The following is a 103,386-nucleotide window of genomic DNA, read 5'->3' as shown; positions in this document are numbered from 1 at the left end:
CTCGTGCCAGGACGGCGTGGCACTTACCAGCGCGACGCGAGCTCCGGGGATCCTGCAACCCGCGGCATCTTCTCAACCAGCAGGACAGGACGCATCTGCAGGAGGAACGGCTGCTCCACAGGCTGAGAGGCAGCTCGGTGAGTTTCCTGAGGACACTGGTCCTACAGCACCCACACAGCACTTCTCTCCACCTTGTCTTAGCACTACTAGGGGTGACACAAGGTCTGTGGGTTCAGTTAGGGATACCAGCAGTGCTGTATTGTGTGGCAGTCAGGGTCAGTTAGGATCATTATTGGCTTCAGTCAGGGACCTTTTGGGTCAGTGTGCTGCGTTGGCTGCCCCAGGATCATCATTGTCCCCCTCACCTGTAGCTGTATGGGACACTTCGCTTGGCTCACGTCGTATTGAGGGTTCATCTGGCACTGTTGCGTCTGTTCCAGCGGTTACTGCCCCTGAGGCTGCCAGTCCTCAAGTTGAAAAAAGCAGTACTGGGGTTGTACAACGTAAGGAAGAGGTTAGGTTGTCAGATTCGGCTAGATGTGAGGTTTATGTTTGCTTCGAGGGGCCCCTTGGGGCCCATCTGAAACAAGAGGTCAGGGAGCGGATCTGGAAGGGTGAATATGTGGAGATTTTTTCCTTGCTTCCGCTTGAGCGATTTAACTTGGATAGGTCAGCTAAATTGGAGGAAAAGAAAGAGGATGAGGAGAAGCGGCGTTACCGCTTGATCCCCCGCACTTTCTCAAATTGGTTGCAAGCATTCGCCATCCTTGCTAGTGTAATAGGGGAGAAAACCCCTGAATGTTGTTCCTCTTTGTTCTGTTATATGGATAGTATCGGTGAGGCTTACAGGGTCTATGGGGGTCAGGCTTGGATAAGGTATGATGAACAATTTCGGCAGAGGAAAGCCCTTCGCCCTTCTATTCGTTGGGATCATAAAGACATAGCCTTATGGTTAAAAGTCTCTGCCCCCGTACGGGCCGGGCAGTCCTTTCCAGGGGCTGCCGGTGGAGCAGCAGGAGCTTCATCGGCAGCGAACAAAAAGGGATTTTGCTGGCAGTTTAATGCAGGGTCCTGTAAGTGGGGGACTTCATGTCGATTCAAACATGAGTGTTCAGGATGCTCTGGTTCTCACCCTTTGTCCCGTTGTGTTAAAAAAGGGAAGGTCAGTAAGACCCAGGGAGCTAGCAGTAAAGGGGAAGACTCCGGTGATGTGGGAAAGGATGCTTCCGTGGCTCAGTCAGTATAAGTTGAGGGATGAGGCTGTGTTAATTGAGTTCGGTTTTAAAGAGGGTTTTCGGATTCCTTTTAAGGACGCTCCTCCTCAGCTTGTTTTGCGAAATTTGAAGTCGGCCCTGGAATTCCCAGGGGTGGTGAAAGAGAAATTGTTCAAGGAGGTTAGTTTAGGGCGAGTGGCTGGTCCTTATCCTTCCCCCCCTTTAGATAACCTTCGAGTTTCCCCGCTGGGCGTTGTTCCCAAAAAAGAACCAGGTAAATTTCGGCTCATTCACCACCTTTCTTACCCAAAAGGGGGTTCAGTGAATGATGACATCGATACAGACCTTTGTCGTGTTACTTACGCGTCTTTTGACGCTGCTTTACGGTGGGTGAGAGAGTGTGGACAGGGGGCTTTATTAGCTAAAACTGACATCGAGGCGGCTTTCCGTTTATTGCCAATACACCCGGACTGTTTTCATTTATTAGGATGTTTTTGGGAGGGTAGTTATTTTGTCGATAAGTGCCTCCCTATGGGTTGTTCTATTTCTTGTCGTTATTTTGAAATTTTTAGTTCATTTTTAGAGTGGGTAGTGCGTGTTGAAGCGGGAGTCTCATCAGTTATACATTATCTGGACGACTTCCTGTGTGTTGGTCCACCTGACTCTAATGTTTGTGGGATGTTATTAGCTACGGTACAGCAGGTGTTTGGGCGTTTTGGTGTTCCTCTGGCTCCAGACAAAACGGAGGGCCCATGTACGAGGTTAAATTTTTTAGGGATTGAGATTGACTCTCTTGCAATGACTTTTCGGCTCCCGGCTGTGAAGGTGCAGGATTTAAGGGCCTGGGTGAGCTTGTTTAGGGGTGTTAAGAAAGTTACTTTACGGCAAATGCAGTCCTTAATAGGCAAACTGACTTTTGCCTGCCGTATCATCCCGATGGGGCGTATATTTTGTAGGCGTTTGGGGATGGCTACTGCTGGAGTTCGGGCACCTCACCATTTTATTCGTTTGACAAGGGAGCTCAAAGGTGATTTGCTTGTTTGGGACACATTCTTGCAGGAGTTTAATGGGCGATCAGTCTGGATGGAGGGTGCCATTTTTAACGATGAAATTGAGCTTTTCACGGACGCAGCAGGTGCAGTTGGGTATGGTGCTTATTTTCAAGGACAATGGAGCGCCGAGGTTTGGCCGAGGGTTTGGGAATTAAGTGGTATTTGTAGGAATCTTGTCTTTTTAGAGTTATTCCCTATTGTGTTATCCATGGAATTATGGGGTAATAGTCTCAGGAATAAGAGGGTAAAGTTTCGTTGTGACAATGCCGGGGTAGTTGCAGCTATCACCAATCTGTCCTCTGCCTCCCCTCCTGTTATTACGTTACTGCAGCATTTAGTACTCCGGTGCTTGCAGTTAAATGTCTGCATTCGGGCTGTGCATATTGCGGGTGTGTGCAATGAAGTTGCTGATGCGCTTTCACGACAGCAGTGGGCCCGTTTTAGGCAATTGGCACCAGATGCGAGTCCCAAAGGTTTGGACTGTCCTCGTTGGTTATGGTCTTTTGGGCATGTATAGTTACTTTACCGTGCTTTAAGTATTGTATTGTTTTTTCACATTTTGCTGTTCATATTTCCTGCAGCCTGTAGGGTTTGGATCGCGGGACATTCCTACGTGCACTGGGCAGCGAAGCGGGCAGCGGTTAGAGCCAATGGTGGTCAGCTCGGTTTTGCGGAGCACACTGCAGAAATCCGTTGGTTGGGTTTTCGCGGATCGCGTTGGGCAGATGTGCTGATTGAGGTCTTGGCCCGGGCTTCAACGGAATCTCCACCTAATGTGTTATTATTTCATTCGGGAGGTAATGACCTTTGCCACAGACCGATTAGGGTACTTATGCGGGATATTAAATGTGATTTGCTTCGTTTATGGGATCGTTTTCCTTCCCTTATTGTGGGCTGGTCTAATGTTGTCCCTCGCCTTTTTTGGCGTGGAGCTCGTTCCATGCAAGGTGTTAGCAGGGCTAGGGTTAAGCTGAATAAAGCGATAGGCAGTTTTGTCTGCCGTTTGGGAGGCTTTGTGGTATCCCACCCGGAGTTGGAAGTTGATAACCGTAAGCTGTTCCGGGGGGACGGGGTGCACTTAAATGATATTGGGAATGATATCTGGCTGCTTAATGTTAGATTTGGCATAGAGAAGGCGGTGGCTGCGTGGGGTAGCCAGCGCGTTCAAGGTGTCAAACGCGCAGGCTGTGGCGGAGGCAGTCAGCATGAAGAACAAAGAAAGTAACAGAAAATTGGAGGTGCCGCACGACAAAAGGCGGCAGTTTTGGATGTGTGTTTTGTTTAAACGTTCCCTAATGGGCTGGGTCCCTGGGGAATTGTAGTTAGCCGATCCCCTTGCTATTGGAGACTTTACGGCTTGGGGGGAATTGTCGGCCTGTGTATTAAGTTGTTTATGTTTAAGGGGTACTGTTCTTTTCGTATATTGTTTATGTCCGGGACTGGCAGGGGTTACATTTTAGACATTTGTATGGCACTCTGCCAGAGTATAATCGTGTGCCAGTCCCGGTTTTATCTTTGTTGTTTGTGTGTCACAGTCTGTCTAAACGAATAAAGTGCTGTGGCCTTTTCACATTCCAAAGATTAATGTCTTTGCGTGTTTATTGGGTATGTTATCAGTAGCCATATTCACAGTGCCTATGTCATGGGTCTCCTGCTGTCCCCGCTGCTCTAGAAGTGTCCTAAGAGGTACCTTAACACAATATATATATATATATATATATATATATACAGAATTCCAAAACCTTGTCTCCTCCACTCATTGGACTCAAAGCCATCTCTATATACCCAGTAAATACAAGTGAGAGATAAGATAAAAAGGTAAGCACTCACATGATTTTTTAAGAATAAATTAAGTTTTTTTTAAGTTTAGTCACACATGAATTGACATTTTAGTAGATATATATACATACATACATAATACATATACACCGATCAGCCATAACATTATGACCACTGACGGGTGAAGTGAATGACACTGATAATATTATCATGGCATCTGTCAGTGGGGGATATATTAGGCAGCAAGTGAACATTTTTTCCTCAAAGTTGATGAATTAGAAGCAGGAAAAATGGGCAGCGCAAGGATCTGAGCAACTCTGACAAGGGACAAATTGAGATGGCTAGAGGACTGGGTCAGATCACCTTCAAAACTGCAGCTCTTGTGGGGTGTTCCCAGTCTACAGTGATCCTATCATAAGGACGTGGGCGGCGAAGGCTCATTGATGCACGTGGAGGCAAAGGCTAACCTGGGTGGTCAAATCTAACAGACGAGCAACTGTAGCTCAAATTGCTGAAAAAGTTAATGCTGGTTCTGATAAAGTGTCAGGACACAGAGCATCGCAGTTTCTTGCGTATGGGGCCGCGTAGCTGCAGACCAGTCAGGGTGCCCATGCTGACTCCTGTCCACTGCCGAAAGTGCTGAAAATGGGCACATGGCCTATAGCCCAAAAAAATAAAATTACGCTGCTATTATAATTCAATGTCTGATTTGTATATAAGCTGACAGAGACAGGGACAAATAATTCTTTATCTGTGTGCGCAGACCTGTTTCCTAGACTATACTCAGCGGTTAACAGATGTTTATTTGTTTTAGATACTTATGGAGCCAATACATATTTATGAGTACAAAAAAGGTAGGAAAGACAATTCTGTAGCACTCCATACTAGGTGCTCATTAAGCATAGTAATTAACAATTTGTAATTAAAAATTAAAAAAGAACACCATATATAAATTACACTAATTAAACATTCTGTAAAACAAATCAGGTGACCTTTTTGACGATTGATTTAATTCATACATGCAAAGGCAATAAAACTGTTTATCTTCATATCGTTATTGAAGAGAAGACTTTCTATTTAGGAATTTGTTACTATATGAACAAAGCATAAAGGAGGGTGGACATTGGTCATAAATCATTATTTAGTGGAGAAATATTTTTTACGTCTGTTTTAGTACCGGTTGTTCATGTTATATCTGATAATGTAGGGCTGCTAAGAAACTACTACATTCTTACACTACATAGTTTTATCAAAGTAATATCAATGTTCTCAATGTCTTCTAAAAGTGAGTATATATGTATGTTAGAGTGAGAGAGTCTGGATAAGTATGTGTGTCTTAGCATGAATGTGTAAGCATGTGTGTGTGTGAGCATAATTGTGTGTTAGCATAAATGTGTAAGTTAAACTGTGTATGCATGAATGTGTACTTGTCTGTGTTTGTAAGTATGTGTAAGTGTGTATTAATGTTAGTATTTGCATGCATGTGTATGTGTGGAAATGTGTGCCAGTACGTATGTAAGTTATCCGGGGCCTGAAGGCGCCAGCCCATCCCGGGAGGGCTTCTTTAGTGATCCCCATAGTAAATTAGACCCACTGGTACTTGACTGTTTGTAGACCTAGCTATCACACCTCAGAAGGGTGTCTACTTGAATTCCTGTAGTTTGCATATACTTGTAATACACATGAAGCCGACAGCATCCGTTTGGACTCCATAGAGTAAGTATTTCTTTTTTGTTGTTAAATTGCATGCTAATATTTATTTAAGGGCATAAATGTCCCAATGCATTTCATATGCTTTTGACATTTAAAGAGACAGGAACCTCTCGTTAATGTTAATTAATATGGGGCTTCAATTCATTGAGATCCAGAATACTGCATGATGCTTGGAAGATCAAATTAATCAAGGGATGAACTAAAGGACACAATGGCCATAAGCAAGTAAAGTTGCTGAGATATCCCGGATTAATCAAAGACAAGCCAATGAAAATATTTAATATTTATTAAATATTTTGTTTTCATAGACAGATACATGAAATTCTTGGTTTATTTGCAGCTATCAAAGTTCAGTTACCTTGGATTCCCTTTGTTTTTTGTTTTCTGTAAGAGGAGAGCTGACGCCCACACACATTTACACTTACAAACATACACATTCATGCTAACACACATACACATACATACTTACGCTAATACACTTACACACTCCTAAACTAACATACACTTAAACAGTGATGCTAACACACTGTCAGCGTAGAAGGTTTTTAGGAAATGGATACCCAAAGCAGGAACAATCCGTGGGTTCAGAATGAAGGCAATGGGTTTGTGTAAGAAGCAATAATCTCATAAATGATAGATAGGCACGGGTCAGGACAGGCAGCAAACATATTATATCAAATGACTTTCATCAGAGCCACTCTATTGGGCAGGTCTGAGAAATTACTTTTTTCTTGTTTCTTTTCAATTGTTTATCAAAGAAGAACAATATACTGAAATTCATTTCTTGACATCTCTCAGATCCAGTGTTTAATCATGTTTCCTACAGAGGAGTTATTCCCACAGCTTTTTTAACCTTAGACAAAGAGACTGCCTTTGATAACGCAAATCTTATGTAAGCTTAAACTGTTTTGAGTTCAGTTATGTAAGAATAAATTCACCAATGAGCTGAAATGTGCATTGTCTAGGAAAATAAGCTACTTTAAGCTGATAAATTGGGAACATTTTACTAAAACAGTGTTTAGGGGTCAAACCTACTTGGTCATTTCCTAAATATGATCCTCGCTTTTATGTTCAGAAATATTATAGTTATACTGGTAATATGAGTTATATGTTATTATTAGACTTTGGCGCCGGCCAACTCTTCGTGTTCTTCTTTGTGGGGGAAAAAATATTCTTATTCCGCGAATATTCGCCCGTCCCTGTGTTCGGTTCGGGCAAATATTCGTGTACGTTCTTCGCGTTCTTTTTTTTTCTTCTTCGTTTTTTTATGTTTTTTGTAGAAGGGGTTAATATGGGGAGCAACTCTATTGGTCACCTGCAGGGGCCTCCTCTGCCATCAACCAATGAAGTACACCTATGCAGCAACTTGGCCGGCAGAGACCACTGCTCTCCCTGCTCTAACAGTTAAAGGTCTGTACCAGCGACCTGGAGCAGGGAGACCAGTGGTCTCTGCCGGCCAAGTTGCACAGTCAGGGGTTAAAGGGCTGTGCAAGTGAGCCTATTGGTCGCCTGCAGGTCGCCTTCGTCTACGTTTTGCCGCCATGTTCGTATGTTTGGTATTCGCGCTGAACAACGAAAACGCACCCTACGTGTTCGTTTTCATGTTCGCCCAAATACGAATGCACAAGTCTAGTTATTATGTTAAAATATATTATAGTTAACCTTATAATTATTTGATATGATCAACAACTACCTACTCTCCAAAATTTCAGATGTTGAAATTGGGACACCGGTAGTGGGTGGATCTGTGAAGGCGCAAGGCAGGTTCCCGTACTGGGCTGTCCACGGTAGTTCAAGGTGAAATGAGAACATCTAGTGGCTAAGCATCGTATCATTTATTTAATAAAATTTTGCTTATAAACACATTTCTTATTATGCATTATGTGTATATTATGGCTGTGCTTAGAGCTGTAGAACACAGTGAAACACTTACATCTACCATTAAGTGCTTCCAGAAAGAAAGCATATCAGGGAGGAAAGAGGGACAAATGGATTGGGGCCTCAATGATGGACTATCCCTCAAAAAGAGGAACACTTGGGAGACTAAAGTGTGTTTCTTATAAATCTCTGCATTCTCAGTACATGAGAATTGCCCATAGTGATTCCAATAACAGTGCCTTGTGCTATTTATGGGGTAACCTTCTACTGATCCCTCTTATGTTTTTGCCTGTATCATTGTTGCTGCACATAAGTTAAGTATCAGATGATTTTATTATTGCGGTGTTGTCTTCCAGTTATGTGGTACTGAGAGGATAGAAGCACCCTGACTGTTGCTATGAAACACCAGTGAAACAAACTGAAGATTACATTTATAAATCCATCACTAAAGCTAGTTCCTACTTAAAAAAAATATCTTAATCTAATAAGGCAAATCACGTATATATAAGAAAAAGCTCAAATGCACCCTTTGTATAACAGAGTGAAAATTAAAAGCTTTTTAATCAGAGAAAATAATAGAAACTATTCAGACAAATTTTTCGGTTCATTTTTGGCCCTTTTGTTTTTGGACAACAAATTCTGTTTCCTGCCTGTTCATTTCAGATTAAAATCGGAGGTCATATTAAAATCGCACCTAACTATCTCACATTCTCATTTTAATTCACTCTCTCAGGCTCTCTGAATGTCTCCATAACCTCTCTGCCGACCACTTCCGCTGTCAAATCTTTTTCATCTTCTATCTTCTCACTTCTCTATTCTTTCTTCAACCTTCAATCCTTAACCTGCTATCTTCTTTCTTCATCTGCATCTCTGCCAACATAACCCGGCAGCAACTTCCGCAAAAATGGCAGCGCTTTGGTGATGTCCTCCCTGATACTCCAATTGGGGAAGAGAACGTCACTGCAAGAGAGGTCATATTGCCCTCAGTTTACATGAGGGCAAAATGACAGCGATTGCGGCGGTGACAACCTCTCCCCCAATTGCTCTCACAGCTCCACTTCCATGTCTCGCATCTTCTTGTTCTACATCTTTTTTCCTTCCTTTTCTATCTTCTCTTTTCTCTCTTCTTTCTTCTCTTTTCTTCCACATCTCTGCGGCCATAGCCTACCAGCTAACTTCCACTAAAATGGCAGAAGTTCACACAAGTTTATCGTAGCACAAAATGGCAGAGCTTCCAGTAATGTCCTCTCCACAGTCCTCCAACCTGGGGGAGAAGACGTCACAGGAAGCTCTGCCCTTTTGGCGTAAGTTTAAACAGAGTTATCTTGGGGCAAAATGGAGGAGCTTCAGGGGTATATCCTCTACCCAGAACCTCCAGTCCAATCATGAAGACCACGGGGGTCAGAATGGGCCTGAGTGGGCAGTTGACTGGGTGCCGAGCAGGGATAGGCCTTGGCGGCATTTTTTGAATGTTGGGGGAGGGGTTAACGGTGGGGCTATTTAAGTGATTGGCGCCAATGGGGTAAGCACCATTTTCTGTCACTTACCATTCCTGTTTGTCCCACCCTCCCTCCCTTCTTTTATTGTCTTGTTTGTCTTGGATTGTTTGTTCTGTCACAGTCGTGCGTATGCTTACCAGGTATTCTAAGAGGTTAATGCTGATAGGAGAGCATTAGTGGTGGGAGGTTTTCCTGGCAGGTGGAGCTGGGAACCTCAGGTTTTGGGTTGGGCATCTCGGTATGTCCTTCCCTGTGTGTTACCTGGATAACCTGGTAAGCTTGGGGTGGTTTTGCATTTAAATGGTTAATGTTTAACTATGTTAATTTATGTTATTTATGGTTCAGTGTTTTGGGCATTGTCCTGTTAACGCACCTATTTTGGTTTTAGGTCTGCGTGGCAATGTCCTGCATTTAAATAAAATCGGCTGTGGCCTTTTCTACCCAAATTCATGTTGTCGTGTTTTTATTGGGTGGTGGGGTTATGTGTGCTTTAATGGATGCCTAGCACGGAAGTCGAGGCTACTACAGTCAGAAGCTTCGCCATTTTAGTGGAAGTTTTACCCAGGAGGTTATGTCCTTTGAGATGCGGATAAAGAAAGAAGAGAAAAAGAGAAGAACAAGAAGATGAAGAACAAGATGGACGCCTCTTTTTTTCAAAGATTCGTATGAATTGACAAAATCAGCAAATGTTAAATTTGCAATTCATACAAATGCACATGTCTAATAGAAACAATAAGCATGTACACCAGGGGCGTCCAACATGCGTCCTGCCTTCTCTGTGGGGAGAACGAGGGAGGCCGCGCCTCCTGCTGAAGTCTGTGAGCGGCATCAAGAGCTGTAGAGCAGGTAAGGGGGTGGGGGAGGTTGTGTGAATGAGTATGTCTGATTGAGGGAATGAATCTGTGAATGAATGAGTTTGTGTGTGATAGCATGGATGTGTAAGTGCTGGAACCTAGGCATGATGGGACTATGATTGCTGTTAGCAATCACACTCCTATCATGCCAACTCAGCCAGTACATGCTGAAACCTGGCTAGCTGCCCCCCTTGTGTATTGTGCTGCCAGCAGTATGGGGTCTGCACTTACAGCCACCCTGTACCAGCATGTATTGGCTGACTTGGGATGATAGGAGTATGATTGCTAACAGCAATCTGCTAACAGCAATCACAGTCCCATCATGCCTAGGTTCCAGCATTTACTGGTTGCCTGGGTATAAAAAGAGTGTGTTTGCTGTTAGCAATCACACTCCTATCATGCCAAGTCAGACAGTACATGCTGAAACCTGGCTAGCTGCCCCCCTTGTGTATTTATGCTGCCAGCCGTATGGGATCTGCACTTACAGCCACCCTGTAACAGCATGTATTGGCTGACTTGGGATGATAGGAGTGTGATTGCTAACAGCTAATAGCAATCTGCTAACAGCAATCACAGTCCCATCATGCCTAGGTTCCAGCATTCACTGGTTGCCTGGGTATAAAAAGAGTGTGTTTGCTGTTAGCAATCACACTCCTATCATGCCAAGTCATATTGTTGATTTTTTTTGTCCAATTGTGGTGTGTTACTTTTAATAAAAGTGTGGCTACACACTAAAATTGGACAAAAAATACAATGCCCAGCCAACCAGTACACGCTGGAATCTGGGTATGCCTGAGATTGCTGTTAACAATCATAATATATCATTTTTTTTGTACAATTTTGGTGTGTAACTTACTTTTATTAAAAGTGTGCGGGGGGGTCACTTTCAGTTTCGGCTAAGTGAACCCTGAATTTTTGGTTTTGGTCCAGAATTTTCATTTTAGTGCATCGCTAAAATAAATAGAACTATTTTATTTTTACTTATCCAGAATCCTGAATTTGTAGGCCCAGAAATCCCAGAAATCAGTGAGAGGAAAAGTAAAGGTTTTGTGTCATTTACTTTATTTTAATCTGCATATCTTATTAAAGGCCATATTTTCTCTCAGTGAAAAATGAGTGCGGCCCTCGCACGTATACAATTCTGATGAAGTGGCCCACTGCAAAAAAAACTTGGACACCCCTGATGTACACCATTTAAAAGATTTTTAAATTTAGCCTTAAAATGCTTTTGATATCGTTTTTCAGCTACTCCATAGATGCAAACTTCTGGCATACTTATGTTTCTTAATAAACTCCTATTATCTTCAAATCTGGAGGTGACCATTGTTGTCAGTCATGTGACATTTTGGGCAACTTTCCCTGCTCAAACACCACACTGAGCTGATTCCTTTTGTGAATGCTAAAGAAGTCTGTTGGTCCATAGCCTTTCATTAGTTAGAGTGTCCTGCTGGGTGATTGAGACTGAACCATTCTATTGTTTACCACAAAGCTGTATGGTAAGAAGTCAGTGTGTTTTCTTGGTAGATTGGGCTTAGATAACAGAGTGCCAACATTACATTATGCAAAAAACTAGGATTGTTTTAAGAAAGAAAACAGCACAATGTTAATTTTTTCACCTAATACTATAAAAAAAATGCCTCAAGTCCCCCTCTAATGGTGGACATTTTATTTATTTTGCATTTCTTTTGCTTTATATATTTATTCCACTTTTTGTTTTATGTTGTCTTTCTGGGAGGTAGGGGTTTTGACACAATTTATTTACTTTATTTAATATTTATAATATGCTGTTTTTATTAGCACTATTTGCCTATAACGTGAATGTAACTTTTCAAGATATATATATATATATATATATTTCACACGATTGCTGCTAGTATATTCTCAAGCCCTGCGGTCACAAACCGCAATAAGACAGGGGAACAACCATCAACAGTTCAAAACCAAAATGCAGCCTTGTTGAAAGAAACCATATACTAATACTTTAAAACAGAATTCGAGAGAAATACGGCTTTAAAAGCGGAAGTGTATACTGTATTTTCAGCAAGCATTTGTTTCATAGCCCCAAGTTACTATTTCATTGTAGAACAGAGACTGTCTTAAAGAGGGTGAAGACTATAATTTTTACAGGAGAGAAGCATGTCATAATAGGATAGGGCAAACATTGCCAGTAGGTAGCTCTTCAGCTGCTACTCCCATGAGAAGGAAAAGTGCACTCTTCACTAGACCCTGAGGTTAACTTGTTCTAAAATAGGAGGGTTATAAAGTGTCATGTCCTTTTGTAAGAGGCCTATTAATGAATTAAGTCCTCCATTTGTCATTCTCCTGCTCTGTCTTGATGTGGAAGTTCTGCAGAACTACTCTACTTGGCTCTCCCTCATTTACATGCCAAGAAAAAGTAAATTAACCTGGTTTTCTGTATTCATTGTTCATAAAATGTGAGCATGGATTTGTATGAAAGAGCATAAATGTCTAAGCCTGTGTTAGCTTAGATGTATGTGAGCATAGATGTATGTGAGCATAGATGTATGTGAGCATAGATGTATATGTGCAAGTGTTTACGTGTGAGCATGTATGTATGTGTTGTGTTTGTGTGGGGGTTAGGGTGGTACTGTGAGACATGCTCTTTGGTGAAGTTGGGGGCCTCCTGGGGCAATTTTGGGACACCCACTGTCGGACCAGAAAGTTGTTTCTTAAAGAAGAAAAGTACAAAATGGAGAGGAGGAGAAGCAGGAAAAAAAAACACTAAAAAAGACTACGACAGAAGATGAAAAGGTGGAGGAATAGAAAAAAGAGCTACAGGAGAGGCACAACATATAGTAATGGCAATTATGCTGTACCACCATCAATGTCTGGCTCAGTATATAGTAATGGCAGTTATGCTGTACCAACATTTATGTCTGGCTGAGTATATAGAATAAACAAATTCAAAAGAAATGCAGCAATAGGACATATTAGTGCACTTTTATTCCAAATGTGTGGACTAAAACGACACTAATTTATCCTATTGCCTTAGCAATATGGATTAGCAAAAAATGGGTTTAAGTGGTATGGACCTAAATAGAGATAAATGGTTTTACTAATGATTGTGCCACTTCTATAAGGCTAACCAATAACCCTAAAAGAGTGCACTTAACCACGATGTCGATTATTCACTAGTTGGTTATGAAAGTAAGCCTTCTTATATGATATATACCCCCCCTAAGTGTAGGGGTATCTTCACCACAAGGGCTTACAGAGGTGCTTAAAACAATAGGTATACAACCAATTTAGCAGAGACGGACCCTATCATCTAGAAAAATGTGCTATAAGCTCCTTAATTGGCACACGAATAGGTATATCCAGTTACTAGCTGTATTCTGCAATAGCCAGTGGTCAGGTGAGTATGGTGATATCCCATGAAACTCACAAAAGTCCTATTCACTGCAAGTAATGATGTCAAGAGTTAAAGTAACTTGCATAAGGCTCATTTTTAAAAGAAAATAAAATTGCAGAATAAAAAGTAACAGTTAAAGGTGTCATTCTCCACTTCACTTTGAACAAAATGCAAGGGTTTCTACTTTAAATAGTAAATTGTAGGTTGAATTCTAAATTTTCAAGCACCAAATCACCTTCAAACATCATATTTAAAAAGCAATCAACAAGCAATGAAAGAAAACAAGGGTCTGTATTATATAAAGCTAGACGGTAATGTTTTGGCGTACATAATTATCCCCAGTCTACCAATGAGTGCATTTTACATAAATGTATTTCTGTAAAGGCTGATTACAGGTTTAACAAAAAATCTTTTTATTGTGATAAACCATAAAAATAACTTTAATGAAAATTCTGCTCACTCGGCAGTAAAATCCAAGTCAGATAATTACAAAGTGAATAAGTTCTTGAGATCAGCACGGAATTGCTATATTATGGGAATAGGCGTTTTATAGGGAAATTGAATGGTGTGCATTTGGATATGAAGGTATCAACCCTTTTACCAGAGAGATCATAATGCAGTTTAAAACAGAAGGAACCAGGCCCAGACTGGCAACCTGGCACACCCGGCAAATACTTTGTGGGCTGCTGGCCAACAGAGCCACAATGCTCACTGGATCTGCCATTCCAGTATCAGAGAGGATGTTACAGTATGTGGGCAGAGGCTTCATTTGCCCGGCCGTACAATGTGTGGGCATAAAAACATAGCATGCGGCTTCACGTATCCAGACGTCGTCAGCACTTATGTCATCAGGCTTAAATTGCGAGAGCCGACTCGTTATCACCAGTCATCTGCCACTAAAGGTGATTTATTTGGCATAACTAAAGTAGAACAAAATGGGAAGGAATAATTATGCAGATCCAAAGAACGGGAAGTTATAATGGCTACCCCTATATTCGGAGATGTAAAAAATTTAGAATATGTAAAATTTACCGATCCACTTAAATCTCTCCTGTTTTCCATTAGGGAAATGGGGATATTTTACATACATAAACTTGAAAGGAAGGAGATTCTATCCATTCCATAACAGAAACGTTGAGTACAGATAAGACCCATTTGGCCCAACTAGTCTGCCAACCTTAACCATTGAAAAGACTCCGATCTTAATCTGTCCTTGGTCTTGTCTTGGCTTTATGCCTAGCCCATGCATGTTTATATTCCCTTATTGTAATAGCTTCTACCACTTCTGATTGGAGGCTGTTCCACTTAGCTGCCATACTTTCTTCCTTACATCCAGGTCAATTTGGTATGAAGCTGCGTAAGTATTAGTAATAGTAGTAGTTATACAAAATCTATTTTTCATTGTTTTTGTGTTAATTTACGGTGGTAAAACGGTAACAACCAAAAAAAAAAGAGGTGTAATCTCCGTGCCAGACAGATTATTTAAGGATTATGCCTCAGGTTTATGTAAGTAATACATGTTCCTCCTGCTGCATAGGAAAATCAGTAGAGGACAATTGTTTTTAGTGAAATAATGCTTTAATATTGGCAAATTTCACACTGTTAGATTATTATTTTTTATTATTGTGCTCTCATACAAGGCGTACGTGTGGGCGATGTTTGTTATTTTAGCTACACGGCTTTCCACATTCTGCCTCTATTTTATTATTCGTTTTTTTAAGAACACCATTCTCTGTTGGTTTCATTAGGTTGAGGAAGCCTGCGTGCGCTTCAACATCTTAAGCTGCTAAAAGTCAAAACCAGCATGTCCTAATCATTAATTTCTAAAGCTCTTATAACGCCGTGGACAGCACAACAGAACCTTAACTGGTTTCAATAAATCCCAACAAGAACATTGTAAAATTATCAAATATTCGCTTTCCGGAAAATAAACTGGTTGAAATCTATTAATAATTATAGACTGTAAAGGCTGTTTTGTTTCTTTTTCATAACTCTTATTATTGTTATTGCTAATTTACCTTACCTAAATCCAATACCCCACTAAACCAATGATATAAATATATCACTCACACAACATTGCTATCACAAAGTTTCAGATCCCGAATCACCTTAGGGCTTGGATACCATGGCATATGCTGCCAGTAGGGTGGAGGTTGTAGGGGTGCCACAGCCCCTTTGCTGCATTAATGGGAATAGATTGATTATCTAAGATACATGGTGCATGACATCATATCCTAGCGCTCAGCAGAGAGGATGATGGCGCAAGGCAAGTCACCCGGGATGCCCTTATGTTTTGTCCTAAAAGCCCAGCCCATGTATTTAAGAAAGAAAAATCCACCCACCCCGTCTCCAGACTCGCTCTTGCTTAAGGACAATTGCGCGGCCTCCATGTTACACATCTCACATTCAGAGGCTGTATCGACTGTACTTATCTGATGGCAGCCTTAAACTTATACGCAGTTATCATCCGCACTTTCGTCATTGCCAGTCCATCATGTATGTTTCTGTCAGCTAACTGGTCTCACGGACGCCCTAAAACTAAAAGCTTTATTTATTTATGTATTTTAAATTAGCCTTTTTCACCCCTAACATGCCTCATTTTTTACACCAATTTAAGAAAGCTTAGGTCTTTGTGGCTGTAACATGTTCTCTAGTGCAGTCTGTAATTTCCTGACACATCTTTTTGGTAGTCTACATTCATATTTATATTTAACAGCATATTTTTATCACGCTGGTGAATTTATACCTCAGTCAGCCAGGAGGATATTCTTAAACTCACTTCAATGTTACAATTAACAGTTATTTATGTTAACATTATGTATTTAATCAAAGGAACACTCAGTTTTGGTTGCCTACAGTGACATCTATTGTTCATAGAATGAAAAAAACATCATCGTAATGTGTGGTATCCATGGGTGGTTTATACCTTTTCTTCTTGCCCTTAAGTAGCCAAGAACAATGGCTGTTTAGAAAGCAGCAGCTTTGTGTTATATATATATATATATATATATATATATATATCCAAACATATAACTGTATACTAATGTTTCATTTATATCTAAAATAATTCATATTTATGTAAATTATTTTGCATATGCAGTTTTAGGTGGCTACTAAGAATCGGTAATCAAATGTTCTATAGATTGTTTATTGGAAACAAGTCTAATAAGACCACAATATCCCATGAGCTCTATAGTATAAGATTCTAAAATTACAATGGACCTAAATTATTTTGAGATTATTTAATTTTTTCAGATAAACCTGGACGCCAATGCGGTGTTTGCTGCACATGGGGATTTCGGGATAGTTCTCAATTCCACTCTTCTAAAAAGTCTGTTTTTTTTAATGGACAAAGGCAATTTCATTTCTGTCTCCTCAAAGCATTAGTACAAAAGAAGTTACTACTAGACTTGCCCATTCGTCTTCGGGCGAACATGTAAACGAGCACGAAGAGGCCGTTTTTTTGTTCGTTCCGAAGACACGCCGAAGAGAATACAGTGCCGGCAAAACGTAGGAGAAGACGAAGACTCACAACCACGAAGAATCAAAGATTCTTTGTGATCGTCTTCGTTTTTGCCGCGCAGCCGCCAAAATTTCAAACAGGAGTGAGCTGCTCTCGTCTGTCCAATCAGCTCACTCTTGTGACGTCACGCTAAGGGTCTCGTCCAATGCCTGTGCTGCTGTTTTTTGAATTTCTGAAACCGCCTTTATAAGACCAGAGCTTGCCTGAGAGATCCATTCATTTTTCGCTGTGACTGCTTTGGCAACACTGCTGTGCTGCATCCGAGCGTTACAGAGAGATTGTTCTGTTCTGTGTGAGACTGGTAAGACTCAGCCTGCCATTTCTCACAGTGTACTCTTCCTCACTTCAGTTCTACTGAATTAATAATATTTAATAATAATAATGTTATTAATTTAATCATTTTTTTATTTAATTTGTCTGTCATCAACTGTGTAGTGCTGTTGAGTTGACAGCGCACTCAGTGCCTCACTGGCACTGGGGTGCCCTTGCCTTGGGCTGGCACTAGTGCCTACTGTCTGTCCTGCTTAAATAAATTAAATAATAGAATTTATAAATAATTTAATAGAATATATTATTAATAATTGAATACATATAAAATTATATATATATTTGTCAGTTATATATACTATAGTTAGTATAGTATTAGTAATAGTATACTAGTGTAGAGTGTACTGTAGACATTCAAGACATCTACTAGTGTCTAATCTAAAATCAGTAATATTAATAATTGAATACATTATAAAATTATATATATTTGTCAGTTATATATACTATAGTTAGTAATAGTATACTAGTGTAGAGTGTACTGTAGACATTCAAGACATCTACTAGTGTCTAATCTAAAATCATTAATATCAACAATTCTATAATTCTTATCTTAATAGTTAATTAAATTAGCTATAAATAAAATTAATAATTAATAATTACTACTAGCTTATAGTTCAGCTAATCTTATTAGTACTGGTGCTGCAGCTCTATAGTTTGTGCTTTGTTTTAGCAACAGCAAGAGACCAAGTCAATTTTTCTTAATTAATAATATTTCATTTTATTTCATTTGTTTTGCTCACCTCAGTCCATCAGTGAAGTGAACTTGTTGGGCTAGTGAGTGCAGCCGCATAAGTGCTGTGTTCTTTTTTGATCAGCAAGCAGTGACGTTAACTGTTTTGCAAAGATTTTCTCATTTATTTTACATTTTATTTTAATTTTATTAAAAGTACCCTTAGTGTTTTGCTCACCTCAGTCCATCAGTGAAGTGAACTTGTTGGGCTAGTGAGTGCAGCCGCATAAGTGCTGTGTGTTTCAGCAAGCAGTGAAGCTAACTGTTTTGCTGTGACATTTTATTTTATTTCTAATTTCTTTTCAAGAAAAATTGACTGTGTGACGACAACAACTGTACTAAGCAAAGCTTCAAGCTACTAGCTGTAGTACTAAAATAATTCTAAACTTTAATCTTCTTAATCTATAATATATTATATAATATAATATAAATTATAATTCATAATCTATAATATATATAAGTAATTCTTTCTAATTCATAATCTATATTCTATCTATAATCCAAAATATAAATAATTCTAATCTATTAATAATATAATATTATATATAATTTAACCTCACTTTAGCTTAGTGGGCTTGAGAGCGTCTGTCTAGAGCTAGACTAGAATAATAATATAGCTTTAGGTTTAGCATAGTAGTAGGATAGGCTCTTAGGCCCGTGTAAATTCAAATTCTTTACTTTTTTTATCCCCCTTTTTTTTTTAAGTTTTTTAAACACTACACTACACACACAACACAAAATTTGAAATGGATCCTCCTTTTGGGACTAAGGAGGGACAAGCTCCATCTACCACCACCACCACCACCACCATCACCAGCACCACCACCAGTTCTAAGATGCAGCCTTTGCGTCAGTCTAGTCGGCCAAGTAGGCCAAGCTCTCACTTATCATTTGGGGAAGCATTGCTTGAAGGATCATCAAGTAAAGGAAAGGCACCAAAAGCAGGCAGTAGTAGTGCGGCTAGGCCCACAAGCTCTATGTTTTTTTACGGAAAGCCTGAAGCACCAGAGGCACGTGCAAAGTTAAAGGGTAGCACAACTAGTACTTCTACTAGCCAAGTGAGTAAAAAGAAGTGCCTTTTGCCCCAAGTAGCATCTTCCCCATCCACAAGCAAGGTACCAAGCAGAGCCAAATTAGCAGCAAGACTCCGAGGGGTCCCGAACCAAAGCGATCTCATTCCTTCGTAGGGAAAACCACCACCACCAACACCACCTCTACCACCACTAGTGCTGCGCCTACTGTTCCCACCGGTACCACCACGCCATGTCCTCCTAGTACCTCTAGCAAGCCACCAAGTCCTTACAATATTTTTGTAAAGACAGAGGGCTACACATAGTGGAACTCCACCTAGCGAGGTAGCAGAGGAGCCTGAGACTGAGAGGCCAAGTGCAGAGTCTGTTCTTCCTGCTCGCACTACTACTAGTCACGAGTCTCACGACGATATCAGTCTTAGCTCCAGCCTAGCAGGAATTCCATTTGATCTGGCTAATGAAGAACTAGACTATCAGCCAGAGGAAGTAGAGGAGATGAGTGGTCAGGAATCAGATTCCTCAGGGAGCAGTGTCCAAATGACTAGTGCAGAATTTTCCCCTGAGCCTCCACCTTCTCTGCTACGATCATCACCATCACCACCACCAGCAGCAGCAAAACCTAGCAAATCTAAAGTTAAAGCAATTAGCAGTCCCACTATGGCCAGTACTGTTACCACCAGTCTCACCACCACTAGTTCTGCCTCTGTTCATCCACCCCGAGCAGTAGGAGCAGCACCCAAGGCACACTCCAAGGCTATGCGCGCCCCAATTTGGGAGCACTTGAAGAAAGGCGCTATGGAAAGTGCAAACATTGTGGGAAGCTAATAAGCAGAGGGAAAGTGTCTGGCCATTTTACCAGTGCTAGCATGAAGCATCACCTCAGCACTCAACACAACGCTGTGCTATTGGGAAAGATGCAGAAGTAAAACTTAGTTTAGGCAGCATAGCTGGTGGCCGTGGAAAAACCCCAACAGCTGCTTCTGAGCCAAAAGCAGCAGCAGCAACTAGTGCTGGTAGCCAGAGACCAAGGCATGTTGGAGCACTGCAAGTCCAGCCCACCCTGGAACAATTTATGGCATTCCAATCTAAAAGGTCAATGCCCAAACAGCAGGCCAATAAAGTAATGCGACTTATTGGTCAGTTCATTGCTGTTGGAGGGGCATCCTTCTCTATGATCGAAGGGGAGCCTTTCAAACAATTGATGGCGGCTGTGGCTCCACAATATACAGTTCCGTCACATTTCACTTTCAGCAGGAACATTGTCCCCTCATTGTATCGGTCCTGTGTTGCAGCAGTGAAAGAGGAGCTTTCCAAGGCTGCTGGTCAGTCTGTTCATTTCACAACAGATTTGTGGAGTGCACCTAGTGGGCAGCATGCCTTTCTTTCTTTGACAGCACACTGGTGGCAGCCCAGTGTGCCCAAGGAAGCTGCTGCAGCAGGCTACCGATCATTCCTTCTCCATGCAGAAGTGATGGATGAAAAGCACACTTCCCAAAATATTCTGCATGCGATGAGGAAAATGTTTAGCCTTTGGGTTGGAGCAAAGGCAGGCACCAATGTTGAAGTTGGTTTTGTGGTAACTGACGGAGGTGCCAATATGGTGAAAGCACTGCGAGATGGTCATATTGTTGGCGTGCGCTGTGCAGCCCACATCATCCATCTTGTAGTGAAGGCAGCAATGTCAGAAGGAACTAATGTGGCAGCAGTAGTTCTGTCCCGCTGCAGAAAGATCGCTGGGCACTTTCACCATAGTGTTAAGGCTAGCCAACTTTTGAGGGAAGAGCAAGAGAGGTCAGGTCTTCCCGTACACTGCCTACGTCAGGATGTCAGTACACGGTGGAACTCCACGTTAGACATGCTGGAGAGGATTTTGGAGCAGCAGAGGGCAATCCATAATCTTGCCTCAGAGCATAATATTGGGATTACATCTCCACTGAATAGGGAGGATTGGACAGTGATCGCCCAGCTAGTGGCAGTCCTTAAACCATTCAGGGATGCCACTGAAAATGTAAGCTCAAACACTGCCAGTCTGGCCCAGGTAATCCCAGTGTTCTCCCATCTAGGCAGCAAGATGGATGTGTTCCCTGAAAACCGTGAGGATGTTCAAGGTGGCACTCTACATCCTGACGTAGCAGCCATAGTCAGGAAGCTGAAGGATCTGCTAAAAGTACACCTTCGCAAACGCATGGAAGAGAGTCCTGAAATGATGCTAGCGTGCCTTTGCGATCCAAGAATTAAGGGAAAGCTAGCTTTGAAATTCAATGTTCTCAGTAGCTACCGGGAGCAATTGGTCAACAAGGTGCGTGACTGGCAGCGTAAAATGGGAATGCTGTCCGAGGAGGGAGAGGTGCAGGAGGAGGAAGAGATTATGTGGTCTGCTACTCCTAGCAGCAGCATCAGCAGCAGTGCCACAAGCATCACAACAACACAGCTGAGTGGAGCAGCTGCGTTTTGGGAAGAGGCACTTGGGAGTATAGTTGGACCATCTGACAGAGCTAGTAGCAGAAAGGAGAGTAGTGCTGCTGAAATGGTCAAACTTTACATCTGTGAAGTTCCTTCTGCACCTAATGTTGATCCTCTTAGCTACTGGGATGAAAAGAAGAGTGTGTGGCCTGCACTCTCATGGGTTGCGCAGCAGCTTCTATCATGTCCGCCAACCACTGTTCAAAGTGAGCGCGTGTTTTCTATGACTGGAAACATACTGAGTCCACAGCGCTCACGCATGGCACCTCATCTGATGGAGCAGATTGCCTTTCTTAAATTCAATCTGCCCAAGTTGGGTTACCCAGCTCTTAGCTTGGAAAGTTAATTTTCTTTCTCTAATGTTTAAGGTAGTTTCTCCCCCTGGTTGCACGTGTTTGTGGTGTGGCAACGTCTGCTACCTCCGCCGGTGTAGCCAATTTACGGTAGGGCCTAGTGTCTGAGTTCTGGAAGTCCGCTCCCAAACGCCATGGACTGACAGACTTTGATGCTTTGCCCTGGGGTGAAACAGGTGAGCGGGTCGTCAATCGCCCACTCATTCACCTTTCCCAAAGCTGCTGCTGCTGCTGGTTGTGGTGCCAGCGTCTCTTCTCTGCCAGTTCGCTTCCTGGCTAGTGTCATGCCTCAGATGTCCAAAATGTTCAAGGTAGTTTCTCCCCCTGGCTGCGTCTGTTTGCGGTGTGGCAACGCCTGCTACCTCCGCCGGTCTAGCCAGCTTACGCTAGGGCCTTGTGTCTGAGCTCTGGAAGTCCGCTGCCAAACGTCTAGGACTGACAGTGTTTGGATGCTTTGCTCTGGAGTGGAACAGGTGAGCGGGTCGTCAATTGCCCACTCATTTGCCTTTCCCATTTTTCAATGCTGCTGGTGGTGGTGGTGCCAGCGTCTCTTCTTTGCCAGTTCGCTTCCTGGCTAGAGTCATGCCCAAAATGTCCCTAATGGTAAGGGCAGTTTCTCCCCCTGGCTGCGTCTGTTTGTGGTGTGGCAACGCCTGCTACCTCCGCCGGAGTAGGCAGCTTACGCTAGGGCCTAGTGTCTGAGCTCTGGAAGTCCGCTGCCAAACGCCTAGGACTGACAGTTGTTTGGATGCTTTGCCCTGGAGTGAAACAGGTGAGTGGGTCGCCAATTGCCCACTCATTCGCCTTTTCCATTTTTCAATGCTGCTGGTGGTGGTGGTAGTGCCAGCGTCTCTTCTTTGCCAGTTCGCTTCCTGGCTAGAGTCATGCCCAAAATGTCCCTAATGGTAAGGGCAGTTCCTCCCCCTGGCTGCGTCTGTTTGCGGTGTGGCAATGCCTGCTACCTCCGCCGGAGTAGGCAGCTTACGCTAGGGTCTAGTGTCTGAGCTCTGGAAGGCCGCTGCCAAGCGTCTAGGACTGACAGTTGTTTGGATGCTTTGCCCTGGGGTGAAACAGGTGAGTGGGTCGCCAATTGCCCACTCATTCGCCTTTTCCATTTCCATTTCATTTTTTTTCCGTCTGAAACACAACCTACCAAACATAACACACACAATAACACATATAACACAGTGACATAACACATAACACACACATGTACAATTCACAAATCACAAGGACCTTTCCTCCTGTTATTTGCCCTGGTCTTCACTTCTACACTCACTAGCATTAACGCTATAACTCACACTTCACCCTATAACATGGCAAAGTATGCCATTATAAATAGGTAGAAAATGTTAGGCATGTATTACAAGTGGTCCAAAATCAATTAAAAAATTTAAAATAATCCCTATTCTTTTATTAAACATCTATGGATGTGTGACTGTGTATGATAAAAAGGAGGCCAAGTTCCTTGGAGCATTTGTCTATTTCCGAATTAAAATTATTTGGGAGTAGGAGGGGAATTGGATAATGAGTGAGCCTGGCTTAAACACCTTTCCCCTGTCCTGGCGCTGACTGTGAAAGCTGCATTTCATCCGGAGACTCCAGGTCAAACCTGAATGATTCCAAGGTATGAAAATAAATGCCGCTTTTCTGGGTCAACACCTGAATCCTCTGGGTCGCGGGGTCTTCACACACCCAATTTTCCACCCATTTCCCCTTTAAATGGGGGCGGTGCCTACTGACATCAGTGGTAACACCCCTAACATTAGCAGGACCAACCACCTATGTCTGTCCTGGCCACGTCCCTCAAGGGTAGGCTCCAGGTAGCCGGAGCCCACAAGTTCCCAAGGATGATCACAAAATGATGCTACATTTGTTTGTTTTTTCCATATCTCATCAATACATAGGACCAAAATGTATCAAATCCTGGGGTAAATTTCTAAATTTGGAACACTCAGCACAGAAACAAAGGGCATTTTCTGTTGACCAGCATTTGACAATTTGCACAAAAATTGTACTATAAGAACATGGCTCATTGTTTCTTCATACATAGTTATATTAAGCAGTACTTGAATATTCTATAAAGAACGTGTTTGTCAATGCCATTGACGTCGGTTCTTTGGACATATTCCAAATGGGCACTTTTTAAATTCAATTTTGGGGAATATACATTGTTCAAAAATAATTTCATTGTAGTTGCTTGTGTAAACCATGTCATGGTACACACAAAGAAAGTTGTCATGACAACCCATTCTGAATTTATAGTGCAGCGAGACATTCAATCCATTTATAAACTATTCAGTAGAACTGTATTATTACATTTCAAAGACTATATTATTACATTTTAAAGACAGCTGATTTTTCCTTTTCTTCATTCTGTTGTTACATTTCAATATATAGTGTGTATTAAACTTTTGTCTATCGAGTAAGCAATACAGTTTATTTTGTTATATCTTGAGACCGGCCACAGAACCGATTCTGTCACATAAGTCAAATGCCATTATTTGAGCTCCTTTTGTAGCGTAAGTTTTGTCCACAGGAAAAAGTAATCTTGTCGACAGAACTGATTCCATGACTTGTAATTGTGTCTAGGAAACCCCTATAAATTAAGTGAAATCCTTTCTGTATATAGATCTTTATTTTTGAAAAATAGCATTAAAAGAAGTTGAGTTTGGGATTTTTGTTAATAAAATGTAATGTTAAAATGTAAATGTTGCTGTGCTAAACTGATAAAATCTAGACAAAAAAACTATATGGTAATAGACAAAATTGGTAATTTACCCAAGCATGTTGGCCTATAGATTTTCCTGTCTTTCAAATATGAGGTTGAGTTTGAAACAACTCCAAGCCTAGCCTTGATAAGACCAGTGCTAGCTAAGGCAGACTCGCCTACCAGATACCAGAAGCCCTTGTATACAGGGGCTTAACTGGAAACGACAAGGCCCTGGTGCAAAAAATTGCCCCAGGGCCCCCCCCAACTTCAAGTACACATGCATGCTCACACACATTGGGCCCCCCAGAGGCACGGGCCCTGTAATTACGCCAGTGCTTGCATACATCCATATGAACACACATGAGAATCACAATAATGAAGGGGCTCTGAGCCTACACCAGCTCACACAGATATAAGTGGACACATCTATCGATGATCACATCTATAAAGAAGAGTTCTGCATCGCACTATAGCCCTGCTTGAGTTTCTAGTGATTTCATGTTGTATATAAGTGACATTGGTAGTCCTTACCAAAGATTTTTATAAATAGCAACAATTTGGTGAAAGAATCTCTACTAACATTTCAAAGCGGCATTTCAAATATGGTTGTTAGCAAATAAACTTTTCCTACATAAGGTGCCGTAAATAAAGTCTCAATTTGTCAGCGAGTGTGATTACAGTCATTTAGTCATTTTTACGATTCACTTTCTAGTTGGTTAACAGCATAAAATAAATGTAATAAATAAAACTAAGAGCCTGTCTTGTACTAACTACGTATGTATAAAAGGGTAATGTTCCATATGTAAAAACCCTGTGGCTGTATGTATAAGAAATAGCCAGTTAGCAGTGATATCCCCTGAACCTGAACTTCTTGGGTATAAGGAGATTCTAAGAACACATAACCACACATAGTTTTTGTACCCTTTGTGACCGTTTTCACATTTTTAGCTGTAATTTTCTTCTTTCCCATTTAGTGTACCCACACAAATTATATATTGTTTTTTTTCAGGACAAGAAGAGCTTTCTTTAGATACCATTAGATGATCATATCATCTGATTTACTATAAACAAAATAATCTTTCACTCATCTAGAAAAGCTAACAAAGAAACCTGCAAAATAGATTCTAATATTTGAAATACCCAATGTTTTGGGGGGGGTTGCACGTTATAGGGCAGTAAGTGCAAAAGGCGTAATGCTATTTTAAAACCATTTTTTAAAATCTGGTCATCCTGCACCCATGACCTTTTTGAGACATCGTTGAAGCTGGCCAATTTAACTTAACCCCATCAAACCATATATTTTTGAAAACAAGACGCCCCAAGGAATTTCAAAAGGTGTTTCTTAACACTGAATGATTCTCAATAATCATTTTTGTGATGCATCCCCTACATCACTGGTCATTAAGGGGTTAGAACCAGGCTTGTACACACATGGAATATAGGTAAGCGGCACTCAAATTCACTCCCATCAAATACATTTTGTAAACTTTGGTGTGGTAGTAATAGTCTTCTTTATTAAAAGTACATCATAAAAGTGAATACAGAGCCAGACACAATTATCGTGTTTCACACTTGATGCTTAATCATAAGTTTATGATTAACATATTTAAGTTAATTTAATTTATTTATTGTTGGACTTGTTTGTTGCATCCCAGACCTCTCCATAATTAGTAACATTATAATTTAGAAAAAAAAACACTATTGATTTTTTATTTGCAAATCTTTCACTTTATATAGTTCTTTTCAAAAGTAGATAGGAGTATTTCTACTTGATTAAGTGAGCTACATCTAATCTAACTACTATCCAGGCTTCTTTCTAAGCCACTTTTTTAATATGATACACATTTTGGTAAACATGGCTATTATGTTGTCTATTTTAATAACACATACCCAGAACACAGTTCTGCATGACCATTGAGGCATGTGCTCTCTAATAACTGAGACCTGGTATGTCCGCTTGTAGACCCACTGGACAGCTTCTCAGGCAGTCTGATGATCACCTAATTATTTTCTTGTTTAAAGTGTTTTGTGGACTACAGGACATGTTTCCTTCTTCAGTTATGGTTTCAGTGTCATATTAATATCTTTATCCCTTTCGAGTATGCCTCGGAATGCGACTGTCTTAGTCTTTGAGTTACCAGGGTGGTGTCTTACCACTTAACCACTTAACACATGAAATATGTGTGAACCGAGAAACAGCTTAGTCCATAAACTAATAAAACATTGAGGACCTATTTTGGAATCTATTATGGAATCCATGTTTTCTTGAGTTCATATTACCAGACTCGTCCAATACACTCTAACTTGTCTGGTGGACCCTATTGTAATATGAAGGACAGGACATTGCTGGGCTCACTGCTGAGCCCAGACACAATGGAAATGCTCCGGGTGCATAGGCATGCTTGACAGGTTAAAGTGTATTGGAGGAGTCTGGTAAAATGAACTCAAGAAAGCATGGATTCCATTCCCAAATGCCTGAAGGTGTGCATGTGCAGGTGGCCCTTTTCTGATTGAAATGTCTAATTTACTGAGCAAACAGCATCAGGAAGAAGCTGGTCAGTTAATTACCTTTGGGACAAAGTTTCCCTAGAAAAGTATGTTTATTGCAGTCTTTATATAATGGAGAGCGTGGTCAACACTGTATGTGTGTGGGTTTGGTGTTGAGGATGGGTGGCTTTTAAATTATATAAGTAAAGCAGTGATATAATACAGGAAAAAAACTGAAATAAATAAGCAATGCCATTAACCTGTCTGTAATCCCAGAGACACGGACTATAACATTTAACAAGTGACAGATGTAAAGAGCTTAAATGAGCCATGGAATGATTATGTAATATGTCTGTTAAAAATGAGAAATTAATTAACAAGCATATCTACCCAGAGAGGAATAAGTTCTATCAATTTTTAATCTAAATGTGACCTTCTTTGCAGTCTAATAGATCGCTTTGTACAAGGTCCATTTATACAAATGAAAATAGCTGAGTGTGATGATATATTTAGCAACAGCTAGAAACAATGTGTGTGTGTGTGTATATATATGTATGTGTGTGTGTATACACATTGGTAATTCTCCCAAGCCCATATTGATTTGTCCAGGCTGTTAATTGTATCGAGTCTTCTAGACTAATTAAAGCATGACCTTCCCTGCTATATCTGATTTTGAAAAGCCAAGTGACAATATCTGATGGTATGCCAACTAATTTATTCATGTATAGTGCTGGATATCTGCTCACAGTTCAACACACAGCACAACGCATGACATTGTAGATCAATACAGACACAAGCATATCACAGGAACACTGCAATGGGCCTTTAGAAGGGACTATTCTTAGTTGGGTCAAGCATGATGCCTCATCACCTACTGCTGAGTCTGTTTGCAACCTAGTGTAGGAGACCTCTCACCAGAGTGAGCACACAGGTTTGGCAAAAAAAAAAGACAAGTGATTCGTTTTTTAGGAATTAGTGCAAAAGTGATGTTGTTGAACCCTATGAAGATGGAATCTTGGACACAATTCCACCAGTAAAGATCCAATGGACACAGAAGCCAAAAGTACCAACAATTAAACGAAATTGCAAATGAAACACCATATTTGCTAGTGAGTAAAATATAAATATATACTGTATACGTATCTAGACAAATGGAATTGTTGCCAACCACTGAGATCTACAAAACAATTAAAATAAGACAAAATGTTAGCATAATCAAGGTTAAAGCTAGAATTTAAACTGAGACTGTTGTCATAATCGAAAGCCTTCAATTCTACTGGTTAACAAAAGCATCAGAGCATTTCCGCAAAAATGTTTTTTAGAAACAAAAGCAGCAAACTTAGATTTGGACTTAGCTCATCTTCATCAGACATCAGCCAACGGAGTCGAGACATGCAAAGTTCATGTTCTAAATTTGAAGAAAGTTGCCCCAAACCTCAGTTTTCTAAATTTCTTGATGAAGTTACAGCCAGTGTGCTCCATCCAAGAAGTGATAAGTTTACAGGAAAAACTAAAGGTAACTTTAAGTGCAGTACAAAAAGTATGGATGATATAAACACAACCAAAAATAGTACCAACTGGAAAGAAGACACAGTTTGTAAAGGCTATCTTGAAACAGATACAGACCGTGTGAGGATTGATGGATCCTTTGAGGGAATGTCCATGTCTCAGTGTAAAAAGGTATTAGATGTTGACCTTACATATTTCCAAGAAAGCTCACCTTCAGAACACAAAGTCAAGAGATACCAGGAGAGACCAGATGACATTAATGGTTTTCCAAAGTGTCAGCCAACATTTCTCACTGAAAGCCCAAACGTGGTGAGTTTTTTTATTTAGTAATCTGTATATAAATAATCTGTATAAAATCACTTTGCCATATCACTAATTGCTTCTTATATACCTGTCATTCTGTGATATATATATATATATATACACATACATACATACATATATATACATATATATATATATATATACATAAATGTGTGTGTTAAATCCGTGTGTTTTGAATCAATGTCCCCTTAAGGACAATGGGCGGTCCCTAAACCCATTAAAAACAATGCATTTTGAGCCCGTACATGTACAGGCTTTGTCAATAAGGGGTTAACTTACCACTTTGGTTTGCTTTCTGTGTATCTATAGTAAGCCAAGTATATGTTAAGCTAATTTTTCATTGGCACAAACAAGAACCCATTTTCATTTTTGTAACAAACCCAAATATTTGTAAATAAATTGTAACTTGTGGATCAATATAAAAGCCTTGATTAAAACTGGAAAACACACAACATGCTTCAAGGTGGTTCATATAACACAGTCAGATACATCATTTTTTTTAGTACAGATGCATATTATATGCTCACATTCCCGTGCCAAAATCTTTCAAGGATGGACAATCCTTATTAGACCCCAGTGGCAGCCAATCACCTGTATGTGTGTGTATATATGTGTGTGTGTGTGTGTGTGTATATATATATATATATATATATATATATATATATATATATATAATGTGTATGCATGAAATAAATAGCCTTACAGTAGTGTAACATCATTCTTCATCTTCCTTATACATGGTCCATCCATCATCTGACAAGGTTGCTTAGATCATTGGGGACCCAACAACTGCTTAGTCTGCTTACATGCTAGGGTCATCTATTAATACAAAAACCCAGAAAAAAATAAAAACAGCAGCAAGCAAGCTGACATTGTGCAGAACATATGTGGCGTTTGGGGACTGGGTAATGGGTCATGGGATATCATGAAAACGAGAGCAGAGTTTCTGTATATAGCCTCAGCTCTGATCATTGTTTATATGCTAACTCCTTGTGCTAAATAAAATCAAGTACTGGTTTCTGGAACGGAGTTCCCTAAAAATATCCCCATCCCAGATTTTTAGAAAGGAAATGTAGTCCCTCCCTATACCTTAAATGTGTATATATAATAGATAGGTGCTATTAAAACTGTACTTTAATGTCAGTAAAATGTATGGGATCTATAAATCTGGCCGGGGGCATACGCTGTGTTCGTACCTATAAATGTGTATCAGAAAAAAATCTAATTTAAAAAAAATGCATTTATACCTAGTAGTTTTTCAGCATGCCATATGGCTGCATCTACTCTGATTTCTGTTACTACTTTATGGAATGAACCTGAAAATGAATCCATCGAGAAGCAGGGCTTGTGTCTGTACCGGTCTAGTGAAAATGCTCCATCCAGAAATGTCCACGATGTTCAATTTACTGACATAACCAAGACATCAACCTAAAGGTCACAAATTACCAAAGTGCCTACAGATGGATTATAGATAGATGTATTCAGCCAACTAAGACTCAGTTGTGCTTCCTGTGTTCACGACATACAGAACGCAACTTTATAAACCTGAAATGGAAACATATAAACCGTTTCCCCACAATATGTACCCCTACAGCTGTTGTCAAACGGTAATCACTCTCAACCAGGGGCTGCCTTACAGGGATGGCTCTAGATAGATGACTACATGGATAGATGGATACATGAATAAGGGGATAGATAGATAGATAGATAGATAGATAGATAGATAGATAGATAGATAGATAGATAGATAGATAGATAGATAGATAGATAGATAGATAGATAAATAGATAGATAGATAGATAGATAGATAGATAGATAGATAGATAGATAGATAGATAGATAGATAGAAGGGTTTTGTAATGATTAATTAGGCATTTAAACATAAGCTACACAAATGATAACAATAACATTTCTCATTTAAGTGAAGAAAACACTATCCATGTGACAGGTATACCGCAAAATCTTGTGTGGGTAAAAGAGAAGCAGCTAAACTGATTCATTGACTTACATTGACAACTATTAGTTGTGTGGCAATCTGTTTTTATGGTGCAGGGGGGATAGAAAGTTACATGTTAAATTTGTAAAATGGTTCAAAAATGAGCAACAAGGAGGTGGGTTTCACAGTTGCCCGAAATACACATAATGAGTTCTGCCACGGCTGGGATTAAATATTAGACATGTAATATGTTCAGGTCATGTTATTTTTTTTATTATTAGTTGTGGTGACAGCTCGTTGATAATCTAATTAAATCACTCTGTTGGCATTTGTATACCTTTTTTTGTGCATATGTGTGTGTGTGTGTGTATATGTGTGTGTATATATATATATATATATATATATATATATATATACACATATACCATATTTATACACATATATACACACACACACATATATGTGTATATATTATATATTACACATTACAAGAAAAAAGATTATAATTTCAAGAACAATGTATATGAGAAATCAACAATTAGTCGTGTTCTCTCTGTTTAAAAAGTAATGAAAAAATTTAAGTATCATTATGACACTCAATTGACACTTAAAAAGACAAAAAATAATTGAGTTTTTTTAAAACATGATTATTGTCCTTCCCTTTGGTTTTCAGTTTTTATGGATTACTGTATATTAAATAATTCTGCAGGGTTTTTAATGTGTACAGCTGCTGTTTTATGATATAGATTAGTAAAGCTTCCAAAATAAAAAAAATGTCATTAAAACCACATGAACTATGCAGTATGAGAAAAAAGCTATTGTTCACACAAACTTTTAGAGTGATAGTCTGTTTTTGTTTGTTTGTGTTTTTGCATATTTCTCTATCACTTCTACTGCGCCTTTTATCTCTAGCTATTGTTAAGTTGCTGATTATTATTGATTGGTTAAGGTAGCCTTTCCGTTAGGAAAGGAGATGTATAAGTCTTATGTAAAACAAGTCCTTGCGTTAAAACCAAGTATCTAGAAAACAATTACACTGATTACAAAGCACAAGATGTGAATACACAAACTTGGTTATGGTCTAAGTTGTGAAGGTGACAGTTCTCTTTAAGTCTTTCCCATGGCTGGCATTTGAAATAATTATACTCGGTGCTTCAGCATTAGTTCTTACACATTTATAACAGAGATTTCTCATTTTTTTAAAAATGGACAGAAAAGATGTGCAAAATTAGGGGTTTTGAGTGTTTTGAAAAAGGTCATTCATAATTGGTAGTTTAATACAACTCCTGAGATCTGGAGATTTCCAGAAAAAGCTCTTCAAATGATTGTAACTTAATGTAATGAGGCACTTACCATATAGAGGGCTAGTATTCACCATTAAGCTCTACTTTTTAGACATTATTGAACGTTGATTGGTATGGCATGGTGTACAACCATCCCTGGAGAAATCTTGCCCTATATATACAGGGCTGGAGCGGTGATCAGACGGTGGCCATGGCACTTTTTGTGCTCACGTAGTGTGTGGCATTGTAGCCCAGTGGCCCACCATTCACATGGCTAGTCCTCGGATATTGTTGTTTAATTCAAAGTTGTTTCTTTATAACATTGATCAGAAAACACCCACACTTTCACACACTCACACTCTTGCCCAAACTCTCTCATATCTCCCTACTGTTTCCGCCAATTACTTCCTGTCCTGCAGCTCCGCTTCTTCTCTTGACTCTTCTTGTTCTTCTGTCTTCTTTCTTCTGCTTCTCCTCCCGGTGAACTTCTGCACATGGGCAGAGCCACTGGGCACACTCTTTCCCTCGATAGGAGAAACAGAGGAGAGGCTTTTCCCTGTGCTAAGTGAGGCCTGGCTGTATGTATTAGACGTGTGCATTCATATTCACACAAATTGACCGAATTTTAGTAAATTCAGTGATTCATATGAGCTCCCCCCACAATTCAGATGAAGCTCTGGCTTTTCATCTGAAATTTGTGGGTCCACATTCACTCACACTCTCTCACACTTGCATTCTCGTTCACTCTGTCATGCTCTCTGAATGTTTCCCTACCTTTTCTGCTGATCGCTTCCACTTCTGCCAACCACTTTGACTATCGCATCTTCTTTATCATCTTTCTTCTATGTTCTCCCTTCTCTTCTTTCTTCTCCATTCTATTTTCAATCCTTAATCCGGTATCTTTTTCTTCATCCGCATCTCTGCTGTCATAACCCTGCAACTCCCGCCAAAATAGCATGGTAACGTCCTCCCCGATCCTCCAATCAGAGAAGAGGACGTCACCGAAAGAGAGGCTCTACCAACTGAGAGGAATATGGCAGCGCTTACAGCGACCTCATCTCCCCGATCCTCCAATATATGTTATATGTCCATCTTACACATTGTGTAACGTTGTTCCAAATATTAACACTTTGACTGCTAGTGTGAAAACCAATACCCTGCTTAAATGATATAAAGCTGAAATGTATTAGTTCAACTCACATGTAGAAGCTCCATTTAACACTCTGAGCACAGTACCAGCGAATATAGACAAGATCCTCCACTTTAGTGCTTCAGATTACACTGGACAGTGAAACAGGGTTATTTTGGGTTTGGATTTTTTTAGGTTTTTTTTCCAGTAAGAAAAAATGTGGTCACGCAACATTACCGCCATAGGACTGAGTAAGGCATGTCTATCTTTTTCATAATACTTTAATTTAAATATGCTTGCTTAAGAGACCTTTGCTAATGTAATATATTAACTACATCTGCTTTTCAACTCATGAGGCTGTGAACTGGACAAATAGCTAATAAACATTGAGTATCAATTTCACAGTAAGTGGAAACGGCCCTGTGAGTGTTTTGCTTTACCCATCACTTTACACATTGCACCATAATATAAAGATGACTCGGGATTACAAAGATATTTCCTTGAAGTTATTCTATCCCTGTAAAATGTGTCTTGGGAGGTGTATGAGACCCTTGACTTTGCATTAAGCTGAACACAGTGCTAACTAATCCCTGTTTGAAAACCTCAATCTCTCTGATTTCACGCTATACTAGCAAACCTTTTAAAACTGAAATTGCCAGATCCACCAGAAGTCCAAAATTATATATTCAGAAAGATTTTGAATATAGAACAATTTTATTTGGAATGTACATATTTCGTGGTTTACTAGCCCTAGAATTTTTGAAGCTGAGCGGGCCCAGAGATGTCTTCTTCCCTTACCATTAAAGAGCTGGATGAAGGGGTTAGAGTTGAACTGCAGAGGTTCACCACAAACTGGCTCATTGTAGCAGAGGAAATAGTTGAGAAGTGGGTAGGACAAAAGACCTCTAAAACAAAGTTGCTCACTGTTACAGGGTTGGTTAAGTTAAGTTGTCCCAGACTTTGTTGGGAACTCTGGAGCTTGGATTCTTCCTGACCTCATCAGCGCAGTTCAATGCTCATACCAGTGAACTCAGCATGGTCCCTGAAGCACCTTTCATTGCCCTTACCATTGAACTGAGCAGGGTCCCTGAGGCACCTTTCAATGCTCTTACTTCTAAACACAGCAGGATTCATGACACTTTTCAATGTCTTTACCACTGGACTCTTTAGGGTACTTGAGACATATTTCATTGCTCTTACCAGTGAACTCAGCAGGGTACCTGAAGCAACTTTCATTGTCCTTATCACTGAACTTAGCAGAATCCCTGAGACATATTTCAGTACTATTACCATTGTGCCCCAGAGACTCCCTGTACAACTATTTAGTAAGGCTGATTTGTGAGTTTTCACTATCTGCAAAGAGTTTACCCTTACTGATGAGAAACACACCAACCTATCTGTACATCCATTTATCTTGTCCTATCCTTTGAATACTGCACAGTTCAGCTTTCTATGAGTTCTTCTCATCCGCATTTTTATTCATTCTGCTGACAAGCTTTTGTTTGGTTCTAGAATTGTGGATGTTGCTTCTATTATCTAAGGAACATGTCAAGTGTATTTTCTGTCAGTTTCATGCATTTTTCTTCTTAATTTGAAGTAATTCATCAGGTGTCACGTGGAATCATGGACTATTACAAGTACAATTCTACAAATAACCCTATTCTCCTCTGCTACGTTCCATCTAACAGTCCATTCGACACTCTTGCCTTAAAAATGATGTTCTACTTTATTGGATCAAGATAGCTTTAATGAAGGCTTGGTCACAAGCCTTACAGCACCACAGCTTCATATTATCAAGATGTAGCCCAGCTACCTCCTTTGTTTCTGATGTATAAATCCTGGCCAATTGAACTGTAGACCTACTAACAAAGGTCTTTTTAGGGTATCCAAACCATTGCCCATCACATTATTATTATTATTATTTTTAACTCTCATAAACATGGCAGTATGCTTAAGCTCTGCTGAGTTAATTAGGAGTTGGTCTACATACCTTTCCAATGATTGGCTTTGTTAGGATATTACTAATATCACAAGTTTTTGTGATTTTACTTTTAAGAGCAATTATTTATTAAGTTGAAAATTGACATAGAAATGTAAACATGTTAGAATATAAGGCATATAAGAGTCATTTGCCCCATCTACTTTAACCACCTTTATTATATGATATAAGATCTAGAACCTTACTTGGTCCATGGTCTAGTTTTACATTCAGGATAGTCTTATGTCTGTCCATTCATGCTTCAATTATCCCACTTTACTAATTTCCAACATTACTTATGAAGACCTATTCCACTTATCCACTACCTTCTCTGAGAACAGTACCTCCAAGTCTCTGGCCATTCAGTTTTAGAATTTGACCTATTATCTTAGCATTTCTCATTTTGAGATATGCCTCTCTCCCATATTTGAATTATTGTATGTATTAAGTATTTCTACCACATCCTCTAAGGAATTATAATAATTTACTTAAATAACCATTTAATAAGTATGGTTTGGAATACCTAATAGGTTCAACACATTCTAAGCATAGCCCTAGCCTCAAATAAATGGAGAGAGAGAAAAAAGTTACCCAGTAGGAAAACAAAGATGTTTCCAACTAAAACTAAGTAAAATATGGACTTGTGCTCCAAATGACAGTGATTTGGACTATAAACTCTTAGCAAATTGTCAGATATGGCTATGAGGACAGTAAGATGAACTCAAATTAAGTATTCGGCAAATATAAAGAAAGACGATGTTGGTTCATACAAAGGTTTTAGATACGAGAAATCTTGATCAACCATCAGTTGTTTTAAAACGTGAAATCTCAGCATATTGTATTTTGTAACCTAAATTTTTATTGTTACGATTTGTATCGCAATAGCTGTGAAAATGATACATTAATGTCATTTTGATTTGCAATGTTACCTTTCCATTTATTTACATTTAGCTTTATATGCATGTAGCGTAGACAAGCAAGAGAGCGTGACGTTTCAACTTTTCTCTGAGAAATCCAGCAGGCACAAAACCTGTTACTTGCTTTTTCCTTTTTTTTTTCCTCCCCTCATTTTCAGCTTTAGCTCTACAACTGAGTCATTCTCCTGCCTATGGCTCGTGGGTATACAGGGCTTCTGCAGAGTGCTGCATTATTTCCCTGTTTAATCGGACAATGTTATTTTCTGCTAATGCAGATTTTGTTTAGCCTCTCTATGTAGACACTTGCTTTATACCGGCAGTAAGACTTGAACCTTATATATATTGCTGCTGAGTGAAAGAATCGAGCATCATTCACATGAGTATCCTGTTTGATTTCTTGTAGGCCTTCGCTGCAGACATGGAAAAAATAAGGTAAGTGTCATTTTATTTACAATTAAATATATGCTGATTAAAAAAAAAAATCCACATTTTTAGTAATCCTTTTGCTGCTAGATCTCAAATGCTGGATTGTATTGCATGACAATACAGGTTTACTGTATGATGTGGAAATAATCATATTTCTATATCATTTATACTTATAATACATACATTTAATCCTTATAAAATATTTACCTATACAGTTTTTATTACCGATAAATGCATATATTATTTACAAACTGTATTTCTACACTTGTTTCCTCAATCCAAACTGTTTGATATTTTTTTATTTTATTTTTTTAACTGCAGTGGGTAGAAAATGTAAAAAAAAAAAAAAATTACTAGTGAGTGCCCTGATGAGTGAGCAGTGCATTCTGTGGCAATGAGCCAAACATAAAGGGTTAAACATTTGATTATGTGCTTTGCTTGCTTGTAACACTGTTCCTGGCATATGTTGTCTGTTTTTGTATTTTTTGGGACGCAGCATCCAAGTGTCTCTTTGTGTGCAGCTGTGTCATATTGTACTGTAACAGTTTGAAGTCTTATTGTACTGTGTTTTAAAATGAGCTCTGATGTTGTGTAGGCATTTCCAGTGTTTAGAAGGTTGCTGTGCAAAATACGCTATCATTCTTCCTTCGCTGCTCCTAATTACCCGTTCTACAGACAGTCTCGTATGTTGTATATAAAATAAACCAACTGAAATTGCCCACAAACAGTTTAGTTAAAGAAATGTATGATTTAGATCGGGTTACTTCAGTTTATGCATCTAGGAAGGGTGTTGGGAATCTATTGAAATAATACCATATTATCATCTTTATGGCACAATGGTTGGGAAAGATAGTGGCAACTTAAAAATCCATTGATAAAAGCACAAGCCACAGTAGATACAACGTTTCACTGTGAGTTAATAGTTAAACAGATAGGACCCTCACCGCGCATGTACACAACACAGCTTAATAAGATTGTACTGACATCAAAAGGCTATGATACTCATCAAATGTCAGACACAGTTTTCTAAATGGCAAAGGATAGGAAGTAGATTCATTAAAACATCACTACACAGAGAATACACCGGTCCCAAGTGACCAATTCGCTGCATTATTTATACCCATTCATATCAATCATACCATTTGGTATTACCCTGTTAATTTCATTATAAATCAAATTAACGGCCTTTACTGTAACTCATGCCATGGACCTATAGATGTTACACTCTGATAGGAGTTTAATTTCTTTATTTGTAATCGTAAACTCAACACATTTCTGCAGTCTTAAATAAATGAATGTATCTATTCCTTCATTCAAGAGTAAGAATTCTAAATGTATTTAATATTTCTCCATTTCACTCATTAGTTGAATTACTCCCTTTTACTTACAAGACCGCATACAATGTAGTAATCATCATACTGTTTGATAATAGAGAGTAACCAGTAAGGAAATTTAATTTTCCCTGTTTTATTAACACATTTTGTTTTGCATTTTGTACATGGTTTAAATATGGGCAGCATAAAACTGAATTTCACACCGTCACCTCCCTATATAGAAGTAAATGCTTGGCTATTCATTCACACTTTATTCCCATCTCAACAGCGATCAGGAAATACTAACATTACTCCAATGAACAGCATGCATTTGGTGGTAATCCATTGTAAAATACCCTACACAACGCTAAACAGTTATTAAATGGAACAAAAACACATATTTAATAGCACATTGGTATTTTTACAGTTGAGAGCTTTATCTTTCTTGATTTATAAAACCTCTGTCGGTGTATTAACGAAAAACAGTAACTTTAAGATGCTGTAATCAGAGGAAATATTCCCAGAAAAATAAATCCATAAGAAGTTCTAATTTATGGACAATATCTGTTTGTTCTCAATCCAAAAATGTCGAGTGGAAACAGTATTTTGATCATAGAACCCGGGTGACTGATGATGAGTCATTTAAGGAATAGTCAAGTCAATATGTTTTTCCTAAGAGAAACACTAGAATAGCTGGTCTATAAGTTAACTTCTGGCTACCTGGCCTGTCTGGTAGGCTAACATGCCTATGGTAGTGCAGAACGCACTTAGGGGTCAATCATGAAACCAATTAAAAGGGGCAAAAGCAATTGAAACTTGTGACCATAGGAACTTCAGCAAATACTGATTTTTATTAAAATCTGCATCTTGTGAACCCAGGTGTGGTACTACAAGAGGCCACCACAGATATTCGTGGAAGCATTGAAGAGCAAAAAATAAATGTTTTTGCCATAATGGATGGCAATGGAAGCTGCCATACAGATGCAATTGAAGTGTTTCCTTTACTTAATAAATATAAGATAACATCATGACCTAATCTACATCTAGGTAAAAAAGTCAGATAAGACTTACGCATTGTACAATGTGCGTAACGCCTTATATGTACTTTGTTGTCATTATAACATGGCTTATAACTACCCCTTGCACGTACAGCACCATACTGTGTACATTGTCATTTCAGAAAGCATTGCTTTGACAAAATCAATTAAAAAAATAAGCTCTTTCTCCTTACATGTAAATCGAGAGATATCCCCATCAAGATATCTCTCTGGATGAAGTGTCATAACTTACACAATAAAGGTGCGTTTTCAAAGGTATCAGACAATGTTAACCTGCCACACAGGTGCCTCATTACTAGGGTCCAGAGAAGGCTTTAAATTGCATGAGAGTCTCATTTGGGTTAAATGCGGTGGGTTAAATGCGGTGCCAAGGAGCTGAATCAGTCTCACTGATTCAGCTCCTTGGTAAGCATTATAACCATGAGAAATTAGATAGCACTCACCCAACTTGGGGTACTTTGACGTAGTGGCGGGCTAAGCAATATATGGCCATATAGTGTGATGGAATCCCCAATATTTATTCCTTAAATAGGTGTTTCTTGAATAGAATTTGTTGGTATGAGCTGAATTCTTGCTTTGTTTTGTAATGTCTCTTACTCAGGGTCGTGTGGGAACTTCTAGTTTTAAGATACAGCACAACACATGCACCATCAGTGATGCCTAATTAACAACGAGGTAGGGCATGGTGTGCTTTAAAAAGGGCAGTTGTGTGCTTCAGCCTTTATTCCTGCCAGCAAAAAGAAACTGTTAATTTGCCCAAAGATGCTGAAGAGCATGACCGCATGTTTCCCCCCAAGAAAGACACAAAGTAGAGATGGAAAGCTGTAATTCCACACTGGACCAATAGGGCATCTATAAAATGACAAGGACTTTAGTCATCACCTTTGTTCCTACCTGAGTGGGTCCTTTCTGTGTGCCTTTCATTAGCATTTGCATGTAATTACTCATTTGGTAAAGATATGTTGGACACATGGATCATGTTGGCCAAATATGCCTTTGGCCACTAGAACAGTTGCCTTCCATACAATGTATTTTAGGCAAGACTTTAACCCTTCTCTCCTGAATTGAAAGAATGTCCATTCTTGTAACATACCAATAGACACTTCTTAAAGATTTATTCTGTCTTTGTACATCTTTTATGATCATCATTGTAACATTTTCCTATGCTGGAAGTGAAATCTCCTTTCCTCTTATCCTGTAGGATAACCTTACGTCCCCTGTGCATCAGCGTAAATAAGAAATCCTTACACATTCAGTATGTTTGTGTGTATAGAAAATATATCTATGAGCTACTCCCCTAACAGAATCATCTAATAGCTTATTGTGACCCTTTGCTAGGCAGGTCATTCTGCAATACTTCATTGTTACATTCTGGAGTGAGAAAAATCTTTCATGTTATTTTAAAGGTGCAAAAAAAATCACAGAACTGCATTTATATGGTTTTTACAGGTCAGCAAAACACGTTTTATTACAATGTGTAATTTTGAGGTTCAACTGCAGGCAATGATCCTTCGGAATAATCAGATGCATAAGAGCTGAGCGTGTGCAGTATTATTGCCATGGTGATTTTTGTCACTAAGCACCATTTGTTTAGGTCAGAATCGTTGCGAGACAACAGAAAGACCAGACTTCACCTAAAAAAGGGCTGCAAAGGCAACATTAATTAGAAAGGCTACTGAAAAAATGGGTGCCTTGGGGACTATTTAAAAATAGCCATTCCGGTGCAAATATTGAATGTAGTCATATTACTATAGCAACCCATAACATGGTTCAATTGTCAGGAACGTTCTATTTGTCGCTATGGTGACAAGACCAATTTGCACCTGGTTACTCTTTATAAATAACACCCTTTCGGTGCTAAAGGAGATTAATCTGGCCTGGTCAACATTCCTGAACAATGCTAAACGCTCAAAAGTTCATACCGGTTTCCAAAGCCTGTGAAGTAGAATGATGGGCCCCTGGATGGAGTTTGACTTAAGTGGTGAGGCTGCGAATGTCATGTCAGTCAAATGCGAAACTGCATAGAAATATCATACCTTCCTGTTTTTATAAACAATATAAACACTTTATAAATAAAAGATGATAATAATTAGACTTGGGCGCCGGCCAACATGTTAGTTTTTTCTTAAATTTTTTTTTTTAGAAGGGGTTAATACGGGGTTAATGCGGTATGCAGCAGTTTTGGCACCAGGATTTTAAAGGTCCGTACGAGCAACTCTACAATTGGCCACTGGCAGGGCCTCCTCGGCCATCAACCAATGAAGTACAGCTGCTCTTCATTGGTTGATGTCAGACGAGCCCCTTGCCGGCAACCAATAGAGTCGCTCGTACAGCCCTTTAACTCCTGACGGCGAAACTCGGCCTGGGGAGGTTCCAGGAGTTAAAGGTCTGTGCAAGGGACTCTATTGGTCGCCGGACCTTTAACCATTGGTCTCCCTGCTCCAGGAGTTAAAGCTCCATAGGAGCGACCAACAGAGTCGCTGGTACAGCTGCTTATCTCTAGTTTCCCCTGTCTCGCTACAGTTCCCCTGTCTCACTACAGTTCCCCCTTTGCTGTAATTCTTTCCTGGATTTCCCTGTGCTCTGCTGTTTACTTCTGATACTGGACACCAGAACCAGCATAACTCAGAAGCAGACTCCGGGCAGGAACAGCAGACTAGCTGAAAGCGCTGCAGTCTCCACTCCTGACCTTTTGCCTATAGCCATATGTCAGGGACCTGGGTCCATACAGATGACTCTAGTTATCCAGAGTGCCCAAAGATAGAATTCAGGAGTCATTGCGCAGTAGTGGAGTTGGACAGGGCCTGGTGTAGGGCAACCACACTCCCCAGATTGTTGAGCACCTAGGGTTGTGCGGCCACATACCAGAGCCTTGACATAGCAGAGGATGTTGTCCAGAACAAAACAAAGGGATATCCTGCAGGCACCCTGGAGCAGGCATGAGACATAGCTCTACAGATAAATGAGCAGGATGCTGCAGGCTGGGAGTAGGGAAGCTAAACATAGCAAGCAAGGGGGGCAGAGTAAGGAACAGGGAGACTGAGCAAGAAACATAGCCATACAAGACATACATGATACAGGACACAACAAAGGACAGGGAACAAGGCAAGGGACACAAGGAATAGAATGAGGAACCGAGATCCTCACGCTTCTCCTTTAAGCAAGGATAGGACACCTTAAACTGGGACATGGGAAGAGGAGAGAGGAACTGAGATCCTCAGATGATTCAGGGAAAAGAGAGCACATAAAAGACTGACACACATAAATACAGGACTAGCCTAGGACTATAAGATAACAATTGGAGATTTAGTCACATCTTATGGCCATAGTATGCTTAGGGCACCACTATGCCAAAGTACTCCAATATTCGGTGGGTCCTAGCGCTAAACCCTGCCTAGTAAATTACTAATGCGGTCAAACTAAACATTGAATCTAAACACAGAACCGAGAAGGACATACCTTTTAGACTGCTGACTGAGACAAACATAACAAACGGGTGGGGCACACCTTATAAAGGAAACAGAAGCTGAAGCTAAGAGCAGGACTGGAAACAAAGTATCAGAAGTAAACGGCAGAGCATAGGGAAATCCAGGAAAGGATTACAGCAAAGGGGGAACTGTAGCGGGACAGGGGAAACTAGACATAAGCAGCTCCTCCGCCTGGGCCCTTACAAAACTTGGCCTGGGGAGGTTCCAGAGGAGATCCCTGTCGGAGACCAATAGAGTTGCTCGTACAGACCTTTAACTCCTGATGCTGAAACTTGAGCTCCTGATGCCAAAACCTGGGAAGACCACTGCTCCAGGAGTTACGGGCCTTTAACTCCTGATGCTGAAACTCGGCCTGGGGAGACTATTGGTCTCCCCACACCAGGAGTTAAAGGTCCATACAAGCGACTCTATTGGTCGCCTACAGGGGCCTCCTTTGTCATTAACCAAGAAAGGGCAGCCGCCAGAGGAGGTTCCTGATGGCGACCAAAAGAGTCGCCCACACCGACCTTTAACTCCTTGCGTGATCCTACGGATTCCTGCTCCCATTAACCCCTGCGATGCTGCATAGACAAGGTAGGCTGGAAGAGGAAGGGACCAGGGAGATTAGTTAGGACATACTAACGAAAACGAACACGAAGAATCTTCATGTTTTGCCGCCGCCATGTTCGTTTCTTCGGTATTCGAGTTGAATTTTTCATGTTCACTCGAATACGAATGCACAAGTCTAATAATAATAATAATACATACAAGAACAAAAAGAGTTACAATTGCAATTTCTTCTTAATTCTTATATCCTGACTAGTTTGTTTGGGCCACAGGCAGCAGAGATTTGTAGACCATTTATGTCCTTTTTATATAGTCTATATTAAAACCTTTTTGACAAAGATACATTACATTTGATATTGATTTAAACAAAGCATTGGGTCGCGTGGGTGTTTTTGTGATGTCCCAGCGTGATGATGTAGTGTCTGCGTACATGCAGACCTGCACATATTTGAGTATATGGATACGCGGGCAAAGGGCAGATCTCCATTTGTTGGGACTTCCGTGGCAAATTTTTGAACTGTTGTCTGTAGTAACAATAGCAGATTTTTGGGCTAAACATAGTAGTGAATCGACAATACACAAAAATAATACACAAAATGCATTAACTATTGACCCACAAATATTATACCATTAGCAATGCTTTACCTACACATCAAATGAATTTGGAATCCGCAATCCCATTATACTTAATAGTTATCATAAATATTAATACACTACACAATAGTGAATTTACTAATTCCCTTGTACCATTAAATATTCTAATTATTTAATATTCCAACAATTTAGGTATATAATAAACATATTAACTCCTTTGTATGTATTGGACTTGTATTGTTGTTGTTAACCTTTGCTTTTTCACTCATGTGCAATTTGTACATTTCCCAATTATTTTAATGGTTTATTATATATAAATCCACATCTGTGAAAGCACATTTGTTTGCTCTGCGGCATTGTTGCTATTCACATATTATTTTGGTTGTTTAACATATTTTTATTGACTCACTTTGAATTAATTTGTTTGTGTTTTCAAACATAAATAATTTGAAAACTATTTTTTTTAATATAAACAAAATAAACAGCCAACTGGAGCATCACAAGACTGGAAGGCAAGATCAGGCAGCCCAGTACGCAACAAGCTTTATGCTTTGTCAAGAGGAAATAAATTGTTTTGCGACTTGTATTACCAAAGGGAAATCAACAAACAATGGCTAATTTGGGGGAATGAAAAATAGGAACAACACTATCGCTTTGTTCAACAGAGAAATCCCTTGGTTTCCATAATCTGAAAGATATGTTTTATTTCTCTTTTTAAAACTCTGCAAGTTGCATGCATTCATCTCAAAATGACACAATTTACTTAGTTAGGGTTCTTGAGATGTCCTGCAAATTATCTCCCAAATTAAACAGTTTTAGAACTGAGTTACATTCTATAAGTAGCAAGTCAAGACTATGTTCCACACGTTGAAGGCAGTTCTTGGTACTTTAATCTGAAAAAAAGCTCATAATTTAGGTGTCGATGCACCGGTAAGGCAAAAATAATAATGCAATAATATTGTCCATTTCGACATTAGAACATATGTTATGGACTTGGCTTCTGGCAAGTCTACTTAATGTCTTGATGTCGGCAATTATGGAAAATGAGCTGCCGCTAATCGCCAAAACTTGAACAGTGTCTCCTTTTGTTTACTCCCTAATAGGCATGGAATTACTTGAAATTATCCACATATCTGCATGCCTGGGAACCCCTCTGGGTTTTCCTCAAGACTTCAGGTTACTTCTATTTCTTCGGTGCAGGAGAAAAACCAGGCACAGGGCAGGAAAGTGGGGCAGAGGGAAATAAAAAAAAAAAAAAAAAAAAGAAGATAACATCTCTGAAAAAGAAGCTTGTGGTCTCTTGTAGTCCAACATCATATATATAGAAGCATAACAGCTTTTAAGATCTTGGAGTTCCATTCTAATGGGACTTCTGGGAAGAAATGTTACTTTTTAAAGGTAGACGTGAGATTTAATGTTTTAATATTGGTTATGTTGTTTTCTTTCAGAATTTGTAGGGGTTTTTTTTGTTCTTGTTTTTTTACTTGCAAGCGACCATTAAAATGTTATCGGTTAAATGTTAAGCCTGAGGCAAACATAAAGATACACTTTGGTCAACTAGGCCCTAGACAACTAGTCGGCCTTTGTGTAAAACTTCTGTGTAAGCACAGCCATAAAATAAGATTTAACAATAGTTTTAAAAGGGGATGAATGCACACGGGTCAACATCTCCAAATCTATTATAACTGCCAAAGTTAAATACAGCATTTAGTAAACTATCATGTAAATCCAGACAATTGTTTAGTAACTGATACAAATATGCGTGATAAGTATTTTCAGACTAGTTGTAGGACTGAGTAACAAATAATTTACTTACTCCCTAAAGTTTAATGCCAGATTTAAATTAACTACATCTCATCAAAATTTTATATTAAGCCAACACACAGATTTTTTGTACACACATTTTTTCACTAAATGGTGAGTTCAAGTCACCAAATTCATTATGTATTACAAAGAGCAAGCCTTGATAATTTTCCCTGTGGATAGGGCTTAGTAAAGGTCCCACAAGGAACCTTGAAGTGTCTGCAGAGTCCTATATTACACATCCGGGTGGGAGATTAGATAGCTAATATTAATTAGTACTGATACCTGCAAAGTATACCCTTTAAGGACAAACGGGGACTTTTATGACATTGCATTCTAAATACATAGACATTAATATGCAGCTGGTCCCCCTTTGCAGCTATAACAGCTTCCGCTCTTCTGGGAAGACTTACCACACGATTTTCTTTCTTTCTGTGGGAAATTTTGCCCATCCATCCAGTAGAGCATTTGTGAGGTCAGGCACTGATGGTGGACGAGAAGGCCAGGCCTGCAATCTGCATTCCAGTTTAAATTCCCACATTATTTGGTGCTGGCCAAGTCTTTGTGTTCTTTTTTGTGAAAAGTTGCCCTTCATTGGTTGATGCCAAAGGACCTCCGGCGACCAATAGAGTTGCTCATAAGGACCTCTAACTCCTGATGCCAAAACTTGCCTGGGGAGACCATCGGTCTCTTGGCTTCAGGAGTTAAAGGTCTGTACGAGGGACTCTATTGGTCGCTGGCAGGGAGCCTCCTCTGGCATCAACCAAGGAAGGGGAGCTACCCTTCATTGGTTAATGCCAGATCTCCTTGCATCACAATATTTGGATGATTAGTCCACCTTTGTTAAGGAGCAGTTATTCTGTCTTTGCCCCTAATTACTGGAAACAACATTTCATTAATTCATTACAGTTTTTGACAAAGCATACTTAAAGCTCGATGCAACATTAATAGTCCTTTTTAAGTCTATATGTCCAGTTGCGCACACACATTTATTCTTGCTGGGAATCTTTCTGGCAGTAGCCCCCAGTGTTAGTTCTTGAATCCTACACGCAGATACACGGCACACATGGTGATGCGTTTTGAAACTTCTGATTTCCTTCATAATATGTTTGCTCAAATATGCTGCAAAGCAATAAACCAATTAAAATGCAATGATATGCAATGCATGTGGAATATTATTTATATGTAGGATGTTCCTCGAGGCAAATAAATAAAAAATTCATTTATTTAGGCATACTACTAATCTAAAAGCTACAAATAGTTCACATCAAAGCCAATGAATTATGGAAAGATAATGTAAGTGTGCGTGTGTGTGTGAATATCATGGAGTTCTCTTAGTCTCTCCTGATAATTTTTATCCTGCAAAATCTCCCCATCTTTGCGTTTTGCAGCACTCTTTTATACGGTATAAGGTATGCCATGCCAAAACTTCCATGTGTGAATTAAATTCAAAGCCTGTCCATGGTAAAAGAACAAAGCAATGTCTTAATCTCTAGATTTGGAAGTATGACGTCACCCACCCCTGTGTGTAATTCCCAAATTACATCCAGTTGGCTCATTTACACGCCACTTCCTACCCCACAAAAAAAGACTAGGTTCTGCTTGCTGATGTCTCACATGTTCCAAGAATTCTTCTCAATTTGCAAAATTATACATTATATACTAAAGCTTAAAATATCTAGATTTTCTTTCAAACTTTTTGGATGAGAACATAATATCTATCTACCAACATGCTTCTTTCTTCCTTTTAAGAATTGGAGGCTCAGTTGAAAGATTGCAGGAATCCTGAAAATGTAATTAAAAGTATCTAAAACTGAAATGCATTATACACCAGCTAGAATTAAAAGTCAAATTGTGATAACCGAGAAGTAAAGGTAAAGCTTGCAGCAAAAGCATAGTTAGCCTTCTTATCTGAAATGAGACTTAGTTCCAAGTCAGGGGGTACATAAAGCCTATCTCGCTTGCCTCATTTATTGTCTATTATAAACTTTCAAACAAAGTACAGGTAATCGGGAAAAAATTCTGTTGCTTGCAAATTAAACATTTTCTGTAATCCATGATAAATAGGATCTCCTTCCAAAAAACCCTATTTTGTATAAGTACAATGGAAATTTAAAATACTGTATAGACTTTATCCCCTTTTGTTTATAGAAAATGTGTAATCTTACTTTAGCATTTCTAATCCAGATATTAAAAAAGAAGCTAAAAATACCTTTTATAAGAAAAAATGAAATTACTAGTCATCTAATACAAATGGTTTATAACCGCTGTCAAACAGCATTTAGAGAACATTAATGGCTTGGGAATCATAGAAACATAGAAAGTGACGGCAGATAAGAACCAGTAGGCCATTCCAGTCTGCCCAACCTCTGAGTACTTTCCTTTAGTACCTGCCCTTACCCGATATCTAGCTTGGCCTTATGCCTATCCCATCCTATGCCATCTGTGCTTTATTACCATAACTGAGAACTTCAAAGCACAGGCTGCCCAGAACTCTCCTTTTTCTGAGAGAGAGGCTTTTTGAGGGGATGCTATGTTTAAGCCCGGGCTTGGCCAGACCGACGCAGCAGGCAAATACCCCGCCAGCCGCTGACACCTCTCCATGCTTCTCTGATCCGCCGATTAGGTGCTACAGTGTGTGGCCAGCGGCTGGATATGCCTGGGCACACGCTACGTGAGCAGAAAAAGGGCGAGTGGCCACGCGCTTTGAGCTGTCAGCGAACTGACGTCATCAGCCTTAAAATGCCAAGGCTACTGGCTATTGCCAGTCTGACCCTAGCCAAAGGCCTTAAAGTGGCAGAGCAACTTCGTCATACCCAGTCTGGCCCTGGTTATGTGACTAAATAAATTAGATTACAGTCATTTGTAAATGAAAAATTTACAAGAAAGCAATCAAAAATGGCATCCCTTGCGTCTTTGATGCAAGACTCTGCCTAAAGTTCTTAGAGTGCATGCCAAATTTTGAATTAAAAGGACACCAGCACTCCAGCCATCATACGCAATTTAATGCATTTGATAGCCGTGTCCTGTTTAAATGATAGTTTGTCCTTAAATACATAGAGGGATTCAGAAATATTCTTCATATTGTATTTGCCCTCTTCCTCGCTCCTTGGCTTGCAATAATGTAAAAGTTGTGTTTTGTTCTGTTTTAATCAACAACATAACAGCCGGCTAAAACCCTAGCATGTAATAGGATTATATTTTCAAAGTGTTGTTTGTCCTAAACCTTAAACCAGGGATAAAATATCTCCTTTAGTTATGTGTGTTAGAAACACATCTGCCTTAGATTTCCTGCTAGCAAAAAAAAACATTTGAAAATATAATTTATGTAAGATGCAAATTAATTTTCTTAAGTGTTCCAAAGTATACTCTAAAGTATACCTAAACCTACCGTAATATAAAGCTCATTATAGTCTTGTAGGTTTTCTCATGTTTATACTGATTCCAGCTCTGTCTGTTGTTTTTTTCATTTGACTAAATAAAAGAATATTAAAAAAAAAAGTAAGCAAAATAAAATGTCTTTTTCCTGGGGAAAAACAACCACTAAATCATTGAATATTGCATTTGCGATACTGATTCATGTTTCCTGGACCTGCTATGGTAGACATGGAGCAATGCTCTGTTGAGGTTTATTCACTTAATATTGAAAATTCAGTAATTTTGTTAAGATGAAATATTTATTTAACTTTACTATGCATTATAAAGGGCCTGATTCCAGCGAGCTTCTCTTGAAATATAGGAGGAGATGGCCTTGTGTAACGTAACTATATCGGCAAAATAGTTTTATTCTCCTCACGGGTTGAACTATGCAATATGGAGGGCCAACTCAGCCCCAGTTACAGGGAAAACTTTCCATGGATGGCTCTTCTTAATGCACATTGATATATGTGAATTGTCTAACTCACATAGGAACTCCTAGGCTAGTTAGTAAATCCCAGATTATTTGCATGGGTACTCAAAAACAATGAAATTTATATTTACATATATATTAGGAAATATATACATTTGTTTACAAATAAAATTGGAGGGAGGAAACCGGTTCCATAGATTGGCATACTAGTGGATATTTTGATGAAATACTAGATATTAAAAAATAAAATAAAAAGGCGAAGGTGGAGAGTAAATTCCTGCTAGAGCTTATGAAATGTATAAGCAGACGTTCGATAAAGGATTGTTCCTTCAACAGTTTCCAGTTAAATAGTTTAAGGAAAAAAAGTTTAAGTATGTGGAACTGCAAATAACGCAGAAAGTGTCTACTTTTGTTGGGATATTCTGTGGACCAGCTTAGCCTTTGACGTATTTGGCCAAATGATTTTGATCCCTGGACCACCCTTTTCTCAAATGACATATCTACATCCCTGTCTCATCACTCATAGTTACATAGTTAATTACTGTAAACTGTAGCAGGAAAAGTGGTCATCAAATACCATGGTTATATATTTAGGAGGAAGAAACATCCATTACTCTGGCATTAAATGATGATGTCTAAAGCATCGTACAAGGAGCAAAAATTCTGACTAGTTTATACATTCCTGTGTTGCTTTTGTTGTTCCAAAGTTGGCATATTGTGGATACTTCTTGGGCTACTTTTAAGTACTTGTTGACGCCTGCTCAGACCCAAAATTCTCTCCTTATAAAAAAGTGAGCGTACAGTAAGGCCAAGTTTTAAAAGTGGTCTTGTTACCATAGCACCTAGCTGGACTTTACCTCCATTCCATTTGCATCAGTTGCTAAGGTGATAAGACCACTTTTTTGAGACTTAGAATGTATTGGTTTTACAAGCCATCCACAGAGATATATAAAACACACATCTCAAGAGATCATGGATTTTTCACAAATGGCAAGAAAAATACAAAAAATAATCATAGCCATCTTGTATCCAATCTCCTATACTAGACATCGGAAATCCTAATCTCTGCAAGCAGTGTATACAGAAAAGAGAAAAAAATAACTGAATGTGAACCAGCTGCAGAAATGGAAGTTTAATGGTGACAAATACCCCCATTGGAGACGATTAAATGCATCCAAAGACAGAAGAAAGCAAGGAGCCCAATTGATCACTGCTAAATTGGTCACATTAATAATTTTCCTTGTGTTGTCTGGTTTCATCCTAAAATAAATCCCACTTGGTCATTCTTGATAATAAGAGGACGGAGTATGGTCAGTCTGGAGGCCAACAGCTTTGTATATAATTTAGTATCAATATTCAATAAAGTAATAGGGTGGTAATTGGTACACCTGGTTCCCTGGTTTTGGGAGATTGCATCCGATGTTGTGAAATTTTTCTAAATATCCTGCTGGTAGACTGTCAGGTCCTTGAGCCTTGTGTGGTTTTGATAAGATAATTAAATGTTCCAGGTCTTCCTCTGTAACCGGACAAGTTAGTTGGTCCTAGTGGTCACACGATAGTTTAGGAATCTACAGGGTCTCTGGAAAACTGCCGGAAAGCCACATTATCTTTAAGATTATAAAGAGTCTCACAGTACAAACTTATTCCATATCTCCTTTGGATTGAAAATCTTCTTCCTCAAAGGGTGTTGAAGATAATGCAGTTATTTGGGCTGACTGACATCAGAGCTTCTTAGCCAACAAGGAGTCTGCCTTGTTACCTTTAACATGATACAATTGTTTTAATCTATGGAGCATTATTCTGTTTTTGAACCTGTAACTCATGTGTCTTGGCTTACCAAGCCAACTTATTTTGACATTCCAGGTTCTGCAGCTTAGTCCCAAGATCTGTGAGCTGGTGCGCTCTATCTCTTTGTAGTTATGCACGAGCCACAGAGTGTTTGGTGAGACAGCTTTTGTCTTATTAAGTCAGAAATGTGTAGACAGCTCCTCAGCAATCTCTGTGCAAACTAGGAGATACTGCAACAGACTTTAATTTACCCTCCATCTGCCCGAACATGATGTTGGGAAAGATTCTGCCAAGGTGATCCACACTGGGCCATGGTCTGACCAGGATGATTTCACTTAGCAAAATTGGATACACACCACTGAAGCATTATTGGACAAGATTGGTAAGGTATGGTTAATCATACTTATAATATTGTATATTATAAGATTGTAATGTAAATCAGAGTCATACAGCAAATGCAGCTACCTCTTCTCAGGAAGTATGAACAGAAAAACAGCAACAGTAACAACAGCAAAAATCCTTGGGTGCCCGGGGTTAAGAATATCTCCTCACTTTGGCTATACCATTGGCAGCACAAAGAGGAAAAAAAACAAACAAACTTTGATTTACCCTATATTACCTTTCATAGGAATAAAAGCTATAAATCTCCGCACTGGGTGCACAAAGCCGGTAATAGCCATTGTAGCAATATTTACAGCACAAAGATAAATGACTTTTGAATTGTCAGGTGAAATACCTAAAACTCCATGGAAAGAGGGAACTAATTAGCTACCTAATTGAGAAAAATAGCCGACCCTCAACATTTTAAATTAGGAGCCTGAAAGTGTACAGGTGTAGCAATGTTATGCAGAGAACTAATGCCTGTATGATGCAGGACAACAAACATTAACACAACAGTTAACTGAAAACAAGAAAGTCATCGTCACCAGTGCTGCCCCGGAAGATGACGTACTGTCATAAACGATACCCCATCAAACCAGGGCATGGAGACCTTATTTTAGGGTTTGTAGGACAGTTTGTGTCCCAAGTTTGGTGACCATCAGGTTCATAGGGATGCCCCAGCAGTACTGTATATGATTTTGGCATAAAACTGTCTTTATGGGAATGAAAGACCTCCTCTTAATCAACGTTGACAAGGAAAGATCTGCAAATAGATGCACCCGGGGCTGGTAACTTATTTAGGCGCCGAAACGCTTGCATGCTGGCTTCATGAACATAAAAACAGTGTAGGTGGGAGATAACATCCCTCAATAAACTATAAGAGATAGTTTTAAGGTTCAGGCAAGAGGATTGGAAAGAAAGCCTGTACATAGTCCCTTAGCTTGGCAGGCTGGACATCCTCAGGTTTCCCCTGCACCCTGACATTCTGTCTCAAAGCCCACTCTTCCAGGTCCGCCATTTTTATTGTAAGTCTATCATATTCCCTCCAATGTATTGTGACGATCAGCTAGATCGTTAAATGAAGTAGTGAACAAAGTTATTTTCCAAACGGTCTGTGTGGGCATCAAGTTGCATTAGGTCCTGCTCGAATTCGTCCAGTAAGTCTTGTCAGTGATGTTTGCAATTCTTCTAGGATATACCGCAAAACAGTTGGCGGTACTAGGCGCCTTATGACCAGCTTCCATCTCCTCTTCCTCCAATATAGGTTGTGATGGCGGGAACAGTTGCTCATCGCCATCTTGGGAAAGCGGGCCTGGTTTTACTTTCTTAGAGAAGTGCTACAGGACTCATTTGGACTGCTTCCCTGAAATCTCAGGTATGCGGGAAGAAAAAAAATGGTGAAAAAAGGAAAATTAACTGGCATTTTATCTGCCTTATGCCTTTGTATAGCTGGAGCTACTGAATCACACATCCATCCAGCTTCACCACTAGGCAATGACCCCCATAAGAACACTTTTTAAGCATCGGAGCTGAGCTTTTTCCAAGTATTCCCAACATTTGGCATCACGGTTTCTTTTTTAAAAGCAGATATACACAGTAGTATTTTTGCTTCTGCATAAACCATAAGGGTTTTTGAGATGAAAACAACACTCTCATGATTCACTCTTGTCAATCCTTACAAAATGTGGGATAATTTTGGAGTTGTGGTAACTGATGGCTGACCTTTACTCTTTTGGGGTTTATTTACTAAATGGCAGGCGTTAGGTGAATTGTGTTGCGGTGAAAATCTTACTAGATTAACTATGTTTTATGGAGGACCCACCTAACCCTTCTTACAGGAGTAAATTGTCTGAATTACCACCAAAATGTAAAAAAAAAGAAGAGGTGCAGTACCAAAATAAAGGGGTTTTTTTAGGGGTTTTAATGATTTTGTTGACGAGAAACAAAGTACATTTCTAATCCCTCATAAAATGTTGTTTCAGTAATAAGTACATACAGGAAATCACAGTAATTTGCACATTAACTGTGCTGATTGATACTTTGTTTCCCATGAGATTTGAGATAACAGATTTGATTAGGTTCTCCTAAATTTGGGAATTTGTTATCTTTGCTATCAAAGTTTGTATTTAGAAAGCCCATAATGAAGCCGAATGTTTTGGTCACATATACGCAATGAATATTCCTGTAAGGCACCTACCTTAATCAGCTCCGGGCCGTCTTCTTCTCTTCCCCGGCTGAAACGCCGGCACCGCACGCTGGAACTTGAAGCAGCTGCTCGCGCACGCGGCCGCTTCATGAATATTTATGAAGCTGACCGCCGGCTGGATTCCGCTGCGTCGCTATGGCGACGCAGGACGCGATCACGTCCCGGACGTCGGGGAACGCCCCCCCGGGCTATTTAAACCTCGAGCACAGTATCCTCAGTGCTCAGTTATACTGGTCCTGTCCGTATTTCGTGAGCTCCTCCCGTATTCCATATATATTTACCTTGTTCTTGTTCTCCCGGTATCCGACCCTGGTCTGCTAAACGGCTTCCTGTGTTTCTCTGGTTTCCTGACCCTGGCTCTCCCTGCTACTACGTGTACCTCTGGCATCCTGACCCCGGCTATCCATACCGACTACGTGTACCTCTGGCTTCCTGACCCCGGCTATATTAACGGTTCCCGTGTACCTCTGGCGTCCCGACCCTGGTCTGCTAAACGGCTTCCCTCTGACCACTCGTGCTTACAGTTACACTACCAAGTGCCCTGTTACCCTCACCAGGCCCCTTGCGTGTGTTCTGTTTCTGAGCAAGTGTGTTCCAGTCCTGCACATCGGATTCCTTCTGGTAAGACTAACCTCACAATTCCTCTAACTATAATCTTTAAGTCTTAGGGTATGGAGGTGAATGGAATATTTCTAAGGGTCCCATAGTCTGGCACTATTGAGCAGAGCAACGGGATCTGATATTATAACCCAGTGCACGGTATAATGGATAGTGGCAGCATAATTAAATCAGAGAATTTCAAGAACTATCTGGATTTATAGATAAACCCCCACACACACACAAATTGGCCAAAAACTAAGTAAAAAAGCTCAGAATTGTCATCCGATATTCGTGTGTCCACATTCACTCATACTCTCAATCACTCTCTCTCATGCTCTCTAAATGTTTCCTTCTCTGCCGTCCACTTCCACATCTTCTTTTTTATATCCCTTCTCTTCTCTATTCTATCTTCAATCTTCAATCGATAATTTTCTCCTTCAGCATCTCAGTTGACATAACCCGGCAACTTTCACCAAAAACGTCTTTTCCTCCAATTGGAGGATCAGGAGAGGATGTCACCGTAGTGCCGCCATTTTGTTGGAAGTTGCCAGGGTATGTCCACTAAGATGCAGATGAAGAAAGAAGATTAAGGACTGAAGACAGAAGAGATTTCAGAAGATAGAAGATGAAGAAGATGCGGAAGAAGATGGGAAAGTAGAAGTGGTCGGCAGAAGAAGTAGCCTGCAGAGAAGGTAGGGAAACATTTAGAGAGCGTAAGGGAGAGAGTGAACGAGAGTGTGAGAGAGTGACAGTGTGAGAGAATGAGTGAGAGTGAATGTGGCACCAGGCAATTTTCTTCCCAAATTAGAAATGCTTCCCTTCCTTGTCGGTTAGACAGCTGCAGCCCTACACAACACTCTCCAAATGTTGAAGATACAAGACAGATTCCACTTATGGGCGCTCGCATAAACCGGTCATAAAAAGTGACTATCACTGTTTTTTGTGTTTTCTTTCTCATTTATTTTTTATGCCCGGTTTATACCAGCGCCCCTAAGTGGAATCTTGTCTTGTACTTTCACAATGTAGGTTGTCCTTTTGGGGGTAGTGGCTCCATGAAAGGCAGGTGCAGCTGTGCATAGGGGTGGAGGCTATCCCTAGAGAGCTTTTATAGCTGGAGAGTGGATGGAGAGTATATGAGCAGGCGTGACCAAATGATACCCTGCTCTGGGAAAGAAGAATCTTACCCAGAGACCCCGGGAAGCAAGGATTTACCCAGAGACTACAGGTCAGAGTTTATAATAAAGTGAAAGAGATGCATTCGTAGCTCTGTCTATCTGGTCTTGTCTTATACATAGCTCTTTAGTGCTGCCTACATTTTTAGAAATTTCCGACTTTCCCAGTTGGGTTTCAGGTTACAATCACTGACTTTTGGTGCACTGCAGATATCTAGTGACAAGCTGTGTTCATATATATTTAATCCATCTTTTTGTTCCTGCACATTCACAGACTCGTTTCATTGAGATGCTGTAGCGCCGCGCTGCCTGTGGCATCGTTCCTTTGCTTATATTAGTATTCTCCACCACTGCTCACAGGATGTGAGATTCATGATCTAGACTGAATCATAAATAGTTAATGAGGGAAAACATTTCAACACCTGCTACAAAGGACACAGAACTCAACAAATAACTTGATAGAACAGTACGAGTATTATCAATATAATCCACAATATATATAAACTGGAAAAGGTAATGTTTCAAGCCCTTTAAAAATCAATAATGCATTAATATTCCATGATTTATGTAAAGGTGGTGTTTCTTCTACTCATGATCAGGCTTTTTCCCCCATATTAACATTTGTTTTATGTTACTGTTTTTGCTTTTGGATTTTTATTTAGTGCCTTTGAATTCTGTTCTATTACCGCTGGCTTCTGTGCTGTTGCCTAGCAACCTGATGCCGGTGTTCTCAATTTGTTATCAAAGAACAAGGTTAGTTGGGGGCTGTATAAAAAATATGTATTTTAAAGGCACTAATTATAGAAAACCATGTACAGTGTCTTATAGGGACCTGGAATTTCCCATCTTATCTAGTCCCATGGTAGGATTTTACTTATAGATACCAGTTCTTATTTTTTCTAAGGGTTTTTGGCTTTGGTTCAGGCTGTTTGCTTTGTTCCCAAAAACACAACATCTGACTCAAGTTGAAATAAAACCCTAATTGCAACAAACCCATTATTTCTTAAAGGGACACTCAAGTCGCCATATACACTTCAATGCATATGATAGTTACGGTGTGCCTCTTGCAATCGGACGCAGGGTTCCGCAGAATCCTCCCAAATGCATTTGCCCCTTTCCTTACCCCTTATTTATTTACAAGATATGTGTGGCCAAACACATCTCAGTGCACGTGATATCCTTATATTTAGTCAGATCTTGGCTGTTCAGAGCTGGGCTTCAAGAAGCTGATCGGTGGCAAGAACAGTCGGACTACAGGGTAAAGCCCTGCACGGGACTCCTTTTTTAATCCCGCTTATTTTTTTGTCCACTCCCACCCGCTCCTGCAACATGTGTGCCCGCTCGGAGTATACATTCGGAACATTTACAAAACTCTACTTCCGAGTTGCTGCCAGGAGTGATTGATTCAGTGAAGTGATCTAAAGTGTAAATGCGAGTCCAGACGTGGATCTCTTTGGTACTCTTGTGCCTAGAGGGATACTAGACCCCACTGACGAGGCCCATGAAGGCAGAAACGTACGTCTGGGGTTGTTGGTTCCCTCGTGCGAAGGGAATTTGTCTCACATTTCGGTTCTGACTGCCCTCAGATCAGATCGATGGAGATTTTTTCCTCTGCAATTGTGCAAGAGAGCTAAAATACGAGATGCTCCGAGAGGGGAAGAAACATAGGACAGGCTGTTACACGGCTGTGCATTCTCAGCTGAATTGTCCTCAGACCTTTTTGTATGTAATATATGCTGTATAGTTGTATACAAATATAATGAAATTTAAAATGGAAAAGTTCAGCACTGAGTACAACCTAGCTATATTTGGACCTCAACATTTCTTTAAAACACTGGTATATTTGCTCCGGTTACCACAACATAGTTTATGTAAAGAACAGATGACGGAAGAGACAAGTAACTTTTAAAGAGAATAAACTCTTAATGAGATGGTGTCAGCAGAAGTAACCCATAAAGCCCTTTTGCCACCACAGAAACTGGTGGATCCTATGCTTTACTCAGATAGTGTCTCCATGTTTTGCCAAGCCACATGACTATTATTATTGTTATATATAGCAGCATCATATTCCCCAGCGCGGTACAATGGGCATCAGCATGTGTAATCAAAATCAACTAGTTTTTAGGAAAATGTTATTACACGGGAATGTCAGGAACGTGTAAAAAGCATTGCTGTTTAATATCTTCATAAACGGTAGGAGAAGCTACGTAATTTACAGATTAACACAACAGGAATGATATTCCTGTAGGCTATTAAAATGATTAACCTAATTATATAAACAGACAAAAAAAAATGGAGAGAAAAAAGATGGGGAAAAAATTTTTATGCTTACAAAATTAAAAGGTTACTAAAATAGTAGATAACGGAAACAAATATTTTTACACATTTCCAAGATCCCGTTTGTTTTTCCATTGACGCCGTAATTATGTCTAGTAGCAGTTTTTATTTTTTATGTAGCTGTATTTCGTTTGTAATTATTTTTTTTAGATGATGCAGCATTACTTTCTTCATTATTATTTTCAATAATGGCTCTTTTATACCTGCTGAGTGTTACCTTCCTATAATTAGCTTTCACCTGCCAACCCCAGCATCTTAAATTTCATCTGTCTAAGCAATTGTCCTGCGGGGATAAGGTGACTCATATCACTTACAGCTATCATACTGCGAAAATGAGTCAGATGCCAGTTAGATTACTTCCGTCGGGGGTCCCGTCCCATCTATATAGGTGACACAGACAGTTGCCAATGCATTAATCTGCAGGGGGCTATTTCTGCGGTGTTCTGCATTTGGTCCATCTTGCCCTCTCTGCAGATATTCTTAGATCAACCTACAAAATAATTTTTAAATATCAATTTTTTTATTTCTTTATATTAACAGCAGAGTGACATATACACTGCTGTTCAAAAGTTTGGGGTCACTTAGCTTTTTCATGGAAAATAAGGACATTTCTAGCGGTATCATAATTGCAAAGGTGTTTTCTAACGATCAATTAGCCCTAACTTTTGAAAACTTCTTTTTACGTTGATGAGACCCCCCCCCCCAAAAAAAAAGACCCTCACAACCAAGCTTACTGGCAGATTCCTTGCCTTATGAGGTCATATAAAGTTGAGACAACTGGGACTCAGTAGCAAAAAAGGTACCTGCGATGCTAAATTTGAAAAGTGATCTTGTAACCAATTGTAGCATTTTATCAGTTGCTGAGGGGATTTCAAAACTTTGGCACCAGGAGCCCAGTATGTTTGGATATGACTGTATCACTTATGTTCAATGTAACAATAATATGCAGATAAATAACAGAAATGTGTTACAACGAATACACATTCTTCTAAATACTCAGCTCAACAAGAAGCTCTTAGTAAGTCGCAACATACCGTATCTACCCTGAATCAGATTTGCTTTGACAAACTTGTTTCAGGCAACAGAGACATCTTGATGTGGAGCAAAGTGGAGCACATGCTCCTGTTTAAGGGCAGTACGATGACCCCAGCAATGGTGTAATTACTGGGGTGCAGTCCTAGGACCGACTAAAGGTCATAGCCACCACTCACCATGACGTCTGCCATAGTGGGGATTTGCACGAGATTTGTTATAGCATCATTGCCTCCCTCTAGCAGTGTCACAAAGCAGATGATAAGGTGTATCTTGGCACTTTGCTTATTGCAGCCGTATAATAGAGAGGGACAGGGAAATACTCTGTGCCGAGGAGCATAGATCTCTCTCGTCCCTCTCCTGCACCACTTCGGCAGCCTCTCTCACAAAGCTGCCCTAATACTAAAAATAACTCCCTAGAGGGGAATTGGGAGCGCTAACAAATATTGCTCACTGAGAATTTTGGCCCTGATGTGTAGCAATCACATTTTGCCAAAATATGCTGTTTTTTTCTTCAACTTTGTGTACTAGAAGAGAAGGCACTCATCTTTCACTTTCATACATAATAGATTTGTTCGTCAATCTGAAATTTGTTAAAAGAAATTAAATATAGTGTGGTTCTTTTTTTTTTGCTACTTAATTTTAATAATATTTGTAAATATTGGTCATTTTCACACTGGTGGGTTTTTGATTGCAATGAAGAATATAGCATTCAGAAAGCATTTTATTTCTGCAGCTATAATATTTTATTTATGCTAAGCATTTTCAGTGATTATAAATGGAAATTGCAGAAATGTGAAATAAAACACAGCAGAAGCCACCAGTTTAAAAACACAAACATGCTTTAGAAATAAATTTGTAAATATTAAAATTGAAGCCAGCACTGAAATCCATATACTGTAATTATAACCTTTATTTAATATCTGCAGCATGCAGCCAGCGGCTAGATATACACCGCCGCATGCTACATGAGCATAAAAACAAATATTCAGTGGCCATTGGCCTTAAAGTGGACCACCAGTCCACCCCTGTTCATATTGGGTTTTTTCAGCTTTGAAATTCATTATCCATTGTTTCGGCATAAGCCTGTAGCGCTAAAGCTTGATTGTCGATCATCTATAACGTTGATATCACCTTCCTTGTTTACTCGCTAACCTTGGAGCTTGTATGGAAAGGAATGTTTCCCTGATAACACTAAGCTTTATGAAGGACCTGGTGAGACTCCCTTACAAAAAATGGCAGAGATGATGTTACAATTGATATGTTGACCTTTAAGAAATCTCCATTCACTTTACAAGCCTATGGCAACCCTTCTCGCAGGAGAACCAGATACCTTCATAATGCATAGGGATGTCAGTAATTTAAATGTCCACCTGTCCAAAACCCTGTTTTAGTGAATATACTCCGTAACTTTTATTTTATTAATTCAGTGAAAAGGAAAAGTAAACCATTTAATATGTTAGAGTAGGTGTAAGAATAAGGACCGGAATCATCTGGAAGGTGACGGTTCCCCTTTAAAAGGGAGAAAGCAGAAAAAAAATCAAGAATGTTAAGAAGGAAGAGAATTGTTCATGCAGGCGTTTTATACTATTCTGTAAATTGGTTGATTTTTGTCTCACCGGTACTGGATGTTTCCATCTTCGGGGAATTTTAAAAGCCTTTTGGATCAGCTGTAGGATTAACAACCATAAAATAAAAAGGGGAAAAATGTAAGCAAAAAAATATACAGTTTCTCACACTTATGGTAAAAATTAAAAGAAACCTATAAGATGATGTGTGATAAATCCATACTCGGGAACTTCCCAGGGTGGGCTACTCGCTCTTGTGGGGCTGGCTAGTTGTATCTAAGGATGGTGTTAGAGGAGGGGCTAGCCCGAGACAGCATTTAGTGGGTGGGGAGTGGCAGGAAAGTGGGCAGGGAATAGGTGGATAAGTAGGCATGGCCAAAGACCACTCCTCCCCCTGGAGACAGAAGAAAATGACTGGGGCTTTATTCAGAGACTCTGGGACAAACCTGGAGAGTACCCGGAGAGGTATGGAAAAATCATCTAGGCACAAAAATGCAGCATATATCCTACTGTTTCAGGCATGTACCTTTACAACGCGGTTCAGATGTGAATAATTCTATCTAAGTAGTTTAAATTAAATTCTTCTGCATGCACTACATGCTGTTAGAATCCCCCATTTCTTATTTTAAATTTAATATATATAAATATTATATATGAAGCCCTAGACGCTAGGATGGAATTCTTAGTCGACATCGTGATCTGGCCCTAGGATTTGTTGAGCTCTTGAATATCATATTACAGATACTATACAGATTATAATAACCGAGGCATTGGATTTAACAAATTAATATTTGTGATGACTTAAAAGCAGTCAGGCAATGTAATAAAGCAACAAGAAGGCAGGCAATATAATAAAGCAGTGGGCGATGCAAGTAGGTTGTATGCTGAGAGGCATTAGTAACAGAAGGAGAGAGATTGTTATGATGCGTTATCGCGTGCACACATTGGCCAGCGCCTTATTCCATAAACACTAACGTAACCACTTGTCTTAGCATTACTGCCCCCACCTATATTTTGTTGAGTCCTAGAGTGTGGTAGATAAACATTGTATGCAGTTATGATACAGTGTTTGATTTAGAAATGTGTTTGATTTACAATTTATTTAACAGAATTCCAAATATAAGTGGAAATTGAAAGTTAATGTAAAATTACATTGCACGTAATCAAAATAACAGTGAAATAATCATGAATGAGTCATGAATGAAATACATTGATGCCTACACACGTCATGTCATTCCTAGCCCCAATGGTGAAGATGAAAAGTGTGTGCTTCCAGATGAATCATATATTAGAATTAATGGTGTATTTCTACAACCAGTCCTTCTGCGAAATGAGATTTGGAGTCAGAGTCTGTCTGAGCAGTCATCAGGATTGTCTGAGACCAGTGATTGAAATTATACAATGGTCAGACTATAACCATGTGAATGACAGATCAATATCGATAAATTCCCACTCAGATGATTATTATATTTAATAGTATAGTCTAAAGGCAAACACTCCAGTTTAATTAGCCTTAAAGTTCCTGATCCGTTGTCAAGAATCAGGGTAGACTTAGTTACTGCACAATATGATCAATAATTGAAAGTTTATCAAAGTAGACCAATAAGTACCTTACTACCCTGCAATATGTTCTGTTTATTTTAAATCCACAATGGTGAAATGTTAAAGAGAAAAGATCTAAACCAAAAATACTTTGTGTTGAATACTTTAGAGAATGGGTTTGAGATAGCATAATTCTGGTAGATCTTATTGTGTTTGACTAATAGGTCCTAGCCAAGGTTGTGAATGAAGCTCTAAAGATGACATCGTCATGATAGCTAAACTACTCATTAGTCCATAATTGTAAATTAAGACAACTGAGGAGCAACATAGAGCCCCGCGGCCTGTGTACTCTGGGGCACCACTTAAGTGGCCCCTAAGGCTTCTAAAAGCCAAAGTATGCCATTTGAAGCTGGTCCTGAAGGCATCTGCTGATAATGGGTTCAGCTTTCTTGAAAATCAGATGTGCACAAGGCATATGATATTATATCATAGTAACATAGTTCATAAGGTTGAAAAAAGACCAAAGTCCATCAAGTTCAACCTATATACATATTGTGTCCCTACTGTGTTGATCCAGAGGAAGGCAAAAAAACCCTTATGAAGCAGATGCCAATTGCCCCATACCAGGGGGAAAATTCCTTCCCGACTCCAAATATGGCAATCAGAATAAATCCCTGGATCAACGTTCTGTCCCTATTAATTTAATATCCATAACTTGTAATATTATTGCTTTCAAGAAACACGTCCAGGCTCCTTTTGAACTCTTTTATTGAGTTTGCCATAACCACTTCCTCTGGCAGAGAGTTCCATAATCTCACCGCTCTTACTGTAAAGAACCCCCGTCTGTGCTGGTGTAGAAACCTTCTTTCCTCCAACCGTAGAGGATGTCCCCTTGTTATAGATACAGTCCTGGGTATAAATAGGTCCTGGGAGTGATCTCTGTACTGTCCCCTTATATATTTATACATAGTTATTAAATCCCCCCTAAGCCGTCTTTTTTCCAAACTAAATAACCCTAATTCTGATAATCTTTCTGGGTACTGTAGTCCTCCCATTCCCCTTATTACTCTGGTTGCCCGTCTTTGAACCCTCTCCAGCTCCACTATATCTTTCTTGTACACTGGTGCCCAGTACTGTACACCGTATTCCATGTGTGGTCTGACTAGTGACTTGTACAGTGGTAGAATTATTTCCTTGTCGTGGGCATCTATGCCCCTTTTGATGCACCCCATGATTTTATTTGCCTTAGCAGCAGCTGCCTGACACTGGTCGCTACAGGTAAATTTACTGTTAACTAAAACTCCTAAGTCCTTTTCCATGTCAGTCGTCCCCAGTGTTTTCCCATTTAATACATATTCCCAGCCTGGATTTTTCTTCCCCATGTGCATAACCTTACATTTATCTGTGTTGAACCTCATCTGCCACATCCCAGCCCAAGCCTCCAACCTATGCAGATCCATTTGTAATCGTGCACTGTCCTCTATTGTGTTAACCACGTTACAGAGCTTAGTATCGTCTGCAAAGATTGATACTTTACTATACAATCCCTCTACAAGGTCATTAATAAATATATTAAAAAGAATAGGACCCAAAACTGACCCCTGTGGTACCCCACTAGCAACAGTAACCCACTCAGAGTATGTACCATTAATAACCACCCTCTGTTTCCTATCACTGAGCCAGTTACTTACCCACATACACACATTCTCCCCCAGCCCAAGCATTCTCATTTTATGTACCAGCCTTTTATGTGGCACCGTATCAAATGCTTTGGAAAAATCAAGATATACGACATCCAGCGATTCACCCCGATCCAGTCTTGAGCTCACCTCCTCATAAAAGCTGATCAGGTTAGTTTGACAGGACCGATCCCTTGTAAACCCATGCTGATATGGAGTCATACACTTATTTTCATTGAGATACTCCAAAATAGCATCTCTTAGGAAACCCTCAAACAGTTTACACACAACAGAAGTTAAACTAACAGGCCTATAATTCCCCGGGTCACTTTTTGTCCCCTTTTTGAATATTGGCACAACATTTGCTATGCGCCAGTCCTGGGGAACAGACCCTGTCACTATAGAGTCCTTGAATATTAGAAATAGGGGTCTGTCTATTACATTACTTAACTCCCTTAGAACGCGGGGGTGAATGCCATCTGGACCTGGTGATTTGTCTATTTTGATTTTTTTTAGGCGGCACTGAACTTCTTCCTGGGTTAGACAGGCGACATGTACTGGGGCAGGTATCTCATCCTGCTGTATATTACCTGGCATTTCATTTTCCTCTGTGAATACAGCAGAGAAGAATATATATAATAGATTAGCTTTTTCCTGATCCCCGTCTATAACTTCTCCCTCATTACTTTTTAAGGGGCCAACGCTTTCATTTTTAACCTTTTTACTATTTATATAGTTAAAGAACATTTTGGGGTTTGTCTTACTCTCTTTGGCAATGAGTCTTTCTGTCTCCACTTTTGCTGCTTTTATCTGATTTTTACATATTTTATTTTTTCCCCGATAGCTTTTTAGTGCTTCCTCACTGCCTTCCTGTTTTAGTAGCTTAAATGCCTTTTTTTTGCCATTTATTACCCCCTTTACATTTTTATTTATCCACATTGGTTTTCTCTTGTTCCTGACTCTTTTATTCCCATACGGTATGTACCTTTCACAGTGAGAATTTAAGATATCCTTAAAAATCTCCCATTGAGTGTCTGTACTCTTGTTTTTGAGGACATTTTCCCAATTTACAGTGTTAAGGGCTTCTCTTAGTTGATCAAACTTTGCCTTCCTAAAGTTCATGGTTCTTGTGGCTCCTCTAAGAGTTCCCTTATTGAAGGACAAGTTATAATGTATCATATTGTGATCACTATTTCCTAGATGCCCCCTGACCTGCACATTAGTTACTCTGTCAGGTCTGTTGGTTAATATTAAGTCCAGTAGGGCGCCCCCTCTGGTCGGGTCCTGTACCATTTGGGACAGATAATTATCCTTACTTATAGTCAGAAACCGGTTTCCTTTATGAGATTCACAGGTCTCTGTTTCCCAGTTTATGTCGGGATAGTTAAAGTCCCCCATAATAACCACCTCATTGTTATTTGCTGCCTTGTTTATTTGCTTTAATAATTGATCTTCTGCTGCTTCCATTATATTTGGTGGCTTATAGCAAACCCCGATCAGTATTTTATTATTTTTCTTTCCATATATTTCTACCCATAATGACTCCACATTATCATTTCCCTCACATATATTCTCCCGCAGTGTGGCCTTTAGGCTGGACTTTACATAAAGGCAAACTCCTCCCCCTTTTCGTTTTTTTTCGATCCTTCCTGAATAGACTATAACCCTGTATGTTAACCGCCCAGTCATAGCTATCATCCAACCATGTCTCTGTTATACCCACTATGTCATAGTTTTCTTCAGACATTATTAACTCCAGTTCGTCAGTTTTATTGGTCAGACTTCTGGCATTAGTAAGCATACAATTTAGAGGTGTATGGTTTTTTTCCCTATGAAGCCTATCCCTATTGACTATTCTAACCCCTCCCTCCGCTCCACCCCCAGGTACATTTATAAGCCCCAGCTTTCTATCTACACTATCTTCCCCTTCTATATTGTAGTTTCCCTCCCCCCCTTTACCTAGTTTAAACACTCCTCCACCCTTCTGGCCATCTTCTCCCCGAGCACAGCTGCACCCTCCCCATTGAGGTGCAGCCCGTCCCTACCGTAGAGCCTGTATCCGACAGAGAAGTCGGCCCAGTTCTCCATGAACCCAAACCCCTCCTTCCTACACCAGCTTCTGAGCCACTTGTTTAGCTCCCTAATCTCCCGCTGCCTCTCTGGTGTGGCACGTGGTACAGGTAATATTTCAGAAAATACTACCTTGGAGGTCCTTGCCTTAAGCTTGCTACCTAAGTCCCTGAAATCATTTTTAAGGACACTCCGCCTACCTCTCACTTTGTCATTGGTGCCAATGTGCACCATGACTGCTGGGTCTTCTCCAGCCCCCCCCAGTAATCTGTCAACCCGATCCGCGATGTGCCGAACGCGAGCGCCAGGCAGACAACACACTGTTCGGCGATCCCGGTCTTTGTGACAGATCGCCCTGTCTGTCCCCCTAATAATTGAGTCCCCCACTACCAGCACCTGTCTGGCCTGCCCTGCGCTCCTCCTTCCCTCCTTACTGGAGCAGACACCCCTCTGGTGGTCAGAGGCAGTGACTTGCTGCAGTACTGCTAACTCTGAACTAACATCCCCCTCATCTGCCAACCGGGCAAACTTGTTGGGGTGTGCTAGATCAGGACTAGCTTCCCTGGTGCTTTTTCCCCTACCCCGCCTTCTAACTGTAACCCAGCTAGCTGCCTGACTGTCCTGTACCTCCATCCCGCTATCCTCCCCCACCTCTACCCCCGAGAGAGCTTGCTCAGTGAGCAGCAGACTCCTCTCCAAGTTGTCAATAGATCTCAGTGTTGCCAGTTGCTCCTCTAGACTCAGGATTTGTGCTTCCAAATGAGCAACCCGCACACATCTCGCACAGCAATATGCACCCTCGAAGCGCTGATCAAGGATTGCATACATTGAGCAAGATGTACACCTGACCGCATTGTCAAACATGGAGGACATCTTGGCAATGGGGATAGCTCAAATAACTGGCAAAAACAGACAGTAAGGTGCAATATATATATATATAAATATATGGAATCACAAGGATTTATACTTTACCCTCCTTCTTGCTTTTTAACTCCTTCTTTGCTTGTAACTCCTCACTTAGAGATGTCACTTAGGAGATTCACCCCAGCTCAGGATTCGCTTGTGTGTCCAAGCTAAATGCAACTGCAAAAGCCAAGCTGTAGTTTTTGTGCAAATTGCCATCTCATAGTTATTTATACCCGTACACTTCTACTAACATATTATACATATGTGTAATGTCAAGTTTAAAGACATAGTACATACATAGAGATAGAGCCTCAACACAATATGTACTTGGTAGATGTGAACCTTATTTCAAAACTCCAACATCTATCATTCCGTGCTGCCAAGAGGTGACACTGTATAACCCGCCATCTGTAGGTGAGCTGCCAAAAGATTTGCTTTTTTTTTTGTTCTTAATCCAATTTTAATTCTAATTCCAAACTCCCAAATTTAATCCCACCTTTGATTTATTCTAAAGTTGTCGTGACTGTCTAAAGTGATTACTGAGCTTCTATTTTATTTAAGGCTCCGCTGCCTGCCTGTGCCTTTCCATAGTAATCCATTAGTGGTGAGATTTCGCAGACTGTATGTTGAATGCTATCAATGGCTACCATTGTACAAGTATCTGCCTTTGCATTGTTCACTCACAAGCTGTGACTTCATGTGGCTTTTATTTCTGTCTGTGGCATATTTTTGTCTCCGCACATTCACAAACAACGTGTCTAGGAATAAAAGCAAAACCGGTTGTTATGTTCAGAAGATGTACCTGCTGCTCCATCTTCTCGGACTCTAAACTAGACTTCTAGACTTTCCTCTAAAATGATGCCAATTCCCACAAGCTGTAATATCAAATCTGTGGGCACTTCTGTCTGTATATAGCAATATATGTCGGTAAAAGAATACATTTTCATTAGAAAAATGGAATTAAATTGGGGAACAATTGAGCGGTGTAAAACTACATTTCCACCAAGGACCAAAGATAAACTTTTTTAGGGGCTGTGGTTCGAAATTTCGCTTGGAATGGGGCTTTATAGAAGTATTTGTGACTTTGTTACCGATCTTTAACAATTTAATTAATTAAGCAAAGTATTTAGAATAAAATGTATGTTATTATTAACTCAATTTATACACATCATTGTGGCTTTAGAGCACTGTGATACTCAACAAACAGTCAGAGCTCCCGGCAAAATAGGGACTGGGGGGGGGGGTGACAGGGAGTTTGTGTCCCAAAGAGGAACTTCCCCTGGCACTTGGGAGGTATGAAACTATATCCACCAGGTTGTATTTGGCACTATAGCCCCTATGATGCCCTGTCAGTCAAATGGTTGTCCATACTGACTGGAATGGCAATGGCTCACTACCACCTATTTGCTTCTGCCATGGACTACAGCTCTCATAAACCTAAGTTATGGCAAATTTCGCTTATCACTGTTTAGTTGTCTATACCGATGATATTGTTTATTGATAATTGATAATGCGATAAAATGTGTCCTTCCGTTTTGCTTGTTTGCTCTTAAAAATACTATTTCTCTACATGATGTTAGAATCCGATGTGTGGCTCATGATATTTCATTGAAACAATGTTTTAGCTGGGGAATAATTCAGAATAGAGACCCTCTCTATTCTGAATTATTCCTCAGCTAAAACATTGTTTCAATGAAATACCATTGACAAAGACAACCCTTCTCTTTAAACCAAAAACAACTCAAAAAGTTGTGAAAGCTCAGCAAAATAATCTTTCAATCTTCTTTTAGGCTGGCTCACTCTGATAGGATCGGGGTGCCACATTTGGTCTTCAAAGGCCCTAATCGAGTCAGACTTTAAGAATTATTTTAATTAACATCTAAGCAAGCATACGAAAGTACTGAAAATAGTATGTCTAATACATAAGTCCAGTTTAATCATTTAGCACTTATTGAGATGCCTCTAAAATTAGGGGCCTCTTGAGGTCTGATTTTGTGCACCCCTGTTTGAGAGGGGCTCTGGAATTGTCCCAATATTAGAATGGAGGGTTCTGTTAAGTTGTACACAGTTCTTGGTTTCTATGAATCCTCAGCGTTGGTGACCTAATGTGTGTTATTGTATGAGCCCAACCTAGCCATGGTTTATCCTTTATTCATGCTACAGGGTACGAAATTCCTGGGTGCCAACCTGTCTGTGGCAACCTAAAATTCTCCAAGGCAGTCACGCAAAATCCTCACCTACCCTCTGGGACAGGTAATCAATTACATGTGATGTTTTGTCAGTTTGATGTATTTTTTTCTTTTTTCCTTGCAAGCTTACAGTCATATTTTTACCTCCTTCCTGTCTTTCTATCCCCTCCTTGCACTTTTGGTACCAGTCATCAGAGTATGGTCATGGCCCAGTCCTTCTTAAATTGACTGTTCAAAATACATTGAGAGCCCGAAACATTAATCTGGTATTACTTCAGTTATGTAATTTAAACACTACACCTTCGAGCAAAACTACACAGAGGTTGACCCTCAAAGAAAGTAGTCCTTGTAAAGCGACAAAGCTATCCTAGGCAGTCTCATTCCACAAATGATGAATACACCCTGGTTCTTTATATATATGTTATTTTATTGAGTATTAAAAACTGAGATAAATAAAATGAAAATATAAAAAGAACGAAACTTACATTTTCACTTTTCACAACATCCGAACAACTGATAAAAATGTGCACTTTTGCAATGACAGAACCCCTACTGCTGCTTCTGTTTTTCATATGTCAATTTACATTTGTATTTTTTGACAGCTGTATTCTCAGAAGAAAGATCATACATGGTAACAAAGTAACATACTAATTTAGTCTGAAAAAAGACATAGGTCCATTAAGTCAACACTTCTACCTGTTCTTCCTCCTTTTGATCCAAAAGAAGGCAATCAAGTTAAGCTACTTTTTGAATTTTGCCACTTGGGGATCCTTCTTGGCTCCAAAGGCAATCAGATTTCTTGTTTATTTATAGCACTGTATGTTCTGCTTTTCTAAAACCATATATCCAGACATACAAGGCTTCTCTTGTATGTGATAGAACCATCTCTCTTGGCAGTGAATTCCATATCTTTAGTACCCTAACTGTAAAGAATCCCTTCTTGGCTATGAAATCCTCACTCTTCCAGTTCTCTGTTAATGAACAGGTCACTGGAGAGGTCTTTATATTGGCCCTACATATATTTATACAATGCTATAAAATTTATCTGTGCATATCTTATTGGCCTTTGCAGCTGCTGAATAGCAACATTAGAGTTTGAGGACTCCTTGGTAACCTATCATTATTATGAAAGCATAATCCAAGGATCCAGGCTCCTCAGGCAAAATTGGGCAGAGTAGATGGACTCGACAGTTCTTATCTGCAGTCAAATTCTATGTTTTTATATTGCTGAATTCCTAGCCCGAAGTTTGACAACCTGTGATTCCTCGGCTACCATTGGCTATAAAACTTGTCCTGCTGTGTCAGAGAAATTTCACTGCTGTCTTTCCAAAATAATATGAGCTTGTGATTTCTCCAAAATCTTCAAATAGCATTGACAATGCTTTATAACAGGGGTGTCCAAGTTTTTTCTGCAGTGGGCCACTTCATCAGAAATGTATGTGTGCGTGGGCAGCACTCATTTTTCACTGAGAGAAAATATGGCCTTTTAGCTTTATAATGCATATTAATACAGGGTTAATTTGGCGATTATGAAAAAAGCAGTGAACAAACAGTTTTTTGATCAACCTTTATATGTCATTCTATCAATACTAAATTACTTAAACAGTAAAACAAAGTCAGTCCACAAACCATTTAAAACAAGTTTAGCCAAATAAAACTGCACAAGGCTGGAGCACACTGTGGGTACTAGCTGGATTTAAGATGGCTGACACTGGAGGTGGGGCCGGATTAAAAGCATCATGGGCCTGGTGCTGAGGATTTTGGTGGCCATTTTATGGAAATAAATAAAATAGACAGAATCTTAACTCCTGGGCATCGATGTGCTCTGCAGATAATACAAGATAGAATCTTATGTGATGGGATTGGGAGTAATCAGTACACTAAAAATATACATGGGACGCCTGAAGCCACAATGTAGTGCCACTAATCCTTTTTAATAAAATATGCAGATTGAAACAGAGTAAATAACACAAAACCTTTACTTTTCCTCTTACTGATTTCTGGGCCAAGAAAGTTTTGTCCCCTGAAGTGACTACAAATTTAGGAGGGCATTTTATCCTATGGATAAATAGTTCAATTTATCCCTACAATAAGTAAAGTGCCAGGAAACAGATCAAATACACACCAGAACAGGCTCTGCCACGTCGACACCCAAACACCCACATGCACCAGGACAGGCTCTGTTACACCGGCACCCAAACACACACACCAGGACAGGCTCTGCCACACCGACACCCAGACACACACACACACACACACACACACACACACACACCAAGACAGGCTCTGCCACACCAACACCCAGACACACACACACCAAGACAGTAGGGATGCACCGATATATCGGTGGTCGAAATGTATTGGCTGAAAACCACCGAAAATATTCATCCGCAGGGGCCCTGCCGCTTCCCTCTATGTTGCTCAGCAGCTTTCTTACTCCGTCGAGTGGACACAGGAACCCAGCGGAGTCACGTGAATGCGCATCACCTCACGTGACTCTGCTCTGTTCCTGTTCCCCTGGGCAGGTCAAGAGAAGTTCAAACAAACTGAGAACGATGCAGAGGGAGACAGCGCCCCTGCGTAAGTCTGCGAGCAGCACCAGAAGATCTGCAGTTCAGGTAAGGGTGGGGGGCATGTGTAAGTGGGGGGGGCAGGGCACAAGGCTGTAGGATATGTGCATGTATTGGCTGCTTGTGCATGATAGGAGTGTCATTGCTATATTAAAGATATATGATTACTAACAGCAATCACACTCCTATCATGCCCAGGTATACCCAGATGCCAGCATGTACTGGCTGACTTGGTCTGATAGGAGTGTGATTGCTAACAGCAATCACACATCTATGATGCCCAGGATCCAGCATGTACTGGTTGCCTGGGCATGATAGGAGTGTGACTGCGGTTAGTTATCATATATATTTAATATAGCAATGACACTCTTATCATACACAAGCAGCCACAGTAGCAAAAGCTAGCAGAAATTACACTTCTGTTATGTCCATTGGTAATTTTTTCCTGTTCTCCTCCGATGTGATGACCCTCTCTTTGCCACGAGGAACACCTTCTAATGAAGTTAAAGCGGCCGGCGGAAGTGGTCTTACAGCCGCATGACGGCTGCTTTGAATGTGGTCTGCCGGCTCATTGGACGCCCCTGGTATAGGTTGAAGCATAAAAAAATGGCTTCCATCTTAGATCCGCCATCTTGCTTGAGAGCAGCAAAGTTAAATGTGCTTATTCCAATTCCATAACAGAAATGAAATAAATATGGCATTTGAGGAAGGGTTATGTATAAGGCTTCTATACTGCATCAATAATTGCATAGTAGTTTTTTACTGGCTGGGTAAATATTTTTCTTTGTACTTTTTTTTGTACTCTTTTACTTACTTATTTATTTATTTATTTATTCTGTTTTTCTCTATTTTACATGTAATTTTCTTCGGAGACCATTTACACTTGAGGATTAAAAACACAAGTATCAATATCTATTCCTTATATTTTATAACATGGATATTTTATATTTTTTATGTTACGCAAAACATTTCTATTCTGGTACTAATCTCACCTTCCCCAGACTGCTAGAAAATACCAATATAATTACAAATATCCCAAGTATGCTCTAAACAAATCCCAATTTATTTGTAACTAAAACGAGAATATTATAATTTAATAAAATTGTGATTTTATTAATCCTATTGTACATTTTGTTCTGAGGAAAACCTTTTTGCGACGTCTAAGTATTACAATGGTGTATTTAAAATAATATAACCAATTAACGCCAGTGGCAGTTCAACGAATTTAATTAACAGAACATTCAGTCAACAGGGAATCATCGTTCTATTTTAAAAAGGCCAGTAAAAGGGAAATATTTAGAATGAAGTCTGAAAGCAAATTCAAGGTGCGGTTAATGTTAGAACTATTGTAAAAATCAATTTCCCCAGGGCGTGAATGATTGATGTTATAATAAATAGTAGAATTAGTTTTCGTAGCGTTCTTCTCAGCGAGGCCAGTATAAAGATGATATATTTAACGGCTAACTTAGAAGAAAGAAACCCCAAGGTTATTAAAGTTCTATTTAAAGCAATAGTTTATTTAAAGAGAAATTGTCATTTATATTTATTTTCACCAAGAATCCTGTTAAAATTAAAATATTTCCGGTTAGCTGATTGTCGATTTATTATGCTTAATTTCATACATACAACATAGTGTTAAAATATTGTATAAAATGTTTACATTGCGTGTTTATGGCATATGTGCAAACATTTTTGGACTGGCCATCGGACACATGAGGCAAATAACTGTTAGGACATGACTTTTGTCACTCCTTGCAAGTTTCTTATCGCCTACTGGTACATAATACCAAGGACGATTTTAATCCCCAGTGTATTCTTGACTGCAACAAAATGTCCTATAGAGTACAAGGTGTTTTTGTCAGGGGTCCGAACCACAGTCTCCTCCAGTCTCACAGATCCAGCTGGAGTTTAACTGTTATTATTGTCTTCAACACTTTAAGCAGCAGCGAGTGAAGCAAAATAAGCAAAAAAAAATCCTTGTGCTAAATAAACATCAGCATTGCTCTATTAGGCTGGGGTGACTTCTCCGCTCCTCAAATTAACACAAACTCTCCAGCCCAATAAAACATTCCAGCGGCTTGAAGTCAATTGGCTGTCTTGGGGGAGACTGAACTGGACCAGCCTGGTACTTTTTAAGCACCCTTAAAGAGACAAAGTCAATTGCAACTAGCTTCACCTGTTGAGTGCAAATCCTGGCCCAAACTTTAAGGGCCGTTGGAGCACCGGCCCACCCTGGTCTGCGCTCTAGAGATGCGTTACACGATTTGCAATTGTCACAAGTATTTACCTTCCCTAGCAAATATCTTCCTCTGGGGCTTTAGCCAATACATGCCTTATGTACCTTCCATCTACCACCTATACTAGATAAAAAAATAAAAGACAAATAATAAAGTTATCTGCAGTTAAACATCAACTGCAAATAAAAAAAAATGTACTAATTATTATTTACATGCTTTTTTCTAAATAAACCACACTAAAACCCAGAACACTTTTTTTTCCTAAAATGGTTTTTCATCCAAACACAGGTTTGTTTTACATGTATCCCCATGAAGTTAATGTGCTAATTAGTTAAGTTCTAAAGTTTTCAATCAATTAAGGGATCTACTAACAGGATTCAAACAACTGGAACTTTAAAGGAAAGAGGATGACAGAACATCAATTGCAGTGAAAGTAAATTGATTTGGGTGTAGAATTAGTACAGTTACAGCTCATGAAAAGAGCTATAGAGGGTTTTACGGTTCAGAGGGGTTTTTTCTTGGTAGGGTTTGGGCCAACTATACAAAATGAATTGTAGACGCTCAGCCAGGAAAAGGCAGCGGCCCCACGGTGTGTCCTCGTCTGGAAGCATCTCGATTTGTTTTGTATAACTATAAGGCTTTGCTTTCCATCTTTACCCATGACAGCTGCAATCAACTGGTAACACTCCCTGGGTCCACAGAAATCTTTTTCTACTAAAATGAACAAACTTTGTATCTGCTAAAGGTCAAGTTGTTATGATCATTTTTTATGAATATTGAAAGTCTTGTAAACGTTGGTTGGTCTCCAGAGTTAGAAGGCAGCTAAAATTCTGTCCCACTCATCATCATCTTAAATCAGCCATATATCCACCCGTTGCCTTACCGCTAATGTCACAACCACTAAACATGATGCCGTACAACATGTTCTAAGCTGTTTTTCACCTGCAACATTCAGGGCTTAAGAAGGCTTCAAAACACTACTCGGTGTTTATCTGACACCTATTTTCTCCTAGAACACATTTATTTTGTTCCAGTTAAGATTCTAAAGTCTAGCTGCATGTTCTCAGTCACTATTCCAGCTCAGCCCATCTGTACAGCCTCTGCCGGACCCTCGGTGGGCTTGATCTATTTGCTTTTCATTTCTCTTGCAACCCTTAAAAAGTACCAATGTCAACAAGTGTCTTGGCTGCCTAAAGAAGGATTTTCATTCATGTAGCCGCCTCATTCTCTCATTATTTGCTAGTTTTCCTTGTCTGGTTTCTTCTCTGCATCTTTTTTTTGTTACTGTAGATACTGTAGAGATTAAACCTTAAAGAAAAGCTGATGACAGAACATCAATTTTAGTTAAGATAAACTGATTTGGGAGAATTAAAATGGATTTTAATCATGCCTCTCCAGAGAAATAAGGTATTGTGAGAGTGCGGGAATATTCCATTTGAAGAATAGATTATAGCTGAAGTTCATGGAAAGGTCTAAAGAGAATATTTATATTTCCGATAATGTTTTAATTAGGTGTTCATGGTGGCATGTGGATAAAGCGGATGACCAAAAAATTCTTATTTGAATTTACCAATAGTATATACAGTAATATATCTGTGTGTATGATTTATATCAGGGCCGGCCTTAGGGGTGTGCGACCTGTGCGACCGCACAGGGCGCCATAGTAGCAGGGGGGCCTGCCCGGGACTTAGCTTAAAACATCGGGATTTTTGTTTGTTTTTTTTAAAACTTTATTTAACATCAGTCATGTTAAATAAAGTTTAAAAAAACCCTGATGCTTTAATCCAAGTCCCGGGCAGGGGCGCCGAAGTTCTCAGCAACCGCTCGGCGCCCCTTACTCTCCGTGACTCCGTCGCGGAGCCGGCATATCATCACTATTCCGGCGCTCAACATGAAATGCCGGCACCGCGGCAGAGCGAGAAGACGGATGCCTCCTGCTCCCACCGCAGGACTCCGGCAACAAGGTAAGTGGGGGGGTGTAGTTTGAAGGGGCAGAGGGGGGGTGTAGTTTGAAGGGGCAGAGGGGGGGTGTAGTTTGAAGGGGCAGAGGGGGTGTAGTTTGAAGGGGCGGGGGGGTGTAGTTTGAAGGGGCAGAGGGAGCGGGGTAGTTTGAAGGGGCAGAGGGGGGTATAGTTTGAAGGGGCAGAGGGGGGGTGTAGTCAGGGCCGACCTTAGGGGTATGCGATCTGTGCGACCACACAGGGCGCCATAGTAGCAGGGGCTACAGAGGGGGGTGTAGTTTGAAGGGGCAGAGGGGGGGGTGTAGTTTGAAGGGGCAGAAGGGGGGGTGTAGTTTGAAGGGGCAGAGGGGGGGGTGTAGTTTGAAGGGGCAGGGGGGTGTAGTTTGAAGGGGCAGAGGGGGGTATAGTTTGAAGGGGCAGAGGGGGGGTGTAGTTTGAAGGGGCAGAGGGGGGGTGTAGTTTAAAGGGGCAGAGGGGGGGTGTCGTTTGAAGGGGCAGAGAGGGGGGGTATTGAGGGGGGACGCCAGAGGAGTAGTCCGCACAGGGCGCCACAACTCCTAAGGCTGGCTCTGATTTATATAGTGCATATTCTATGGATTTAAGCAATACAACTTTGTTATCTTAATACTATGTGGTGGTTAAAATATAGTTATAAATAGGCTTATTTGAATTGAATATGTATCTTGTTCAAATCATATATTTTACAGTTTAAGGGACAGTAAATCAACCTATGTAACCCTTAGGTGTATATCATAGGAGCAGCAATCTTAAAGCGACACTGCAGCCCTTTAATGCATATGATAGTTGGATGGTTCCTTTAAATGTGTTGTCTGGATAATACCCCAATACACATTTGCCCCAGCTAAATACCATACTCACCTCCAGCAATTGCTTGAAGCAGCCAATCGGTGGCTAGAATAGTCAGACCATGGAGAAGAAGTGCAGCTGCTGCAGCAGGGCTGCCTCTTCTGTGTTAGTTATAGTACTTGAAATACATTTTCCTATAGCAGCGGTGCAAGGGACATTAAACCGTCCCTTTAACCTTCTGTTTCCAAGGATTAAATATTTTTTTTCTCCATTAAAATAATTTGCTCCCCTTTTTAAGCTCATCTGAAAAGAAATGTTGTTATTCACATACTGAACTGCAATTGCTATCCCCAATGAGACACATCTGATGTGATAACACCCAATAATAGCAACCAGGGGAATAAGGAGAATCAACTTCTTTCCTCGCTCTGTTCTCAAAACAAGAGGTATAAGTACTGCAAAGTGCACTTTGTATTATATAATGCCAAGGAGTTCCATTAAACCATTCATTAGATACCCAGAAAGGTCTTCATACAGTAAGAATGGCAGGTGGCCCTAAACCTTCATCAGCTGTATCTGCTGAATAGACCAACCCCAGAGAGAAAGGTAATGAGCTAGTGACACCGAACCACGGAACCAGTTTCATTAGATCCTTGTGCCATGCAAACCAGATCTGTATAACGCATGTAAATGGAAGGAGGTCGGTTTATTTTTTGGGTGTTGAGTGTCTTTTGGTGTTGAGTGTAATACCTTTGGACATATAGATTCATTATTTTGTAATGATAAATTGTGCTCAATGATCATGGTTTCAAGAAAATGTTAAAATAGAATCAGTGGTACTTTCAGCTTTAATCATATACCATGCTATGCCAATTACTGCTAAGGAATGCATAAATACTTAATGATAATTTGCATAACAGAGAATTTGTAGCGTGTCTCAGATTAGATCAGAAAATACAAGCTTGTGAAGGAACTGCTAGAGGAACAGCAGTCATTCGCTTTTCTTGGCATCGAATAAACAGAACTTGGGATCTTTGATAATCACAGCTGGTAGAATATTTTTTTTTTCTCTTCTTTATAGCAGCTTACAAGACCAGAAGGAAGAATTGCAGAAGCGCCTGTCTTACACCACCCAAAAACTGGAAATGCTCGAGAGTGAATTTGATTCCACGCGGCAGTACCTGGAAACAGAGCTGAGGAGGGCTCAGGAAGAGCTGGAGAAAGTAACGGAGAAGCTGAGAAGGTCAGGATATACTTTCATTCATATGTGTTGGCTCTTGCCGGGAGCAGTCAACCTTCTGGCACTCCAGCTGCAGCGGTATACAATCATCAACATACCGGTCCGCTGCAGCTGGAGTGGCAGATACTGGCTGTGCCTCTTCAATGTTGTGTATATAAAATCACTACATTTAAGCAATATCTATAATTACAATTATTGATTACCATTATAAAGCTCACAGAACCTTGGTAGATAGTATTTGATAGAGCAGTAACAGATCAAAATACCCAACCCAAGCTATCTTCTTTTTTAATTAGCCACAGAATGACATAGAATGTTTTTTGATGATCATGTTTTCAGAATCAAAATGATAGTAATTACAAAATACATAAAGGTAACATGGTGTATTGAATACGATGCTTTAAGGGATGCTCACCCAAGTCCCTTAATAATTAAGCCTAGGTGCCTTGTCACTTATTTCATTGGGGTTCAGCAAAGACTAGTTTTAGGGATATTGTCTACCTGGGACAAAGGTTTTTAATTTCAGGAGTATTCTTAACAAAAAAAGAGGGTTCTTGTATTGGACAAAAACAGACGTTCTGGATCCTATTTAATGGTCCAACATTTATAGCAGTTATAAGCAGGAATTGTAGGCAGTTTGGGTGTTAGAAGTATCAGCACCTAAGCCGTCCATCAACCTATATAATTCTACATCCATGACCGCTGCGCCACTAAAATGTATGAAATTGTGTTAGATTCATAATTTTGAAGGTGTGGTTAAAATATGTATATTTAGGATCGGCAATCTGCACCCATCTAGCAACTGTTTCAAGTACATTAAAATGCAACCTTTGCGTTCTGTAGGGAACACCATTAATGTAGTTATGTGGATCAAGGACTCCAGTTATTGTCAATTTTGTATGTTGTTAAATGTTATTTAATGTCTTGAAAGCTTGCAGTCCATTATAGGTCATTTAGCCAATAAAGGTATCACCTTTACCAAATTTGCTTTCTCTCTTTCTATGGTTAACACGTTACAACTCTATACCTAGAATGTCTCTTTAGGGACAAATGCCGGAAAGCAGAAACTCGTACAGTTTTATAATGGTAAACCAAACAAACATTCTGCATTTAGGGACAAATGCCGGAAAGCAGAAACTCGTACAGTTTTATAATGGTAAACCAAACAAACATTCTGCATTTATGGTCTCTGTACCTTTTTATACTACACGTAATCATCATGTATTTAAACATATGCAACACAAAAATATAACTTTCTTAAATTATTTAATGGATGAAACTTAAATATCTATGATACATATATTCGGTTCTTCCTTTTTGTTTTCTTTAACTATCTGTAATCAAAGACGAACTGACTTGGTCATTCTGTCATCACCTAAATTGTCTTAACTGGCAATATAGGGAGCCCTGGCTTATCTATTAACCCTAATAAAACACCTGGTTCTTTTTACATCCAGTCTAGGGCCAGCAAAGGGATAGTATGGGGGACAAATATACTGTTGGTTATGGAATGGTTACAACCAGTTGGACAGAAGGTGGAAATATATTGAGTTATCAGGAAAGTAACTAGGCATAGCATACACATTAACCTACAATAACTAGTGTTCGCTATAAGCCAAGCAATCTCACAAAAACACCCAATTTTTTGCATAGGGGCAGAACCTGCTCGTTGTAAATCTGTTCAATGCAATTTTATTTTTCATTCAGAAGCTTCTTTTAACCTTTTTTCATACTAAATGACTCCCGAGAGAACATATGGCATGCGAGGTAATTTACAACAGGATATTAAAAGGGTGTATAGTATCCATATGGCACTACTCATTACTCATATATATATATATATATATATATATATATATATATATATATATACTACTAATGTTAAAATAATCATTAAATCTGCAAATCTGCAGGGTCCTAAGATTGATTGATTTATTTTTGCCCTTAGAAAGTTAGGATCATTGATTGAACAGTTGGCCGAGACTGCGATCCCACTTTGTGTCTGATGTTGTATGGATGTTTGGTAATAAGAACAATCCGATTCAGACAGAACTCATAATATATTGTTGGGCAGCCCTGGAAGTGTCATAAATCCTGCATTATCTTTCTTGCTTCAGGATACCCCGAAGACAAAATTAATTGGTGCTATTCCTCTGGTACCACAGCCAAAATGTGTGAGTGGTTGTCTTATAGTAGAGTTAACGGCTTAACGCTTATTATTTCATGGTCTTTTGTTAAGTGTTTTTCTAGAATTGTGGTCATATTGGTCTGATATTCTGTTTTGGAACATTTAATTAAGGTGGCATATATGAGGAATTAGCTGATGTGTTATGTGAAGGGTACTTCTTACTTTAAAGTCACATTTCAGTGGTAAGATTTCAGAGATTGACAATAATACTTCACTGATATGTGTGACAAGGTGAAGACAGCTCATACGTTTGCACAATCCTTTCTAGAGAGAGCTCCAGGAGATCATTCCAGGTGATCCGTGTGGAAAGTAATTGACACCTTTCCTTTCTACAAATCAGAGATTGCCGATGTACACAATAGTATTTACATTATCATGGAACTCGGTTGTAGTGGTTTCAGTGTAACTAGGCTGTAACATAAGGAAGCTTTACTTTATAGAGAGGGTAGATAATAGAAAGAACCTCCAAGCAAAAGTGGTAGAGGTTAATACAATGAGATAATTTAAACATGCATGGTATAGGCATATGGCTATGACTAGACAAGACCAAGGAATAATAATAATAATAATTATTATTATTATTATCTTTTATTTATATAGCACCAACAATTTACATAGCACTTCTTACAATACAAATATTCAAGGGGTACAGCAAGACGAGAACTGACAGACTAAGACAGGTGGAGAGAGCCCGGCTCGCAAGCTTACAAACTTATCTTTTAGATAAGAAAAAAGTGGCAGATTGGGCCAAATGGATCATATCCGTCCTCAAATTCTATGTTCCTGTGCTACATTGTCTAGGTTTTGAGGGTGGGGTGGCGACATCACAAGCACACCAAAGACTGGTTATTATGTTGCTAACGAGCATAAAGTAACAGTATAGCTATAAAACGTGCATACTCTGATTCATTTACATAAATAGCTTGCAGTAGGTGACTAAGTCTAAGAATGCTTGCAATTGGGCCACCAGGACCCCAAACCCTAGAGAGGGGCCATCTGGGCCCCAAAGCTCAGACATGGGTAGTGAGCCACAAGGGTCTTGTCCTGAGTACTGGACCACAGGGGCCAATGATGGGGTCCCTTGACAGATCAGGGAGGCTCGGGGCCCCCCTGCTGGGTCTAAATGCTTATAACATTGTCCTGCTGCTTTGCATTGTTAACCATGAAAAGTAATTTCTAATCATAACTTTTATTCATAACTGGGAACTCTTTTGGTTTTCTCCTTCACAAAGCCACTCGTCCTCGAGAGCAAGAGCTCCAAGCAGCCTTTCCTGGAAAGCTCCCAGGTGTGCATATATTGTTTTCCCCCTTCATTGCAATATGATGATTAGAAATGACACCCGCCAACAGTCCCGTAACAACGATCTTTTCCTGGTACCCAAACAACTGACACAAAGAGGATGCTACACTTTGATGATTAATGTCTGGCACATTTCTGCAGCTCTGTGCAGAACCGCTCTGATTCATTGTTGCCATTTCATAAACGATAATTAGTGGGCACCATAACTCATTAAAGACACAGCAGGAAACATGACTGTAAAGTATTATTTTTAACCCTAAAGTCATTTACGAATTCACCAGCCCTGTTGTATATTATGCATCCACTAATTCACACTTTTCCAGTTTTATGCACGCAGAACAAAAATAAAAAAGTATGTTTTTTTTTACACACAATGTCTGCTTAATGTTTTTGTTTTCAAAGCCACATTTGGTATTTTAACTGTGCTAGCATGAGTATCAGCATTAAACATGCGTATGTTTAATAACATGTTTTATGATCAAATATTGCTAAGTGCTAGATATCTTCACGAGTTAATCAAAGTTCTACATCCATAATTATCGTTAGATCACAATCTTTACTCCGTTACATGGTATATAGCGTTGTTCTGAATAGAGAGAGTAACTGGGCATCTTCTATGCCACCACACCATGTTTGGCCAAACCTAAGAAATCCAGAGCAGTTGCTTGAGGTTACAGAATGACCTTTTGTTTAGTGGCCTTAGGACCCTTGGCTTGACTGGGTTCTTATAATAAAACCTCACATATGGATCTTTATCAAAATCTTCCCATATCTATCATTGATGTCCCTCATCATGGTCAGATGTCCATCTGTTGATTAATTCTATCTTCCATGATTCTAACTATATCTTCCCTGAAATCTACAACCCCTCGTGGGTCTTGTTGGTTGGTAATGCCAGCCATTGTCCAAGATTTGGCAATCTAATATCGTACCTGAAGTAGGGGAATGGGTGTGATGTGAACAAATGCAGTCTCTTTGAACAACACGTCTCGGGTATACTTATAATTGTACAGAGCTGGCAAACACATGATGATAGTTAATGAACCATTTACAACTGTATTACATAAAAAGTAATTTGCAGGATTTCCCCAAGCTAAATATTTGGTGAACAAAACTAAACCAGAAATGGAATAAACCAGAATATTGTGTGGTGGAATAATCATGGCTGACCAAATGTTGCGTTTGATTTTAGGATACAAACCAACTACCTGTCTTTGCAAAGAATTAACCAAGAGCTTGAGGAGAAGTTGCACAGAATGGTGAGTTTACCTTTAAGTGCAGTATTTGTTGTTATGTCTTATGGTGTTATTGAAGTGATGGCTAGCCTTTGGTAGCCCAGGACAATATTTACGAAGTCAACCCATTCCACAAAAAAGAAAGGTCCAAATATTCCATTGCTGGTTTACAAGCTGGGCTTGCAGTGGAACTAAAGCTAATTAATTAATAAGAAATAGAGCTGTGGTTCCATTGGATCCCACCTTACAATGTGGTAAAGAAAATGTACAAATTAGAATACCACCATGATATATAAACCACTATATTATTTCTATTCCTACATCCAGGGCTGTTTAGAATTAAATTATTGTCTGCCCTGACAATCATCTGTGTTATGTGGAGGGTTCCAATGCCAAGTGGTCCTCTTGCAGCCAGTCAATTAATTCCTGAAAAAACATGAATTCTCTGATACTGAAAAGGAAGTAAATATAAAATATATACATGAAAAAAGTCTCTATTCCTTAGTAAAATAACAGCACTTCTGTTATTATCCCCTAATCTCTTTTAAATGTGCGCTAAGGTCAGCTGCTGTTGTGCTGATGTTTTATCCGGGGCAGAGCCATTCAGGAACCCCGTACACCTTCCTGATGTTAGCATCCTAATACAGAGGTAACTATAAGGTGTGGGTCCCTGCACAGGTGCTTTAGAAGAACCTGCTTGATGGGCTCACAAGAGTCATCATTTTATGGAGCTGTTACACTTGTGATGGTAAAAATGGCCAAATGTCTGGACTGTTATGACCTAATTATTATAGTTTACTGGAAACTGGGACATATACACTCCCAATTTGGTTATTATTGCAATTAGGCGGACTAAACATATACCTACAGGCAGTGGTTTATTTACCTTTGTGACCCTAGCGGCTCACTCTGCGGCTACCATCTACACTACCGGGCCCTGGGATATGACACTCTACTGTTTTACATTTAATTTCACTTGGTAAAATATCAACACATCCCGAGGGCTTAAGAGAGTTTATCTGAAACTATTTCTCACTTTATACACTAGATTTATTTCAAAATTATCTCTCCAGAGTTAGCAGTGAAACAGAACCTAGGGTTTTGTGGTTAATGATTGTATCCCCCAGAAAGATATGTGATCTTCGTATGCTGAATCTCTGAACAGAAAATTATCTTAGCGTGCTGCATTTTCAGAAAAACTCTAGAATAGCGTGAAAGATCATTTTACATCTGCCTTCAGCAACGAAACCATAAATCCACATTTAACGCTTCATTATACTTATGAGGTTATATTGGAAATATTTGGATTTTTCATAAAAATTGCATGTTTAGCTACATTCTATCCATAATTTGGATGGGCATGGGTTGGACGAAAAGAATGGGAGTTATTGTTCAACACAAGGCTGATTTCTGTCCTGATTTTCTGTATATGCAACCGCCGCCTTCCAAACTGTATTACGAGAATTAACATATTGTTGTGTTACAAATATTTATTGTATTTTTGTACATTAGAATTCATATTTTTGGTATGTATCATTTGTTTTCTTCCAAGGCTGTTTCACATTTCTTAATGCCTGTGTTTTAACAGGTTCATTTCTTCAGCTGAACGTTAAAGGCTGCCACGCAGTTGTTCATGCTGAGAGCTAGAAGCCCTTGCATTTGTTTGTTCTTACCTTTGATGAATTGTATTCGACACAAATCATAAAATGTGATTGTTAATGATTTGTGCAGAGCAGGGGTCTCCATGGGAGCACCGCACAAGAATTTAAATCCGGGCACCTTTTGAACTATTTTGGCAAGATAAACTTTGAAAACGATGACGAAGACAAAAAGGTCATATTTGTGAATTATTATAGCTGTGATAGATTCATAAACATAGGTTGTCTAACAAGGGAAATGCCACACAGTACTTTGTGAACAAAAAAACCACAAAGAAACTACTATTGGTTATCAGACTATAACCGCAAAAAGATGTCAACAAAAAATATTAATATTCCAGAGCATATCAGTTCAGAACTGATCAGCTCCCTTCGCGGTAAATGGGTAAAGCGCCTACCGTCTCCATGTTCTTCTATGGGGATAGGCAAGGGTCTGATACCGACCCTAAGGACACCTCTTTCCTCTGCTCCCATCCTCGCTCCTACCCGCCTCTCCTATCCCACTTCCGCTTTGTGACAATAAATAACTTGATAAATTCAGGAAATTTTATTCTATTGGAAGACACCTCACCAGATCTCAATCTATTATATAAAATCAGGCTGCATAGTAGCAGACATGATGGAAGTGCTGCCTAGAAACCTAATTATACAACTTTAGCTGAAGTTGATACATTTTATTGGGCCAACATAGAAAAAGATATAAAGTTTCATCAGCTTTAAGGACCTCGGTGTAACTTTGCATCTTATTTTATTATTATTATTATTATTATTATTATCTTGTGCCAGTAAAAGGTGTAAATTTAAATGAAAGATTCCATGATTAATTGAATCCCTTATATGGCTATATCCATGTATTTTTATCGAATACAGTGGACATACATGAAATAACCAAACCTGGGAATACTCTAGGTTTGACGCAGAGTCTCCGGGTCACTTGCCTCTTTCTCCAGACAGTGGAATGGTATGTAGTCATGTCCACTTGCCACCCACTTCCTTTCCCACTGAAGATTTTCTGGGCATAGCCTCCCCCATACATGGCTAGCCACACCCATGCACTGCTAGCCACGCCCACATGGCTGCCCCCAACCTACAAGGTTATATGGTCCCACTCTCTAATGAAGCCACTTTCCCAGAAAAGGGAGACCTCCTGTGTCATCCCATCTCCAAAACTGCAGCTCTTGTGGGGTGTTCCCAGGTTCTAGTGATCAGTAGCTATCAAAAGTGGTCCAAGGAAGGAAAAGCGGTGAACCTTCGACCAGGATACATCCATGGAGGCCACACCTCACAGGACTTAAAGGCTCAGCTGCTAACGTCTCAGTGCTGGATACCACAGAACACCTTCAGAGGTCTAGTGGAGTCCACGCCTCGACGGGTTATCTCAGGGATGTTTTGGCAGCAAAAGGGGGAACTACACAATATTAGGCAGGTGGTCATAATGTTATGGCTGATCAGTGTAATTAGCTCACACCATTCCCATTGTATTCCATTATTAAGGTGTGTAAGCCAAAGCTGTTTTTTTTTTAACATTGCGGAAAACAGTGTGGAATCTATTAATACCTCTTAGAGAAGTGGAGGGGGGGGGTTACAATCGATCTCTTTGTTTCTTTTCAGTAACTGCAATTACTAAATGTCGTTATACCTGTTAATAAGGCAGCACATCGTACCATGAGGGGTTATTCCGAAATGCAATATCCAGAAACAACAATTTTATGTGCACATTATCAGAGAATAAAGTAATACGTCCCTGGTGTTTGGAGATACGTGGTGTTCATAACAGGTATATTCTCCATATAATCACTTTATATATACCTGGAATGACACAAACAAACCAGCTCTAAATAAGCTAACCCTGAGACTTATTAAATATTAACTCTTTAGTAGCCATTTCTGGAGGGTCTGTGTATCCACTAGTCAAATGTGTTACCCAAATTACTGGTCCTTAAGATTCTTGTTCTTGTGTGCTTCAGGGAGGCAGGAGAAACAACTGCATTTCCAGGAGACTCCAGGAAATCCTGGGAGATTTGGGACCTCTGATAACATACTGATAGTAAATGCATAAAATGATAAAAATTGGGAATTTTATTATTATTATTATTTATTGTTTTATATAGCGCCCTCAAATTCCGTAGCGCTGTACAATGGGTGGACAGGACATAACAAGTAGTATGTAACATAACAATTAGACTTACAGAAACAACAGATGAGGATCAAACGAGCTTACAGTCTACAGAAATTTTAGAAAATGATCCCAGCAGTGGCAAGTAGGAAAGGGTGGGTTCCAGACTGTGTCTCTAAAAAATTTGCCCCTTTACCCTGAGATTGGGGTAAACCTTAGGAGTTCCCAGGTATGCACATGAGGTGTGATCTAGGTTAACTTTGCGACCAGTAATGAAAACTGTATTAAAATGATTGAGTGCCCATTCACAGCTCCCGGCTATGTGACACATTTATATACTTTACTCGCTGCCGAGACAAATTAGCAAGGCTGGGCTGCTAAACACCGTAATCACATCTTAATACAGCTCAGCCGGAAATCTTAAAGGGGGTAGAGTTTATTGCTGTTAATGTTCCATACTATGAGTATTAACGATTTCCTCTGCATTTTGGGTGGAACATTAAATTTTTTTACAATTACAAAGAAATAAGCGAGCCAATATTAACCACCAAGAAGGTCCTGGTACTGGAATAACCATTATTAATATTGCCTGATATGACTTTATCTATTTCATCATCATACAGCCTCTGGCCTCAACATGTATAATGCAAACCAGGCTTCATACATCTATTATAATTAATGTATATCTTTACGTGACCTGGTTAAGTGTCCTAAATTGAAAGTAATAGATGAAAGGTCCAGGGAGTAGTATGAGGCAGACAATTTAATAGCATCCCTAATAACCTAAACCCCAAAAATCTATGGGTAAACAGTATGAATGCATGTTTTAGGATATATATTTTTCAATTAACCTAACAGGGCATACCTCCCAACTACCACGTTTCCCATGGGACAGTCCTAATTTTCAGGCATGTTCCCGCTGACCCACGTCTTGTTGCATAATCAATCTGGATGGGTGTGATTGGTGCTGGACTGGATTACACTTCATGAGTTAAACCCAAAAATTAGTTCATTGTAGAGGTTTTGTCTTTGAGGTTCAGTATTCAGTAACCTAAAATATATATATATATTTTTAAATAACGAAATAAATAAATAAAAAAATTGGTTCTTCTATGGTATGGAACTGCGCTCTATGCAAAACAAAAAAAAACCTTGGTGCTAAAAAAAAACCTTTAACAAAATGGCATCTGAAAACATACAGATTTTGAAGAAAGACAGAGAAGTTTTCATATCCATCTGTCGCCCCCAAACATTTTAAAATACAGTTGCTGCGTTACGATTCAGATTCTTAAAATTGTGTTCCCTAGCTGAAGTGGGCTATTTGAACGACAGACGCACTTTACCTAACATATATAATCAAGTGTATGGTACTTAAATTTAGTAATTTCCAAGAAAGTGATCATAAAGTACTTGGAATTTCATATCGGCTGCAGATTTAACCCCGTGAGCCCCGGAGCTCAATACTTCAGTAAACGCACTGTTAACACTTAAAGATGCAGAGTATGTAAGTCGAATCTGGCAATTTAGGGGATAATTATTATGTTCACCTAAATAGTTATTTTGTTTGTGTTTTTATGTGAAAAGTGAAGCAGATGTTCTTTTTGATTTGCTGTGAAAGGCAGATGGGCTTATGAAAGAAAATGAAAGCAGTCAGGTGGCGCGTTTGTTATACTTGTACAAAAAAGAAAAGCAAATTTCTGTTTTTCAGTTTTGCTCCGTAAAATGGATTCTAAAGTGTGCGAGACGTTCTTTGCAGAATACCCTTCGTTAAAAAAAGAAAAAAAAAATGGTTGGTGATCTAATTGGATGGTACAGCCCTCTACCCGTGTACGGGCGACACAGCTGCGCAAAGACAAACGCTGTCACAACAAAAGCAGAGAGCCGCGACGGACTTTAAAAAGCAAATCACCGAAACACAGATTTCTGTATGAAAATATGGTAATTCGAGAGCACGCTGTGTTCTTGATGGAAACAGGCTAAAAGAATTGTCTGTCTCTTTCAGATATGACGGAGATCCGCAAGAGAGAATAATGACTCTGAATAGCAAAAAAAAACAAAAAAACTCATGAGATAGAGATATGTAGCTCCTATTCAGAGTGGATTTACAGCTGACATAAGTTACATTGAGAACAGGGCAATATCAGAAAAAGTTTAATCTTAACCAGTATTCTGGCCTAGACTGGGGCGGCAGAAGTTCCCTTGTTAGACCCTCTTGGGGGATCTACTCCTTCTCTGTGCCACTGCTCACAATGAAGATCTCTGATCTCCCCAACTGGCCAGTTCACACTACGGCACACAGGGCCGGCCCAAGGCAAAATGCCGCCTGGGGCAAATTTTAAAATGCCGCCCCCCCCCTTATCTACCCTTCCTCTCCCCCCCCCCCTGCCGCCCCCCCCATTATCTACCCTTCCTCTCCCCCCCCCCTTGTACTTACCTTTCAGCAGTCCTGTGGTGAGTCTCCCTGTTCGGTCTCGGTGCCGGCTTGTAATGCTGAGCGCCAGAAATCTTCCGGCACTCAGCATTACAAGCCGGCACCGAGACCGAACAGGGAGACTCGCCGCAGAGGAGAGAGAGAGGGGCGCCGAGTGGGTACTGACAGCTTGGTAAGCGAAAACCACTCGGCGCCCCTCTCTCTTTCGCTTTTTAAAAAAAAAAAAAGGGCTTGCCAAAACTTGGCTCCATTGTCGGGCCGGCCCTGACGGCACAGCCTCCATTACAAGGTGCCGCGTGTCTCTAAGACATCAGATCCTGGTGCGTCTCAGTGAGGATGGCGGCGGCATAGGGGGGTGGCTGGGCGGGATGCTCTGGGTCAGACCCAGGGTATCATCCAAGGTAAATATGCCCCTGCTTAAAGGGGAACATAGGTGGGTATAAGCATGCTAAGGGACACTGGAGAAAGAAGAAAATGACCCTGAGACCTTGGGAATCCGGACTTCACCCAGAGATTCTGGGTCAAACTCAGACAGTTCCCAGGATTTAAAATACCTAATGTAGTCACCCTGCTCCCTTCATGCTTGGTCTGCCAAAGAAGAGATGTACTTAGGGGAAAAGAATTAAAAGCCTCCCTAACCTCTTGTAACAAACCATTGTTTTAACTAAGATAGATCACCCCGATACAGGCAAATAAAAGCGTTAAGGATCCTTATTAATAATGTATGTCAAAGATTTGTATAGTTGGAAAAGTACACAACAAATTCGACACTGAAAATGCATTTTTAATAAGTACTGGTCTCTTAATAATCTCAGTTATAAGTCAGTCTACAGGGAAACTGTTGACATTAGCTACAAAATGGCTTCTGTTACCAGAATAGAATTAAATGGAGGCCCACCTATGTTCATTGGTAAACCCATTAAATAAAATGTGATTATTCTTTGTTTTCACATTAGTATCAGTACAATGGATTCAATGAGAGATGTACAAGTAAAGGATGCTTGGAAAGGATATTAAACACTTAAATTACAGCATTTGTGAAAATAGAATATTGGGAATTGAGGTTTTCAGGAGGATATTGTAAGAGAAAAGGACAAAGGGGAAGGTAAATCACAGCTCCCTCACATAACTGTCCCTCCAACAGCAATGTCCAATAATTGAATTGTGTTCCCTTTGGGGGGAATTACGGTTTATCTTTCTATTGAAGAAACAATCTTGGTAAGAAGACTATCAAAACGTATTATTCAGAACAGCAGGGATTCTGCGTATTGGATTTTGTTTACAAGTAATATGTCCCAGAGAGAGAGAAAGAAAGAAAGAAGAGAGTCCGTGAGAACAGAGCACCCCAAGGACAGGCAAAGAGAAGTGAATATCATCTTGTACCATCTTCCAAGATAAGCTTACAAGGGCAAATGGAACACTCATTGCTAAAATTCTGAGTCTCACTAAGAGCAGAAGAGTTGGGATAATTATTTCTTCTTAGCAATCTAAAAAGCCTCCCCTAACCTAACAAGCCTAAATTGCTTTGATGAATGGGTTTTAATATCCTGCATGTAGCTTCTGATTCTGTGAATTCTGGAGCTGCCAGGTTACCCTTTTCTCTAACGTGCCTGAAGAATCCAAAACCATTTTCATTACACAAGCCAAATGAAGTCGAGACAGAGCCGCGTATGCATGAGTTTAATGTGCCCGGAAGCAAAATTCCACTAGAACTGCCAGACAGCTGATAAATCGCTGTAAATGGAGCAAACATAACAAATCAACCATTGGTAACATCTGTCATCCTACCTTTTCTGTTCTATCAATTTCAAGGAAGTAAATAATATATCCTGGTTTCTATGCAAGTTAATAGTCTTTAAATCTTCAATGGAATCTTTAAAATCCTCATGAATGCATCTTATTCCATAACGAGCTACCTGCGCTGTGTTGAGTTGCAGTCTCTTTCTTGTAGGAGAGACTTAAAGGGAATGAGCCTTAATAACACAAAGTTAGAGGAACTATCCTCTAGTTTGTATATTACATACATATATCTATCAGGATTACCCAAACCCAGCATCATTTATTTTACAATCAATGTTCGGGAAATATTTGGTTTAAATGTAAGGAAATATTATATCTAGTAGTGCTGAGTTCTGTAATACCATTGCATAGGTTTTAAGGGTGCTTCTCTGTTGACATTAAGAATTTGGGAAAATGAGGATTCCTTTTAAAATTGGTGAGGTTGTTTTAGTAAATGTATTTCAGTATGATAAAACCCTTACAAAGGCTGCCTGAACCAATCAGCAATGATAAGCAATTTAAACAATAGGACAGAGGATAATTTAATGGGAACTAATGGCAGCTAGAACTGTCAATGAGAGCAAAAATAGTTACTTAAAATATATTTATGGACCAAAAATAACCAAACAGAATATTTTGAAACAAGAGATGGGTGAATGTGTCAGGGACAATAAGAAAATAGCCTGTGTACTGAATAATTTATATTCCTCTGTGTAACATAATGGTTGAACATTCACAGACACGAAGATTCGGTGAAAAGGGGACTTAACAAAATCAAAGTGAAACTCCTATAATTTATTTTTATGAATAATTAAGTATTTAAGTAATACATATTTAATGATTTCCCAAAAAATCCATATAAATTTGGACTCTTACCTTTATTTTTCACCAACTTATGATCCTCTGCTGCTTAGGAAGCTAGTCCTCCTGACCTACGGCCATCGTGGAGATCAGAATACTGCACCTATTAGATTACATTCAATACCATGTGCAACGTATTTGGGTAAATATGAGGGTGTCTGATGCCACAAACACAGATGTATACCAGTCATTTGTATGTCTTCTAGCTGTGTTATGTTGTCATAAATTACTAGACAGACAACTTAAGTTATCATATAGCCTGTATGGTTAAAAAAAAAGAATGACCCAGTCTTAATCACACATCCTGACACTTTAACTTATGAACATCTATGGAGGAAAGGATTTCTTTGTAGAAGCAGGACTTCATTAGCATTGCCATAAAGTACCAGCTAAGTGTGGTGTTTGAGCAGGGAAAGTCACTCAAAATATCACACGACTGACAACAATGGCGGCCACCAATTTTTATTGGTGAAAATGTAAAGCCATGTTTGGGACACTGCTAACCTACATTACTGTATAGGGCACTGTATTCCCAAGGAGACAAATATTTTTTTTCCTATTGGACTTCCCAAATGTGCCGGGTTGTTCTACTTTTAAGCCAAATGAATAAGAAAATGTATGTCTATCTTTAATGTGACTATGAGCATCTTACTATTTAAATGAAAAAAGTTATATCTTGGTATCCAGAAAAGTTCAGATAATCCAGTATTTTAAAAGATTATTTTATGTTGTAACCAATAAAATTACCTCTAGAAAGATAGCCCTGTCTTTATGCTTCTGATGAAATAGCCTTGTTCAATTATCTACTTTTCTTTTTTGTTTTTTAGTTTTTAGGATGAGCACCATGGTAGGAGATTTTAATGCCCATTAGCTGAGTGAGTATCGGGTCTCTGAGGCACTTTGGGGTCTGCGTACTTGTCATGTAATATGGCCTGGTCATTCCTTGTGTGCAGCTAGACCCCCTACCCAACTTCCCCATGGTGGGGGACAGAGAGATCCTGGGGAGGTTACAAGGAACCTGATCTTCTCAAACTTGTCATGGCTGACAAAGACAAGTGGTGCTGGTGACAAGATAATAATGCTCGACTCGCGGTCACACGTGTCTTTTGGCTCTAGGCACAAGAGTTCTCTCCTCCGCTCTCCCTAAAAGCACTCAATTTTTTTAACATTAAAAACCGTGTTTTAGAAAGAGAAGATACAAACTCATTCTGAAGTAAGCCATTTTAAATATCCAGTGCATGAATAATAGAAGTACTTCTAGATTGCTATCTGAGGTGCAAACCTACAAACTTAAATAAAAACATAAAACTGGTGACTTGGTCAACAGCTCCGCACCTCCAGAGTACTGCAAGTCGTGGCGCTAAAGATAATTGCTTTGTCTGCCTGGGAAACGTCATATGAACCTATACATTTCCATTTTCCATAAAAACTTATATTTTCTGGAGAACGTTAGTCATCCTTAAAACTTTATCTACCATTTGTTTAGAAAAACACCAAGTAGTTTGCAGTTTTACTATTTTAACTTTAATTTAAGGTCCAAATAACATTTTCTAGCCTTTAATTATGTAAAAATACTGCATTTGTTTCCCCTTTTGTTTCTTTAACCTGGTTGTAGCTGAATGAGCAATTTCTTTATCTAGGCTTTGTTAAATGGGCTATAAAAACAAGCATTCAGTTCACTTTGTCTTTAGAATGTGCCACATAATTTATTTTAACCCCCTGAATAATTTATGTAGAGTAAATTATTAATTGATTAGATCACGAATGTAGTTTCATTTGTAGCCTGACGTATGGTACAAGTTGCTTTACCAGAGCGGAACCAATGTATATTATATAAAATGTAGGGGATAACACTGTAATATAGTTCTGCATAATACAAATAATTATTTTCCTAAATAGTAAATACCATGTTTAGTACTGAAATCGCCAGATTGAAATCAAATGACTAACTGCTTATTAGTGGACAGCTGAATATGTGTTTATCCTCTTGCCTTAAGTAAACCTTGATATAATTATCTCAGTCTACCATGCAATTCCCTGCCCGTTTGTGATTTTTTTTTAAGTGGATAATTAGATGTAAAGAGAGACGGTGCAAATAGTTTTTGGCTGGAACAGACCACAGAAAAGGACAAAAGTATTGGCAACTGATGAGAAACTGTACGGAATAATTGAACAAATGCCAGTGGAGATTATGTTGGTTTTACCACCATGACAATAAGATTGTTATAGGCACAGAAATACAGACATATGTATGGTTTCTCAATAGACTCTTGTTCCAAAGAAGTAGCCATAGCCTGAACTCTTAATTCCTTCTAGATGCTTAGGTTTCCATTATATTGAGGATACTTTTCGCCTTCAAATTCAAGGTTGTAATTGGGAAAGAACGACCCTTTCAGGGTGCTAGTTCTTAAATCATTCCATTAGGAACACCAGCAGTCTTATGTTTATCCTCGTTGTAATTCAATTATTTAAAGCTTAGCAATAGGATGGTAAGAAGTTTCCGATGAGTGGTTTAGAAACCCAAGTCTAGGGCTCCTTGTCTACAAACATCCAACATGGAATTTCCAACCATCGTCACTGACCTAGAATCTGTGTTACAAATTAATATGAGGGTTGTATAAATGTAGATACTTTGTAGCTAAATCTCTGGAATTCTTCTTAAAATCAAAACAGAAAATGTGGAGGTTGTCATTAATGGTTCATGAAAATATAGTGGACCTTAATGGACATTATTATAATGTGCAATTTCCAGCTCAAAAGTGAAGGCCATTTCTGTTTACCAACTTGATTTTTCTATTCACATATATATGCTTATCTTGAAGTAATTTCAATGGTAAGTTATTTTCTCTAATGATTTCCCCACAACACATTTACACAGGTCAAGGTTTCTATGCAAGACAGCCTTTAAATGGGGGTGTTTCCCGCTGCCGTCGGCGGGACCTACCACCGACACCACGGGACCGCCCGCCGATGTCAGTGGGCAGCCGTGGCCGTGTCCCACAAGCCCAGAAGTTCCCAGGTATGCATATGATATACCTATTATGGTCTAGGTTCTCCATAGTTTGCTGTCAGGACTCGGGTAAGTAGGTCAGGTCAAGTTGCAGGGGATACCTGGGGCTCTGTCTGTACCCCACGATGCATAGTGACAAGCAGATGAATAGAGATGAGTGAAAAGAGTCACACACACGGCTGGTTTACAAGATAAATCTATACTGCAGTGCGCTAGCTGGACAGAAGTACAAACAGGACCGGTTACACAGCAGGCTAAAGCTCAGGCAGAGTACAGGCTGTTGGTAAATGCACAGGATAGAAAGGCTCTGGACTGGACGCTGTGGCCGAGTCGAAATGGATTCAACAGAAAGCTGCTAACAGTAGCACAGGACCAAAACACAGAGCAACAGTAGTAGGCGGTATACGCCAAATTCTAGCTGAGAGTGCATGTGTATACTATTGGTGCTATATTAATAAAAGATAATTTCTGGAGCCTACCAGCCTGCAAAACCCCTTAAGTAAAATAAAATTTTAAAAAATGATATCACAATCCAACCAGTGCCTTTTCTTTTATACTTAGCCCTCATTTTGTGTATTGATTTCTGCCATCTGTAATAAATGGCTGCTCCATTAGTCCACAATACAGAAAAAAAAATATTGATGCCTTTTACTGTAGAGCTTCAGAGTTTCTTCCCGAACAATGCTTTCTTCTTGTATAAGTAAGAGTAAGGAAATGACAATGTACTAAGACGAGATAAACACAGTTATTATTCTGTGCAATTCTAGCTGGTTTAAACAACAGTATCAGTTGCAAAGCACTTCCCATCTCCGAGGTGTTCTCCCAGAAAAAAATGTCTGCCGCTTAATTCAGTAGCCAAAATCCTTATATTTTAGAGTTTGTTGACAGTCCTTTTGTTTTTTGCACCAAAGTATACTAAGCTAGTAAGTAATACAATCTCTATAAGCGCACACCCTTAAAAGTCTGACCTCTTACAAACCCGTCTGCTTTTATTGGTTGGAAACATGAATTCAATAGAAATTGTTTACATTTTTTCATCTAAATTGAGTGTTTGTATCTGAACAATGGGAGTATGTCTCTTAGTATCACCACTCAACTAGAATACATTGTGATTTGTTTTTTAAAAAAAAATAAAAACAAAAAATAAATAAAAAGGCTTCCCCTTCCGTTATCTGGCTTTTTCATGCTGTTATCTTTCTCTATAACCTTATCAATATAGTCTGTGAATTCTGTATCTATACTGTTCTTCCAGTAAATATGTATAAATCCCATTACTATATTCCAAGAAATGGCTATGAAAACCTTATGGTTTTCAACATATTTATACACTATGTATGTGTGTGTGTATATGACTTGCTTTGGTTGTTTAATGTTTGCTTGTTGGGTTATAAACAGAGAAGTCTTCCGGTCTCTTAATATTCTGCACACAGGTTGGTGTAGGGTTCCGCCACTTTGGTTTTCCCTAGCTGCTTGGCATAAAAAGAATGTTCATCCTAAGATCTAAATTCAACTTCAACTCAGAAAGTTTATTTTTTTATTTTATGCTCATAAGATCACAAATTAACCAATTTATCATCACATTATTGAAACCGTTATCCATGGTCAGAAGAAGAGGCTTCAGGGTTCCAGATATATCATCCAGGATTTTAGGAAACACTGTCATTGACACTGTCTAGGAAAGTGAGTTTTGCGGTTGGAATGCATCTATATTGTGTAGAAGAAAATTGGATCCGTGGTGTCCCCGTAGAGAACGTATCCCAAGTTCTCTACAGGGACACCACGGATCCAGTTTTCAGTTGCTCTAAACATGAAGCTCTAGCATGTTCTGGAAATATTGCATGGTTGTGTTGGCAGTCTTGCCATCCCCAGAGTAGATTTTCCGCTTCAAGCTAGTGGAAAGTATCCTAGAACGCATGCATCATGATTAAGATCTGTAGACATTGTCCCGCAAAGACTTAATTATAAAGGGATTTTAAATATCAGCAGCCTTGCTGACCCTAATGTGTGTTGCAAATTTAAGAGATTTAACATGCAATAAAGATCATTCTTTATTTTCCTTAAGCTATAAATTCATTGAGTTTAAAATTGTTTCTGTTTACTTTGTCCAAGCCTACAGTGGGCACAATGATATGTCTTTTGTTTCTTAACAATAAAATGTTGCCGTTGCTGTCAGTCATGTGATATTTTGGGTCACTTTGCCTGCTCAAACACCACACTGAGCTGATGCTTTATGGCAAAGCTAATGAGGTCCATTCCTCCATAGTCATTTATTAGTAGCAATGCCAAACAGGATGGTTAAGATCGCGCCGTTCCAATGGTCACAAAGGCAGTATGAGAAGGAGTCATGATGTGTGTCTAATAGATCGAGCTAAGTTAACTGAACTACAACTGTGCCAATATATCTAAAGTCTTAAATGAGAAGAAAATACATAAAAAAAAGAAAAAGCAAAACATATATATATATATATATATACTGTATATGTGTGCTTTCCATTTTCTATTTTGCAATTATTTACAAAAAAACAATGTGAGAATAACAATTCTGAGAGTTTCTAAAGTGAGATCACGTACCTGTAACAGTATCTACAGAGTAATCGGAGCTGACAAAATACATACTGAGAGCCTTGGGATTGTTGGTGTTAATGATGCGTAATATTTCACAGATTTTGGAGCAGTTTATAGCTGTCCTTGCAGTGCTCAGCAGTAAAGATCTTATTTAAAAGAACTTATGATTTGAACTGCTAAGTTAGTGTTTTTTTTATGTAAGACACAATAAAATTAAAATAACGGAGTTCTCTTTTTATTTGGGTATGACCGTATGAGAGGCGCTGATATAACAAAATGAAATGAGTGTAATCTGTGTAGCATTGCTTAAAGACATTAATGCCTGAGTATAAGGATTATTATTTTTTGGCTCAAAACAATGCGAGCTTCTAACAGGGAAGACCAGGCTAAGCATTTACGGAGATCATGTGTTTTAAGGGCAGATGATAAAAATGTTTATGGGTAACGCTACCCACTTTCTACTCATGCTCTGATCAGTTTAAACAGCCTCTAAACATTGTCCATTTAATGCTTACGTACCATCCATTCCATGATTATGTTCCTCCTAAGAAACAATCTTTACATTTCTAACCTAGCAGCAAGTTAGAAAGGTTAGACACGTGTTTACCTTCAGCTTTGCCCTAGGCCCGTTGCACCGCCATCCGTACTGCTGATAGATATGACATCATATTCCGGCACGCCGTCTTTTGAGGAGCGCAACTCCGAGCAGAAATTGAGGGCACAGTCCTTCATAGCATTATTGGGCTGGTTAGGGAGATCTCCTTTTCACAGGTGCTACAGGGAGCCTATCTGTTATGCATTTGAGAGGCAAATCTGACCTTGATCACAAAGAGGGACTGTATTTCCAGGAAAGGGATACTTTATATAAGTGGATAATCAAATTGTTTAGTTTTGTACACATGTATTTAAAAACTACTCCTGTTATGTTATAAAGACATCTGCTGTTATTGTACAATGCTTTACATATAACATATTACAACACTACCTTATTATACCACTGACTGTTTTATGCAATTAGACAATTAACTGTTTATCTACTTTAACCAAAGGTGATTTTCAACAGTCATGCAAAAGGGACAGCCTGTAACCCAGCTTTCCCTGTAACCCAGCAAGAGATTCATGTTATCTTCTCAGCAAATATAAGACCGTCCTGTAGCCGGGCCTGAAAGCCAAATGTGGATCCACTCTATGTGGATTAGTCTAGCTCGATTTGTGTGTAGATTGGCAAGAGAAGCCTGGGGTCTGGCTTGGCCTTGGCTCAGTCTTCCCCATTTGCTCAGACATCCACCTCTAGGCCTTACTGAATACGGTACATCTGTGGTCAGGTGTGGACCCTAAGCTTGGTGTGGACCTGGCTACCTGAAAAACCTACTGGTCATTCTCCGGCATTGTCCTCTTATGTTTCAGCTAATGTCCATTTGCATTGACTGAGCTGTCAAAACCTACTGTTTGAAGGAACCACATTAAGAACTAATTTTTCAATTGATTTTATTCCTTTTGTGTTAGGAACAATAGGGCTTTTAAAAAAAACCTATTGTAAGCAGTACTAACCTTTCAATTTTCTCTGCATGCTAAAAGCAAGGACTTGAAGCTTAAAAAAGAAAAATACAACAAAAGCTAGCATTTAGTGTGTAAGGACTACTCGCAGACAAGCTGTAAAAGTATGGCTTATTTTTTCTTTTTTAGTGAACACATAAAACCGCAGGAAGCTGATGGCTGTAACCATTTGTCCACATTTTCCACTTGATATGCAATAGCAAACATATAAATACAAGAAAGCAATTTTACATCCAGGACAACTGTTTTTAAACAAACATGCTGTCTGAGAGACTTAAACGTTGCAGCCAATAAACCTAGAAAATGCTGAATACTAAATTCCCATATAGAACAGGATTTAAAGGGGGCTCCCACAATTGTAGCAGGGCTCAGTCTTAGTCACCCAGTTGGACTCTCTTACTAATGAAAGTCTATGGAGGAACAGACTTCATTAGCATTACCATAAAGAATCAGCTCAGTGTGGTGTTTCATGTGGTGGAAGTCACCCCAGCATATCACACGTCTCACGACTACAATGGCAGCCTCCAGGTCTGCATATAAAGGGAGTTTATTGGGGCAAAATGACATAAAAATTAGTTTTTGCCGATGCTGTATACAGTACTGGATTTCATTTGAAGGAGAAAAACATTTTTTTTTATGGAATTTTCCCTTTATGGAGACAAACCTAAGATGAATAAAATATTCCAATGTAATATTGTCATCTTAATACAACTTTTCATAACTCAAAATACATAGCCTTTTCCGATGATTAAACATGTGTGTTTAATAAAAATCAAAGCAAATATCAAGATAGAAAAGATAGAAAATAATCAAACTATAATTTACCAAAGTCCATGGAAAGTGGTTTGCACCCATCATCATAGACAGAGAACACAATGTAAGTATTATATAGGATACAAATTTGACCCAAAGTCTTTGCTTTTTCTTGAAGAAAACCAAGGGGTGGGGGGGAAAGGTCTCCTTTTTGTCTGCATTATGAAGTAATGTGAACTATTCATTTCCCAGGGTCAGCATTATGAAGAGGAAAAGAGAGCATTAGGCCATGAAGTGATTGCACTCAATAACCATTTATTGGAAGCCAAGGTGACCATTGATAAATTATCAGAAGACAACGTAAGTATTCTTCTTCTGGCTGACTGCATGGTAACATTTCCTGGTAAAGGCTTATATTTTTAAGATAATTCTATATAAACTAACTTGGAAAACCCCAGCTGCACACTGATAACAGATGCATTGTGTATTTCTGTATATAGCTCATATTAACTAGAGTAGAAACGATTATGTAAAGATGTGGTAGGTACAGGTAGTCTATTGGATATACGGAGTCCTAGGTACTCATCGTATTAATAGGGTGGAGGTCTTCCTTAAATGAGGAATAAAAAGATGGGTGCGGCCAAAAGTCTTCAGTCCACAACTTTGTGCCAACATTTGTGTTCACTAAATATCTGTAGGGAAGCAGGGAAAGTAGCGAAATAGGGATATTTTTCAAAGACTAGTATTGCCCCGCCCCCATTTTTTATTCCTCATGGTATATTTTTCTTGGATTCATTTTTTGTACCATATGGGTTTGAGTGACACTCCGTCTAATCTCCTATACCAGAAAACTACTGTGTGATGTCATTGTTAGGTTACAAATTTTGAGTACTAAGATTTTTACTTCCTGCTTCCCAAGAAATAAATCAATCAGTACCAGCACCCTTTGTTAGGCCCAGACTTGCCTATGGGCAAACCATACAAGGCGGACCTGGTGGGCCACTTGCACAGTTTCACCTTTACATACCATTAGTGTAAGTGCATAGCAGGTGGCCACAATTATCTAGCTGTTGACCACACATATGTCATTTTCTCGTCGATTGGCGTCAAAGTACCATAGCCAATTCTACTGCCCAGTCTTGCCCTGCTCTTTTCAGGGGTATGGAACAGAAGCAGAATAAATCAATAAATAAAGCAATGGCTCATAACAGAAACATAGAGTTCCACTTATCTAGCACCCTCAGTGAACTAAAACGTCCTGATTTTACATCTAGGCCTTTAGTTCTCTTTACACATAGGAACGTCCAAACATAAACCCAGTCCTCCCAGCCAATGCCAATATTAAAACAAATTTCAAGTTACATCTTGTTGTCCCCTGTCTTTGCATGTAGGAGCTGTATAGAAAAGACTGCAATCTAGCCTCCCAGCTGCTACAGTGCAGCAAGAGTTACTTCAGAGCACACAAATTATCAGAGGTAAGGTCAGTCTTATTTCTTAATCCACAGGTATCGATTTACTGTGATACATATTAAAGAAAATTGCATTGAAAGGTATCTTTCTCTAGCGACAACTTTATTTTGTGTTAAGATTCTAGAAATAGTACATGAGGTTTTAATAAAACACGTCAAGCCAGTGGAGTAACTGTTACATCTCAGGAAACAATAATTGAACCCGACACCAATCTTTTGTGCCATTATTATTATTATTATTATTACTGTCTGGCTTTTAAGTTATTCAAATACATTTATCTCTGACATCACATCTGTTTCAACCAATGACCTAAACGTGGCATTTCATGGAAACTGACCGTTCAGTTACCACAATCCTCGAGGGAACATTGAATGTGAATACTCCTATCACACATGTGCCCTGTGCATATTATTTTACAAAATAAAGTGTAGCAATGCATATTGTTTATACACTAATGGTTTCTTTGTAAAGTGATTAAATATAGCAGGAGTGGGTCATTTTTCTTTAGTTGCCGAAAAGGGAAAACATATACAATAAAAATGTTGTATATATGTTTAATATTTAGGATCTTCTGAAGCATTTTCTTTAACCAAATGGCTTAAAATATAACTAATTAGCCAACCCCTTTTCTATTCCATTCTATAAAGACTGACCTTTTCAATTCTGTATCAGTAAAAAAGGCTTAAACTGTAAAGTTATACCGAGTCAGACTAATCATTGTTTGCCAACTTTATAATCTAGGGATCAATACGATGGAAATTTTACATATTATTTAATTTGCAAGGTACAGTTGAACATTGAAAATCAGAAAAAGTTAACTTATTTAAGTGAGCTATCATAATATAATCTTAGTCTCTGTTTCCTTTAAAACAGGGGTGTCCAACCTGCGCCCTCCAGCTGCTGCAGGACTACATCTCCCATAATGCTCTTTCAGCTAAGGGCTTGGCTGAAGAGTGTGGGAGATGTAGTCCTGCAGCAGCTGGAAGGCCGCAGGTTGGACGCCCCTGCTTTAAAAAGTGTCACCCGGTTTCTCACTTGGCTAATTTTCTTCTTTCTCCAGCTGCCAACTGACTTCCAGGAAAGAGTAAGTCAACATATGGAAAAGTATGGACGTAGCCTTTCTGTGCCTCTTTGTAACACGTCATATGCTGATAGCATTCCTACTTGTGTCATTGCTAAGGTCTTGGAAAAACCCGATCCTAGCAGCTTGTCTTCACATCTATCAAGCGCATCAATGAGAGACCTTAGTTATGAACATGGAAGCCAAGAGCTTGACGACAAACTTCGCCAACGACCACAGTTCAAGTCAGAAATTTATTGTAGTGACACTGCTCTCTATTGTCCTGAAGAAAGAAGAAGAGATAGGCGCCAAAGCTTTGATGTACAAGTGAAAGATGAGGTGTTCTTAAGATCCCAGAATTCTACAGACAGCACCGTAGAAGACGGATTCCACTCCAGTTTCTCACACGAAGCCTTCAATGAATATGTAGCGTCTTTACCGACGTCCAGTTCATATTCAAGCTTCAGCGCAACGTCAGAAGAGAAAGAAAACAACCAAGCGAACACCCTAACAGCGTCACAGCAGGCCATATACATGGGCAACATGGACGACCTTTTCGAAAGGAAATCCACAACAGGTTACGAGCACACATCAAGTCCAAGGTTTGTAAAATCAAAGTCTGTCCAGCATATGGAACAAAGCCCTGAAAATACCGCATCACCCAATTTCACAAGGTCATCTTCCTATGTGGAGGAGCCTTTTAATTTTACCCGGATGCGCACACAGCAGGCCATGAACACCCATAAATCACATAGCGAATGTAGGAGTTCCAACCTTTCAGAAGAGGATCTACCAAGCCGCTGGCGACAACTGAGCGTTGAGGATATTGGGGCTTACTCTTATAGCAATGCTGGGCGTATATCTCCATGTAGTTTTACAGAACAGTATTTCGCTCATAGCCCCGTGAAGCAGTTAGAAAGCAGGATGAGCCCATTGTATGCCAGTTACAAACAAGACAGCTTTTCGGAGGGGGAAGAAGTTTGTCAAAGCCGAATGGGCGATTCCTGCTTCCTAAGAACTGACTCTGGATTAAAAATTGACCTTAGCGCCAGCTGCAAACAGGAAATGTTGTCAACATTTAAATCAAAAGAAGCAAGAGACCAAAAAGCGGAAAGGGTGTCACTCCAGATGGGAAGTAAAAGCATAGACACGTCCTCAACGGCCAAAAGAGAATACGTTGACGTCAGCCCCAACAGCTCCGCAGAATCTCTCAGTCAGAGCCCCATGGAGGCTTCAGACATTCACCAGTCTTCCATTGACCAAGGACATACGAGTTTCCATGGCAAACCACAGCAATTTCAAAGAACTGGGAGCATTGGCTTAACCAGAAAGGATAGTCTCACAAAAGCACAATTATACGGAACACTTTTGAATTAAGCATCTTCCAAACTGCAATAACTATGAACATGAGGAATTCAGTGAAGACAGGGAACGTTTGTGTTTTAGAAAAGTCTACACCAAGACAGTATTAAAAATCTGATAATTCTGTATTACGTGTTTGTGTACCTTGCACTTTTAGGGAATGTCCCATTCAAGTATTGACCTTGCAATTACCTCATTACATATGGGCAAAAGGTCATTTAAGTTATGGTCACTTAATAATATTTATACCACCGATTTTAGTAATTGAGTAGTCAAATACAAGGCCATGTCTTCATAAAAGAAACAAAAATAGGAACTAATATATTTTAACCAAAGCCTACATTTGAGACATTAACTCTTATAAAGCCATCTAGTATACAAGAGGAAATAATAATATAACTTTGTTATTCTACAGCAGGAAATATACGTTAATCCAGGTCCATATTGCGGAAATATAGGATGTGCCCATTAAGAAAATACAGGAAGTTTTATCAGATTTACCCATGTTATGTTTTTCATTTTACCTGAATGCTGCTTTTTCTCAATTAAGATGGGATAAATCTGGTGCTGCTTTGAACCAAAGCAAAAATGTTAGCGCATCTCCGTCAGACTA

At 39.5% G+C, this 103,386-nt stretch overlaps 1 protein-coding gene across 1 annotated transcript; it reads left to right on the top strand.

Moving 5' to 3' along the window:
• The first annotated feature begins 28,300 nt into the window (after positions 1 to 28,300).
• Positions 28,301 to 102,788, top strand: LOC149277541 (brain-enriched guanylate kinase-associated protein-like). Its single transcript, XM_089502745.1, has 9 exons — positions 28,301 to 28,807; positions 36,469 to 36,497; positions 68,588 to 68,677; positions 77,270 to 77,431; positions 82,109 to 82,175; positions 99,134 to 99,241; positions 100,273 to 100,356; positions 101,412 to 101,435; positions 101,532 to 102,788. Exons 1-9 carry the CDS (start codon positions 28,301 to 28,303, stop codon positions 102,786 to 102,788), a joined length of 2,328 nt encoding a protein of 775 aa, XP_089358871.1.
• The last annotated feature ends 598 nt before the right edge of the window (positions 102,789 to 103,386 follow it).

Source organism: Sceloporus occidentalis, unplaced genomic scaffold (genome assembly GCF_023333645.1).
Source record: "Sceloporus occidentalis isolate IW3139 unplaced genomic scaffold, rSceOcc1.0.p SCAF_210, whole genome shotgun sequence".
In the NCBI taxonomy this organism is placed as follows: Eukaryota; Metazoa; Chordata; class Lepidosauria; order Squamata; family Phrynosomatidae; genus Sceloporus; species Sceloporus occidentalis.
The sequence above is the reverse complement of the archived record's forward strand: the minus strand, read 5'-3'. Positions and strand labels throughout refer to the sequence as shown.

Coding starts and splice junctions, on each gene's coding strand:
- LOC149277541 (XM_089502745.1), top strand. CDS start 28,301: ATGTTTTTTAGAAACAAAAGCAGCAAACTTAGATTTGGACTTAGCTCA. Junction 68,678..77,269: donor TCACCTACCCTCTGGGACAG/GTAATCAATTAC, acceptor TCTTCTTTATAG/CAGCTTACAAGACCAGAAGG. Junction 77,432..82,108: donor GTAACGGAGAAGCTGAGAAG/GTCAGGATATAC, acceptor GTTTGATTTTAG/GATACAAACCAACTACCTGT.